The sequence below is a fragment of the Euleptes europaea genome, chromosome 2 (genome assembly GCF_029931775.1).
Source record: "Euleptes europaea isolate rEulEur1 chromosome 2, rEulEur1.hap1, whole genome shotgun sequence".
In the NCBI taxonomy this organism is placed as follows: Eukaryota; Metazoa; Chordata; class Lepidosauria; order Squamata; family Sphaerodactylidae; genus Euleptes; species Euleptes europaea.
In genome coordinates, this window is record NC_079313.1 from 44,635,122 (window position 1) to 44,747,286 (window position 112,165).

Sequence of the window (112,165 nt, forward strand, 5' to 3'; positions counted from 1 at the left end):
GGGACTTGAGGCAAGCCAACATGTGCTTTACCCTCCTCTGTGATATATGCGGTATAGTTACTACAGAAAAGTTCACAGTGGGTAGCCGTGTTAGTCTGTCTGCAGTAGTAGAAAAGAGCAAGAGTCCAGTAGCACTTTAAAGACTAACAAAAATATTTTCTGGCAGGGTATGAGCTTTCGTGAGCCACAGCTCACTTCTTCAGCTCACTTCTCACTATCTGAAGAAGGGAGCTGTGGCTCACGAAAGCTCATACCCTGCCAGAAAATATTTTTGTTAGTCTTTAAGGTGCTACTGGACTCTTGCTCTTTTCTACCTGAAGAAGTGAGCTGTGGCTCACAAAAGCTCATACCCTGCCAGAAAATATTTTTGTTAGTCTTTAAGGTGCTACTGGACTCTTGCCCTTTTCTACTACTACAGGAAAGTTGTTCTGATAACTAGCGTCAGTCTGGAGATAATTCCAGAGCGTAGCTGTGCCAGTCTGTCGCAACAAAACAGAAATTTGGTGGCGCCTTTAAATACTTTTAAGACAATTTTAGCCCAGCATAAGCTTTTGTGACTCAGATCTCACTTCATCAGAAATGAAGTGGGATATTGTGATGTGAGTGTGGAAGGAAGTGCTATGGTGACAATGTACAAGCAGGGCTCCCAGCAAACCACGGCTTTGACCGCCTGCAGTGGTTGCATCCATCCCTTTAACCTGCACTTCTTTTGGTTTCTCACTCTAGGGTTGCCAACTTCCTGGAGATCTCCTGGAATAACAAATGATCTTCAGGCTACAGAGGTCAGTTTCCCTGGACAAAATGGCAGTTTCAGATGTTGGACTCTATGGCATTATACCCCACCGAGGTCCCTCACATCCTCAATCTCTGCCATACCCAGGCTCCACCCCCAAATCTCCAGGAATTTCCCAACCTGTAGTTGGCAACCCTACTGTTATTTGTCACTGGTAATCTTTTCCACACTGTGATCAGCTCCCCAACACACACACAATGTTAAAAATTAACCAATGTATTGTGACGTAAGTTTTTATGGGAAAGAGCCCACTTTATCAAAGGTACGAAGGGAGACCCTGATGAAAAGGCTGCAGATCTATGGGTACTTCCTAAGGGGATAAGCCCCAATGAACATAGTAGAGTTTATTCCTTTGTAAATGCACATATGAATAGTATTGGCACTGCACACTGGTTAGTCTGCCAGGTGCCACAAAGATCTGTGTTGTTTTTGCAGGCGCCAACTCACTCTAGCATTTCTCTATTGCTAAACAGGAATCTAATAATATACACCATAATTTCGGTTTAATGAATGTGCACTAACCACTATCAGTATCCTAGTTCCATCCATGCAAATACTAATTAGAATTTCCATGTCATGCATAAATTAGTGAAACCCAGGCTGCTGTTAGGGCAACTGTGAATAGGGAGACGGACACTGCAGTCTAGGCCTAGAGAGAAGTGTCCCATCCCTTTAATAGAAACTTAATGGGATGTTATTTATCTCCAAACTATGGGAAACTTTACCTGCCCATTTCCACGCAGAAAATTCTCTTTTTGTTGTTGGAGATTTGTTATTCCTACAGTCTCAAAATATGCACGATTGTTTGGAAGCAAAGTTGGCTGATTTTAGTGGGACCTTAAAACCCAAGAAAGTGTGACTAAGAATGTATCCTTCAAGTCTGATCTTATCTTTCCAGAACATCAAGGAGAATAATCTGCTTGTTGTTTATTTTGTTTAACTGGTTGTTGCCTTGTCCTCTATCTTTCTCCTTCTGCCTCTTCCTTAAATCTTTTAATTTGCTTCTCTTCTCCACATCAAAGTCTTCCCACTTATGTCCTCCTCATTGTATCCCCACTGTACTTCCCTTATTCAGGATTTTGTATCAAGTGCAAAAAGGCAAAACAAAACCCGCTTTTGGTAATATTTTTAGATATTAAAAGGGACCCATAAAGAAGGGACAAAAATATCAGCGCTTTACAATAAGGGTTCTTAACACAAGGTACAGCCTGATCCTGAGTACGTTGGCTTAGAAGTGAGATCACATAGTTCAATGGGGTTTATTCCCTATTACTAGTGAGTGCCCTTCAGTTATTCTGGTGCTCACCGAGACACTCTAAGTAAAATCATGCTGTGTTTGTGGTTCTTTTTTTTTTTAACCTATGGTTAGCTGGGGTGGAAAGTTATGTCCCAAGGATTATGTGAAATGCATGTTCTATTCTTGGCCATGCTGGGAGTGTAAGAGATTCCAATACCTTTCCTGGGGGGGAAAAAGGCTGGAGGTAGGTGGTATAATAAGTATGGCTGAGGGAGTTCGTTTGCACTAATGGCATATATAGCCTATTGGTTTTCTCCAATTAATCATTTTGCCATGCGTGGCCACCAGGAGGTGCCTTTGTAGCTAATCATGTCCCCTAGCAAACTATTTGTTTCCAGTTTAAGATGAGGGCAGGGAGTCTTTATTCGGCAAGGGGGGAAAGCCTGTTAAAGCAGAAGAAAATGAATAGTTGGAAGAGGGAAGGATGTGACAAAGGACTGCTGGAAGGGAAAGATGTAGGGAGAGTGGAACAATTGTGAAAAAGGATTGAAAAAGGTAAGAAGGGACGTAGATTTAGAAGCATTAAGAAGAGGCAGATGGTGATGCAGGAAGATGCTTGATCCTCCCAGTGTAGACACAGGGAGAGGCATGCTCTTTATGGAATTGCCTCTTGAGGGAGGCCCATAATTTCTGTTCTTTGTTGACCTTTAGGACGATAACAAAAGGCATTCTTATTTTGAAAGGCTTTTGGTTGATGTTGAGCAATAATGATGTACTGCAATGGGGTTTTTGTTGCATGTTTAATTGCTTGGGAGTTTGTAATGCTATGGTGGTAAAACAATAATTATATCATTGTTTTAGGCTATTTTGTGCAAGCAGCTGTTAACTGCCTGGAGAGTACAGGAAGATATAAAGACAGGGTACATGTTGAACAAATAGAAGGTATTTTCCCTACAGCATGGGCATAAAGCAATGTGATCTTCTAATTGAATTATGTTGGTGACAACTCAGCCAAACCAGAATTGGACTCTTCGCAAGGCAGTATTATTTTAGGCTTGCAATCATATGGTTTCAAAAGGCTGAGATGAAAGTGGGAGATGAGAGTCTCATTGTGGAAAGAACCACTTGGGAGATCAGTGTGTGCAGGGGCAATAGTACCCTAAAACTGTGACAAGCTGGAAAAAAGAATGTTTTTGTGGTTTTGTGCCTGGCAGATCACAGGCTTTTGATTTCAGTCATACTGCATGCATCATAGGCAGCTCTATCAAGGAATGTGGGAGCTCCCACTTGAACTTGTCTCAGAACAAACGAGGAATCCCAACTGAAACCAGGAGCATAATTCCGAGTACAGGAGAGGCAACACATGTAACAGAATGGAGGCCTGTGAGTGTTCCCCTTTGTCACTGTTTCAGGTGGGTCTTGGTCTGCAGTAGAAGAGCTAGATCCGAGTCCAGTAACACATTAAAGACCAACAAGATTTCTATGGTATAAGTTTTCTAGAGTCAGATACAAGTCAGATACAAGTCAGAATAGACTTTGTCAGAATAGACTTTGTATCCCTTTGTCAGATACAAGTCAGAATAGAAATCCCCTGAGCCCTTCTTCTGGGATATAAGGGTTGGGGATCTCCATTACTACTTGTATCTGAAGAAGGGAGCTGAGACTTCAAAGGCTTATACCCTGGAAATCTCGTTGGTCTTTAAGGTGCTACTGGACTTAAATCTTTGCCTTTGTCATTGACAGTCCTTGGACTGAAACATCCAGAAACAAAACTGTGTGACCGAATGAAAGCTGTGTTTAGTAGACTTCTGTGGAGCTTTGATGGGGCATAGAGTCAGAGATGGCCCCTTCCACCTTGATTTGGACTATTTGCCTTCTTTGGTTTTGTATATCTTTCCATACAGCTAAAGCAGAACAGGTTCAGGAAAAGCTTCTAGTTTCCAGCTTTGTATCTGCCAGTTTGACAAGCACTTAGAACTCAGCATGTTATGCAATTTGTGGTTGGTGGTGAATTAAAATCTATGAATCTGGAGCAGCATCAGGAAGAAGCAACATTCACTCTGAAGAACTCTTTTTAAAAAAGCAATGTCTAATGTATTCCGTTCATATTAGGTCTTTATGCATGGCTAAGGCCTTTTATGCATGGCTGTTTTCTTCATGGTCACCCCTCCACTGACTTCAGGTCTTTGTTTTGATTTTGCATGTCATTTCTGACCGTCAGAGGTCACCTCACTCTCCCCCTGAGCTGTCCCGCATTTTGCCTGCATTTTCAAATTTGAGATAAAACAGGTCCCTGAAAACGCGGGCAAAATGCAGGGAAATACAGGGGGAGAGCGAGGTGACCTCTGACGGTCAGAAACAGCATGCATAATCAAAGCAAAGACCCGAAGCTGTCGGAGGGGTGGCCATGAGAGAAACAGCCATGCATAAAAGGCCTTAGAGCATCTGAACTGGATAAAAATCTCTCTTAGAAAGTCTATTGTTTAATACCCATCTCAATGTTTTTAAGGAAAAATAAAGATGGGAAATAGAAGGAATTTCATGGGAAAGTAATTGCCTTTGGGAATCTGGCATTGGTCTAGAAGTGTTAAAATGAAATGAGACCAGATGAAATTAGTTTCCACATACCTGACTGAGGGGGGAAATATAATTTGGCTGAGTGGTATTTTCTATAAAAGAAAATACTGGATATTTAGTAGATAGGAGGATTTGTTCATGGAAAGATACTTTTGCTCATGGAAAAATACTTTTGCTACTGGTCATTGCACTTTGTTAAATATAATGGAAAACTACTTTTTACACTTTGTTTTTAAAACAAAATGGAGGAATGACTGACACAACAACCTTGCTGAAGCGTTATTTATTAATTGAAAATATTTAAACCCTTACTTGATTTCCTTAGACTAAAGGTAGCTAATGTTCTAGTCAGTGCCCAGATACGAGACTTCTTGGGAATCCCATGTTTGCCACCCCGAGTTTTGTGCATTGCAGTAGTCTGGTTTGTATGTGATTGGACATGGATGACTGTGCCTAAAGCATTTTTTCTCAAGGAAGTAACACAGCTGGCCAACCAAAGGTGCAAATATGTCACAGTGGAGAACTGAGCCTCCACCTGTAAATAAGGATCTAATAACACCCCACAAGCATGAGTTTTCAAGGGTAGTGCATCCGTGTCCAGAAATAGAATGTTGGGTTGGAATGGACCTTGCTTTGAACTTGCAAGACAAGTCCTGTGTTCTTGAGATGTAACCTTGTCTGTAGAAGGTATTTGTGAAAGTTCCTAATGTATTGTGTGTGTGTTAAGTGCCGTTAAGTCGCTTCCGACTCATGGCGACCCTATGAATGAAAGTCCTCCAATTGGCTTCCCTTTTTTTGATCTTTTGTTCCTACATTTTTGCCTTTGTGTTGCTCCCAAGGTTTATTGTTCCTTAGTTTCATCTGATAGTCAACTTCTTCCTCCTTCGTATGCCGCTGCAAGACTTCCACAAAAAAATTTCTTGCACAACCTGATCTTCATTATCTTTGTTCCTCATGATGCTAGTTATGTTGCTCCCACACAACATGTTCATTACTTCTTTACCAACTCCTGCTCCTTGCTGCCATGTTTGTCCTGCATGACAAATTAAAATTTGAATCACAAATCCATGGGGATGCCACTGAAACCAGTCTTCTTGTATTAAAAAATACTCTCTTTAATATTTAAAATGGAAGATGATCTTGTCATGTATGAGTTTCCATGCCTTCACTCTGTGTTCCCTATGACTTCTCATGAGGAGGGTCATGGGAATAGAACATGACAAGGAGAGTAAATCATGTGGTAGGTTAATAGGGTTGCCAGCTGGCACCTGCAACCAGTGGGAGACTGGGGAGGCAGAGACATTGGAGGCTCCATCAGTGCAATGGTGATACATCACTTCTGGAGGAAACCTGGAAGTGACATCAGGCCTCTCTATGAATTGCTGGAAATTCTATGGATTTACCATAGACATAATGCCACCAGGCCAACAGTAATTTTTTAGCTTATATTTCTCCTGCTGGCTTACACAGTGGTGGTGGACAGCAAGGGTTGCTGGTGGGAAGTCTCCCACCATAGTGGCAACTCTCAGTGGGTATTTGTAAACAATATGGGCCAGACAAGGATTGCATGCCATAATGGCTGATCTGGCCCTATTTTCTTGGAATGCCGGTGGGCATGAGGAGGGCCCTGAGAGCTTTAAACCTATATTGCAGAGGAAACCAGCTTGAAATCAATGTGGATAAGAGGAAAGTTATGATCTGTGACAGGAGACCAAAGAAACATAGGTGGGAAATTAATCAAAAGGAAATTGAGCAGCTCCTACATTATAAATATCTAGGGGTGGTCTTTCAGGCCACGCAATCAAGGACCTTGCATATTAACTGTTGCCTTAAATGCCCAGAAATATTCTGGATCAATTCAAAAATTCTTTTGGCGAAAAAGGAGGGAGACATATTCCGGCTGCAATTAAGATCTTTAGAGCCAAGCCACTTGCCCAAATAACTTATGGAGCCCCTCTGAGCATTACTAGTAATGCAACCAGCTTGCAGAGAGTGCAATCTAAATTCCTTAGAAAAATCTTTCAGGCTCCGAACAACATCACAAATGCAGCATTGAGGATTGAGTCTGGGATGACCACGGTTCAGGCCAGTCTCTGGATTATCACCTTCATGTTTTGGCTAAAGTTGTTAAACCAAAAAAAGGGGGGGCTGATAACCCTGATATTAACAGACTCTTGTAGCACCCTGGCAATTAGCTCTTAATAAAAAATTGGGCCACTATGTGTTCTCTTGTCAGCTCCTCCTATCAATGACGCTTGAATCGGCTAAAGAATTTATTAAGACCAGAGTCTTCGAGGTAGAGAGGCAGCATAATCTGAATAAGATTCAGAATCCCCTCTTCAGAAAGGACCTACTTATTAGGAACATCATTATGCCTTATTTGTCAGATATTACAAACCATGACTATCGTAGGGCTTTTATGCTCCTTCAAAATAATGCTCTTCCCTCTAAGTTTCTCAAAGGGATATATAATAAATGGCCAATGGATGCATGAAAATATATTTGCAACCAGGACGCATTAGAAACTATTGAACACGTTCTTTATGAGTGCATGTTATACAATCATATACCCACAGGCCCTTTGATTCCTCTGTTAGTGGACTGTCCCAGACCCCTCAGAAAACATTGTCTAGTGCTCCTTTCATCAGATACAATTTCAAATTTATCTGTTAGTATGGTCAGATTTGCCTGGCTGGCAACTAAAATAAGACAAAACATGCTTAAGGCTCTGGAATAATCAATCTGTAATTAGAATCTGTACTGTTTTATGTGTATTTTGGAGGATTTTATCTTTTTACCCCATTTTTAATTTCTGCTACATTTTATTATTTATATTATATTATCATTTCCTAATTATGTATGTATGTATTTAACTTTTATTTGTTTGGAGACTTGATGTCCTATGACTGCGAATAGAGTCTATCATCATCTTGCCATAAGAAAGCTGGTGACAGCACCATCCCAAACTTCCTATTTTGATGTTCTGGGAATTGAACCCAGGGTTGCCAACACCTGCTGGTGGTGGGGGGTTCCCCCTGCTCCAATTTCCTGCTGCCCCTCACAGGGTAGCGGGATAATTTTTTTTTAATGGCCATTAGGACAATTGTATGATGTGATCTTCTTTAGAAATTGTTGGAAACTCTATGGTAAAACCATAGAGTTTCCAGGAATTCCTAGAGAGGCATGATGTCACTTCCATGTTTTTCTGAAAGTCACATCACGCCATCGTCCTAACGGCCATTAAATAAAATTATTCCGCTGCCACTATGATGTTGTGCAATGCCAGGTCCATAAATAATAAGACTGCTAAGCTGCAAAATTATTTTACAGTTCATGAAGTGGAACTGGTATGTGTGGCCAAGACCTGGATGAGGGAGGACGAGATGGTGGCCCTAAAAGAACTGACCTCCCTGGCTTCTGCGGTCCTCCATCAGTCCCAGACAAAGGGCTGGGGGGGGTGACTATTTTCATTTGGGAGTCTTTCTCCTGTAGGGCAGTCCTCACCCTGGAGATCTCCGGCATTGGTTGTGTGGGTCTTGTGTGGGATGCTGAGAGTGTGGCTATCTTGCTAGTATACTGACTGCCTAATGCACCAGCAGATACCCTGCCAAGCCTGTTAGAGGCGGTGTTGAATTGGGCCTTGAGGTACCCCAGATTGATAGTCTTGGGGGACTTCAACATCCACCCTGATGCAGCTTCTTTATTGGCTTCAGACCTGCTGACTTCCATGGCAGTACTGGGACACTCTCAGGATGTATCCAGTCCCACACATCAAACAGGTCACATGCTAGATTTTATTTTTGTTATAGGTATGGATATAGGTCCAGTCTCTTTGGATAGAGTGTTGTGGTCAGATCACTTTGCCCTGAAGTCTGTCTGGGTTTTCCAGCTCCCTCCTGCATAGGCAGTGAACAGATTTATGCTCGTCTGTGAAGACTTATGGATCTAATTGTTTTCCAGAATGCTCTGTGGGATCCAGTGCCCCTCAGTGATGCATTATATGCGCTGACTGATGACAGGCATTGCCGGTTCGCTGAAGCCACTGGCAAAATCACTCCCCAATGCCTTATTTGCCCCTGTTCCAAATTGGCCCCATGGTACACCATGGAGCAAAGGGAGAAAAAACGGGTGGTTAGATAGTCAAAAGCTCTGCTCACGACCTGAGTTCGATCCCAACGGAAGTTGGTTTCAGGTAGCCGGCTCAAGGTTGACTCAGCCTTCCATCCTTCTGAGGTCAGTGAAATGAGTACCCAGCTTGCTGGGGGTAAAGGGAAGATGACTGGGGAAGGCACTGGTAAACCACCCCGCAAACAAAGTCTGCCTTGGAAACGTCGGGATGTGACGTCACCCCATGGGTCAGGAATGACCCGGTGCTTGCACAGGGGACCTTTACCTTTTTTTTTTTTAGATGGCTACAGTGAGCGTGCGGCACACTTGCGATGAAGCTACAAGAACATCCTATAGAGTGACTATGAGATCTATGAGATGGCAGTGAAGGCCATGAAGAAAGCTTATTACTTGGCATCTATTGCATCTGCTAGCTCTTGCTTGGCTCAATTTTTTAGGGTGATTAGGTCTCCTACATCCCTTTCAGGGGACTTTCAAAATACTAGTCATCTTACCATTAGCTGTGATGCTTTCGCGAGCTACTTTGCAGATAAGTCTTGTCACTCTGCTGCGAACTCCCTACCAACTTTGATACAGTAAGTGAACTGGAGGCCCCTTGGCTGTCTTCTGGTCCTATATTAGACAAATGCAGTTGGCTCTCCCAGACTGATGTCAACAGGATGCTGTCGGCTGAAAGCCAACCACTTGCCTCCTTGATCCATGCCCGTCCTGGCTGGTGAAAGCCAGCATGGGGGAGGGGTATGAGCTCCCCTGGAAGACATCATCAATCTGTCTTTGAGTTCGGGGGTCTTCCCGGGGAAGCTGAAGGAGGCAGTGGTGAAGCCACTCTTAACGAAAACATCTTTGGATCCTATTAATCCAGCCAACTACCATCCAGTATCCAATCTTCCATTTCTGAGTAAGGTAGTTGAGAGAGTGGTGGCAGAACAGCTCCAGGTGTTTCTGGAAGACACATCAGCTCTGGATCCATTTCAGTCCAGCTTCCAGCCTGGCCATGGAACGGAGACTGTGCTGGTTGCTCTCACAGACAGTCTCTGTAGACAACTGGATCGGGGTGGGTCAGCGCTAATGTTATTACTTGACTTCTCAGCAGCGTTTGACATGCTCGATCATGATCTCTTGCCCCACCGCCTCGCCAGTATTGGGTTCTGTGGGACAGTCCTCTAATGGCTGATCTCATTTCTCCTAGATCTGGGACAGAGGCTGTCGCTGGAGGAAAGGGTCTCGTCACAATACCCTTTGCTATAAGGGGTCCCTCAGGTGGCAAGTCTCTCCCCAAGGTTTTTTAACATCTATATGTGTCCCCTCACCCACCTAGTCCGGAGTTTCAGGCTGGGTTGTCATCAGTATGCTGATGGTATCATTTATAAGTAAATCTATACTGATATGTATTACAATTCTATGCATACTTAGTTGGAAACAAGTTCAATTGAATATAGTAGGAGCCACTTATGTGTGACCACAGATTTGGGTGAAAAGCAAGTATTTGCAGAAATTGTCAATGTATAAAAGTACATTCAGAATGTACATCAGTGGAATCCAAATATTCTTTTGAATATAAAAGAAATTAAACACCAGCAAAACATATCAGAAAAATGTTGCCCAAATTTGCATATGTAAGCTCAAGTTCATAATATAGATAATCAACATTTAGCAAGACTGCTCAATTCATAAACAGGTTAATATGAAATTATATTCACAATGCCTCCACATATATCCTGTCCAAAACTTTGTTGTTAAAGTTGAGGCAGCTACCTAGTCAAGATTTTTAAAACATCTAAGCTACTTCTACTTTATACTCTTTATAGGGTTGCCAACTGCCAGGTAGTAGCAGGAGATCTCCTGCTAATTCAACTGATCTCCAGCCGATAGAGATCAGATCACCTGGAGGAAAATGGTGGCTTTGGCAATTGAACTCTATGGCTTTGAGGTCCCTCCCCAAACCCCGTACTCCTCAGGCTCCACCCTAAAAATCTCCCACCAGTGGCGAAGAAGGACGTGGCAACCCTAACTCTTTACCATTAATTCTCTTTAAAATTAGTCTAGCGTGTAAAATACAATGATTTACCATCTCTATCAGTTACCAGTAAAAATATCAGAATAAAACAATATCTAGTGTTCTGAATGGGTGGCTATTCTGAATTTGTGTCTAGAGGTGGTAATGGGCTAGATAAGGACTAGTAAGCCCAGTTCAGACAAAACTGATTCAGCAGTCATTGTTCTGGGTGGGTTGCACCTCTCCGAAGAAGCAGGTCTATATTGTATGACCTTACATGTAAGACCATCTCCCTTTAAAACGTTTATACACAAAGGTGTTTTTTTACCCTATGTAACTGTAACTTGTATGTAAATTTAAAATGGCCCCCTTTTTCTTGTGGACAAAAACCAAACAACCAAGTGTTCCTTTCAGGTAAATTAGGGTAATTTTGGGCATGCTGTTAGAGCTGTACCAGTAGATGGAGGCTGAGGTCTCTTCTGTGGTGCGTAGCAGCTTTAACCAGTTTTAGTTGGGATAAATATGCCACTATGAAGGGCCCCGTGGCGTAGGGTGGTAAGCTGCAGTACTGCAGTCCAAGCTCTGCTCACGACCTGAGTTCGATCCCAACGGAAGCTGGTTTCAGGTAGCCGGCTCAAGGTTAACTCAGCCTTCCATCCTTCCGAGGTCGGTCAAATGAGGACCCTGCTTGCTGGGGGTAAAGGGAAGATGACTGGGGAAGGCAGTGGCAAACCATCCCGTAAACAAAGTCTGCCTAGTAAACGGCGGGATGTGATGTCACCCCATGGGTCAGGAATGACCCGGGGCTTGCACAGGGGACCTTTACCTTTTACTTAAATATGCCACCGTAGCCTTCTCTTGAAAAGTGAGATCCAGCAGCAGTTATCCCTGCCCTGGTCACAGGTTTAGGTAGGGTTGCTAGGTGCCTGGTGGTGGCGGGCAAACCCCGGCAATTCGCCCCTCTGTCCACCGACCACCTGAGGGTTGGCAGGCAAACGTACATGCGCATACACACCGAGCGCACGTCACTTCCGGTTTAGAACCGGAAGTGCCGCCTCATGAGGGGCCTTATATCACTCAAACTCTTAGTTTGAGTGGTAAAGGGCCGCTTTACCACTCAAACTAAGAGGTATAAAGCCCCTTGCGAGGCGGCACTTCCGGTTGTAAACCGGAAGTGACGGGCATGCGCGCAATCCCGACCTCAGCACCATAGCCTTCCGCCAGAGGAGAGGCAGCCCTAGGTTTAGGCTATTGTAATGCACTCTACATGGAGTTGCCTTGAAAGACTGTTTAGAAACATCAAGTGGTACAGAATGCAGCAACATGGCTGCTGACTGGTATCACGCACTGCCATTGCAGGGGTGGGGGGGAAACCCTGATAATTGCTAGTTATTTTCTCTAGGCTCAATTTAAACTACCAGCAGTAAAGCCCACAATAGCTTGGGGCTATAGTGCTTGAATAGGCCCCTGGGACCGAATCCTGTACAAGTTAAGATTAGCGTCAGAGGACACGTGAACACAAAAAGCTGGCTTCTACTGAGTTGGACTACCAAGGGGAGTACTGTCTTGCTCTGACAAGCAGCAATTCGGGGGACCTCAGAAGATGACGTCCTGAGCAGACACTCCGGCGTGACGCTCCTGCCTGTAATGTGGTTTTAAGATAAATATTTACTTCTGCCGGACAAGTTTGGAAGTGGAAGTGCTGCTTATGACAAGCAGCAATTCATCAGAATCTCATGCATAGTTGTTTCATGTCATGTACTGATTCTTTTAATTGGAAATACCAGGGATTGAACCTGGAACCTTTTGCTCTACCACTGAGCTGCAGCTTCTCCTCTGGACCTGCTCTCTGTGCCCCCAGCTTCTGGAAGGGGCAACCAGAGGAGGATGTTTTTGAGGGTGGCTTTGCAACTATGATTGCACTCTCTGTAGCAATTAATCTGGTGCTTAGTCTGTTAAAATTTATACACCAGGTCAATCCCTTTTCATTTGCCCAGACATTTGATCAATTTTAGTGCCTTTGGTTTCTACCTGTTTTTAAAAGCCCCCTCTAAACTGTTTTTATTACATCTTTATTGCTGTGTTTCCCCCACCCCACCCCGAGATTTGAATATGGTACAAGCAGAGGTAACTGTACTAAGGTAAATAACCAACATCCTTAAGCGGTCAAGGTCCTATCAAGCACATGGCAGTAATATACTTCAACACTATAATTTATTTATATTTTATTTATTTATTAGACTTATAACCCGCCCTCCCCAGCAAGCTGGCTCAGGGCAGGTAACATCATTTTAAAATACAACAACCAATATAAATATCCATGATAAAACCAACAATAAAATTCTAAAACCTAACATGATGGCGCGCCAGGTTTAAAACTGTAAGGACCGTACAGGTGGCAACCCTTCGCTTGTGTTGTGCCCCCTCAAGGGGGGGAGAGGCCAGTAAGAGAGTATAGATAATATAAACTGATATAGGCTGCGGTCCTCTGCCACTGCTGGTACAGATATTCTACCCTGCCTCCACACACAGCATCACTGAAGGAGGAGCAGGGAAGAGATCAAAAGAGGCAGAGCAAAAGTGTGAAGCAGGGACTTATAGCTCTCTATCTGTACAAGTTTCAGACAAATATCCAAACTCTCAGTTCTGGACATCTAGGTAGCCAGTAATCCAAAAAGTAAATCTAGAAGGGAGAGCCCAACAAAGGTGGGGATGACACATGTTGCCTAGGTATTTGATTTGGTATTTAGAGGTGTATAGGGGCTTGGAGGCACTTCATGTCTGCCTGGAAAGAGAACCTTCTATAGGAACACATGGAGATTGTACCAGCAGAAACACACACTTTGGGATAGATCCTAGCTTTAGTTACAGAGCTTGAGACTTGAAGAAGGAGAGGGGAATCCTGAGAGCAAACTTTCTGATTGGCAGAAGGTGAGACAGATGAGTTGCCAGATACTGGGAACATTTACAAATAAGGAAAGGAAGAGAACCTTGGGGCAGAGAGAAGGTGTGTTGGAAGCAGTTGTAGTTATCTCACTGAGCTGGGGTTCAGATGAGAAGTTCAAACCTATCCAAATCAGCCAATGTACCAGAAGACTGGAGAGTAGTAAATGTCACGCCAATTTTTAAAAAGGGATCCAGAGGGGAGCTAGGAAATTACAGGCCAGTTAGCCTAGAGAGAGAGAGAGAATTCGTTTATTTGTTTAGCCATAGGCCGTTACAAAATATCCTTACATATGTACAAAAAAGCTTAAAAAGGGATAAAATTGCATCAATATACATTGCCTGGATAAAAACTATTTCATACAGAATCTCTATTAAAACAAATATCGCACTAATTTGCTTTCCTATACAAAATTTTTCTTAATATCTTCAAGAGCTCTAATCTGCCTGGCCGCAATGGCAAATTGAGACATTCTGGTGACATGTGAATCAGAGTCAGAGAGTAAAAAAAACCAATTTATCAATTTCAGAACAAAAATTTACTCCCTTCAAAATTCCATCCAAGAATTTGGCTCCAGGCTCACTATACAACGGACATGACAGCACATAATGAAAAATGCCCTCCGGTGATAAAGATCCACAGATATATGTGCGATGTTCCTTTGGGATTTTATTATACCACCCTGCCAGAAAGGCTGAAGGCATGGTCTGAAATCTTAGGGAGGTGAAAGCCACCCTAAGGATCTGAGATGTGAGGTTAACCAAATAGGAAGATCTAAGATGGTCTTTCTTATAGTTATGGAACCAGGGGGGAAATTTAGACTCTTGGATTATTACTTTGTCAAGGCATCCATCCTAAACACCCAGTAAAGATTTATCTGAAGCAGTATCTAAAAGATCATCAGGTATAGAGTAGCGATGGTAAATGTTATTAAAGTGACTCTGGCGGACTTGGTCTTTTACCAGTAAGTAATCAAAAGCTTTGCCACCAAACCCGTCTGGCCTGATAGTCCTATGTTTTTTACAATATTTTATTATAGCGAGATGCGCACGGGCCCTGAGAGATGGGAGACCTGTTTCGGCTCTCATCAGGGCTGCTGGGGTTCCTTTGGGGAGGGCTAGGATGCGCCTAAGAAAGTAGTTTTGGATTCCCTCTATACTAAGGAGGGTAGCATCCATCCACCCCCAGGATCCAGAGGGGAGCTATGAAATTACAGGCCAGTTAGCCTAATATATGACCCAGGCAAATTAGTAGAAACTGTAATCAAAGTCAGTATTAGGCACATAGAGGGACAAAGCTTTCTGAGGGAAAATCAGCATGGATTCTGCAAAGGGAAGCCGCCTTCACCAACCTTTGAGAATGTGAACAAACGTCGAAAACGGTGACCAAGTAGACATGAAAGACCAAGTACTTTCAAAAGGCCTTTGACAAGCTACATCACCTAAGACTCCTGGGTCAGTTAAACAGTCGTGGGATAAGAGGACAGGTTCTCTTATGGATTAAGAATTGGTTAAAGGACAGGAAGCAGAGAATAGAAATAAGTGGAAAGTTCATGCAATGGAGTAAGCAGTGGGGGTCCCACAAGGATCAGTATTGGGGTTGGTGCGATTTAATTTGTTCATAAATGATCTAGAACTGGGTGGGGGGGTGAGCTGTGTAGTGGCCAAGTTTGCAGATGACACAGGATAGCGAAAACCAAGGCTGACTGTGAAAGCTCCTGGAGGATCTCCACAAATTTGGGTGAGTAGGCAACTATGTGGCAAATGAAGTTCGATGTAGGTAACTGTAAGATGATGCACATTGGAACACCCCCCCCAACTTCATGTATATGCTAATAGGGTCTGAACTTGCTGAGACTGAGAAGGAAAGTGACTGTGGGGTCATGGTGGATAGCTCAATGAAAGTGTCAGCCCAGTATGCTGCAGAGGTGAAAAAGGCAAAGCCTGTGTTGAGGATTATTAGAAAAGGGACTGAAAATAAATTGGCAATATTATAATGCCCCTGTATGCCCCTATGGTGCAGCCTCATTTGGAATACTGTGTGCAGTTCTGGCCACCACAACCCAAAAATGACATTACAGAGCTGGAAAAAAGAACAGAAGAAAGCAACCAAAATGATTAAACAGTTGGAGCACCTGTCCTGGGGGGAAAAACTGAAGTGTTTGGGATTTTTCAGTTTAGAAAAGAGATGACTAAAGATAGACATTATAGAAATGTGTAAAATTGTGCACGGAGTAAAGAGAATGGACAGAGAGAACTTTTTCTTCCTTTCCCAAAATAATAGCTCTTTTGGGGCATCTGATGAAGTTAATTTGCAGTAGATTCAAGACAGACATAAAGGACTCCTTTACACTACAAGTGATTAAAATGTTGAATTTGCTGCCAGAAGATGTAGTGATGGCCATAGGCATAGATTTAAAGGCGATTAGTGGCTACTAGCCATGGTGACTAAAGGGAACTTCTACATTCAGATGCAATAAACAGAGCCAAGAGGCAACATCAGGGGAAGGACTCAGCCTCTACAGCCTGCTGTTGGCCCTCCAGAGAAACTGACTGGCCACTGTGTCAGACAGGATGCTGGACTAGATGGACCACTGGTCTGATCCAGCAGGGCTCTTATGTTATTGACTTGCTCTCAAGGGGTGCTATTGAGTGCACAATTTCACATTTGCATGCATGAACATATGAAGCTGCCTTATGATCAAGTCAAACCATTAGTCCCTCAAGGTCAGTACTGTAGACAATAAGCCGTGGCTAGTTCCCCCAAATACCTTGTTTCGTATTTTACTTTCCAGGGCTTCTGATATGTTTCCTGTGCATGTTTGTTTACAAATATATAAACAAACTATTAGAAGCAAAAAGACTCCTTAAAACATGTAGCAGAACTTGCTAATCAAGTATTAGATTACCAAAGAGCAATTGCATCCTCAGGTGTTTTGCCTTCTGGCAATTTACAACTCTCATTCACTATGATGAAATTCAGATTGCCAATATTCCTTCCAGATGTCTCTGTACCTCTCTCATAAAATGTAGGCTGTTACCGCACTAGGTATTCCCAGCAATGTATTAAGAGTTTGAAACTGTTTTAAAAAATACTGTTCGCACTTTGTCTGGCCCCTTTAGCTGTGAAGACATCTTCCAACCATTTTTTAGCCGTGGCATCCAAAAACCCTTTTAAAGCGATGTTTTTTATAACATTTTCAAACTCTTAATACATCGCTGGGAATACCTAGTGCGGTAACAGCCTAAATTGATATTTCATTGCTAAAGCCATCAAAATCGATTCAGCCATTTTATTTGTTTACGGTAACTTATTTATTCAAAACATTTTATGCTGCCTTTCCACCCTATCAGGTTTGACAAGGCAGCAAACATTAAAACATTCAAGCAATTAAAAATAACAGGTAAAAACATTAAAAACACATAAACAAACAACAGTAGGAGGGGCAGTAACTGCTATTGGGGGTATGCTGGACAAAACAAAGAAGTCTTCACTTGCTGGTGAAGGACACTGATAGATGGGAACAGATGAATCTCCCTGAAGACGGAGTTTCAAAATTTTAGTGCCATGTCCTAGAAGGCACTTTTTCGGTTTGCAACCTATCTAGTTTCAGATGGCAGATGCAACTGAAGCAGGGCCTCCAAAGATTATTGGAGTGTTCAGGTAGGTTCATAGGGGAGGAGGCGGAGTTTAAGGTCTCTTGGTCCCAGGTCATAGAGGGCTTTAAATGCCCATACCAACCCCTTGAAGCAAATTGGAAGCCTAGAAGCAAATTGGAAGCCAATGTAGGTGGAACAAGGCTGGAGTGATATGGTCCCTACAAGCCACTCCAGTCAACACTCTGGACATAACATTCTGTACCAGCTCTAGCTTTCTGTCAGTCTTTCAAGGGCAGCTGCACATAAAGCGCATTGCAATAATCTAATCAAGATGATCCTAGGGAATGCACCACACTGGCAAGATCTTTTCTGCCCAAGAAGGGCCACAGCTGTCTCATCAACCAAAGCTGTGAAAGGCACCCCAGCAACCTGTTTCTCCAACAGGAGGCCCAGGAGTAGGAGCACCCCCAAGCCTTTGTGAAGTCTCTGACCACCCATCTAGTTTGTCAGGCAAAATCACATTGGGGGTCTCCATAATAATGATGCAGTAATACTTTCGGGTAGCTGGCTTGAGGTTGACTCAGCCTTCCATCTTTCCGAGGTCAGTAAAATGAGTACCCAGCTTGCTAGGGGTAAAGTGTAAATGACTGGGGAAGGCAATGGCAAACCACCCCATAAACATAGTCTGCCTAGTAAACGTTGGGATGTGACGTCACCCGATGGGTCAGTAATGCCTTTACCTTTTTAATACTTAGTAATACTTTGCAGTATGCTAAGATAAATCCAGTTGGTTCAGGAGCCTACTTAAACATCTGAGTTGTTTACCCTAGAAGCAGCATACATCACTAGCCCCATTGTTGTGTATCTACTGCCTGTGGTTTGTACTACTTTTGTTTGTTTCATTCATTTTATTGTTTGATTGATTTCCTACCAAAAAGAGCAGGGCAGAGAAGTGTTTCCAAATGGAAAAGACCATTTCCCTCTAGCAGACACTGATGGGAGAACTCACCTAGATATATTTCATCAAACAACTTAGCATTTTTAATTCACAGAATTCCAAGGGGTCATGTCTTGAAAAGTTTTAATAAGCTATTCTTGTAAAGCCTTGTTTCAGTTAGCAATTCAACTGCATCTTTCAAGATGCTATGTATTTGTTTGGGCATGTGACGCAAAAACAATTCAATTTGACTAGCCTACATTATAGCTTAATAGGCTATATTTAGTATCTGGGTGGATGATGATGACATGAACCCATATAAAATATTTCTACCCGCTGTGCTTTATTTCAAAATACCGTATATACTCGGGTATAAGCCGACCCGAGTATAAGCCGACCCCCCAAATTTGAGGCCAGAAAAGGGAATTTCTTATTGACCCGCGTATAAGCCGAGGGTCAATAAGAAATTCCCTTTACCGGCAATGCTGCGCTCTAAAATGGCGGCCGCAGTGCCATCCAAGACCCCAGTGCCATCCAAGGGGGGGAGGGGGAAGAGCCCCTGAACCCCCTACTTACCTGAAGAGGCGGCGAATCGGCGGCAGCGGCGACGGTGCGGCCTTCCTGGGCTGGCAGGAGGCCCTGCCAGCCGGAGGAAGGCGCCTAGGCGCGTGGTCGGCGGCGGCGCGGCCGGCGGGGGCCTCCTGCCTGCGCAGGCAGGCCCGTCCCGGCCAGAGGGAGGCGGCCAGGCGCGCGGCTGGCAGCGCCGCGGCCGGCGGGGGCCTTCGCAAGGCCCCTCCCGGCCAGAGGGAGGCGGCCAGGCGTGCGGCCGGCGGCGCCGCGGCCGGCGGGGGCCTTCGCAAGGCCCCTCCCGGCCAGAGGGAGGCGGACAGGCATGCGGCCGGCGGCGACGTGGCCGGCGGGGGCCTCCTGCCTGCGCAGGCAGGCCCCTCCCGGCCAGAGGAAGGCGCCTGGGCCCGGCGGCGGCGGTGATGGAGGTAAGTTCCCCCCTCCCTCCTCCCTCCTCCCTCCTCCCCCCTCCCCCCTCTACCGTATTGACCCGCGTATAAGCCGAGTTCGGCTTTTTCAGCCCTTTTTTTTGGCTGAAAAACTCGGCTTATACGCGAGTATATACGGTAACCGCAATTTGAGACAGTTTTCTGTTAGCTGGCAAAAAAATTTCTGCATAACATGCATACATTTTTATAACAGTTTGCGTGTTGTAGAAGTATTTTGCCTGTGAATGGTAAAGTTTGTTTCAGATAACATTATTTTCTGCTCAAGTAAAAAGCCTTTGCTTTTTGCCATTCTGATGTCACTAGGTTCTATAGTATCTGTCATCTGATTCTGTACTCTTTATGTTGCTATGTGCCACAGCTATCATAGACGTCACAGGAGAGTGTCTCCACTCATGTATGTTTGTATCTGGAGTTCTATATTTGAGGTGTGAACTAAGTTAAACTAAATTGAAGTCGCAGGGAAAGCTGTATATATCGGGGTGGCTGTATGTATTTCTGCACCTGTACATAGAAGTACTTGCATGGAAGCAATGCAGTGTTTAAGGTATAAATGGAGAACTGTTTGCACTGGTGCTTAAAAAAGGGAGTGGACAGACTGAGAACATTGTAGAAGTAATGCTCATGAAAAGCAGAGAGGATTCCTTGTGGTTTATCTATTGTGGTAAGGGGGGTTACAAATTCAGGCAGGAGTAGGAAAAAAGGGGGTAAATATGTTGCTTCAGTAAGGTTAAGACTATTTGAAGAGACACTGACAATATGTTGGGTTGGAGTTATCAAGGAGAAAAAGAAGAAACAATTTTCTTCCAAAAGAATACAGGTACCAAATGGGTGAATGAACAAACATTATGAAAGAGAAAGCAAAATATTTTGGGATGGGAAAGAGAAAAAGAGTCAAATGGATTTTAGGGTAAGACTCAATGCTGTATTTGTCTGCTTTGCTATAGAAAAAATGGGTTGTGTAATGTGATGTTTGTTGTTGGCGTATGTATTATCAAAATGTGGCACAACATATAAAATATGATGTTTTACAGGCTGATGTTCTGAACCTTTGAATCTCTCTGCTTGATTTGGGTCTTAGAAATTCTACCAAACAAGGGGAAAATACAAGAAAGAGAACATTTGATGCAAAATACATAGAAAAATCTCAAGGGAGGGAGGAAAGAAGAACAAAGCAATGGAACAATAACAGAAAAGACTGATAAAGCTCATCCAGATACATCAAGCTAACACTTCTGATCAAATGCTGATTGGGACAACTTATGAAGAAGTACTTTATTTCAAGGTAAGAAAATATTAATACAATAATTGTATAAAGGGTACATGATATGGGACAACAAGGCTATGTCCTTCCAAAATGTGCCATAGTACCTTGAGTATAATGTGTTATAAAGACTCGTGAACTAAAGCCCTCTTGTACTTAAAAAAAAAGAAGGTAAATGTCCCCTGTGCAAGCATTGTATCATTACTGACCCTTGGGGTGATGTCACATCATGATGTTTACTAGGCAGACTATGTTTATGGGGTGGTTTGCCATTGCCTTCCCCAGTCGTCTATATTTTATCCCCAGCAAGCTGGGTAGGTACTTATTTTACTGACCTCGGAAGGATGGAAGGCTGAATCAACCCTGAGCTGGCTACCTGAAACTGACTTCCGTCAGGATTGGGCTCAGGTTGTGAGCAGAGCTTTGACTGCAGTGCTGCAGCTTACCACTCTGCACCATGGGGCTCCTGATTCAAAACAACAAAAACAACTACAGTAGATACAAAAAAGTTACCTCCTACTGGCTGATCTGAAAAATATGCTTTGTAGTAGTAACCTATATACTATAGACAAAAATTAAAATGGACTGAAATGGCTATAAATTCTTATTTGCAAACCATCATAAGAACAATAAGAACTGCATCATGGCATGTCTCTTTCCTTATGTTACTCTAGGTAGTGCCATGCACATTGATGATGTTGTATAAGTAACAGGTTTTCAGGATTTTGAAGTCTTATTGTCATCACATGAACAAGAAGACTTGTATATAATACACATAAAGCAGGTTTTAGTGTGTTTGCTGAAGCAATATTGCTGAAGCAATATTTTTGAAGGGTGTGTGCTTTATTGTATGTAAATGGAACTAATACTCCTTTGCCAGGTCTCCCTTGGTCACTGGTGGGGGAAGGCGGGTATGGTTGCCAGATCCAAGTTGGGAAACTCCTGGAGATTGGGGGGGTGGAGCCTGGGGAGGACAGGGACCTCGGTGGGGTAAAATGCCATAGAGTCCACCCTCCAAAGCATCCATTTTCTCCAGGGGAACTGATGTCTGTAGTCTGGAGATGAGCTGTGACAGTCAATTGTGATGAGTTGTCAGATGCCAGCTCACACCTGGAGGCTGACATCCCTGCTATGCTAAAGCTTATTAAGAGTAGACTCTACCTGTTCGGAACATGAACTTTGAGCGAGCATCAAAATTGACCATGAATAAATGGCCTCAGTCTTTTTCTTTCTCTCAGTACCTTTCTTTTTCTTCCTTCCTTTCTTTCTCCCCCTTTCTCTTTCTCTCTACTTCTCTCTTTCTTCCTCTCTCAGTCCCTTTCTTCCTTACTTTCCCCCTCCCTCTTTCTCTCTCTTTCTGTCCCCTTCTCTCTGTTTCTCTGTGTTTCTCCCTCTGTCTCCTTCTCTTCCTCTCTTTCTCAGTCTCTTTGTCTGTCTCCTTCCTTCCTTCCTTCCTTCCTTCCTTCCTTCCTTCCTTCCTTCCTTCCTTCCTTCCTTCCTCCCTCTCTTTCTTTCTTTCTTTCTTTCTTTCTTTCTTTCTTTCTTTCTTTCTTTCTTTCTTTCTTTCTTTCTTTCTTTCTTTCTTTCTTTCTTTCTTTCTTTCTTTCTTTCTTTCTTTCTTTCTCCCCCTTTTTCTCCCTTTCTTTCTTTTCCCCCCTCCCTCTTTCTCTCTCTTTCTGTTCCTCTCTCTCTCTGTCCCCCCCTCTATTTCTCTCTGTCTTTCTCCCTCTTTCCTTTCTCTTGTTGCAAGAAGTTGCTGTCTGTTCCTGCAAACAGTATTGACCCCCTCCCCAAGTCCAGATCTGGGCTGGTGAGTCCGCTGCCACTCCCCCCAGTTTAAATTTTTTTTTAAATATTAATGCCAGGGATCAGAGGTACAAATTTTATAAAAGACACAGGCAAAGCCTGTGAACAAGAACACTCTTACAGTATTTCCTTTTATTGAACAGTGTTATTGTTTTAAGTATGTTTGTATTTTAAGAAAGAAAAAATCATCAATTGGCTTTGTCTATAAAGTTTGTGTCTCCAGTACCTGGCATTAAATTTTATGGTGTACATGGTCCTGCCCTACCAAGTGACATTTATGTCATATCCGGCCCTCACAACAAATGAGTTCGACACCCCTGCTCTAATGGTTAATCCTTAAAAAGCCAAAAACACATTACCAGTACCTAAATCTCCATGGTTCATTTCAAACAATGAGGGAAGTATTAGAGGCTTGTTCTTAGGTATAGCTGAATTTGAGTTCTCTTATTACATGTTAGAATCCTCTCCTCTATTAATATGACTTCCACTCTCCTGGCTTTCCTCAAACTATGCAAAACTGAATGATTCAAGAGGGCTTTTCTATGTAGGCAAATAGGGTAGCACTGTTACAAAAGGCTTCACAAAGTTTCTTGGATAAATGATTAGGGACTGTGGTCTGTACTACTGTGTATAGTTTGCTGTGGGTTGGCTTACCGTTGTGTAATTTTGCATCATTTTATGTGGTTTTCTTCAGTTCTGTTTTCAGACTTCTGGTTGGATCTACAGCCCAAATCCTATATCATTGTTTGTTGGATGACCCATCTTGTTGATTGTATTGACTCACTCTGTGTAATCCTCCTTGAGTTCCAATAAGAAAGGCGGATGATAAATACCGTAAATAAATAAATAAATGTGTCCAGCTGTTCTTGACCTTTCCGTTTAGCTCCCAACAGATCATTCTCAATGTGCGTTTTAGTCTGGTCTTTTGTTGCAATGTTTTTCAAGTGTTGGGAAAGGGGCTGAAACTCTCTAATATTGGTTCTCTTCATTCAGACTATCTCTTTGGGTGGTTCATTGTGCACCAACAGATCATCAAGTCCTAGGCATTACTCTTGGTTCATTTATGAGACAAGATCTCAGACTGTAGGAAGAACTTCTCTACTCAGAGCTGATGAACTGCAAGGATACCAACTCCCTTCTTCCTAGTCCCATTCAGCCATTCCTGATTCTTTTTTAGAGCCGTTCGATTAAATTTCGGCGCATGTGCATTAACACAAAATGTTCGCTGTCCATTTCTGCTTTTGTGTCATGAAGAAATTCATTTATATGTTTTTATTGAATTACTGTATATATACTGTATGTTAAATGTTTTTAATGTAGAAATGTTTTAATGTTTTGACATTTACCACCTTGGGGACCCTATTTGGGTGGTTAAGGTGGCATAGAAATAAATAAATAAATGTAGATTGTACATAGTGAACCTAAATGATGCTCGAATCATGCACTTAAAATTTATGTGCATGTGAACCAATTCCCACATTCTATTTCTTGGAGCACAAGTGAAAAAGGAAAGAATGCTGGGATCGTATAGCTGCACCATAATTTGAAGTTGGGGTTGACTTTGAGAAATTATAAAGTTATTCAGAAGAAAGCAGGATGATCAGGCCCAGTTTACTGCTGTAAGAGTTCTCCTCTCCCTTTCTTCAGGCGGTGGTTCTCATTCTCAATATAATTAAGCAGCTGTGAAATAGACTGCAAGGCTTCCTTGTGTGCTCTCAATCCCCTGCAATGTTGTTCTAGTCCCCAGAACTTTCCTTTCAGCCGATGCCACAATAATCCCAGAACACTGAACGTGTTTCCCTCTGACTTCCAGAAACTATTAAGGATGCGTACAAGCCACAATCAGGATGTCTTAATGTTCTTCCTTTATCCACTTCAGCTACATGAGCTTACAGAACAGCAACAGTAAGAATGACATAATGCTAACCAAGTGTTGTTTCCACATGTCTTAGGGACCACAGGTCTTCTGCCGCAGGCAGCACTGCTCCTGGTGCTGCTTGGTTGAACTGCAAGAACAAAATGGGAGAGGGATTTTGCATTGTTCCATTGTCAAACCGTCACTTCCAGCACAAACCCAGAAGTGAAATCCCCACATCAGCATGATGCTCTAGAGTTCTCCCAAAACTGTATCATTTCCCCATAGAATTCCTGGTGAAGCTAGAGCATTATGCCAACGTGGCAATGTCACTTATGGATTCATTCTGGAAGTGATGTCACTGCATTGGTACAACATCATTAAATGCAACTGTGCCCCCCCCACCCCCCGGTTTCCTGGAGGTTATCAATGCTGGGCTGGGAACCCTAACATGTCTACATCTATTGACCACTGTGTTTGGCATGACAAGCTAGAGTTGCCAAACCTGAGTTGGGAAATTCCTGGAGATTTTGGGGCGGGGCCTGGGAAGGGCAGTGCTTGAGGAGGGGAGGGAATTAGGCAGGGATGTAATGCCATAAAGTTCACCCTCTGAAGTTGCCATTTTCTCCAAAGGAACTGATCTCTGTTGTTTAGAGATCAGTTGTAATTCTGGGAGAACTCAAGTACCAACCTGGAGGTTGGCAACCCTATGACAAGCTCATGGTCTAGTGCAGGGGTGTCAAACTCATTTGTGAGGAGGGCCGGATGAGCCTGCTTGGGCCTTGCTGTGCCCAGAAAGGACGGGGGAGGTGGGCGCGCAAGCCTGCTTGGTCCTTGCTGTGCCCAGAATGGGATGGGGGAGGTGGGTGGCCGCGCAAGCCTGTTCGGGCCCGCCTGGAAAGGACAGAGGGGAGGGGAGTGAGTTGGTGAACGAGGCCGGAGCGGCCCTGCTCAGTCCAGGACAGGGGAGGGTCGCTGGCTGGGCGAGTGGGGCCACTACACCCCAGGAAACCTATAAATGGAGGGGGGAGGGGGGGGTGGCTGCCTCGGCTCGTGGGCTGGAGAAAAGCCCTCTGGGGGCCAGATCCGGCCCACGGGCTACATGTTTGACACCCCTGGTCTAGTGTTTGCAAAATAAGCAAATAACCAATATTTGTTATCTCAGTTAGCCCTACTCTTTGTAATTCCAGTGAGGTAGCCATGCTAGTCTGTTGTAGGCAAAATAAACAGGGGTCTAGTGGCACTTTAAAAGTTTTATTATTTTATTTATTATTATGTTATTTATAGTCTGCCTTTCTTACTCTAACTCAAGGCAGATTACACAGAGAGAGTCAATACAATTGATGGATGGGACATTCAATAAACAATGCAATAGGATTAGGGTTGTAGAACCAACCAGAAATCTAAAAAACAGAACTGAAGCAAAGCATAAGTATTAACATGAACATTAAATGATGCAAAATTCCATAGTCGGATCCTAGTTTCAGCAAGCTAAACATAGTAGTATAGACCAGAATTATTTAGTACAGTGCAGCTCTATTGCCTGTGTAGAAAAGCCCTCTTGAATAATTCAGTTTTACATAGTTTGCCTGACCTCCTCAGGCAGGCCATTCCATCAGGTGGGGGCCACAACAAAAAAGGCACTTGTATGGGCAATTGTTGATATTGTCCATTTGCATCTTGGCACCTACAGAAGACCCTGTCCCCGTTCTGAGTGACAAGGGCATCTTGCAGCTGGGGTTATTCACGCCCACTGCTCGGGGAGGCAGGACTAAATTTTCAACTTCCTGTCTCCTAGGGCGGGAATAGCCCCAGCTTCCAGTTTCCCTCCTGCCTTGCTGGGGAGCAGTTGTGTACAGCAGAGCTGCTGTAAACTCATAGCTAGGATAGGGAAACTTCCTATGTATGTTACCTTTATATGTTACCTTTATTCATCTAACCTTTAAAGTTCTCTATTTATCCGATGAGCATAGCTGTGGTGGCAGAGCATAGGGGTAGAAGTGGTCTCGCAGATATGAGAGTCCGAGGCCACAAAGGACTTTGTATGTGATAGCGAATACCTTACATTGAGCCTGGTAACTGATGGGCAGTTAGTGAATTGCCTGTAGGATAGGAGTAATATGCATGCTCCATCTAGCTCTAAGCCACTGTATTCTGTACCAACTGGAGTTTTGGAATTGATTGAGGGGAGACCAACATACAGTGCACTGCAGTAGTCTAGTCTTGATGTTATTGTGGCATGGATTCGGGTGGCCAGATCAGCTGTATCACGGTAAGGGGTTATCTTTCAGGCTAGGTTGAGTTGGTAGAAAGCCTCTTTTGCAATTGCTTTCACTTGCTTTTCCAGTAATAGAGTTGGGTCCAGTAGAACCTCAGGACTTTTAACCGAGTCAGCAAGGTTCAGCTGAACTCCATCAGAAATGGGGAGCATATTTTGTCCTTCAAGATCTCCACCTTCCCAACCAGCATTACCCCTGCCTTTTCAGGGTTTAGTTTCAATTTGTTTATTCTTAGCCAATTTACTGCAGCAGCCAGGCAATTATTCCGGACCTCTGCCTTATCACCAGGGGATTTGGTTAAAGATACATAGAGCTAGAATCATCTGCTTATTGATGACATCCAACCCCAAAGTTAGGGTTGCCAGGTCCCTCTGCAACCAGTGGGAGGTTTTTGGGGCAGAGCCTGAGGAGGGTGGGGTTTGGGGAGGAGAGGGACTTCAATCTCATAGAGTCCAATTGCCAAAGTGGCCATTTTCTCCAGGGGAACTGATCTCTATCAGCTGGAGATCAGGTGTAATAGCAGAAGATCTCCAGCTAGTGCCTGGAGGTTGGCAACCCTACCCAAAGTTAACAGGATTTTATTTCAGTATGCACTTTTTTTGACTAAAGGCTACTATATTGCATCTGGGGAAGGGCGCTGTAGTTCAGGAAAGTTTAAATTGGAGTAATATCTTATTTAAATTGGAGTAATATCTTATTTAAATTGGAGTAATATCTTATTAGTCTTGTATTACTGGATTCCTGTTTATTTGTAGTGTCTGCAACTGAAGTGTGTCCAAAGGTGTTTTTTTTTTAACATTCCTGCATCACTCTGTTGCTTGATGAGGAATGTTGTATCTTTTGCACCAGTTTGTTCTGTTGTGTGCTTATCATCTGTAGGTTCATTAAATCAATCCTCCTTACTGTATGTAATTGATTTAGGCTGTGACTGGGTCTTCCAAGGCCTAATCAGACACTGTAACCACTATGCCATACTAGTTCAGAAGTCTACTGCTGTACACTATAGGAACAATCCTAAGCAGGTCTACCCAAAATTAAGTTCTGTTTTATTCAGTGGCACTGAGTCCCAGGAAAGTGTTCTTAGGATTACAGTCTATGTCCAGAACAATTCTGAGCATCCCTTTTTGAGTCTTTGCTTCAGTTTCTTAGACCTTTGGGTCTTGTGATTCCCTGGATCTCCTTCCCATAAGCTTTGGACATCAAACACAAACACACTGTCAGTAACTCAAGATATAATCTCATCTTCACGGATGACAAATCTTTAGAAGACAGGCTGGGCCAGAATGTCAGATCTCAAAGTTAAGTGCACCCTCTTTAGAAGTCCTTGGGGAAGATGCTACATGAGCATTTGATGTGATTGAACAGTAAAGTGGGAAAAGATACATGTCCATACTTGGCTAGCATAAGCAATATTTTAATTTAGTATATCAGTTATGCAAGGCTGAAGCTTTTGTTTGAGGGCAGATCAGCTGCTGAAGAATGATGGAGGTATTTTTACTTTGGCTTCTTCAGCAAGTCACAATACCTCTTCCACAATACCGCTTCTTTAATTTCATTTATCTGTTTGCACCAAGTCATGCTTGGGTTATAATTAGGGTTGCAAGGTCCCCCCTCCCAATCGGCAGGAGCTTTTAGGGGGCGGGGCCGAAGTGGTCGCGCACGTGATGACAGCACTTCTGGTTTTACTTCCAGGAGTGCCGTAACACCGTGGGCGATTAAACACTCAAACCCCCAAATTTTGGGGAGGAATTACTTTAAGCTGAGGGGCTATCTGTAAGTAAGGATCAGCGTAACCCTCCAAGTATGGACTGGAAAGTCAAAACAGCCCTGGAGCAAGCCAGGCTCAGGGCTTGTGCAGAGCTGCTATGGCTCTATTTGCTCCTGATTGACAGCAGCCTGTCAGGGCAGTGGCCCACTGGGAACTTTCCCTGTAAGTTAAATGGCCAGTCTGCCACTGTAACTCCCCTCCCTGCAAGTCTGTGAGAGGGCACATTCATCTAGGGGAGGCTGTAGATCTCAGAATGCTGGAGAAGTTTTAGCTGTGAGCTGTAGGTGACAAGGCTGGCTCTTTCCATGCTTGGTCTGTCCTATATAAGATGACTCCTGGGTATCTGTCTAGCCCTATCAATTTCTCTTCACTTCTTTAGGTGAGCACTGTAGTCTCACTAACAGTTTCTATTCACGAAATAAACACACACAAACCAGACAAAAAATAGAAACTCTCAGAAACTTGTGAGGGAGCATTTCTACCCTGGACATTCAAGAATAAACTTTAGTTGTACTACTTCATAAGTAAAGCTTTAAAGAGAAACTTTGGTGGGGGGGACACTGCTGAATGATATACAGAACTAATATTTTTAATATTTTGACTCAACAGCAATTGTTAGCTCACTAGAAAAAGTAATTGTTCCTCAGTACAAGTTTATGTACTCTCTTCAGATTTATCCTACTCTATCAAAGCATCAACAACTGGGAGTAGTCCATGACCAGTCATTAACTTTTTTGAGAGGCTCTTGGCTTCATTATCTGTGCTCAGCAATGTAATGTTACCATAAATAATTTGCCTTGGGGAAACAAGGTCTTTTGACATCTTTAAATACCTCCCCCCCCCCTTCGTATAAAAGAGCCCTGTGGTGCCGAGTGCTAAGCTGCGGTACTCCAGTCAAAGCTCTGCACATGACCTGAGTTCGATCCCCACATAAGTCAGTTTCAAGTAGCTTGCTCAAGGTCGACTCAGCCTTCCATCCTTGCAAGGTCGGTAAAATAAGTCCCTACCCAGCTTGTTGGGGGTAAAGTGTAGATGACTGGGGAAAACAATGGCAGACCTCCTCATAAACATAGTCTGCCTAGTAAACGTCAGGATGTAATGTCACCCCATGGGTCAGTAATGCCCCAGTGCTTGCACACCTTCATCTTTTACCCCTTTGTATAAATCTTTGCTAATTATAACATTTCATGCTTCTGTGGAAGTGAATTCTGACTAAAAAAAAAGGCTATTGCTGTAATAAATGTATTAGTCTTCAATGCCAGGATTCTTTTTTGTTATTAGAAACAGTATGGCAATATGGGCCTTCTCCTGGTTTTCTAGCTATTATGTTGGGGCCTGACCTTTAGGGTTGCCAGGTCCCTCTTTGCCACCAGTGGGAGGTTTTTGGGGCGGAGCCTGAGGAGGGCAGGGTTTGGGGTGGGAGGGACTTCAATGCCATGGAGTCCAATTGCCAAAGCGGCCATTTTCTCCGGGTGAACTGATCTCTGTCGGCTGGAGATCAGTTGTAATAGCAGATCTCCAGCTAGTACCTGGAGGTTGGCAACCCTATCTCAGCACAGTATCAAGTTGGAAATTAGCAATTAAAAAAACCCCAGCACAATCAAAGGTGAATCTATCCAAACCAAAACTTTTGCATTAGACTTTGGAAGCTACTACCAATCAGAAGAAACTGCTGAGCTAATCAGACCAATGGTCTAGATCAGTGTAACGTGGTTTGAGTTCTTAGGGTGATTCAGCAGTATCTTTTGAAGTACCTGGAGGTTGGCAACCCTACTGACCATTGTTCTTATGTTTCCTTGTGCCCCTGTTTCCTGTGTAATTTATGTGCTCCTAAGGGGGTTACCGCACTTGTATTCCCAGCGATGTATTAAGAGTTTGAAAAAGTTATAAAAAATACTGTTTTCTCACTTTGTTTGGCCCCTTTAGCTGTGAAGATGTCTTCCAACCATTTATAAGCCGTGGTACCCTTTTAAAGCGATGTTTTTTATAACATTTTCAAACTCTTAATACATCGCTGGGAATACAAAGTGCGGTAACACCCTAATTCTTCCAAAAGTACACCAACTTCCCAGCTTGCAAGCTATTGATCTGTTCCTCTTTGTGGATAGTTTGATAGCATTAGTTTATTTGGTAAATATGTTCACATGAGCAACACGAGGCCCACAGGGTGTGGTTAAAGTGTCTCGCTTACTCTTTGCTCAGGTATCAACTAGAGGAGGCATTTAGAAATTAATTTTGCCACATCTCTCAAAACGAGGTCCCAGCCAGTCTGTCATAACCTCCCAGTCTCAGCAAGTGAGACGAGGAAAGAGGGTGAACAAGCGTAGGAGGTTTTTTTTTTAAAAAAAGGGTTTAAAAAGTGTAGATAGCTGGTGGGGAAGGGAGGGCGGTCTGTCTTGAAAACCGAGCGGTGCGTGGGCACGATAGTTCTGCAGCACCAGCCTGCACCCCCAATACTTTCTCATAAGAACATAAGAAAAGCCCATGCTGGATCAGGCCAAGGCCCATCAAGTCCAGCAAGTCCTGTTCACACAGTGGCCAACCAGGTGCCTCTAGGAAGCCCAGCTCTCCTAGCCTCATCCTTCTTCTCATCCTTCATTGTCACTACTGCAGCAAGATTGATATATGCAGCCAAATGGAAACTGACTGAAATACCGGAAAAAAAGACTGGATATTAAAAATGATGGACCTGATGGAAATGGCGAAACTTACAGCTTTAATAAATCAAAAAGACAATACGCAATTTTTGGAGGAATGGGGGGCATGGAAAGTTTATTGTGAAACTGAATTTCAAATGGGGTTGTTTAGAGGGTATTCATTGAACTAATCATTTTATATATATAAGTAACTATAGTTTTTTTATCATAAGTTGAATTTAAAATAAGGACAAAATCTTAACTTTTTATTATTTTTTATAAAGTAATCACAAATTAATGAATGGAACGAAATTGTAAGACTAGTAATCATTTACAAAAGAGAAATAATTTTATTTTTGGATGGAAGGAGGTGGAGGGAGGCCAGATGAAATTTAAATGTAAGGTTATAGTAGATCAACAAAGTTTTTTTTTCTTTTTTGTTAATGTAATGAGATGACAATGAACGTTTAAATTGGTTGAACATTTGACTTTAAGATTTTTGAGAAAACAATAAAAACTATTTTTAAAAAATAAAATTAAAAAAAGCCCAGCAAGTCCTGTTCACGCAGTGGCCAACCAGGCGCCTCTGGGAAGCCCAGCTCTCCCAGCCTCATCCTTCTCCTCATCCTTCATTGCCAAGACACCTGAGCGGAAGGCAATTCGGCTTCCTGCCTCGTGCATGCCTAGAGGGCGCTTTTCCCGCCCTTTTTCTGAACCCCGCACAGCGCCTTTCCCTGTGTCCCGCGCAGCAGCTGCTCGATGAGGCGGCTCTGTAGCGCGTGTGTGTGTTCCCCCCCCCCCGCGTCCCTGGCGGTGATTGACAGGAGGCGGTCAGCCTGCTTGCTTGGCGCGCTCGCTCGGTTCGTCCTGTGGCCGCTGGGAGCCTGCAGCCGGAGGCCAAGGCGGCGGCTCGGCCCCTTTAAGGCCGGGGCTGGCGTCAGGCGATCCCGCAGCGAGTGTCAGCCTGTCGCCGCAGTCGCAGAAGCCTCTGCCGGAGGAGCGCCGTGTGTGTGTGTGTGTGTGTGTTGGGGGGGGGGTGCGCGAAGGGCTCTCCCCGCCGCAGGGACCCGCGAGAAACGATGGGAGGGACGGGCTGTCGGTCACGGTAAGCCTTCAGGTGAGCGTCAGCTTACGAGGGAGGGGCGGACGGGCAGGCGCCGACTCTTTTTGGGGCGGATTCCCTCGGGACAGGCGAGGAGATCCGGGCGCCGGCGAGGGTCCAAGGAGGGAGGCTGGATAGGCCCCTGGGCGGCGCGCGAGGAGATGCTCCCTTTCCCTCCTCCGCTGCCATTGTGTGTGCGCGCGGTGAGTGACAGCTCAGGTTGGGCAGTCTGATGGGGAAGAGCCGCCGCCGCCGCCCCCCCACCAACGGTGGGAGCATTAACAGGGAGCAGATTGGTGGCTGGGACGACTCTCGTCTCCGGAGAGGTGAGAATTAGGGTCGTGAGCCTAGTAAGGGAAGGGAGATCCCGATCCTCCGGCCCAGTACTTTTGTCTGCGAGGGAGAGCCAAATGAATGGAAGGCTGACCGCTGCAAACGAGCTCGCCCCCCACCCCTCCTCCCCAACAGCCGCGGGTGCTAACTGGGCCAAAGAGAAGCAGATACTTCATCTTCCAGCTGCTAATGGCCGTTTATGCATGGGAGGTGTTGCCTCGGATGGGCCGCTCTCTCGAGATGCACCTTTTCCCCATCCAAATTCTCAGAAGCCCCCATGCAGAGTTTTGAGAATTTGGATGGAGGAAATGTGCATCTCGAGAGCGGCCCGTCCAAGGCAACACCTCCCGTGCATAAACGGCCAATGAGTGTTGACGAATGGATGCTGGAGTGGGCAATCAGGTTTTCCTGATGTGAGGTCATCCGTCCCTGAAGGGTGGGAGTTTCACTGCATGCTGCTCTTTGTCTTCTTCCTCTCCCCCACCCTGTCCCTAGGTTTTGTGTCTCTTTTTTCCTTTTCTTTCCTCCCTACCCCCAATCCAGGCTGGTATAGTATAACTTGTCTCTTGTTCATTGAAAAATTGGAGGATTGGTGCTTGCTTTCTGAGGACTGGCACTGCACCTTCTGTGCTGGGATTGGAAAACCTGGAAAAGGGAACCTGATTGTATTATATCCAGAGGTTTGAGTGAGCACAAGTAACACCAGGAGGGGCATGGGTTCCAGCAATAAAGTATGCTGGAAAGAGAGACCCTGACTGCTCCTTCTGTCCATTTGGATCTTCCTTTGGCTTGCATCCTGTGGTCTTTGTGATGCTGTCAAAGTGGCCAGATTACACTGCAGATTGAACCTGGCTTTTAATGAGATGCTTTGGGGTTGTTAGTGTTAAATATTCCATAGAACTTTTAACATCACGGAGGAAGCAAAACAAAAAACTTTCTGGGTTCTGTTATCTAGAGGGTAGTGTAGTAGAACTTTGGGATGATGAATAGTATCTGAACAATTAAACCATATTATTTAATGGTGTTTGTAGCGTTTTTAGCTTTCTTTATGATGCATGTTGTTCTGGGGCTGTTGTGTTCACGTTCCAATAGTCAGAGTCAGAATGCCTTTGTTATACTGAATTGCTGGTATGGTTGATTGTTCCTTGTACTTCTTCATACTAATCACCATTGTTCTTTGAAGCTTACACCTTGCCTGTTTTAGATTTTGTTAAAGAAAAATTCTGTTTCTGAACAAAGTGTTCATAGTTCTCTCTTTTGTACTTAATATGTTGAAGTGTAGTATAGCTTTTTCTCCCATAAGGTACAAGTGAAATTGTTGAAGTACATTGTAGATGAACATTGTGAATAAATTTTCCCATGATCAAGATGTCTTTGAAATGTTAGACATGAAAACAAAGTAAACTCAGGAGCATATCACAGCAAGGCATACAAATGTCTTTAGAATATGGAGAAATTTGGATTAGAGTTGTACAAATCAAAGTTTTACAGAATGATCATTTATATATTTGGCGAGGTGTTTTAGTTCAAGTACTTTGGTTAGGTTTATATTTTTCTTTGAAATTTCTTTATGTCTTTGGTGAGGTATTTACATTTGACAAGTTAGGACATTAGTATTGTAAGTTGTATTTGCACTGCCGTATAAAGTTTCTTCGTCATCCTCTGACCTTTCACTCTTGTAATCTCATCCTTAGCATATATCATTTCTGCTGGCTCTGTTTTTCTTGATGCCATTGGCTGAGCTGCTTTGATATCTTTGCCTCAGTGGTTGTTACTATTAGAAATATATAGATAATTATGAAATTATTGTGAGGTGAACAATCTTCAGTTTCATTTGGGCCACCAGGCCATGCATTTCTTTGTTGCAGTGTTTGTATTTTGCACACATGCCTGCCTTACCCATCGGTAGAGGAACTTCATTCAAATATTCCCAAACTGGGTCTCTTTTATGGCCTTCTGCCATTATAGATTTTCTGTTCTGTGTACACAGATTTGCAAAGGAACAATGGGATTAAGGTATTTTTCTCAACTCTGTATGTTTATGTTATGACATTTTTGCCATGAAGAGGCATGTTATCTCTGTAGACACAAATTCAGTTTTGGGAACTGCAAAACCAAGCATCTGTGACAATATATTCTAGGTAGAAAAATTGCCCAAAATAATCTTAACAGAAACCTCTGGAAGAGCATGACATTGTGAATAGATTAATGTGAATGGACATTGTGAATGGATTAATACTAAATGTTTTTAACATTGCATGAATATACAGCCTCATGCTACATACAGGGTCATAGGCACACAGAACTCAGAAACAGGTATAGCTGCTGTTAGCACAGGATGGTTGCACACGTTGTTCCCACACTGGCCTGAATGCAAGTGCCTGCTTAAATAGGCCTCTGGTGAACCAGCTGTTGCTTGTTCCTCTGACTCATCATTCTCTACTGGATGCAGTTCATTAGCCTTATTATTGTCAGCAGGGAGTGCTGTTCACTGGGCCTGCAATCTAGCACTCCTTCTACACTCGTGTAGGAGTGCTCTGAACCTTTGGCACCTCTGCTGCAGTGGCTTTGGGGTGACCCGGCCTGCGGCTGGCCCTCTCACACAAGTGAGTCCCTTGCTCTTGGCGGTTGTAGACACGGGGGTGGGGGAGGAAACACATCTGTCTGTGACTGCTCAGCCTGCTGCTGCTCCTCCTTTCCACTGCCTGCTGCTTCAAGGTCCTCCTCATCTGAGGAAGCTTCAGCAGGATGCCCCGTGACAGTGGTTAAGAGCGGCGGACTCTAATCTGGAGAACTGGGTCGGATTCCCTGCTTCTTCATATGAGCGGCAGACTCTAATCTGGTGAACCAGGTTTGTTTCCCCACTCCTCCACATGAAGCCTGCTTGGGTGACCATGGGCTATTCCCAGTTTTCTCAGAACTCTCTCAGCCCCACCTACTCACAAGGTGTCTGTTGTGGGGAGGGGAAGGTGATTGTAAGCCGCTTTGAGACTTCTTTTGGTAGAGAAAAGTGGTGTATAAAAATACACTTCTTCTTCCTCTTCTACGGTGTGGCTGAATTTTGAGAGGGAGCTATGAGCAAAATCTCAGAATGGTTTGTACAGGAGGCTGAGCCAAACACAATATCTACCTTATCACTTTGCAAGAGAATCACAGAAAGGGAATAAAAGGAAATGAAAGAAAGACTGTGGGTGGCAGTAGAAAGTGATTGCGGAATAAAAAGAAATGAAGGAATTCCCAAGCAGGGGTGGGAAGAAGGGAAAAAAGAGGGAATAAAAAGAAGGAAAACCTGAAGTAGGAATGGAACCACAAGGCTGAGTGCTTACCAGTCTCTGGATCCTCCAGTGGCTGTGGCTACTATTGCAGCTGTGGAAAACCCTTTCATTTGAACAGGGACAGCCAATAATGAGCCTTGTCTTCCAAAGGCTTTGCCCACTTGCTGAAAAGCTCAGTGGGTGCCATGGTGCTCATGGGTACCACACTGGGGAAACCCTGCCTCACTTTGTTAGTAATGAATACAGAGTATAATAAAACCTGCGGCATCTCTGTAGTGAGCTATTCAAATTGTGTAGTTGTATGCTGTATGTCTGGGGGTAAGAATAATTCTTTCTTGCAATACCTGTTTCTTAAGCCGTACTGGAGGAGCTTTCTCCAACCTAAGGAGCCTTCCTATAACTCAAGTGGCTCTTCTGATGGAGGAAGCAGAGCCACATTGGCTGGAGGAAAGCTTCAAACTTTGTTATCTGGAGTGGTAGGATAAATGTTTTCCTTTGCAATACCTGTTTCTTAAGCCGTACTGGAGGAGCTTCCTCCAACCTAAGGAGCCTTCTTATAACTCAAGTGGCTCTTCTGTTGGAGGAAGCAGAGCCACAGTGGCTGGAGGAAAGCTTCAAACTTTGTTATCTGGAGTGGTAGGATAAATGTTTTCCTTATCATTGAATCTTAACCATTTGGTATGTGTGAAAGTAGTTCAAGATATTGTGATGATATAGAATTGGGGCATTTGACGCTATATTAACATTACCTTTAAGTTGCTTGATTTCGTTTTACTTTTACGGTCTAAAAGCTCATGTTTACTTAGGAATAAGGCCTAGTGAAGTCAATGGACTTTTTTGAAAACAAGTATGTTTAAGACCACATTTGTACAGTTTTAGTCCTAGGCATCTGAGGTTCACAAATCTTCAGCTGACCTCGATAGCCAGCCAAAATCTGTGTTCATCAAAGATCTCGGCCATCTCCCACTAAACTTTGGATGTGTTTAGAATGCCAACACACACCCCCACACACACAAAGTTCTGTCAGTCACAGTCACCTTTATTGACATAAAATGATACACGGAGTGACTACATAATGACATAAATTTTTTGCAATTAAGCATAATTAAGAAGGTTGAAACAGCAATAAATAAAGAAATGCTAAAGTTAATAAAACCATCTAGTTAACTTGATGTTGAACTTTCATAGCAACTCTCAGGAACTGTGCCACATTCTCCAGTATATCAGGCAAGTGATTGTTCAATAGGAAAAGAACGTTAAGAGCATCAGAAGAATTTAACTTATTTGTCAAGAATACAAACTTCTGATTGCATGAAAGAGTATGCTTGAGAACAGTGGAAGATTTTAGCCCAGGTAGTTAAAAACAAAAATCCATTGTAGTTAGTTTGCTCTTGAACTGCTGCCACTGCTGAAATCCTGGTAATTGGTACTGCCATCTGACCACTTCCACTGCTGAGTTCACAGGAACCCCATTCCAACAGTTGGCTCTGTTCTCAGACCAGCTTCCCTTACCCCCAGACTTAACCACACCAATCTGTTCTCTTTAGGACAGGCAGTGTATTACTTTTTCTCCTTCCCTTTTTCACTTCCCTGTAGGCACCCCCAGTTAGACACTGACTCAAACCTTTTTGCTCAGCACTTTGCAGATACAATCTCTTGCATCATTCTGACTTGGACTCTATGTTAGCAGTACCAGGGTCAGATGTTGCCAAGGTACCGACTTGTCCAATTGTTTGGGATACTTTTCAGTTTATTCAGTCTGAGGGTGTGAATAGGATCCTTGGAAGTTTGAGGCCTACTACTTTTTTTCAAGATCTCAGCCTTCTAAACCAGCATTACCTCCGTCTTGTCAGGATTCAGTTTCAACTTGTTCACTCTTAGCCATTTAACCACAGCAATCAGGTAGTGACTCTGGACCTCTACAGCATCATTGGGCAATTTAGATAAAGACAAAGACTGTTGTCAGCATATTGAAGGCAACCTACTCCAAAACCACAAAATGATTTCTTGTAAGGGCTTTATTTGTTGTTCAATAGAAAATATGGTTTCTTGGGCAGGATAAAGGAGGCACTATGGCAGAGAAAAAAGGATAAAACAATTAAGGATGAAGAGAAGGGCTGTAGGGGGGATGAAACCGCATGGAAGAGAGTGATTTTTGGGAGCAGGAGAATTAGCAGACCGTCTTAATCACTGAGCTAGAAATAGCTTTTGGAGTTTTCTAGTGATAATGTCTGAGTATAATGCCTGAGACCCTGGAGAGCCGCTGCCAGTCTGAGTAGACAATACTAACTTTGATGGACCCAGGGTCTGATTCAGTATAAGGCAGCTTCATATGTTCATATATGTACTGTTGGAGGACAGTTGCACCAGCCTTCACCATATGGAAAGGAAGGCTCGCAGCCCTTCAAGGCCAAGGTGATTCAACCACCAACTGCAGTAAGAGCTGGGGAAATGTTGTGGTTGGTGGCAATAGAGAGGCAGAAATCCTTGACTTCTCATCATCATGTTAATTCATGTTGTAGTCACAGACCTTAATCCAGCTACACCCTAAAATATGAAAAACACCATAACATCTACTACTACATATCGAAATAAAACAACAAGAAGTTCCCTACCATTAAAATCATTTACCGACATGTTACAAACCATGTCATGCCATAATTAACCTGTATCAGGCTTATTGAAAACTTTTCCTTAATTTAAGAGCTGTGATGAAAAAAGAGTCCACTCTCTGTGTGATAAATGAATTTACATCCGCCAACAAGAATCTTACTCGCGCTTCTTCTGAAAGTAGCACCTGTGGTATACACCGAGTCAATCTAGGACGTATCGTATAGGGCACAATAAAAAAGAACAAGTGGCAGGTCTTCTATCAGGTCAGCAGAGCAGAGGCAAGATCGTTGACCATATGGGATACTAACAAATCTACCCTGAATAACTTCTGATGGAAATATTTGTAACCGAGCCACTGTAAAGGCTCTCCTCTTTTCAGGATCTACTAACTCCGTGAGGTAGTTGGAAGGGGCTTTGTTCAATTTGAATAAGGGATGCCATTTGAAAACTGTGCTTTTTGTATCTGCAATATGTCTTGGTCAGCTTCCCTGTCAGCTACCCATTTCCTGATTTCTTTTGAATCCCAGGATTTTAAGATTGGGGAAAGAGCTTTAGACCAGAGATTCTCTTTTAAATAGAACATGTGCCCGTAAGAAACCAAGTGTGCTTTTGGGGCCCTGGTTAATTTTAAATAGTAGTTTAGGAGTCTTAAATGGGTTTTCATATCCACTGAGGGTAAACCAACTTTCAGTCTAAGGCTGCTGGGACACACTGAGGTAACCCAAGAAGTTTCCTTATGAAGTTGTTTTGGATTCTAGTTCCTTAAATGATTTCCAGTTATGCCCCCAAATCTCTACCCCATATAGGAGCTGTTGTAGAACCTTTCCCACAAATGCTTTAATTGCAGGAAGGGCTGAGCATCCACCTTTAGAATATTTTTTTTAATGGCACCCATAGCCCACTGAGCTGCCATAATGGTAGATCTGACATGCAGCTTCCACAACTGGGAGGCTTGAAATGTTATTCCTAGATATTTAAAAAACCAGTCCTCGTTGATTTTATGCTCTCCAATTGACCACCTGCATGACTTCTTGCTATTCCCAAATACCACTATCTTGGTTTTGTTATAGTTGATTTTTAAGGATTCTTCTTTGCAAAATTCTGCCAAGGTTTTCAATCTTTCTTTTAACCCAGATCTCGTAAGTGCCAAGATGGCCATATCATCAGCATAGAGCAGGGTTGTGATTTTCTGCCCTGCTAGGGAAGGAGCAAAATGCGTTACCTCATTTAACCTTTGGACTACATCATTTATATAAAAGTTAAAAAGAAAGGGTGCCAGCAAACAGCCCTGTTTCACCCCTTTCCTTACGGGAATCAGTTCCGTAAGGTCACCTGAGGCCTCTAATCTAACTCTAGCAGTAAGGTTTGAGTACAGCTCTCTTACTAACCTCAATAGCCTGCGATCTATAGAGGTATTTGCCAATTTCTGCCAGAGCCGCATACAGTCGATGGAATCAAAAGCAGAGGATAAATCTACAAATGCAACAAAGAGCTGACAGTTTGATTTACTAGAGTATTTCTCCACAAGTGCTTTGAGGATAAGGCAGTGGTCAATAGTGTTATGACCTCTACGAAAACTGGCTTCTGAGTTCAGAATATTTTCTTTAGTTGCTCACTTTTCTATCTTGGTATACAGATATCTTGAGTATAATTTGGAAACTATGTCCAGAAGGCTAATGGGGCGATAGTTGGCCAGATCCAGGCTGTCCCCTTTCTTAAAAATAGGGACAATGATACTCTGTTTCCATCGGTCTGGAATTATACAGGTATTATTATAATAATGGTAAACAGCATGGCTAAAACCAGGGCTCACCAATGAATGTTAGATTTATATTGTTCTGGTGGCATATAATCTTCCCCTGGCAATTTACCCCGTCGCAATCCATTAAAAAAATCTATGGTGATACCACACTTGGAATACTGTGTACAGTTCTGGTCACCACACCTAAAAAAGGATATTGCAGAGCTTGAGCTCCTTCTTTCTAAGCTAAACAGCCCTAAGCGTTTTAACCACTCCTCATAGGGCAGTAGCTCTAGTCCCCTGATCATTTTGGTTGCTCTTTTCTGCACCTTCTCAAGCTCTGTAATATCCTTTTTAGGTGTGGTGACCAGAACTGTACACAGTATTCCAAGTGTGGTCTCACCCTAGATTTGTACAAGGGCAGTATGATAGCAGCCGTTTTATTGTCTATTCCTTGTCTGATTATGGCCAGTATGGAATCTTCTGAGGAACGAGGAGATACTGGGGCAAAAGCAGGCGGATATGCACAAAGCTTGTTGACATTTGCTACATACTTCATGCTAAAGTTACTGCTGCTTTTGTTTGGTCATTTGGATACATTATACACAGTTCTTCAAAACAGTAATCTACAGTTCCATCAAGCAGAGCTTCTTCTTGCTTCTGCACTAATCATACCAACACATGCCAACTATTGGGGTGGTGTCAGACTTCAGTACCTCGTTGCATTCCAGCAATATAAACTTCACTCCAAACGTTGCAGAGAGTTTAAAGTTTTATTAAGAAAGTTCAGTGGTCTATACAAACTTAAGGTTAGAATGAAGGTTGGGGAAATACTGGTCATCTTTATAGGGAACGTACAAGACATTAGGTTACATGTAATCTTTGAAATGCAAAACATCAGGGTTCTTTCAAGCGTCTAGAGGTGCCAGTCTTCTGTCAGAATTGACACCTTTAAAACAGATAGTTGATTTACAATAGGAAGGCTTTGAAGTGGAAGTGTTACTGCCTCCGGCCTTCGTCCCTTCTTCCCAAACTGAAAAGAACTTTCCCACGAGACCGGGAGTGGGGGGGGGGGGGAGAACACAGAGCTTGCTATCCGGGACCCGACTGGGTGCCTTTGCTGACAGGTGGGGAGGTGAAGGGAAATTGGGAAGGATAGGTGGGATATGACAGGAGAGGATGCTTGTGGGAACAGCTGAAGGGGTAATAGAGAATTAGGAGAATATTCGATTTTACTGTAATTTTAAAGATATAAACAAACAGTTTCCATTGTTAATTAAATGTTAAAGTTGTATTTCAGCTGTCTGAAGATCTTTTGTTGAAGCCCCCCTAAATTTCTGGGGAGCCCCTCCATAAATTCCCCATAGCCCTGCCTCCATAGATAGTGGCAACAGAGGCTCCTCCCAGTGATGTCACTGGCTCTTCCCTATGATGTCATAGCAATGCCTCTGGCCCAGCTCCAGCCCCCCCTGGGAAATTGGAAAGTTTATGCCCCTGGTCATTTATACCCCTGGTCATTTATACCCTTTTCTAGGGAGAGCTAGGGGACAAATATCTTGCCTGTCGGTGGCTGGATCCCGCCTTCTCTTTACGTCAAATTTTTTGCTTTTTATCTGTAGGTGGCGGGAAGGGACGCAATTGGCCCGAAGCTGACAATAGGGGCTGCCTTCCAATTCTCTGGAAAACCCTTATCGGCTGAATGTTGAATGCAACAGATAACCCCTCATCCTTAAGAGCATGAGAGGGATAACTGGCTGACTAAAAAACAATACCAGCCTCCTACCATCCCTCATGTCAGGGAGTCTCTTGAAATGTTCCAAATCAGTGCTGCTAAAATCCAGTCTCAAGATTTAGGTTAAAGAGTGGATGATTTCAGATCTGTTTGACCATCATCCAAAATTGGCTGGAACACTGTCCACCCTCAATGCCACTTGATTATTATTTAACAACAAATCCACCTTTTGCCCAGGGCCTGTCAATCCAATAAGCCCCTGGTTAGAGTCCCTGGGATCCATGGGTTGTCCCTCTCTCCTTAAAGTGGAGATGGGGGGAACTATCTTATCAGGCATGCCCCCAAAGTTCCTCCTTTTCTGGTCCTCCAACATCTCTTTCGTGGTATCAAGTTTAATTAAAATCTCATGCAGCTGTTGAAAAATTTCCCCCACTTGCTCTGCTGTTAAAGAGCACTGCTCTCCCAACAATTTCAGAAGTTCTTCCCTTGTGAGAGTTCCACATACATCATTATCCGGAAGTGTTAAAATTGAGGTTGACATTCCAGGAGAAGAAGGGTGAGAAGACGTTAAAGGAGCCAGGTCAGTTAGAGAGGAGAAGAAGTCTTCCCCATCCCATCTTTGCTCTGCTGGAATTTTGCTCAGCCCCAGTGAGCTCTGCTGATTTCCCATCTCCTTTCGACTTGGAGCATCCAAACTATTTGGGGGCATAGGAGCCAGTAGTAAATTAGACACACTTACCAAATCACAGCACAGCAATTCATCAACTTGTTGTTGTCTTTTGTTTTTAAGTTTTTTAAGAGTTGGATAGCTTGGAGGATTTAGGAGCTTTGGTGGGGAGTGGCTTCGGAGAGTTTGAATTAGAAATTCTCCTCCTTTTCTACCTCTCTTCACAGCCCTCATAGCCGACCATCAACAAGCTCCAAAAATTCAAGGACTGCCTGCCAAGATTTACTGCCGCCAGCAACCTAAAATAAATCTTGTAAGGCCGACTTCTGTTTGCCTCAGTTTTCTCCCTGAAGGGGTACAGTGTGTAACCTAACTACATTAAATTAATTTAAGTTTTCTGGGCTGGATTAATTGTATCATAGGATGATAGTTCTCAAACATTTTGAAGTAGAACTGGCTTCTAAACTTACTCTGTCCTTTGGCCCCTACCAATACAGTGCCACAGGTTGCCTGCCAGTGGTGCAGGTCTGGAACTCAGTGGGAGCGATAAAGGGTGATGGAAGGAGTATAGCAGATCCACCCTTTCTTCTCCTGTTGGAAGAAGGGAGGCTCAGAACTGTCTCCTTCTAGCTCAAGTTGGCACCTTGTTTCCCACATGTGAGAGAGTTGATTTCAGCAAAGTGTTTGACAGTCCCTGTAATACTTTGTTGAGCATGTTTGTTAAGCAAAGGTGAAGTGATAGTACTGCCATGGGTTTCACAGCTAGTTGGAGAGCCATTCCCACATAAGGCTTATCAGTGACATTTCATCATCCTGGACCAAGTTCTTGAATGAGGTAATGCAGTACTCTGTTCTGGGTCTGATTTTCTGCAAGATTTTTATCGGTTACTTGGATGAAGGGGTGGAGAGAATCATCACATCTGCAGATGGCATAAAACTGTGGGGGATAGTCTACACTTTATGTGACAGAAATAAAACTAGAAATGACTTTGGTAGGATGGTCAGCTGGGTTGAAACTAACAAAATGAAATGTAACAGATACAAATGCAAAGGTATGCAATTAGGCAAAAATAATCATATGCACAGGCATAGGGTGGTGGGAGAAATACTTGGCTTGGCAATAGGACATGTGAGAAGGATCTCAGAATTGTGGCTGATCACAAGCTAAATGCAAGTCAGTAGCAGTGCAATGCATCTGCAAAAAATAAAAGAAAAAAGGCCAACATGGTTTTATGTTGCAGTGATATGCTGCTGCCATCAGAAGCTTTTAGAGAAATACCTTGGTCTTTTGGAACTAAACTCACTTTTTTTTGTCTCAAGACTCTTTTTACACTTAAGAACCCTAGTCTTTTCCTGGCCATGTACTCCAAATCCCCTTGGATGTGGGTAGGAGTTTTTCTGCCTTTTGTTTATACCTTTGGTAAGCATGGGCCAAATGAGGCATTTACGTGAGTGCAGACAGGCTATCATAACACCAAGTTAATTTAGAAAAAAATCAACTTTATTTATATTCAAATTAATTGGTTATAAACATAAAAAGCACAGACTTGATCGAAAACTCTAGCATCTACTGAAAAGAGTGTCAGTGTAGTGTAGTGGTTAGAATGTTGCTATGAAAATTACTTTAGTGAAATTGTGCCAGCCACACACACTCCGCCTAACCTCACAGGGTTGTTAGGATAAAATGGAGGAGGGGGAAAGCATGAATGTTGCCCTGCGCTCCATAGCAGAATGGCGGGATAAAGAAGTGACCCATGCACCCAGAAGTGACATCAGCCAGTCGCTGAGGACTCATCCAGTACTCTTTGTGTGCAATACACTGTTCCTATATATCTAGTAACAGTACATTTTAAATACAATTTCTTAATTGTGTGTGACAGATCAAATTCTGGATGATTGTATGCTCTGTATACCCATTCTTTTTTTGGTGGTGGTGGTGGGGTGTTGGTGAATAATCAGGAGTTCTGTTTGAGGCATGATATCCTGCCCTCCTTCCCTTCCCCCCAGTGATCGCTCTTACTTGCTCATGTTTGTTGCTTTGTCCTTTCATCTCCAGCTGCAGCAGTGGACTTCAGATTTCTGGTGGATGTTATTAGAAGCCCCTGAGACAGAGTATGGTGAGGGGTTCTGAAAGCCCCTTTCCGTTTTGCTGCCCTTGAGTGGTAGAAGATCCTTGTTTGTGCAAAGTGGGCTCAGTGCTCACTTTCTTGGAGGAGAATTCTTAGATGAAGAAGGGGTGCCTGAAGATTTTTTTTGTGCTGAAGTGGGGAGTTCATTTGTTGGTGGAAGTAAATCATTATTAGTAGTGAACAAAGAGACAAAATTATGTGTGATTGTGCAGACACTGCTGAAAGGGAAGTACCTGTCCCAAGACGGTCCATCAAGCAGGCCCTCCAACACAATCCAAAAGTGTTAATTTTTTCAGGTGTTGTATTAGTAATAAAAATGTTGTACAAAGAAATTGTACAGTTTTTTCTTCTTGGAGTTGGGAGTAAAATATCAGTTATCTGAACTGGGGGTTAGAATTCTGCATTATAGACATGAACTCTGAAACAAAGTCTAAATTCTGCACTCCAAATGACTTTGGGGAACTAGCATATTCAAAACTTGTTATTAATGATAAAAAAGATTGTAAATTTTGTTAGCAGGGCTTAGTAGAGGTAAAGACGAAGAAAGAAAAAGCAGGGCTGCATTTGTTTGCATGGGGCAGACTTTAAGGCTGGGTTCCCTAACATGGTGCCTGTTGGATGCGTAAATGACACCTGTGGTGATTTGCAAAATCCCTGGCCCAGATTCAAGCCATAATGTAACTTTATGAGATATTGTGCAGTAGCATGACTGATAAAGATGGCTTTCGCCATAGTTCTTTTAAGAAGAAAAACTGCCTTCAAAGGGTCATAAGTTCAGTGTTAAGAGGTGTTTCCATTAAGTTTAGATTTCATTTTAAAACACATTATTGTAAAAGAAAAAAAAACTTAGCTGAAACATAATGTTTGAAAATCTGATTTAATGATTTAAAAATTGTTTTTAAAAATCACTGATTTTTATCTACCTGATCATGCATAGGAAATTTGGTTGTAATGGTAACCCTGTATAGTGGACATGAAGTGAGAACAGAATTGTACTGTAACCGTTTAGAGTCAATTTCAGCACTGGTTGAAAATGAAATGGTTATGGCTGCAATTCCAGACAGTTATAGTGGGGCATGGTGTTACGGGAATCTGCATTTTACAGGAAATATGTAGCATTTGCTCATTCAAAATCCATACAAACAGCCTGTAACAAGGATTTTAGCAGCCTGTCTCTCATGACAGCCTGCCTCTCAGCTGTTTTCACTCTTGGAAAGATACTTCAAAGATACAGAGTGACTCTAATGAGATACGAGATACAGAATGACTTCCAAAGACAGAAACTGAATGTAACTGACTTTCCTTTGTATAACAGTATGAACTGATAAGACTGTACTCTGATACTGATAATAGTAAACAATGATGTAATATAAGACTTCCTGTAATATAATGTTATGTTTATGTCTTTCGTACAGTTAAGAAAGTCTTATAAAGGCAAGAAATGTATTGAATTAACCGTATTCTTAATACAATATAAATACTGAAAATGTTATATTTTAAGAATCATCATACAGCCATAAACTGACTATTTAGTTTCAGTGTTTCATAGCCTGCTGAAGGCAGGAACCAAGATGCATTCAGAGTAAGGTTGCCAACTCTGGGTTTGGAAATTCCTGGAGATTTGGGGGTGAAGCCTGGGGAGGACAGGGTTTGAGGAAGGGAGGGACCTCAGCAGGGATGTAATACCATAGGCTCCACCCTCCAAAGCAGCCATTTTCTCCAGGGGAACTAATTGTTGTTTTCTGGAAATCAGTTCTCCAAGCCCTGCTTGGAGGCTGGCAAACCCTAAAGCAGACTGTGGGTTCTTTAAAGTTTTGTGGTAGCCAATTAGCTGGGTATATCTTTCTTCTGCACACATGCTCCTGCCCTGGGGATTTCTGAAGTGCAGACTATGTGTTCAGCATCATTTATTATTGATTTAAGAATTGGGAGGGTTGTTGCTTTGTACGCACATCACCGTTGAGCCATTGCTCACTTGAGGAACTCTGTTTGCTTTTTAATAGGCTGAAGAATGATGGCTGTCTTCAATAAACTCATTTTGGGAGTTGGTGTTAGTAGTTTTGCTATATTTCAACTTTTCTTCCATGTGTTAAGTTCTTGGGTTTCTGCACGTGTAACTTCTGGTTTTAATACTCTTGACCAAAAGAAGAAGATTGAATGGAATTCAAGGTAAAGTTTATAAACAATAGCATAATTTATGGAATAAAAATGAATTATTACAAGTGTATAATTTTTTATTTAGGAGATTTAGAAAGTATTTTGTTCTGTCTTTTATGAGGTATAGTATATTTTGGGACAGGGTAAAAGTTGGAACAGCCCGGAACAGGCATTAAACAAATAATAGTTCCACAAAAAACAGTGGCATGCCTTAAAGACACTCCAGAACAATATTTTAGAAATCAAAATGTGGAGAGAGTGCACATTTGTTAACCCTTTCCGGGTCAAAATGTCTCCGGAACACCCCAGAACGGCCCAGAATTGCCACCTGGAATATACCATCTTAATTCAGGCAGTGGGTGAAAATGAAAGTGAGTGCAATAATAAAGGGAAGGGGGGAAGGATGTGGCTTGTGCACAGTGGATGGAAGTGAATAAAAACAGTAATGCAACTGTTGGCTTTGAGTTGGTTAGAAAGCTGCATGAAGCTTTGGTATTTGAAGAGGGATTTGACAAAAGGGACAGCAGGTGCCCAGAGAGAGGATCCAAGTATGCATGAAGATAAGAAGAGTTGATTTTTTATACCCACCTTTTCTCTACCTGAAGGAGTCTCAAAACAGCTTATAATCACAGCCCACCCCCCACCCCCACAACAGGTACCTTGTGAGTTAGGTAGGGCTGAAAGAGTTCTGAGAGAACTGTGACTAGCCCAAGGTCGCCCAGCAAGCTTCATGTGGACAAGTGAGGAGTTAAATCTGGTTCTCCAGATTAGAGTCTGCCACTTTTAACCACTACACCATACTAGGATCATGCTGGATCATAACTACGTCACTCTTAACCACTACACCACGCTCTTAACCACAACACCATACTAGGAGAACAGCAGAGCTGATTTGAAGAGCAGGATGCTGGAACAGCCCGTTAGCCCCAGCTGGGGGAACCTCCATGAGATGAATTGGTGGGGGTTGGAAGAGGGGTGGGGCCAGTAGAGGGGGAGGGGCCTTTGCTGTGGCTGTTTTGGCCACCCTATCCACCCCCATTTCTAAGTCATCAAGAGCTTTTAAGGTCCCAGGAATTTATGATGTGGGAACCAACTCTCTTATAGGAAAAAGGTGGCAAACATGGGAACCTCAGGAAGAGAGGTATCCTATGGTCTAAGAGAGAAATGAATGATGTTGGCAGTGGAGCTTTCAGGTATGGGAACCACAGTATTGCATGATGGACATTTGTGAGTTCAGCCACTTCAGTGATGCAGGAGGTTACGAGCCTAAGAACCCATTCCTGGGAGTAAGCCTCACTGAATAAAATGGGACTTCTGAGTAGATCTGCTTAGCATTTCTCCCAGACATGTCCTCACACAATATTTGGCCCACTCTTGGTGCTGTTGAGAAGTGTTTTTTCCTGCTTCCCCACTGCATTATTGTGCATTTGTGCACCTCCTGGAGTTTCCCCTGCTTGTCTAGAGATTTTTCCTAAATCTGCTTTGCTGCAAATTTGTGGGAAAGATCTCAGAAAACCCTGGATGGCTGCCATGTGAGTAGGAAAGTTCAGATTTTGCCAGGCCAACCCACACATCAGCCATCTTACCTTCCCCTGTCCCCGGCAGCAGTAGTTCACGCCCTCTGACACCATGACTCTTTTTATCAACAAATGAACATAATTATATCATTCTTATGTTATAACAATGTATCTTGCAGATTCTCTGAATTTCCAGCTTTCATTTTTAACAAGCAAGTCTCTAGCCATTTTCATTGCAGAGATAGAAGGGGGAAACATATTTGCAGCAAAGGTAGCTAGATACTTATTTTTTTAATAAGAAAGCTGGGAATTTGGAGAACCAGAGAGACACACTGTTATGTTGCTATTTTAAAAGTGAAAATGCATGTACTAGGGGCATATTGGCCTGAAAAGGGTTAATAAATGAACACAATTTCTGCATATTAGTTTTCAAATATTATTCTGGAGTCTGTAAGGCATGCTACTGGTTTTTGTGTAACTGCTATTTGTTTAATGCCTGTTCCGAGCTGTTCTGGAGGCATTTTGGCCTGGAAAGGGTTAATAAATGTGTGCACTCCGCGTTTTGATTTCTAAAATATTGTTCTGGGGTGTCTTTAAGGCATGCTACTGTTTTTTGCGGAATTATTATTTGTTTAATGCTTGTTCCGGGCCATTCTGGCTTTTACCGTGTCCCATATATTTTTATTCTTACTACCCTGAGTAAGTGCATGCCACCTGATCTGTGGTTTGTACCATATCTAGCTTATAACCTTTCTTTTTCTTGCTATCTTCCTTTGCATTTTATTGCCTACATGTTGCACTGTATGGTTTTAGTGGGAGAAACCCCCTAATCTACTATGAAAAGGAACTGCTTATTATAATTGAAACCATTACTGCTTTGAATACATGTTGTATTTTGACATGGTAGGTCACCGAAAAACAGAGAATATAGTGAGAGGTACACATGTTTCTCTCTGCTGCAGTAGTTCCAAAGTAAATGGGTACTAGATCCTTTCTCACTGCCATTAATGAGTTTTAAAAAAAGAGCAGCATTGCAGAACGTTAACTTTCTGATACTTTAACATTCCTTAGTTGAAGTCAGAAAGCTGTTTGAAGGTAAAGCACTGAACAAATAATGCTCCTGAAATACTGAACAGCAAATTACTATATTTTTTGTTCCTTTGAAATAGCCAATTACAGGTTCTAAAGTATTAAAGACTCTGACTCCATTCCAAAGACTCTATGAGCTCTAGATGCACGCACGGGGCTCCTGTATATACAAGAGGCTCCCTGTTTGCTTCAGTTGTACAAGGAATTTTTAGAGCATAGAGCTGCTGCTGCCACCATTAAACCTAATGAAGAAGCACACAGAGTTATTACATGTTGAGGGCAGCCACAGATATTACAGTTGCTGGCCTCCCTCTCCCACCTTTCCTATGTGATATGTTGGATTGACATGAAGGGGTGCCTGGCTGTTTGTCTTGGCCAATATGATTGGAAGTTGAGTGCCATCTTGGGATTTTGTTCGATTTTAATTGGGATTTTAATGTTTTAAATAGTGTGGCCCTTCCTGAGCCTGGCTGTAGCTGGGGAGGGCAGGCTAGAAATAGCTCAATAAATAAAATGTGCACAGACCTGCTGAACTGAGGCAAATCTTTCTTTGATGCTTTAGTAATATAGTTCTTCAAGGAGCCCAGTAGCACTTTAGACACTAACAGTTTTATTCCAGGATAAGTTTTCATGAGTCAGAACTCAATCAGATACGTGAAGTATAAATATCCAATAAGCAGTGAACCCACAAAGACTTGCAGGGGGCATCTCATTTCCCCCTCCCTCACTATTTCCTCTTTCTCTTTCCTGAATTCTCCTATAGCCTGTCCACTTATCCTATTTCCATCTCTCCTTCCCACTCAACAGCCAGGCTCTTTTATCTCCCCCGTCTTCAGTTTTTCCTTCTTCCCTCCCCCGACAGCCTTTGCTAGGAAAACTATGGCCCAGTTGCGCAGTGCCAGTTGCTGGGCTGGGCCCAGTTACGTGGTGCTGGCTGAGTTGAGGCCAAATTCTGCATTATACCCAGTTGCACCATGGGGAACCTGCAAGGATTTTCGTGGTGCACCTGGCTTTCCCCTGTATTCCCCTTCCCACACTATTTCCTCTTTCCCTCCTCCTGGCAGCCCCCATATTCTTAACTTTCCCAGCTTCCTTCTTCCTTCCCACCAATCATCCTACTTTTTATCTGCCCCCAATCTTCATCTATATATACTATTTATTTACTTAATTTGTACTCACCCTTCCTCCACAATGAGGACCTAATCAGCTTACATCATTCCCATCTCCTCCATTTTTGTCTTTATAAACGGTCTGTGAGGTAAGCTAGCAGATAGTGTGTGTCTGGCCCAAAGTCACCCATTGAGCTTCCGCAGCAGGGTGTGGATTTCAACTTGGTTCTCCCAGGCCCTAATTTAAAACTCTAACCACTGCACCACATTGGCTTTTGTGGCTGATGTTGAACTGTAGCAAGGAGACAGGATTGGGTGAGTCATACAAGTTGGCTGGTGGTTGCTGCCAGGCCTGGCTCCAATGAATCCTCCCTGAAAAGCCCAAACAGGCCTGGAAAGGGACCTGCCCCCCTCTGCCCTCCCTTTTACAGACAGAAATCAAGGCTTTGAAGGCAGGCTGGTGTTTGCCCACTAAGGACATTCATTTATTAAAGCTACTGGCATTGCTTCTATAATTTTTGTAGTTTTTAACTCACCATTGTTTGTTTTTTGATTTCAGATTTTTTTTCCTGCAAGCCTGGGGCTTATCTCAGGTTTGTAGAAAGATCTGCCCATGGCTCCAGTCTCCAAATTTAAGTATCCACAGTCATGGCCATGTTGAGAATTAGCTACCGTATTTTTCGCTCCATAGGACGCACCGCTCCATAAGACGCACCTAGTTTTTAGAAGAGGAAAACAAGAAAAAATCTTGTTTTCCTCCTCTAAAAATGCGGGCAGGGAGCGGGCGCGTGTGCGCCAAGCGCTCAGAGCGGGCGGGGAGGAGGCGGGCGGGCGCTCCAAGAGCTCAGAGCGAGCTGGGAGGAGCCGGGCGGGAGAGGCGCGCCAAGCGCTCAGAGCGGGCGGGGAGGAGGCGGGCGGGCGCTCCAAGAGCTCAGAGCGAGCTGGGAGGAGCCGGGCGGGAGAGGCGCGCCAAGCGCTCAGAGCGGGCGGGGAGGAGGCGGGCGGGCGCGCCAAGCCGCCCCCCCTCCGCTTCCCAGCTGGGAGGCGAGCAAGCGCACAGAGCGGGCTGGGCGGGCGCACAGAGCCGGCTGGGCGCGCTGGAACGGCGCGAGACAGCTTTCCCCGGCTGCCTCCCAGCGCGCCCAGCCGGCTCTGTGCGCACATTCGCTCTATAAGACGCACCCACATTTCCCCTCTTTTTTGAGAAGGAAAAAAGTGCGTCTTATGGAGCGAAAAATACGGTATATTGACAAGTGGGGGACCTGCAAAGACTTGCGGAGGGCATCTCATTTTCCCCTTTCCCAATATTTCTTCTTCTCTTCCTTGAAAGCCCCTGTAGCCTCTCGCCTTTTCCTGCCTCCTTCTCACCCATTATCCAACCTACCTTTCTCTCTGCATTTTATCTCCACCCCATCTTCAGCTGTATTTATTTGCTACATGTGTATCCCCCTTTTCTCCACAATGTGGACTCAAAAGAACTTACATCATTCTCTTCTATTTGATCTTCACAACCCTGTGAGGTTGATGAGGTTGAGAGCATGTGACTGGCTCAATGTCATTCAGTGAGCTTCCATGGCAGTGTGGGGGTTTGATTCTGCATCGCATAGAGCCTAGTTTGACACGCCAACTACTACACCAAAGGCTTATAAGGATGGGCAGGTTGTTACGACAACAGGCCAGTTTATAAACAAGATCCAATTAAAAGAGTAATCTACTCAAGAGTGGATGAGGATCCCTCTCAGCTGTTGATAAACTGGCAAAGTAAGATTATCTATCAACAGCTGGGAGCGGTCCTCACCCACTCTGAGCAGATAGATTACTCTTTTTATTGGATTTTGTTTTTAACTGGCCTTTCTTTTTAACATCTCTTCCCACCTTTCTTTGCAGCCTTTAATATAAATTCATCAGCCTTTCGGATATATGCTTCATATGTCTGTTGAAATGAGCTCTGACTCATGGAAGCTTATGCTGGAATAAAGTTTGTTTCTCTAAAGTGCATTGGACTCCTGTTTTAGTGTGTCACTATAGACTAACACAGCTAACCATCTGGAATTGTGTTCTTTGTTAAGTATCTGAACACAACTAAGTCTCTTAAATTTTCTGATCCTTCTCTGATCCTTGCAGTAATCAGTTGATGCAATATCTGCAGAACATTTTTCACTGAAACACTATGATGATGGGAACATAAATCTCATTGACTCATCTAAGAAAATAGCAAATGATCACTGAATACTCCCTTTTGTTGTCGTCTTCCCTTGTTTGCAGAGGGACCATGTAGTTAAGCCTACTCCTTTTTGTCCACCAAAAGAAACTGTGTGCCCTTTGGAATACTATCTATCCAGCATTCGGTGGTCATCACAAGCTAATAATAATTTGAGTAGCATGTGTAGAATGAGCACTTTGAAATAACATATTAAAGCACAATGTACGTTTTTTCGTTGACATCACTTTGCATGCTGATCAAAAATAGGTTTTGTTGCCTGATGGATCAAATACTATTTTCTTTTATTTCTTTTTCTGCAAATACTACTTTCATTATTGTAACTAAAAATGTATAAGAATATCTAGTTTAAATAGCACTTTTCTATTTTTAGACTAGTACAGCCAGAACGTTCCTAATGGGATTGCTTTTGCCTCTTTTTAGGACAGTATCGACATTCCATGCCTTGGTTGTTGGAGCATTTTGTTTGTATATTTTATTATACGATGAAGCTGTTAATGCTGACCATGTTTGGTAAGGCAGATCCTTGCTTATAAATCCCTTTTCCCTACTTTCTTTTCCTTACTCTACTTATAAATACTGTTGTGTTAAATGGAGAATGATGTAAGCCACGTTGGGTCCCCATTGGGGAGAAAGGCGGGGTATACATGAATTAAATAAATAAGTGGTCAAATGGTTTTTAAGCTTCATTTAAAATGCAAGGAAAGTAAAACTACTTGATTCTACAGAACATGGTTTCTAGAATGTTCTCATTTGCATGATTATAAAGCAGAGATGGGGGCTGAAGTCTCATCATAATTCTCATAATACTAAAATAGTTCAAAAGAAATGTGACTAGAAACTATCTGAAGCAGCCCAAGTGACTTATACCTTGTGTTCAATTTATCTGCGGTTAGTTCCTCCTGGGAACTGATATAATTATAAATGTTAAGACTTTAATACCAGCTTGAAAAAGGGCTAGTTGGCCTGTTTTTAATTTTGAGGAAGAAACTGGGGAATGGAATGAACATAAATCAGCTTTCCACTGGAGTGATAAATGCCTGAGGTTATGTGTGTTTAAATACCATCAAGTTGCCTCCAACTTAGGGCAACCCTATGAATCAATGTCCTCCAAAATGTCCTATCGCTAACAGCCTCGCTCAGGTCTTGCAAAATGACGGCTGTGGATTCCTTTATAGAGTCAATCCATCTCATGCTCTTCCTCTTTTCCTGCTGCCTTCAGCTTTTCCTAGCATTATTGTCTTTTCCAGTGACTCTTGTTTCTCATAATGTGACCAAAGTACGACAGCCTCACTTTAGTCATTTTAGCTTCTAGGGAGAGTTCAGGCTTGATTTGATCTAGAACCCACTGATTTGTCTTTTTGGCAGTCCACAGTAAACACCCAATTTCAAAGGAATCTACTTTCTTCCTGTCAGCTTTCTTCAGTGTCCAACTTTCACACCCATACATAGTAATAGGGAATACTATAGCATGAACTAACTTGATCTTTGTCGTCAGCAACACATCTTTAAATTTAAGAATTTTTTCTATCTCCTTCATGGCTGCCCTTCCCAGTCTTCTTCTGATTTCTTGGTTGCAGTCTCCCTTTTGATGATGGAGCCAAGGAATAGAAAACTTTGGTCAATTTCAGTTTCTTCATTGTCAGTCTTACAGTACGATCCTGAAGAGGGGGGAAGGGATTTGGATGCTGTGTGACCCCTGCTCTGGCTTAAGTGCCATTTACATCAGCTAAATGGGCATTTATGCCAGCACAGGTCAACTTATGCTGGTGCTGGGGAGCTGTGCGGCACCTCAGTGGCAGCATATATTCAACACTAGGGCTCATGCCGGTGCCAAAGGGGGCATTCCTGACTGAAGTCAGCCCCTTTCGCCCCGGGAACACCCCCTTTTGCCGGCATCGAGTTATACCAGAAAAAATGGTGGCGTAGCCCCATGAAACTGTTCTATGGGGTTCTTGTAGGTTATCCGGGCTGTGTAACCGTGGTCTTGGTATTTTCTTTCCTGACGTTTCGCCAGCAGCTGTGGCAGGCATCTTCAGAGGAGTAATACTGAAGGACAGTGTCTCTCAGTGTCAAGTGTGTAGGAAGAGTAATATATAGTCAGAAGGGGGTTGGGTTTGAGCTGAGTCATTGTCCTGCAAAGTATTAAAGGTAATGTGCAAATCATTGTCCTGTAAGAATCAAGATAATGTGCTAATGAGGGTGTGGTATGTTAATGTGGAACCATTGTATCCTGAAGTGATCTGTTAACATGTGGAATCCAAGGCTAACCCACATGGCTATTGTGGACTGTAGTCTTTGTTAGTCTGGAGGTTTTCAGGTCATGAAGCCAAGCCTTATTCATTCTGAGGATAAAGAATTTTATGAACAGATTGATGGAGTAGCTATGGGAAGTCCTTTCAGTCCAGTAATAGCAAACCTTTACATGGAATATTTTGAAAAGACAGCATTAGAATCGGCACCTTACAAACCTACAGTCTGGTTCAGGTTCGTGGATGATACATTTACTATTTGGAGCATGGTGAAGAAAAATTAATGGACTTTCTAAACCATCTCAATAATATCCATCCAAACATTCAGTTTACCATGGAAAAAGAAATTGAGGGTAAACTCCCATTTCTTGATACCCTTGTCATCCGTAAAACAAACTTTCAGTTAGGTCACAAGGTCTACTGGAAACCAACTCACACAGATCGCTACTTACACAAAAACTCCAACCACCACCCCCGACAGAAAAGAGGAATAATCAAAACATTAATGGACCGCGCAAGACGGATCTGTGAACCACAGTTTCTCAAGGAAGAAATTGATCATCTAAATCACGCACTTCTGACTATATATTACTCTTCCTACACACTTCACACTGAGAGACACTGTCTCTCAGATGCCTGCCACAGCTGCTGGCGAAACGTCAGGAAAGAAAATACCAAGACCACGTTTAACCTACAAGAACTAATGAACTCTGACCGAGAAAGCCTTTGACAATATTTTGTTCTATGGGGATTTGGGGGATTTTCCCAATCGGTTTCCTCACCGATGTAATTCCCCAGAAGTCATTACTTTTATCTTCTTGACGTTCCGTTGTAATCCTCGTTTGGCACTTTCTGCTTTAACCTTCAGCCATAGTTGTTTCAAGTCTTCACTATTTTCTGCCAGCAATGTGGTATCATTGCGCATAACCTGAGGATATAGAAAACTTAAATCTTCCTTTGAAAATTTTTATAACTTAAAAATAGATAACTGCAGCTTAAAGCTATGATTCAGCTAACATCTGATAGAACAAAAAAAAAGGTTTAGAGGTCATATTGATTCCTTTTAACTTGATGTCCTTTTCTAATGCAGGAAAAGTGTAGTTGATTCCTGAATCACCACCTCCAAATTACTATCAATATTAGCAAGTAAAATCCAACTTCAATATCTGATGATTCTTTATAGGACTTAAACATTCACTGTGAAATTTCAGGCTTCTGTCAGCAGCTCTAAAGCAGTGGATTTTTAAAAAAGTATGTGGTGGTTTATATACATAGCTGTTTCCATGCAGTGATCATGCGCTAAAATTTCTAGCATAGCCTGTTTTCAGAGTAGGCAGTATAAGACTTTTAAGCGGCATCTATCCTGCTTAGGCTGTTCCTCAGCCCATGCAGTTTTGTCATGTGGAACTGCCCACAGGCCAGTTGTTTTGGAGATCATGGATGGTAATTCTAATGGGCGTGACTCACATGTCTTATGTTATATACATATTATGTGCTCTTCATCTGCTGAATTTCAATAATGTTTAAAAAGAGAAGCAGCAGCACTTATAAGAGTTAATCATACTTTCAAATGCTGTAAGACTTTAAGTAGTCCTTAAGTAAAAAAGTTACTTTATTTCTTCAATAACTCCTGTATTAGCTTAATCTATGAATTCTATATTAACTTACTGTCTACAGGCGTATGGTCTGTCATAGACAGGAAATACCTTTGCTATCAACTTTGCACCAGGAATTTGCTGAGTACCCTACTTTCCATTCATAGGTTTCCTGGGCATCCTGTTTCCCATTCATAGGTTTGATTCTTAGTTGGAGTCCACAGTGTCTTGATTGACTTGACCAAGATGTAAAAGGAAATTTTAATCATTTTGGTGTAAAAGACATTTCTTCCTTGGGAAGGCAGACCTAAGCTATGTCTTGGCTATATTACTGTTAGAGCACCAGTGGCCTCTTTAGAGACATCGTATAGTCAAGTTTAGGAAATTGCGACTAAGATATTAATCACGACAAACAAAAGGTGAAGGTAAGGAAAAGAAAAATGGCTAAAGGACCACTAAGCAAGCATTCCTGGAGTCTATATATCCTCATGCCACATACATTTATTTAGGAAGTTTATATGCTGGCCTCTCCAGAGTCCTGCTCAAGGAATAGAAATACATTTCAGGTACCAGGTTATGCGGCATCATATAAAATCTTTTACATGCTTGATTTTAATCAAAAACCACAAGGTGGGGATTAAGAAATGTGAAATTAACACTTCTGTTGGAGCTTTTATTCCTTTGTGCCCCCTTTCCCCCATTCTAGGGACCCCAATAAGGGGTTTGGAGGGAGGTCTGGAATAGGGATATGCCCAGTCAGGGGCTGTCAGGGTGGTGGCCTCCCGCAAAATGGCAGGGAACCACACAGCAGGCTTCCATTCAAGTGGGTCCCATATACTGCCATCTCAGGCTACTTCCAGCAGGGGGGCTGGTAGTAGGATGCATCGGCAGGCAGGTCGGGCTGATGCTGTGAGGTTTTCTCGTTGTCCCGACAATACTCCAATAAATTCCAAGCACTTGGTGTTTGTTCTGAAGTAACCAAAGATTTATTGTATTTTCACAGGACATTCAGCAAAACTCTTAGCTCTGGCAATAGCATAAAGACTCTAACGACCATACATTCCAGTGGTGTCCGGTTATAGCCTGCCAAGTCCTTCTCCCCCAATCCAGGTGGCTCATCTCCTCCCAAGGTTACTCTTCACACATTCCCCCTACACACACATACCGCTCCTCCTTTCCAACTTCCGCCTGGAGAGGTCAGATTACCACACCACTACATTCTATATACATTCTTATATACATTATGGCAGGCATTGAGAACCAGCAATCCTGACATTCTGCCCCCCTAAAACCCATCTCCCCATCTGGGTTTGTCTGGATAGGTTGTGTGGAATTGAGCAACTAACTTTTTTCCTAACACCTTGTCAGCATTTACCCACTCATTCTGTGACGGTGGAAAGTCCAGGAAATCAGATATTGCAGCCGATTCTTATGGATCCTGGAATCCAAAATCTTGGACACTTCAAAATGCATATCATTGTTGATCATGATAGGAATGAGTACTGCCTCCGGTGGGTGCCATTTGTTTGAAAAGGTAGCTAACTTTAAAAGACTACAGTGAAACACCGGATGAATGGCTCTAAGGGATTTTGGAAGTATAAATTCGGCTGTGACCCTATTCATCATCCGCTTCACTGGAAAAGGACCCATATACTTATTGCACAGCTTCTTACACAGCTGTTAGTTTTTAAACATTTTGGTGGAGACATAAACTCTCTCCCACCTGCAGATTCCATTCTGGTGCACGATGTTTATCTGCTTGAAGTTTATAGGCAGCTTTAGCCTCCTCTAGGTTTTGTACCAGCCAGGGCCATGATTCCTTAATGGCCCCTGACCATTGAAGGAGATCAGGAGAGGCTGTAGTAACTCCCTCCGAGAGGGCTAATGAGGGAAAATCCATACCGTAGACCACCTTAAATGGAGTGTACCCTGTGCTACGATGTACTGAATTGTTGTACGCAAACTCAGCAAATGGCAGGAGTTGTACCCAATCATCTTGTTGATAGTTTACATAGCATCTTAAATAGCATTCTAATACTGAATTCAATCTCTCTGACCGTCTGTGTGTGGGTGATAAGCACTAGATAGCCCTTGTGACACCCCCAATAGTTTTAGAAATTCCCTCCAAAACCTAGAAACGAATTGTGCGCCTCGGTCTGAAATTATCTTTTGTGGGATATAATGGAGTCTGAGTATATGTTGGATAAACATGGATGCAAGTTTGTGGGCCGTTGGCAACCCGTTACGAGGCACAAAATGGGCTTGTTTCGAGAATAAGTCTGTAATCACCCAAATAACTGTCTTTCTGCAGCTCATGGGTAAATCAGTTAGGAAATCCATTGAAATCACAGACCAGGGAGTGGCAGGCGTTTCTAAGGGTTTTAATAACCCATGGGACTTTCCCCCTGCTCTTTTTGCTACGGCACAAGTCGGACACCACTTGATATATTCCTCGACATCCCTATGGAGAAAGGGCCACCAAAACTGCCTCCGTACCAAGTGCAGGGTTTTCACAAATCCAAAATGACCTGCCATCTTACTATTGTGATACATCTTTAGTACCTCTAGGCAAGCCTTGGGGAGAACATATAATTTATCACCTTTGAACCACAATCCATTCCTTTCTTGTAGCTCCTATTTTAATTGATTTAATTGACCCTCTTCATCCCATCCCGTCAACTCTGTAAAGTCTTGGGAATTAAAATGTTCTTTCCCCTGGTTTTGATCTGAGATCTGGTGGACACTGCCATTCCCAACTGTTTCGGAGTGAAGACCACATCAATCACTTCTTCCTTTACACTCTCATGCTGTGGTAGACAGGATAGAGCGTCTGCCAAGAAATTGAGTTTCCCAGGCATATGTTTTAATTCAAATTGGAATTTTTGCAAAGAATTCCGCCCAATGTAATTGTTTTGCATTTAACTTGCAGGGATGTTTTAACGCCTCCAAATTTTTGTGATCTGTCCAGACCTCAAAAGGAATCTCCGAACCCTCCAAAAAATGACGCTATACTGATAATGCGTGTTTTATGGCCGCAGCCTCCTTTTCCCAAACGGCCCAGTTTTTTTCCTCTTCAGTGAACTTTTTGTATAAGTAGGCACAGGGCTGTAACTTTCCATCTTCCCCTGCTTGCAGTAAGACTCTGCCTATTGTAACATCTGAAGCATCCACTTGAAGCACAAATTTATTTTCAGGATCCGGATCCAGCCCCTATGCAACGCCAATGCCTGATGCTGTAACCAATAAAAGTTGTGGCCATTTCCATTCCAGCTACAGTCTCCCTGTGTTTAATTGTATGCTAAGGTCATCATAATATAAGGATCCAGGGGTGGTAACTGCATGCCAAGGGCGGCCAGGGTTAGGGGGCTGGAGTAAGTAGCCAGCTCTAAGACACTCCCCAATTCGGCACTAGGCCAGCAATGGAGGCCATGTTATGGTAGAAAACCACTAAAGGCTGGAGTAAGGAAAATATGCTTTTCTAGAGCTAGAACATATTTTTTCATTCACTTCTCTAGTAGTGAGTTTTTCTGTTATCTTCTGTAGGACATAAATGAAACTTTAAAAAAATTATATTCATGTTCAATAACTGCTGTTTCCTATGCCAACCTCTACAGCTCTGAGATGTGGGAGGGGGGAATTGACATTGGGGGAGGAGGCGGGAAGGAGGATTTGCTGTTAGTATAACTGTACCAATAAGTTATCTGCAATACATTTATGTGTAATATAAATTTTGTGTCTTTATTTATAGGGGTGATCCTTCTATAGTGAAACTAAATCTTGCCATTACTACAGGCTACCTCATTTCAGGTAATTGCTGTGTAATTAGTCATGTGTCTAAGAGGTGGTATACAAAGTTCAAAGTAACAAACAGTATATTTAGAAAATGTATAATAGCTCGCATGCCTATATAAAATAATTTTGGTTTTTAATTATTGGATTTTAAGAGTCAGGCTCTAAGATGAGCAACTGTTATAGTAATTTTACTGTATGTCTTGCTTCTTTGTTTATGAGTAAATAGCCACGTAGGAAAAAATGTGATTATTTGATTGCTGATATCAGTTAAATTAAGCAAAAAACAATTGTGCTATTCTAGATTACTTCATAACTGCTCTATAACTTTTACTTACTCTGCCGCTTTCTAGCATTCTCAGGCTGTGTAAAAATAGTAATTTTTAATGGAGCAACAGGAATTACTTGGCTTTTACTTCTCCTGTAGAGTTAGCCTTGGTTTATCATCAGTCATTTGATTACAATGAAAGAAAAAGGAAGTAAACAGTCTTGCCATTAAAGGAATTTTTTTTCCTAATTGCAACTGTGCTCTTTAATTCCCTAGAGACATGAAATTGCATAGACCTGAAGATGCTTGTCATCTGATTTAATTAATTTTACTTCCAAACAAAAGTTGACCCTCCCTGCCTCTGTCCCCTTTTATAGTGGGCTGTGTAGGATACATGTGAATATGTGCCATTTTTTCATGCCCTAAATAAAATTAGTTTTAAAATAGTTCTAAAAGTGCTTCAGGCATTTGGGGGAGGGGATTTTGGTATTAATTGTGGGCACCAAATAAATACCCTTGAGTACCCTTTTCATTTGTAGCAGTTTTGTTGTACCTCCGGGGACTTCTTTCAGTTTTTCCTGTTTATGAAATGAACATTTGCAAACACGGTTTGACCAAAGACTATGGTGGGATGCAAAAAAAGGAGTGTATCTACCATAGGAAACAACAGATCTACAATACTGCCTCAGCCTCTGTGAAGAGTTATTGTCTGCACACTGATAAGCTTCGTTTTTGAATGAGTTGTTTGCTGCAGAAACTGTTGACAGATTGAATATTTCCAAATGTTTCTAGAGGGCTAAGACCAAAAATAATAATACAAAAATACCTTGAATTTGGGCATACTTGCATCAATAGAAGATTGTGATTTCTTGCATTCAACACACAGGATTCTTTTTATTACCTATATAAAAAAAAGCTTATTGCGAACACTGGAATTCACCAGTGGCAAAATAGGAGAAGATCATCCAATTAAACAAATGAATCATTAACAGTCCATTCCTCAAACAATGGCGTGCGGAATCAGCGGGGAAGAGGTTCACCTAATTAGCTTAGGCCAATTCGCGCATGCCTTAAAACAAAAAAAAGCTGTTTCGCGTCTTGTCTTTTTTTTTTTTGCTTTACCGGGGCTAAAAGCCCCATTGAAAACAGTGAGGCTGCTCAAAAGCAGGCGCAGCACCACTGTTCCTGGTGGCGGCGTATCTGGCCGAACTGGGATAGGAAGCGGCTCTTCCTCCCGGCCCGGCCCTGGCCCGCCCCCCTGCGCTGGCACGGCCTCTCTACGCCATGGCCGGCGCCATGGGGAGGCTGCGCTGGCAGAGGGGTGAGGCGCGGTCCCTCTGCGCTCGGCCACCAGCGGGACTAGCCTCGCCACCTCCTGAAGACTTTCGCCCAATGTTTTCAGGAATGGGCTGTATGTAACTTCATAAATGGCTTGACATAAATTTGAGGTTACATAACAAAAGAAAAGCAAAAAAAAAAGTGTTAAGGAATTATTAAAAAGCGTTATTTTTTTACTTTGAAATTTTTGGCATCTCTAAATGTTGCAGTTAGGTTCCAGGTTCTTGTATTATAGAAACTTTTAGGAGGGAAATAATGGTAACTGTAGTAATTTAGTGTGTCTTTTCTCTCTGTCTTTTCCCCCTCTAGATTTGTTGCTTATTATTTTCTACTGGAAGGCAATTGGGGATATATTTTTTGTAATTCACCATTTAGTAGCACTCTATGCTTACTACTTTGTACTGGTGAGTGTCTTGATAATTTCTTAATTTCATAATAGCCTAGATCAGTGGGTTTAGCGAGTAGGTGTAGTAACATCTTAGTTGTATGTCTCCAAGAACCCATAGCTTTTATATTGTATCATGATTAAGGAGAGCATTGGCAACCTTCTGTTATGCTTAGTTTCTAATTTATAATCAAGATGAGATTTTGTATTTCCCTACTCCTAAATATTTATAGGCAGTTGATCTAATTTAAGAGAATTAGTAAATGCCTGCTTCTTAGTAAATACGTTTGGAATTCAAGAAAAAAAAATTTAAATTCTATAATACACTAAAAAAGAAGTAATGCACTGTATCTGAATAGTAATTTAGATTAAGTGAAAAATTATGATACTACCAATAGCTGAGAGTATAATTCAGAATGTATCCTTGTATATTGAACAGAAATGGCAAGTAGTGGTTTTGGTCCATTTTTAGAAAACACCATGTGTTGTAATTCATATAAGGTTTCTTGTGTATGTCATCTTTATGCTTCCCCTTCAGCCATTCATGCACACTGTTCATGTGCATGCACAACAGTTTAATAATTGAGCAGCTCTTTAGTAGTTCTACCTGTTTCCTTTTTGCTGAATTCCTGATCACTAGCTGTGCAATTCCTGATCACTAGCTGTTTCAGGCTACTTGCCTTGACAGTTTTTTAAACTTCGGAGTATTCCAACTTCTTAAACATTTAGCAGCTGAGCTAATGGGTAAAGAGGGTGCATTTCAACCAACTGAAATTGACTGTTAGTAACATACACCACCGGCTAATCTGGGTACCTCCAAGGGCTTTGATTTCTTGGGCTTTTTGTTTGATAGCTCTGCTTTGTATTGTAGGTGTAAAAACAATTCTGGAATGAGCTCATTTCACATAATTATGTTTTGGATTTTATTTTGTTTTAGACAGGTTTCAATCTAAGCGTCCCTCACTGGGAATCAAATATTTTTTGCTTATAAGATGCATTTCAGACATATCCATTTCCATATGGCTAATAATGATCAAAATTATGAGTTATTTCATGAAAAATTGAAACTATTTTATCAATATGTTAAGGTTTAAAAACAGGATTATGTAATAGAAAAGTAGATGGTAGTTGATTATATTGACCATTAGGTTATGAAAAAAATAATTAATTATATCTACAAGCCAGGAAGGTTACTTTGATTTTATAACTGTGCAAATTTATATGACAATGTAATCAGTCTTTTTCTATATACTTTTTAATATATTTGTATCTGTTGCCAAAAAATTTTCTCCCATTCCCTTCCTTTATCCTTGTACTCTTTTTTTGTTCTTTTCCCAATAAATAATATTTAAAAAAAAAAACAATAAATGATAATGTTAACAGCTGCCAACAAATGTCACCACTTTTATTTAATGGACTGTTACATTTATTCTAAGCTTGCTTAAATTTTCTCATTTCTCAATTCTTGTGGCGCTACAATTAACATGTGTAGATTTTTTGAAAAAAACTCATTTGTTTGTAACAACAGAAATCAGTGGTAACCATAGCTGGTAAAGATGTTTATTAAGTTGATGCTGAATCATACAAATCAGTTTTTCAAGTTACGCAGGTTGTTTCATGGTTCATAAAATGTGTAACAACTGTCATCAGATCATAAAGTATAGAATATCAGTTTTACATGCAGGGCAGCCCTGCAACAGTTTTAGATATTTAATGACTCCAATTCCAAATTCCTAAATTTTGCTTTCCTAGAATGCTATCAAGTAGCTGGTTGATGTGGTCCTAATGTTAGCTATAGATTATGTCACACTAAGGTCATGTTGGCAACAGGCCAGTTTCATATTTTTTATGTGAGGCTGATTTAACATAGATAGATACACTGCAGCCCTTGCAGTAGCATCTCAGTACTGGAACTCACAAGGCAAGGGAAAAACTCTTATCCAGGCCATCACTAGCATGTATCCTACCATTCTGCTCCAGTTTTTTCTCCAGGAGAAGAACTACTGAAGGATTTGCGGGGTTCATAGTTTTAATTTATTTTTTAAGTTTTACATTCCTGATTGCTGTTAATGCTTATTTTATTATCTAGGATAGAGGATTATTAGCATATTTTGCTAACTTTCGTCTGCTTGCAGAATTCTCTACTCCTTTTGTGAATCAGCGGTAGGTGATATTTTTCTTACCATAATAAACTGTCTTTAATTATTCTCCTGCCTTTTAATAGTACAGTGATTGCAGATCCTATTTCTGACATGACTTGCAGTGCATTCCTGAAGGGGGGGGTGAACCGCGGCGGCCAGGATGGCGCAGCTGAGAAGCCTCCTCAGAGGCTTCCCGGCAACTGCAGAGGGGGAAAAAAGCCTTTTTTCCAAAATAACACCAGGGAAAAAAGGCTTTCCCCCCACATAGGGGAAAGCAGGCCTGTGCTACTTAAAAAGGTGGCGCAGGACCACTGCCATCCCAGGAGGCATTCCTGGGGCTGAAAGGCGTTTGGAAGCTGCCTTACAGCAGCCCCCTTCCCCGAAATGCCCCAGGAACACCTCCCAGGACACCGACATGGGGACTTGTGCCAGGAGAATGCTGGCGGGAGGCCCCGCCAGTGCTTGAGCCCCACACTGCCACCGCAGTCTAGGGGAGCCGGCATAAGTGGCAGTATGCCAGCATCTGTGCCAGTTTGCTACTAAGCTGGCTCCTAAGACCATTCACACACACACCTTGAGGAATGCACTGTTTGTGTTTTAATCTTAAATGAGTTGCAGTTCCTATCTGCAAATCTAATTGTAGGGTTGCTTAGATGGCAAATATGAAGAAAGATGTAAAATAGAAAACACTTTACTAATTGGAAATATGTAGTGTATTGAATTATCCAAAATGGCTACTGCTAAACTTTCTAAATGGGTAATACAGATGGATAACTATCTTCATAAATATTCTCAAACTGCTGTTCATTGTCATCGACACACATATAGCTACTTATCCACTTCCAAGCAAGACTTCTAAACAACATGACTGTACATGGAAAAGACTTTTCTGACAGAAGGGTTTACCATTAGGGTTGGATCCAGAGTTTCCATTCCTCTAACATTCAGTATAGCATGAATTTTCATGATCTACTCAAGCCTGTTCCATGAGATGCATGAAGTGTATCCTTGATGTATAATAAATATTCATGGAGATATAGCTGCGAGGAAAAAATGTGAACAGTATGGTGCCAATTAGCTATGAAATAAGAAGGGCAAGGACTTTGACATTTCTATGTAAAATTAAAATGCATTCAGCATAAGATCAGTAACAATTTATAACAGCAGATAGACTAGTTTTGTTAAACTGATTAACACCTGTAGTGGATAATAAATACCTAGTGTTTATTAAAGTTTTTGCAAATACAGTTAAACTTCCTGAAAATTCTAATCTTGCAATTTCACACTAGAGATTCCCTTAGAAGTTCTGCTTAGTAATGTTGACTTTTCTATTGAACAATATTTCTTGGGAGATTTTAATATTCTTCCTGGAGTATCTGGATATTGCCTCTTTATGTCAGATTTGTGTCCATTTATTCTTTTGTATAAACTGGCATATTTCTTATGTAGACAGCAGAAAGGCATTAGGCCAATATATGCATGGCAAATTTATAGCAGCTCTTGTTTCCAAACACTCTACTTAAGATACACTGTTGACACCAACGTAATCTAGTCCTACAGGAAAAAAGCCCTTGAACACAAGAAATTGCCTTATACTGAGTCAGACCATTGGTCTATCAAGGTCCTTATTATCTTCTACGACTGGCAGGATCTCAGACAGAGGTCTTTCGCATCACATCCTATCCTTTTAACTGGAGTTATCAAGGATTGAACCAAGGACCTTCTGCATGCACGGAAGATGTTCTGCCACAGAGCAATGTCCCCTCTTTATACAACTGATAAGCAGCATACACTTCTACATCTGATAAATTAGGCTCTAGCTCAGGAAAGTTTAATCTGTTAGTTCTATGTGTGCCACAGTTTTGCTGCAACTTACTAACATGGCCACTTCTCTGGATTATGAAACTACATTTGGTTTGCCAAAAGGATGCATATTCAATAGTTGTATTTACTTTGAAGAGCTGAATATACATTGGCATGATGCATCCCCCCTCCACTCTGTTAGGTGGTATTTTTGTATACAAACTGTATCTCATAATAACTGCATCAGGATAAATGCAAGTCAAAAGAATGAGTACGGTCTCAGAATTAAGATGGATACTCTTCTGTAAAATGTTATATTTGTAAAAAAAAAAAAACACTACAATTCCAAGAAATGAATTCCATAGCCAAGTACTTTTTTATATCTTGTTTTAAGATACGTTCATGACTATGTATATCAATAAAAGTGTTTACTTACAATGAAATGTTCAAGTAATACTGGGCACATTGTGTTTGTAACTAAACATAATGCATTTTTCATATCAAACAGCTAGATATATATACATATTTTTGAAACGTCAAACGTGGCTATTTCTGCTTAGAATTTGAGGGTGCTAACTCATCATTTTTCCTTTTAAACTATCTTGAATAATTCATACCTTCATTGTCCTTTCCATTCCGATATTTTTAGATATACCAGCTCTTGTGTTTCTTTCTAAGTTTGGAGAATCCAGCTCCTTTAGTCACTGTAGTTTAGACAGGGAACAGTGCAGGAGCTTTTGCCCTTTTGATGACAGGTCAAAATGAGTTTGACCTTTCTTAAGCTACACTAGAGCTGTAATACTTCCTTTTTGCTTACCTTTTCTGGCATGCAAATAAGAAATAATATCCCCAAAAGTATTTATTTCTGCTAGAAGATACAATGGCCCATTGAAAATAATGCCCTTAACAATTATGGTGTGGCTACTTCTCACAACACAAAAAATAATGCCTGAACAACACACCTTTCCCAAGTAAGCCTCACTCTTTCTGGAAACTCGGGTAACATTGATCATGAGAAGGAAACATGGGGCTGGATCTTCTAGCGTGATAGTTTTAGTGGGGTTCTGAAATTCCCTTTATGGTGGAGAAAGAAGCCACACAGCAGCAACTCCCACATACTGGGCATCAGGGATAGCTATTTTCTCCTCTTGTACCTAGATATATGTTTAGGGCAGTTGCTTCTCTGAAAGGAAAAGTGGAAGGGATATATTTATCATTATAATGAACCATCAAGATGTGCATTTTTTTCTAAATAGTGCAATATACAAGAATGGTTAGTGCACACAGTCGTAAAATGTTCTTGAAAAGTTTGTCATCTTTCTGTGGTGACTCTGTTGAGCCATTTTAGAGTGTGGTGTAGTGAAGCCTTATCAATAAAAAAGGGCAAAGTGTCCCCCAAATAACTAACTTTCTACTTATCCAATAAGTGCAGAATGTGGTCTGAGGGGTGTTATACTGAAGCATTTACTTTTCCATCAGTTTGCATATATCAATTAATTAAGTTTGAGAAGAACCAGATGGTAAATACTATAAATTGTTTATAATGCTATTTACATTCACGCACATCTGTTTATTGCATTAACGAAAACAGCAAAGCTGTGCTGTTCAGTTTTATTTTTAACTTATGAACTTTGTAACCTTTATAAACAACCAAAGCACCATTCTTAAATTGTCAGCAGGCAGCACATTTCAGACTACTGTGTTTAACCACATTCCTTTTTAAAATTCAAAATATTTGATGTGCTCTTCTGAGACTATTTCTCTGCTAAACCAAATCTCAGTTACTATCCTGAATCTTGGAATTTTTGTCTGGAGTATCACTTCACTGGAGCCTCTATTGTTTTCAGGTTTAAACAGATGCCATGCTTGCATTCAAAAGAAGTCATAGTGACATATGATAAAGTTTATTGTCTGCGGCCGAAGGCCATCACAATCCACCATACAAAACATTAAAATAACATAAAATAACATTAAGATAACTTTAAAACAATCTGACCCACAAGAAACTAGTATTTAAATATGTTCATCTTCCGTCTTCGGTGCAGCCCCACATGTGGGACTGCGCCTGTGCGCAGGCCTGCTGCCATAACTTTTTTACTAGCCTTAAACCTCAAAGTGGGGGATGAATGGGAACAGCTATTCCGGGGAAATCTCAAATTTACTCTCAGCCAAGGAATTCAAGAAAACTGGCTCAAAATGCTACATAGATGGTACATTACACCGAGTGATATTCAAAATATGAACAGTTCAGCATCCGGTTTGTGCTGGAAATGCGGGAAAGCAAAAGGCACTTTCTATCACTGTTGGTGGACGTGCACATTAATTCAAAAATATTGGAAAAAAATTCCTAAGGATATAGAAATTATAATTGGTCAACCTATTGTATATGATCCTAAATTTTTTCTTTTAAGCAATGTACCAGACAAATACAGCAAAGATCATCAGATTATATTAAAATATCTAACAACGGCGGCAAGAATAGTTCTAGCATCAATGTGGAAAACAGAAAAAATACTGAAAATCAAACTTTGGATCGACAAAGCATATGAATTTATAACAATGGCACATCTAACAGAGCTACTACAGTCAGACACTCAAAAATCAAACAAAGACAAATGGCAAATTTTCTATGAATATATTAAAACTAAAAAATAATTAAAAAATCCTTTATTATGAAAATAAAGCTTATGATTATATATAACCTATCAAAAAAACGAGAATATCTAACAGAAGTACTTCAACCACATATCCAAAACTTGAATAAAGATAAACAATCAATCTTTTTTCTTTCTTTTTTTAAGGAATTTATTAAGATTAGAAAACAGTAATAGATTCTTTTAAATGTTATGAAAATGATTTTGGTGATTAAATACAATATGTTAAAAAATGATGACTAAGCAAACTATGTTAGGGGTTAACAAACGTATTTTCTTTACACCTCCCTTACCCTTTTTCCTTTCCTGTATCCCCAGATAATTCTAAAAGTCAATAAAAATATCTAAAAAAAAAACTCAAAGTGGGGATGCCCTTCCCCATGACAGGCGGGACAGGCCTTTGCGCCGAAACCCCCGCATGCTCCTGGGGAGGGCATCCTCTCCCTCCTCAGTTCCTTCTTTGCCGCCGCCAAGAACTGAGTGTTTTCTTCGCTTTCTCCTCAAATTTTCTTCAAGATTTTTTCGACTGTGAGTCTTTTCTTATCCGAAACTGTTGCTTAGGTCCGCCTAGCCAGCCCGCTTCAGATCTACACATTCGAGAGGATAAGGCCAGAGAGAAGAAGTCCTCTGTGCCTCGGTCCCCTCAGCCGCGTGCTGAGGGCCGTGATGGCCCCGAAAATCCCTTTCAAGTTGTGCCCTAAGTGCGCCACAAAAATTCCGCACTCGGACCAGCACGAGCTGTGTCTAATTTGCCTGGGCGAGGGGCATAAAGTGTCAAAATGCGCAATCTGCCAAGGCTTCTCCACACGGGCTCGAAACGCCCGCGCTAATCGCCTGAATGCAGAACTATGGAGAAAGGCCCTGACAGCTCCTTCCCCGTCAGCCGGTTCCAGGACACCCGGAGATACGCGGTACGTCCGCTCCGAACCAACTCCCGGATCCAGCTCGGATCCGAAATCCTCGGATCTGACCTCCCAGTCGGATCTGACCCATGTGGCTAAGAAGCGCAAACACAAAACCAAACATAAGGAAAAGCACTTCGGATCCAGTCCCTCCACCAAGTCAACCACCCCGGCTCGGAAGACCCCGGATCCAAGACCTTCCCATCCGTTACTTCCACAGGTACCGAGGACACCCTCCTTTCACTCGGACTCCCCTCTACAATGCTTCTCGGATATCGAGATAGACCCGCTGGACGACCCGTTATTGCTGTCGGATCCGACCCTTTCGGATCCGACTCCTATGGATCCGAACTCTCCGGATCCGATCCTTTCGGATCCCACCCCACCAAATCCAAGAAAGAATCCTCAACCGTCCACTTCCTCTACTCAACCAACTATTTTGCCTGAGTTGGTAAGGGCCTGGATAGAGTTCTGTAGATTTAGTCAGCTCAATATTCAAGGGAAACCTGTGGTCCTACAGACACCACAGCTTCCATCACCCTTCACTCCTTTAACCCAGAGGAGCCCTAGGATAGACTCTGACCCTGAAGATTCTGAGACCAGAGAGTCGGTTGAAAGTTCAGAAGGGATTTCTGAGCCATCCCCGGAAGAACTAGTAGGTGATACAGAAGCAGTGTCCCCCTCTGAGGATCTGAAGTTGAGAACTGGACAGATGATAAGGATGGCAGAGGCTTTAGACATCAATATTTCCACCTCGGACAATAAACCAAAGGATAAGATCCTCAGCTGCCTTTACCCAGACTCCCCAAGTATCGCCGCTTTTCCAATTCTAGAGGGGCTAGCTGAGGTCACAAGGTCTGTCTGGAAGAAACCAGCTTCCATCCCACCTTCTTCCAAAAAGATTAAGAACCTTTATAGGGTCAAACCGGAATCGGCAGAATTCCTGATGGTGCATCCGCCCCCATCCTCTATTGTCACGGGGGAGATGCAAGCCAGACAAAGACAGGGTCAGCACTCCACCCCTGCAGACAAAGAGAGTAGACGTCTGGATCAATTGGGCAGGAGGATCTACACCTCAGCTGCTCTAAATTTTAGAATCGCCAACTACCAGACGAGTATGGGGGGCTATCAATTGTTCCTGTGGGAGAAAGCCGCCCCCCATATTGAGCTGCTCCCTGATGAGTCAAGGTCTGCCCTAAAACTCATTCAATCAGAAGCTACTCGCTTGTCCAAACAGGAAATCAATGTGGGAAAGCATGCAGCTGAAATTGCAGCCAGGACCGTGGCATCTGCCATCACTCTGAGACGCCACTCCTGGCTACGCACCACGGCACTGCCCATGGATACCAGATCCCAGGTCAAAGAGCTTCCGTTTGAGGGTGACACGTTGTTTGCAGCCAACACTACGGAGTTCCTAACAAACATCAAGAAAGACCGTCAGACAGCAAAATCACTAGGAGTCACTCCATCATTCCAGCCTCACCGTGACAGATTCCAGCATCATCATCAGAGCTTTGCAAACATGCAAAGGGCGGGGCAGGTGTGAAGAATTTTGCAAAACAATACAACTGCAAAGCAACACAAGCACGCAATGCAATAGTGCAAAGCAACACAATACAACTGCAAAGCAACACAAGCACGCAATGCAACAGTGCAAAGCAACACAAGCACCTTTGCAACAGTGCAAAGCAACACTTGACACCTGGGAGTTTGCAAACCATGGAAAGGGACAGAGGCAGCTAGCTATGCATAATGAGCAGGAGGGGGTGGAATTTTTCCTTTTGCATTGGACTTGGGACCAGGCAGATGCATTCTTTAAGTCACCATTTGAAAACCAGTTTTGAGCAAGCATCAGAATAACCTAACTGATCTTATGAATGAGGGAAAACCTGAAGACATAAAAATGAAGCCCCCCCTCAAACCAGGGAGAGAGAGACTGGAGGGGGAACACACACCCCAGGCAGAACCGGCAAAAGCCCCCTTTGGCTTCCCCCCCCACCCACAGAAACTGCTCCCTTCCCACACACACACAGACTCTGCTTTCCCCCTCCCACACACACAGAGAGAAAAGAAAAATTACAGATTAAAGCCCCCAAAGGGGTCTTACTGTGGCTGTCTTCTGTTCCATCAGGAGCGGCTGGGAGGCTGGGTAATCCAATATGATTCCATTTGTATCCAATATGAGATCCATATGTATGCATCTCTCGAGGGTGATCCATTCATCCCAATAGGGAAAAGGGGAAAGCCCATATCTCGGGGGGCCCTGACCCAATGTTTACAAAACTTGGGTGGTCTCTTATGAAGCCTTGTCTGAAGCTCCGCTGAAAGTTTGGGATCGGCACACCCAAAAATGCGCCCCCTGCCGCCACGGAAAGAGAAAAGGGGGAGCCGATATTTCTGCCCCCACTGAACCCATCTTTACAAAACTTGGGTGGTCTCTTAAGAAGGATTGTCTGAAGCTATGATAAAAGTTTGGGGGCTGCACCCCCAAAAAAGCACCCCCTGCAGCCACGGAAATGGAAAAGGGGGGAGAGGAAAAAGGGGTGGAGCCCATATCTCGGGACCCCCTGACCCAATGTTTACAAAACCTGGGGGGTCTCTTAAGAAGCCTTGTCTGATGCTCCGCTGAAAGTTTGGGGTCGGCACACCCAAAAATGCACCCCCTGCAGCCATGGAAAGAAAAAGGGGGGAGCCCATATCTCGGGACCCCTTGACCCAATGTTTACAAAACTTGGGTGGTCTCTTAAGAAGGCTTGTCTGAATATCCCCTGAAAGTTTGGGGTTTGTACCCCCAAAAATGCGCCCCCTGCAGCCACGGAAAGGAGCGAATGTGCACAAGCACCCCCGCACACACACACGAAGATTTCCCTCTCTCTCTCTCTCACCGGCCGGGCCGCACATCAGCTGATTCCTCCAGTACTCAATCCTGACTGATTGGCTAGAAGAAGACCCAGCTTGGCCACCGATTGGCCGGGGGAGGAGAATGCTGCTTACTGAAGGTTATGCTGCTTACTGACAGCTGAATTTGCCGGATTTATTCGTGAACTCTCGAACTCGCTGAATTCGGCCCCCCCCCGGCTGCCCGCCATTTTTTAGTTCGGTTCGTCCCGAACTAAAAACCACCGAATCAAGGGAAATTCGGCTGATTTTCAGTTCGGGCCGAACCGAATCAACAGCCCTATGTAGACACCAACCGGTGGTCTCTATCCAGAGGCTATTACCCCACAGCTGTTACCCCTTTTGCCAGGTTACAGATGAGAAAGCTCCAGAACTGGTTTGTTAGAACACATGACATTAAGCGTCACTGCCGAATGCACAGACTGTCCATCCCGAGAGGGGTTCTCAGATCCCTTCAATGGTGGCTTTCGGACATCAACTTACTGAAAGGCATGCCTTTCGGGTGCTGGTCTCCTGATTTTACCCTCACCACCAACGCCTCCATGGAGGGCTGGGGAGGTCATTGTGGTAATCAATCAGTCCAAGGGAGATGGAGTACCTATGAAACATCCCTGCACATTAACATGCTGGAATTAAGGGCAGTACGTTATGCACTTACTTCCTTTGCAGATATCCTGCAGGGCTCCAGGACTCTCCTTCAATCAGACAATACCTGTATGGTGTTCTACATAAACAAACAGGGGGGCACGGGATCCATCCCTCTATGCAAAGAGTCTCAGAGAGTTTTGCAGGTGGCCATCTCGAACAACATTTACTTGCAGGGTATTCACATAGCAGGAATACATAATACCTGGGCAGATTCCCTCAGCAGGGAATTCCTCACGAATCACGAGTGGGAGATACAAGACCACTTCCTGCAACCTATATTCAGGGAGTGGGGGGGTCCCTCAGGTAGATCTGTTCGCCACCAGACTCAACAAGAAAGCGGACAGTTTTTGCTCTCTAGCAGGGAACGATCAGATGTCCCTGGGAGATGTGTTTCAAATCAAATGGTCGGACGGTCTGTTCTATGCTTCCCCCCCCCCCGTTTCCCCTCTTAGCAAGAGTGTTGGGGAAGATCAGAACAGACAACACTTCATGTATCCTGATCGCCCCCAGGTGGCCACGCCAGATCTGGTTCACGGAACTGGTATCTCTGGCACAGGGGGGTCACATTTCGTTCCCCAACCACCCGGGGCTGTTACGCTGGGGGGACCTAATTCACCATGATGTGGGCAGGCTGCATCTTGCAGCATGGAGGATTCTACCCAACCAACAGTAGGTTTGTCCTCCCCAGTGAGAGAGGTGATACTTCAGGCCAGGAGACCCTCTACCCGCTATTAGTATGATAGGAAATGGGACAGGTTTGATAGATGGGCCAGATCCAAGGGTATGTCCCCCTTTATATGCCCACTCCCCAGAGTTCTAGACTACCTCCTGGACCTGACCAAGACAGGACTCATGGTATCTTCTGTGCGGGTGCATCTAGCTGCCCTTTCCGCCTTTCATGATAAGATTGAGGGTTACACGCTTTTCTCACACCCTCTTTCTAAACGTTTCCTAAAAGGACTCAGTAACTTGTTTCCCCCCCGTTCCCAAACTGACACCTCAGTGGTCCCTTTCCACGGTATTGGCAAAACTCATGCTTTACCCTTTTGAGCCGTTAGCTCATGCACAGATGTCATTCCTCTCGGCCAAGGTGGCATTCCTCATCGCAGTTACGTCTACTAGACGTGTAGGGGAACTAGCGGCTCTAAGAATTGACAGCCCTTTTCTCAGAATATATAATGAGAAAGTGGTGCTACACCCCAGTATTAGCTTCAGATCTAAAGTAACCTCTAGTTTTCATATGGCCCAGGACCTGGTCCTACCAGTTTTCTTCCCACACCCAACTTCTCGGGCAGAGAAGACCCTCCACACCTTAGACCTCAAGAGGGCCATACTTTACTACATTGATAGGACCAAACTCTTTAGAAAATCAAATTCACTCTTTATTTGTTACCAAGGTCCCAAGAAGGGCAAAGCCGCATCATCCCAGTCCATAGCTCGATGGGTAGTTTCTGCAATTAGAATCGTTTATAAGCAGGCAGGAGTAACATGTCCACTGGAGATTAGAGCCCATTCCGCTAGGGCGCAGGGCTCTTCCGCTGCTTTCCACAGAAGGGTCCCGATCATTGACATCTGTAAGGCGGTGACCTGGGCATGTGAAGACACGTTTGTCAGGCACTATGCACTGGACCTGCAAGCCAGAAGAGATGCGGATGTGGGCAGAGCAGTGCGTCAGACGTTGTTCTCCTAGATCGACGCCCACCTCCTGATGGGTAAGCTTCCTAATTTCCCACATGTGGGGCTGCACCGAAGACAGAAGATGAAAACAGAGTTGCACTTACCTGTAACTGCTGTTCATTGACGTCTTCGGTGCAGACACACATCCCTCCCTCTGACCCCGCTGTCAACCTAAAAAAAAAAAAAAAAGGAAAATTAATAAAGGGGACAGTTTATTCAGACAAGAGGAGTTTTTTATTGGCTCCACGTTTACAGCTTTCCCTGATCTGTTGGGTCTGTAGTTTCGCTTGTACGGGGCATGACTACCGGTTGCTCTATCATATGTATTGGTTGGCGGCGGGTGAGGAACTGAGGAGGAAGGGGATGCCGCGCCCAGGAGCATGCGGGGGTTTCGGCGTGAAGGCCAGTTCCGCCTTACAAGGGGAGGGGCATCCCCACTTTGAGGTTTAAGGCTAGTAAAAAAGTTCCGGCGGCAGGCCTGCGCACAGGCGCAGTCCCATATGTGGGGCTGCACCGAAGATGTCAATGAACAGCAGTTACAGGTAAGTGCAACTCTGTTTTACGCTCCCTGATTAGAAACAGCTTTAGCTCGGATTTTCTTAGCTGCTAAAGCAAAGAGTGACACTTTGTAGGTAACATCAGGATTGGCATCTGATAGGAGAAAGAGCAGCTTCTCTGAATCTGGTGAAAGATTTAGGCCCTTTAAAATCACTCCGAGGAATTTAAGTATGGGCTGTTTGTAAAGAGGACAGAATAAGGTGTAATGAGTTAGGTCCTCTGGTGCGGCTCCACAAATACATAGGCGAGAGGCCCATGGTGTTCGGGAGTAAAGTCCAGCTATCCAAGCTGTTGGCATGGTTTGAAATCGGAGGGAGGTAAAAGCTATTCTGAGATTATGAAAGGGGATACTGACCAAGTATGATGCTCTGACATGATCCCTTTTAAACTGTTTATAACATGGTGAGAATTTGGACTGGGAGATTGTTTGCCTGTCTGATGCAGCATCACGTGTGAACACCCAATCGCGAACGTTGGTTCCTGCTATGGGGACAGCCTGGGTGTCATCTGATATGGAATAGCAATGCAGGATGTTGTTATAGCAGGCTAGCTTGTCAGCATTACTTTGCATCATCAATTTAAAACACTGCCTGCAATGTAAATTGGTGGTGTAACTGCTTCGCTTTCTCAAAGATCTTAAGGAAGTCATAGTGTACTCTACCATAGAGTCCCACTTGCATTTACCAGTAGCATATACCCTCCGAGCTGAGCCTGAGGACAGATCCTACCAGAAACTTTAGTATCATCATGCTTCCCTTCTGTGTTAAATTGGTCAATTACAAAAAAGCACAGTTGCTGTTTTCCCATAGATCAATCCCATGTTGCTCTAGCTGTAAAAATGCAGAGGGCAGGTGAGAGAGAGAGTATCATATAGGAAAATCAGGCCAGTGCCAGTATTGGGATTGAATGCATGTATGGCGGGAGTGGGGGAGGAGAGAGAAAAGCATATTCCTACTTCACCAATGTGGTGTCGAGTTGAACCACAAGAGTGCAGTAACAATGCCAGCCCCATCATGTAAGTCTATTTGCTTTGTGCCATTTAGGAAAATGACTGATGGGAGGAAAGCTACAGGATTGATAGCATTTACATGGAATGGGATCATTTTGCTTTCCAGCACTTTTTTGCAAGCTGAAATGGAGCAATATTGATCTCTTTGTAATTTCATTTGGGTCAGAGACTTTCACAACATCTTGTTTAAATTCAAAATGTATTGCTAAGATTCTATTCATTTCAGTCTGCCAGCCAAAATCAAGAACATCCAGTTATAAGAATAAAAATTGCATTATTTGACCATGTTATTTAAGGTTGTATTTAGACAAAACAATAAACCATGGTTTGTTTAAACTGTGGTATGTGCAACAAACTGTGGTTTGTCTACCAGATGTAAGTAATATATTTCTGGTTTGTGAGTAAGCTTGGTTTGTCTGCTTCATGTTTCCTCTATGTATCATAGCAGGGGAGACATTTTCCCTGTTCTCTCATCTCTGTGGCCTGGCAGCCATTAGGAGTAATATTACTGAACAAAATGTGGTTTGTGAATTCAGATGACACAGCAAATCACAGTTGGTATAAACTGTGGTTAATAAACTGGCTAAACTCTTAGGCTGGTGCAAACTAACAAAACCTGCCTTGTTGGACTGTCTATATTTAGATGTTTTAATTTACTGGGGTTTGATCAAATGGTTCCTGAGCCATAGTTTAGTATGATGCCTGAATGCTTGGTGGGCAATCAGCTAGCAGAGAGGGGGTGTAGCTAGAGAGACAGAATGTCCTTTAAAGGCACCATGCAGCTGGAATTGCAGGGCTTTCAGTTGGCCTATGCTTTCTTCTCTTTGAGCAGGAGGCTAACAGTGCAATTCTATGCAGAGTTACGCCCCACACTATCCCATTAGTATGCAATAGCCAGGACAGAGAAGAAACACTGGTGTAAGAATTTACTCTCCATACTGTTTACCATACTAACATGTATTGACTTCAGTAGATTTAGAAGGATGTAATTCTGTTTAAGATTGCACAGTAAAAGGATTAGTGCAATTTAATAATCCAGTATTTCTGCATTCAAACATAACAAACTGAAATTAGTGCAAGACAAGCCACAGTTAACAAACCAAGTATAAACCATGGTTTAAAATTCCAGTTCAGTTTCTGGAACAACCTGTTTGTTAAGTCATCACTCTAAGCCAATATTTAATTAAACTGTGGCTTATCAAGAATGCAGAGTAGTTACAAAATGCCCGAATGCAGTAAGCAACATTACCACATTTGCTATGTATGTCACACAATACAGTCAAAATGAAAACGATATACCATTAGAAAAAAAACTTCATATGTTTAGAGAAGAATTATTTGAAACTTTTGGTTGTTTTTTAGAAAGTGTTTAGAAATAAAATATTTATAAAAGGCAGAAATTCATAAACAGGATGTTAGTATAGCGGATGTATTCCCAGATCCCAATTTGTGTTTACTACTTGCAAAGAACAAATATGACAAGCATGCTACCTACTTGATTTGATTTGTGTGAATATCTTTTTCTCTCATAGGTGGTTTTTTGAAGTGTTGGGGTATTCCAAGTCTTCAAAAGGCAACATTATCAATGGAGTACTCATGACAGTCGTGTTCTTCCTGGCAAGGATCGTAGTAATGCCAGTTTACTATAGCCATGTTGCTTTTGAGTATGGAACAGAAGCTTTCCACAGATTAGGATTTGCAGCTCAAAGCGCCTGGTTTATCTCCAGCATTGTGTTGGATGTCATGAACTTAATGTGGATGGTCAAAATTACAAAGGGATGTTACAAAGTTGTTTGTCTTATTGGACAAGGAGAAGTCAAAGCTCATAAGAATGGAAAATCTGACTAAAAGACTTAAAAAACACCTCTTAACAGCATTTTTGTTTCATCGAAAGAACAATGCACACTTTTGCCATAAAAAGTTCTTCTTATGGAAAGAAGGTATTACCTCTGTTTAAATTTAGCCTTTCCCTTGCCCAGCTGTCTGGGCACCCAGGGCCACGTCATTTAAAGACTTAACATTTGGTGGAATGGGAAACAAAGACATGTTGAATATACCTTGGCAGCATATTCTAATCACAAATGAACCTGTAAAGGAAGAAGCTCTTCTAGCACTACGTTCCTAAGAATTTTCACTCAGGTTTCTTTGACTAATGTGTTTTTAATGTCTGTGAATGTCAGGATCTCTAGTTTACGTTCTGTTAATATGACAACTTTCCTGGCATGTGTCTCTGCTTTCTCAGTATTTGGTGTTCATAATTGAGGTTTCCTGTTTTGACAACTTTTTTTACATTTTTGCAAGTATTTTGCTTTGAATCTGTCATCTTTTACTGCATTTTCTGCTGCCTTACATACATGGATACAACTTTTTGGGATTTAAGGAAGAATTTTACATAAACTGATCTAAATTAGAATTTGGGGTTTCTTTTTCTTTTTCAACTCATTATATTCAGCTGTGGATAAACTGCTCTTTCCATCCTTTTAAAAAAATCTGAATTCCATCACATGTTAGCACGGTATGCTGTATGGAGATAAAAGCAAATTCTTACTCCAGGGTCACTTCTAAGTCATGGCTGTTGGGACCTGCATATGTTTTTAGTGTAACCAAGACATTTTTATGGTGTGTCGCTTAATGAGAAAACTTTAATAATTTTGGAATGTAAATTGGTATCAGAATAGCAGCTGAGCTTGTCAAACAAAATTTAATGTTTTACTAATCACAATCAGTTTTCATTTTAAAACATGCTAGAAAACATAGTTCATTGATACAAATACTATTTTTTTAAAAACACACATTTCTTTCATTCTTTTTAACTTCTACAAAGCTCATACATTAATTGCTATTATAAGAAACAACTATTCTTCAAAGTCGCTCAACTTTTAACAGAAATGTGCTGATGAAGACTGACTAAAAGGAAACATTTGTAATGAAAAAAATTATTGAAAAACATGGTTGCATTAATTGTACACAAATTCTCTTCTATGGCTTCCAGATTATCTTTCTGAATTCTTGAATTGTTTCTCAAACAATCAAATATTCACCTGTGTTAGTGTTTAAGGTTTTTTAATATCGTATGTCATAATTTGCTGCTAATGTAGTGTTCATTTTTATGTTTGTGATGCAAATATGCAGAAACAGGCTATAGAGAACAGGCTATTTTGACCTTATTTTTGACTGTAGAGAACAGGCTATTTTGACTTCTTATTTTTGAACAGGCTTCATGTTCCTATTGTATATTGGCCTATTGCTGCTTTCTTAGCAAACCTTATACAAGAGATTATTCATAAAACAGATAATAGCCTGTGGCTACTAGATAATATAGGCGTAAAGAAAGTGTTACTAAAACATGTAGAGTCTCCACTTTTTCAGAGCTCTCCAAATTATCTCTATCTTGGTAAATAGCTCATGGGTTTTGAAGATTATAGTGACTGCTGTCGTTTTAAGTATCCTTTTTGTCATGCCAGTTAAACCAATTCAAACCATCATCAGTTCAAATCATGTTTATCTCTTAAAGGTCTGGCAGAATAAGTAGTGACTTGCATGTGTGAAAGATCTGCCATATTTCAAAAGCCACCGAAGAGTTTTCCTATTCCCTTGAACACAGTACTTTCAGTGGAGGCCGCTCACACTTTCAGCTCCAAGTCATCAATTCCTGCACATCAATGTGCGAACGAGCCTGTAGCTATTTGTTTACCAAACAGCAATTCTCTATCCCAGAGGTGGGGATTGGGGGATGGAAAAGCCTTGTGGAAATTCAAAAATAAATCTCTGTGTTTTTTTTCTTGGTAGAATTGCAATGATTGCTAATGACCCATCATTTTTATAGTCCAGGCTTGTTGCATGATATAAGATAGCTGTTCTCTGCAAACAAGTACTGGGTGCTAGGCTTCTTGTCTTGATTTGCCATTTCTGATTTAGTGAAGTGCCTTGTTACAGGTTCTAACACATTTGCTATTTGCAGATTGGCTTCCTTGAGTTCATAGTTGAACTAGAACTGAATGTTTTTGTTAACATCCTACATTAAAAACTGTTTTTTGAAAGTAGTGACCTGATCTAATGTGTTAAGAGTAATATTCAAGGAAAGGGGTTGTACCATTACAGAAAAATTGAAGCTCCTCTCGCTTCAGTTTAGAACTAAAAGGTTGATTCTCTGTGTAAGTCTATCAGTTCAGACATGTTTTGCTCATTGAACACTTTAAAGATCAACACAACTTTTTGGGGTTTATCGTTTAAAGCTTAGCACTGGAACACGGGTGGCCTGCTCTCAAACCAGATTGGCACAGTTCCCGTTCTCTCCACAACAGCCATAGCAGAGTGGTAAATCCCCACCACTACAATCACCTGGATGCAATAAGGATGCTCATTCTTCTCTGAGAGACCCACTCCTTTCCTTGCTTCTGGTACAAAGACTGTTACAAATTGAATCCAGCTGTGGGTACCAAAAGAAGTAGCAGGATCCCATCGAACAGGAAAGTCCAAATGTGTATGCTGGTAACTAGCAGCACCAACAGGATTGGCATTTAAGTATCTGTATCCATACTGGTTTAGTGTGTGGGTGAGACCTAATCAGGTGGCTGTGTCCTTTTGATTTTTCGGGGAGTTGGTGTTAAGACAGAAGGTGCTTTTCAGTTTGTCCACACAGTATCATGTAGCATCCCATGTTTATAGCAGAACACCATTAGTATATTTTGCAAGTCACTTTACTGTTGAATTGGACTAGAGCCTGACAGTACTTTGCAGTATCTGAAAATCCTCTTCCAAACATTTCAGTTGTACTGTTTTAAATAGCCCTGCATACATACAGTATGGCTGGCTGGTATCCAAAAAGGCTATTAGGCAGCTACAGCCTTCCTCCATTTTTTTCCACTTACATCGTGAGGGTTGTGGTCTGAAGATAATTTTCTGAAAAATCACAGTATCTGTAAGAACTCTCCACATGGCTCTCTGTAACTTGGGAAGTTCAAAACGTTTATATGATGTTGAAGAACATTTAAAGAAATCTGAACAGCCAATCAAATCTCCAATAGTCAATCAGAAGCCTTGCTGGGCAAAAGCCCTACCTGGATTCACCCTCTTCCTAAAACAGTGGATACCTGAAAGTGCTATTTATCTAGCATTCAAATTAATTTGGATTACATGGATTTGGTTCATAAGAGGTTTTATATCAGCAGCTTTTATTACTGGGGAATGATATAAATAAACCAATGTCTTTCTTCCTATTTCTTTTACTTACATGGAGCAAAAGAACATGCTCTTTAAGGTTTTGCATTTGAGCTTATATGAATTTATAATATATATATATGAATTTAATGCAATTTTCTTATTTGCAGAAGGAATTGACACGTGCCATGTTAGGCTGCTGTCAGAAAATACGTACAAGATGCATGATCAGGAAGCTCACTTTTGTTTATTTAAAACTGTTAAACTGCTTTACTATCACAACCAAAGCAGTGTGTACTTTCATTCATTTCAACATAAGATTTAAAAAAATATATATGATATACCATGGAGGAGTTGGTGTCCTATGGTAGTGAATGCTTTCTGGCAGTATCCATTGTAAACTTTTGGTATCCTATCCTAAGTTTGAAGTGTGTATCTTCGATCTAATGTGTTTTACAATGCTCTCATATTACAATTCTCTAAACATTCACTATCAAAATAGCATTATACTGCAGGTTGAGGATGGCCAATGTGTGTCCATTGGATTGCATTCAGCCTCCCACATGATTTTTCTGACCTTCACAAACATGCCTGTGCAGAAATTTTGTATGTGCACTTGAGGGTGTGTGTGGAAATCATGCTCTGAGTAGAAGAGAGATGGCATGAAGACAAAAAAAGAGGAAGCTGAAGCCTTCCTGGCAAGTGCCTCTTCAAGCCTCACATTATATATTTCCCTATTTTTCTTGCTTAGTGGCTAGAATGTTCATGGGTCTTTCCCATCCACTCTGAACCTGGTGGTCAAACTATAAATGTATAGTTCCTGACATTCTTTCATGTTGAAAAGCAGCCATGGGGACCTCTGATTTTGTCCAGGGGCATGGCATTGGGTGGTTATCTATGTCTGAACTGAAACCGTGTTGGCAAGATGAAGTTTTGATATGCTGGTGGAAGAAATCACTATTAAGCAGTACCGAATGATGGGTACAATTTCCATTGTTCTCTGAATGGGTTGTACAGCTCAACTCTAAGCATGTTTACTAACAAAAGCATTGCACAGAATCCGGTGGCTCTTGCCTAGCAAGTGTGGTTAGAATTGAAGCATTGGGAGTGAAGTTTCTTGGGCATCTTGTATCCATTTTGGTAGTGCATATCACATGAAATGTTCTTCTTTGATTTCTAGCCATAACTTCGATTTCATCTTTAGGAAAAGGTTGCTTCAGCATGTGCCTAAATTTGAGGAAACAGTCTTATTTGTCAGTTTTAGCAGAAAGAATTTTGTGGCTGAGGAAAAACAAAACTGCATGAGAATTTCTGTCCTGGTTGGGTTTGGCTCCTCTCCAGTGAAGGAGTTATCATGATCAGAAAGATCCCTAATGTAATGCTGAATAACAAAGAACTTCAATTTAGCTTTACTATGCACTTGAGCCCCTAAACTGTCTGCAGAAATAACAGACTAAATTAGTGTTATGAAAATTGTTTTCAACATCCAGGCATGGTTTAATGGCCCAGATATGGAACATCTTTTGCTGCAGAGCAGAAAATCTTAACAGTGGCTTAGATGCAAAGAAATGTGCAATTAATTGTATGATTCCATGTTGGTTTGGGATCGCCATGCTGCACGGTAAGTTGTTTTTTGAAACTATGGCTAGTTTGAAAGCAGTTCAATAATGGGTCCTTGCCATTGCGATTTGTGGGGGTGGGGGGAGTTAAAATTCTTAGTACAGGCAGACGAGACGTTAGGTATACCTGAAGTATGAACTCTTTTGATCTCAGACAATGGTAGATTAACAATCCTTTGAAACCTGTCAGTCTTTGTTAAAATTTAGCCCACCAATGTCTTAGAGCAGTGATTCCCAACGTTGGTCATGCGTACCTCCAGGGGTATGCCCCAGGATGTTTAGGAGTATGTGAAAAAAATTGAGTACTGGCTGAAAAAGGCACATATGCCATAGAAGAACGGGCCGGAGGAGGTGACTGCAGCAGATCTCGGTGCACTCTGGGATGGTATGCAGCTGTGGCAAAGGCGGAGTGGCAAAGGGAGAGCCCAGGCGCACCTTGTGGTTGGCTTCTTTCACCTGGTACCCAGTGAGGGGTGGAGTGGGGGAGCCGGCTGCTTGGACTCTGCGGAGGAGATTTTCAGGCGCCCTGGTTGGCTGGCTGCGAGCGAAGGTGCAAGGGCGCCTGCTCGAGCCCACCAAAGGCCAGCTGGGGTGCCTCATGACTGCAGCAAGCCAGGCGCCTCAGTCATGAACTGCACGTGTGGGATCTAAAGCCTGCCGTTGCTGCTGCTGGCTGAGAAGCGTGCTCTGTTCGCAGCATGGCTTTCTTCAGGTAAAGCGCCCGCATGCCGGCTGCTCTGCTGCATCACGCTCTCGCATGGCCCTGCCAGGAATACCCTCCCCTCCCCAATCATTGTCGCTGCCCTTTCCAGATGAAAGCCAAAAGGCCACAGGGGGCTGCTCTGCTTCATCACTTCCTGAGAGCTACAACAGACTCTTGGCCGAAGTGGCTGGGGCTGGTCCCTGCTTCTCTGGAGCACCCCCCCTTTCTGGGCTTGGGGACGTAGTCTGGATGTTTCTAAATGTTTCCCTATTTTTTTAAATAAAAAGCAGCCCAGTGCAGGTTATATATTGGGGGAGGGGATAGTCGAGAGGCTGTGCTCTTTTTGCTAACTGGAGGAAAAGGATTGGGTTGCGGGTTCCAAAGAACAGAAATGGGCCTTCAGTGAGTTTCTGTTTATGGGGGGGGGGGGGTAGCAAAGGGGCCATGGTCTGTCAAGTCATAAAATAAACGGAATGTGAATTTCCCCCCTCCCATTCCCCCTCTACTTCATGGGGACTGTTGTTTGTTTATTTGTAGGAGGGAAGAAATGAGTGTAGAGTGGCATCAAAGATATAGTTTCCTACTCCTCCCCTGGCATTGGTGACAAATGGGAAGCAGGGGTGGGCTTGTTTTGATAACACCACGGTGTTTTTTTCAGAGCATCTTTGGACACTTGGCACCCCCACCCCCATTCTGGTGGAGGGTGCGTTTTCTTCATATTCAGCATCTGGGTTGGATTTGGTGTTTGTAGCTCTTGGGCTTCCAGTGTGAGCACAAAATAAAGGCATTATTATTGGGCTATTTATTTACAGTTACAACATATAAATTTGAAATAACAGCAACTATATTAATTACAAACATTTTGGTAACATGAGGGGGTACAATTTATGGAAATGGGCTGCCAAGGGGTACGCAAGTAAAAATAGGTTGGGAACCATTGTCTTAGATGAATAATTTAGAATACGTATGCGGCAACAAAATATATCCTAACTACTTGGGTTTGGCATGTTTTTATTACTGATTTTTTTTGTAAACAAAAATCTGCACTAGTTTCACCCACTTCATTGATAATGACCATAAACTATTTTTGGTGTGTTTTTTTTAAGCTTAAAGCTTACAAGGCAAATCTGGTGGAAAAACTAAGAATTTGAGCATATTTGCACTAGTAGTCTAGTATTACCTGAAAAACCAAGCTGAAAGTCCAACTGCTATTATATGATGTGTACCTTTTATCCAGAAGTGAGATGTTAGAAAACAAATTGAGAATTCTTTATTGTATTGTAGTACATACCTATGCTATACTTATCCAGCATTAAAGTACTTGGTTACATAGCTCTCTTTGAGGAAACAAACTGTTAGAACTGCATAAAACAAGTTCTATAGGGATTGTGTCTTACAGAACAAAGTATTACAGATGAACCAGATGCTGCTGGCTGTTGAAATGTATAATTGAACATGATCAGGAATCTGATTCCAGTGTACCACCTCATGAATTTGGGTGTTAACTCCATTCTTAAGTTTCTCACAAAAGCTTTTTAAAATAAGTGATCTATGTATCAGGCAGTACTACTTGTGTTTAAAGATACATGTTTTCTTTTAATTCACAAAACTAAAATCCATGCAACAGACCAGAAGCACTGCTAATTTGTAAATTAATGCTGGGAAAAGGAGTGCAATTTAGAGTCTATGATATGAGGCCTTAGTAAATCATAGCACAAGTTCGATAAAGGTGGTACTGAAATTCCATGCAGGGATGGAATGAAGGTGGCATCTGTGAATCTATCGATAGTAAACTAAAACCCTGCAGTAGCACTGGTCATGTTGCCCCAAATTATAATGGCACAAGAAATGGGGAAAGATGTATTGACTCCATAGACTTAAGGTGGCTGTACAATTTGTGAATTTTAATAAGATCCGACCATCTGCTTGATTAGTCTTACATATTGCTTGTGAGAGAGGCGTAATACATGAGTTTGCACTTTGATGGTATTTGAAAGCCTTGTTGTTTTGTATAAATTTGTGTAGGCTGATCTTGTTTGAGGTATATGCAATAATGTCTATAAGCAATAAGTTGCATGTGTATTCAAGGCACTGGTACATAAGAATAAAAGGAAAAGAATGCAGTATTTCTCTTTGGAATTCTTTCATTAAAATGGCAAGTGTGCTATGCATCTGAACCCTACCATAATGGACATAATTTGGTATTCATTTGAAACTTCTGAATCTTATGCTTCAAAGCTGTGAGAAGAGCGTAGCTACACTTTTCTTTTGAAGACCGAGTTCAAAACTTCTGTGTATACAGAGCTGGCATCTCCACGAGGCAGAATGAAGTGGCAGAATTTGGACCCCATTAAAAGGTAGCAAATTGTCAGTGATGTTTTTTAAAAGTATAAAAGTGATCTTGTGTACTATGTTCTGTGACTGTAAGGAGTCCTGGCAATCAAACCCTTACTATGCAGCATTTGGATTATTCTCCATTGTAAGTGAGGGCCTCATTACACAATCCATGAGTTTCCTGAGACATCTGAAGAAGTGAGCTGTGAGCTCATACCCTGCCAGAAATGTTGTTAGTCTTTAAGGTGCTACTGGACTCTTGCTTTTTTCTACTGCTATTGACAGACTAACACGGCTACCCATCATGACCTATCTCCATGAATTGCCTGTCAATCCCCCCCCCCTTTTTTTGGCTGTGTAACATAGGAGGCCCTGACCTGGATGGCCCAGGCTAGCCCAGTCTCATCAGATCTGGCCCTGGTTAGTATTTGGATGAGAGACAAGGAATTCCAGGGTCGCTACGCAGAGGAAGAAAATGGCAAACCACTTCTGCTAGTCTCTTGCCTTGAAAGCCCTACGGGGTCTCCATAAGTTGGCTGCAACTTGATGGCACTTTACACACACAAGATAGAGAGAAGAGTCACATTATACTTGCGTAAAGAGTCTGAGGCAAGCTGGAAGGCTACTTCTTATGACAAGAAAATTGATAAGGAAATTACCTGCCAAGCCAGAGCTAAAAGTAATACATCAGGTTTTTAGCAGCAAATGTAGATATGTAGAAATCATATACGAATATCAATTTTTTTTAAATACCATTCCATTTATAGAAGATGATGTTCTGAGTCCAAAATGTAAGACCTCCGGCAGGCAAACAGGATTGGGACAATTAAACGCCATAGCAACAAGTCCCCTCAATGTCTGTACTTGCTATATAAACCATCATTGGAAGGCAGTTAAAATGATGGCACCATCAACAGGAAAATATTCAGTTGCAGACAAACATGAGGTGGTTACATTTGATAACTCAGGTTCTTAAAAGCATGAGGCCAGATGCAGTGCCAGGAGCAGTCACACATAGGATAAGGCAGACATTAGGGTTGTGTAACCACCCTGTAAACAAAGTCTGCCTAGTAAACGTTGGGATGGCACGTCACCCCATGGGTCAGGAATGACCCAGTGCTTGAACAGGGGACTTTTACCTTTAATGTATAAGGAGGACCTTAGAGTGCATTCAAGCCCAAGCAAGCTACTTAAGTTAGGCAAAGGCATCATATACATTGCCTTTTCTTGTAGGTTATCCGGGCTGTGTGACCGTGGTCTTGGTATTTTCTTTCCTGACGTTTCGCCAGCAGCTGCGGCAGGCATCTTCAGAGGAGTAGCACTGAAGGGACAGTGTCTCTCAGTGTCAAGCGTGTAGGAAGAGTAATATATAGTCAGAAAGGGGTTGGGTTTGAGCTGAGTCATTGTCCTGCAAAAAGTATCACACCCTCATTAGCACATTATCTCGATACTTACAGGACAATGATTAGCACATTATGTTTGATACTTTTTGCAGGACAATGACTCCGCTCAATCCAACCCCTTTCTGACTATATATTACTCTTTTTACACGCTTGACACTGAGAGACCCTGTCCTTCAGTGTGACTCCTCTGAAGATGCCGGCCACAGCTGCTGGCGAAACGTCAGGAAAGAAAATACCACGGCCACACAGCCCGGATCACCCACCAGAAGCAATGAACTCTGACCGTGAAAGCCTTCGACAATATTTTGGTTAAGTCTTTAAGGTGCTCCTGGACTCTTGCCCTTTTCTACAAGGCTCCAAAGCTGAGCCACGAACACAGCCAGCTCTCCAACGGAGCGACATCCTGACCCTTCTGGCTTGCTCAGAAGAGCAGCCAGCGCGTGTGGGAGGAAGAGAAGCCGTCTCCGCCGTTACCATGGCAACAAGAAGCACCGTTCCTCTTCCCCCTCCTCCCGCAGACCTCTGGAGCCCGAGCTCCGCCCATCTCGCGCGCGCGCGCAAATCCGGTCTCCGGGATCCGATTCTGGCGGCCGGCTCTCAGAACTCTCGCGAGAGGTCGCGCGTGGCGTGTCCTAGTGACCGGGCCTAACGAGGCCGGAACTGAGGTAACCCGTGTTCGTTTCTGCGCTGATCAATCGTGACCCGGTCGCGGTGGCCGGTGTCTTGGGGGGGGGGGTGTTTCCAGCTGATCGTAGAGACGCTGTGGCGGGACTCTGTTCGCGTGTATTTATCTCTGTGAGAACTGGGGGAGTCGGTCTTGAACGCGTGTCGCAGTTGAGGGTGAACTCTCCCCCCCCCCGGAATGAGATGCCGAAATTGTAGGTGTGACTAGTGTGTTAACGTGGGCAGCGCACCCGAGACCCCGCTTAAGATTCCTGCGAACACAGGCCTGAAGCTCCCCAGGGGGTCTCGATCCCACAACACTCTCAGACTAACCTCTCTCGCTGGGTTATTAAATGGATGAAATGCATCTTAATCTGAAACTACCTGGAGGCGGGCAGAATAAAAAAAAATTGAATAGTTTTTTTTTGTAAAAGGAGTTTCCCCTGCTAAATACATGTTAAAGATACTGCTCCTCAAGGTGACCCTGAGACTCCTGAAGACTTCCAAATATTCCTCCAGGACGAATGTTTTTCATTTCATATATTTCATTTTTATTATTATTATTCTTACAGCCCGCTCTCCCAGCAGTATTTCCTAGCATAAAAGACACTACTTGTCAAGGTGACCCTAGGTCTGTCCAAGACACTCAAATGGTACCTATCTGTGCCCAATAGTAAAATATAATCCTGAACTAAACTGGCCCCCAAAGTTTTGTTTCCCCCCTCCCTAGGGTGTTCAGATTTTGTCTATTTATGGTAAAGAATTATGCTCTTTTCTCCTTCTGGGACTTAATCTGCGGACAGACTCTTAAAAGATTTGTCATTCTGCAGTTTTCTGGCCTTCAGGTACCACAACTCTCAATAACTGATCCTCTGTTGTTTCTGTATTCCAGGGAGGATTCCAACCATTCTGTAATAATCAATAATTATTGCTGCCAGCCAAAAGCACCCAGACATAGGGCTGCTTTACATGAGCCCAATTTCCTACATGGAAGTGAAAAACCCGTGAATGCAATGAATACATGTGATATTCCATAGACAACCTTGTGCATAAATTAATATATTGTGCCGGACAGTGTTTTTAATGGCATTCACCTGCCTGCTTATATCCATCCCTGCCCCCAACTGTGTTCATATGCTCTGTTTTGCGTTTCAGGTGTCCTGTCCCCAAATCTGAGTTGAAAGAAAAATTGGCCATGGGTTTGTCTGCATCCTCTCCATCAATAGCACTCCAAGCAGATGTCTCTGAACAGCCTCAGACTGTCGCTTCACAATGTCCCATGCACCAGAAAAAAATGGAAGGTAACTTCTTTACTGAGCTAAAACAAAGTGTTTGAAAAGTTGTTCTGAAATGGTTTGCATATAGAGAGTTTGCGTAATATAACCATGTGTTAATAGGATAAGGATTTGGGGCCCTAAATGTGTAACTTGGAGGCAATTGATGTTCAAATGAACAAGTAAGATTTTTTTTCAACCAGGTGTACCACCTATTCAGGTAAAAAATTAGACACCTATTAACCTGAAATCAGGATGCTGACTTCAGCAGTAGCTGAGCAGAGAAATCTGATCTCTTTGAGTTGCTGTTATTCTGCAGCTCTGTAGGACAAATGCTGAATGCTGATTTTCATTAGAGCCCTGACTGTAAGAAGGTACACAGCTTCCCAGGGTGGTGGTGTTGTATCTAGTGCTTTGAAACAGGGCTTTGAGAAGGGGAGTAAGAGAGGTCGAGAGAGAGCAGGAGAGAGCCCCACTGGTCCGAATTTCTGAAAAAGGACATGCAAGTTCCACATCAATTAGGAGGGCAATGTATTGCATTATCCTTCCTGCTGTGGAAATCTGCACAGATTCAATTGAGCATCCTGTTTCAAACCTAAAACTCCTTTAAACAACCAGACCAGTTATGAAGGTAGAAAGCCAGCAGGGGAGTGGGGGCGATGCAGTGTTTTGCAAGGAGTTCCACATGTTTGATTATCTGCCCGCTGTGTAGAAATTGTGAATGTGTTCTCGATGGACAACAATATAGTATATAAAGTTTAGTGTAGGTAAATGTAAGGTGATGCAAATGGGAACAAAAATTCCAACTTCAAGTATATGCTAATAGGGACTGAATTTGCTGAGAATGAGAGGGAAAGACTTTGGGGGTCATACTGGATAGCTCTATGAACGTGTCAGCCCAGTGTGTTACAATAGAGAAAAAGGCAAACTATGCTGGGGATGATTAGAAAATGGATTGAAAATAAAATGGCCAGTATTGTAATGTCTATGTATAGATTTACGTTGTGGTCTCATTTGGATACTGTGTGCAGTTCTGGTCACTGTATCTCAATAAGGGCATCACAGAGCTGAAAAAAGTACAGAAGAGGGCAACCAAGATGATTAGGATGTGAAGTACTTTTCCTAATAGGAAAGGCTGAAGAGTCTTGGACTTTTTAGTTTAGAAAAGAGACAACTAAAGGGGGACATGATAGAGGTTTATAAAATTATGCATGGGATAGAGAGAGTGGACTGAGAGAACTTTTCTCCTTCTCCCAAAATACTAGAACTTGAGGGTATCCAGTGAAGTTGATGGGCAGTAGATTCAGGACATGTAAAAGAAAATACTGTTTTACTCAGTGAGTGATTAATCCAGAGGCTGTAGTGATGGCCACAGGAACAGACAGCTTTAAAGGGGATTAGCCACATTTATGGAGGATAGGTCTATCAGTGACTTCTAACAATGGTGACTAAAGGGAGTCTCCACATTCAGAGTCAGTAAACCTCTGACTACCAGTACCAGGAGATAGCATCAAGCAAACGCCTCTATGCCCTGTTGTTGGCCTTCCAGAGTAACTGGTTGGCCACTGTGTGAAACAGGAAGCTGAACTAAATGGACCACTGGTCTATTCCAGCAAGGCTCTTCTTTCATTTTTAATTTTGAAAAGATGAACCAAATTTCCAGAGAACTCATTCAATCTTAGTAGTTTTGAGTTTTACACCAGGTTATTCTTTGGCTCAAATTAAATCTTATCCCTCAAGGACTGCTACTCCTGCTTCTACAGGATAAGTTCCAGTCAACATGGCTAAAGATGGTCCTTAATAAAATGGCCTGCCTGGGCCTTTCTCCACCTACCCTATTAGCCATGGGCGTAGATCAAGCAAAAGGTTTCTTGAAGCAAAGGGTGGAAGACATTGAACTCAAGACAGATCTTGGAAAATTACCATTTTCCCTAGTACCTGATAAATGTAGATACTTGGTTTCACCTGCAGCTTATTTTTTATCATCTTGAGTCTATTAATTATAGGAAGGCCTTTACCCTTGCCAGATGCCAGGCCCTACCATCGGCTGTTTTAGAAGGGAAATATAAGAAGATCCCTAGATCAGAGAGGTTATGTCCGTGTGGAACGGGACGTTGAAACCATCGAACATGCACTGATATGTTGCCCATTCTACCAGGAAGTTAGATCAAAGCTTATTTCCCCCCTACTTGGTAAATTCCCTGATGAGTCAGTTGAGCTTTTGGCAAAGATGCTCCTATTAGGAGAAGACCCTCAGCTTACGCTCCAAACTGCCAAGTTCTGCGCTGTTGCTATTAAAATACGCAGAGCTTTATTAGAGAATGATCGCTAGAATATTTTACAATTTTATCAATTTTAATGTGATAATTTTAACCAGGGGTTGCTTTTATTGACCTTACACCTTTATATGTACGGGGAGTCTGTGATTCTGTGGTGCAAAACTATTGTGTGTGGAAATTTTGATGTGTTCGCACGTGATTGGTCAGTCGACCATATTAATAAACTTGACTTGACACCAGGTTAGTAATTTGCCATTCTTGTGTAGTGAACAGTAATTGTTCTCTGTAAAAGCATCTGAATGGAAAGTTACACTGCTGTAACCCTGGCCTGCATGCTTGGTTTAAGAACTAATACCACTGCCAACTAGGTCATACATGTGGCTCTCTTCCTTTCCTTTCTGTTTTTAGGCAAAAAGAGATAAGAGGCTTATGCTCTGCTTCCTAATGTGGCCTCGATCCAAGGGGAAATAACTGCGGAGAATAATTCTTTGTGCTTGCTTTGACTCTGTAGTGAGAGTGCAGTTACAGGGACAATAGGTGCTGCACTGTTAGTGTCCCACCTGTTCCCTCCATTTTTTTGTTGTGGCTGATTCTGTGTGCAGGTTCGGGACCATACAGTGGAGATGGGATAATCTTCCTTTCCCCCATTCCTTTCCTGCCAGTACTGAGAAAGGGAAAAGACCATGGAATTCCTCCAGAAATTGCTCTTCCAAGTATCTCCCAACCATGTGCCATAAAGGTGTTTTTTTTTTGTTAAATCTGTTTTCAGCCATACTACTTGGTACTGTATATATAGAAGCAGGAGTAAAGTTTCAGTTAAGGGCTTAATGGAAACTAAAACTCTTAGTTCAGTTGCCTTTAAATTCAAGTCCAGTTGCATAATTACATGCTTGTTTTGTTTTAGGTTGCCCAATGCACATGAAATCAGCTGACAATGTTGATGAGAGCCAGAATGTTTCTGGTCCTGTGCATCAAGAAAGTGCATATGAATATGTTGAATGTCCTGTGAAGTCTCAAATGCATGAGAAGCTCGATCCCAGCAACATGGTAACTTTCTATTTATTTCTGGTACATTTTCTGTGAAATGTAAAAGTTTCAACATCTTACAAGAGCAACAGCTGTCTTGATGCATGTTCCACAGTTCTTAAGACAGATTTGTAAAGGCTTAATATTTTGTTGTGTATGTATGATGATAATATAGCAAAACTAAGAGCAATATGAATTGTTCATCCTGTGGTTCAGCCTTTGGGCTGAAACAAGCAGCCACATTGGCATTGATCTGAGAAACTGTATTTGTCCATTTGAAACTGCTTTCAAGAATAATTAGTATATTTAAATATGTGACTTTCTTTACATCTGCCATTTGTGAAACTGGCCTACTGGTATTATTTTTGGAGCAGTTATAGTCTTCTATTTTTCTGTAGCATTTTTGCAAATAAGTTATAATGTTTGTGATAGATGTATGTTAATGATGGTTATATACTGATGCCTGTGGGTTAATGCAATTCTGATTAAAAACATAGCCATCTTGACTAATCCTTGTGGATAGTATATGGTTTTTTGATCCTGCTGCACTTCATTCTTTTTGGAATATGAGTTCAAATTAGGACTGCTTCTCCCCCCTCCTTTCTTTGGACTCTTGTTTCTTACCATAGCTGTTTCTGTCAGTATTCTTGGAGTAGTGTTTTTATTAAGTTTATCATCTGGTCACCTTCCGTATTTAAACTGCATATTAAATAAGTCAGTTGTTAAGCAGAAAATTCTAACAGATACTTGAACTATCCCTTACTTCATGTGGTTTGGTAATTGTTCATCAGGTTGCCTAAGATACCTTGATTTCCTTATAAAAATAAAATCCAAAATTATCTAGTTATCAGTTTTTGAGAAACAACTTCCTAGGTAAGTATCACATTGAGAAAATTCATGCCACAGTATTGCGCTTAAAAATAGTACACATTTATTTTAAAGGCATTCAGAGTATGAGGCATTTAAACATTAAAGGAAGTGGTGAAAGTTGAATTCAAGATTCTGCAGGCCACTACCATTGTATGTTCTGATGAAGAATTAGGATGCTGAACAGCAGGATTTCAAAATTTTACATCATTCCAGCAGTTCATTTTCAAGCCATTTCAAAAAAAAATTCATTACAGACTAGCCACATATTACTTGGGCTCTGGTACTTCTAGGGAAACATGATTTTCACCTTGTCATCAAGAGAATTCATTGGGTAAAATAGAGAATTGAAGTTTTCAGAAGACTTGAGTATTTCCACTGAAAGTCTCCACTGTTGGCAAAGGCATCCTTTGTTCTAGTGTGAGGTAAATTAATAGCTAACAAATCCTCAAACAGGATGTAAAAGGAAGGGCTTTTGGAATGCTTACCAAGAAACAATAAAGCCTGAATGAAGTAATGCCTACAGAGGAAACTAGATTAGCATTTTCTTTAGGGTGTGGGCTAGATTCTAACCCGCCAACCGTTAAAATCCACATATTGCTCTCTGTTCTACCAAATATTCACTACTCTCACTTTCCTGTTCTAATTATTGTTGTTTTTTAGATGCCACCCCCTAATCAACAGCCATCCCCTGGTCAACCATTTGCACTCTCTACCACAAGAGAAGAGTCTACTATTCCTAGAACGTTTTCTGAACAAAACTGGGTTTATCCTTCAGAACAAATGTTTTGGAATGCAATGCTTAGGAAAGGGTAAGTGAAATAAGAATAGAGTCATGTGCTAGTTTGCAGAGCTCCTTGGTGGTACTTTTGCTCTTAGTGAAGTTAAGGAATGCCTTGGAACACATGCAGAGTACTTTTTCATTCACGTGAGGTAACTGCAGCCGGCCCCAGCACATCTTTCCCAATATTGGGGCTAGTCGCAGTTATACCATGATGATGATAAGGCACTGATGGACAAGTTGCCTAATCATGTGCTGAAGCACATATCACTTCATTTGCTCACCATCATCCATTGTTGTATTTGCCTCTTTGTCGCTGTCACCTGTTCTCCCCATATCCGTCCTGTCAAAATGTAGATTGTAAGTTCTTTGGGGGAAGAAGTCAGTCATTTTTTATTTATTTAAAATCAATAGTTTAACATAGAACAATAGATAAGGACTAGATATTCTCCCTCCCCCCCCCAAAAAAAAGATTGATTAGTGAGATTATAAGAAGGTATTGAGGTGATGTGAAAGTTCTTTCTGTGGTGCTGGATCTATGGTAGCTCATTTACACAAGCACGTCATCCCTTGATGCTCTTTTTGTCAAGTGATTGAAATGTGTGTGAGAGCATGTTGTAGCCAAGGTTGCTAGGTCTGCAGGCATGACTTCCAGGCAGATTTGAGCCCAGGGACTACTATTTCATTTGTTTAAAAAATACTATGTATGAGTACTGGAATCTAGGCAGGTCTATAGCGTGGAAGTCTATAGCAAAGACCTCTTCAGTCTTCGCAGCAGGTAGATAGCCAGTGTGATCTAGCATGTGAAGCTCCCCCACCACCGAGACAGTCTCCCTGCTGTCTGCCATCCCACCACCAAAGAGGGCCAACTGGGCCACCAGCCTCAAAACTGAGAAGGAAAGGGGGTTTCAGCCCCCAGTGCTTCTTCCTTCCCCAGACTGGCTCTCCATGCTCACTCTTTCCCTGGTCTGAGCTTAGTCTGTTGCTTCCTCCCTGGCCAGGTGTGCTGCCTTCCCCTTTGTAGGATTCCCTGGCTCCACCTGACCACCTGGCTCCTTCCACCTACTTGACCCAGGGGAGGCCTTTCCTTTTTCTTCCCCCGCTGCCTGTCTCCCTGCCCTGCTCCTTCCCATTGCTGCTTAGGGCTGCCGCATAGTCTCTCCCATTCTGACCTTCCCCAAGTCCAAGCTCGGGCTTGCCTTCTGGCCACACCCTTCCCCACTGCTGCCTAGCTCCCTGCCTTTTTCTTGGCTATGCTGGAGCGGTCTGCCTGAGTCCCAGTCTCCTCCCTCTCCAGGCCTTCCTCTCATGGGTAGGTCTGGACCCTGGCTGTCCTCAGCGCGGGCAGCTGGGGCGGGGTCAAGTTGGGACCAAGCCTCTGTTTCCGACACCGCAGTTGGAGTGTCAGGGTGGATTGTGGGAGACCTGATCCCAAATCTCTACTTTGCCATTAAGCTGGTGGGGTGATTGTGGGCCAAGCACTTGCATTTAGTATTAACCATCCTCACAGGGATTGTTGTGGAAATAAAATTAGGAAGCTCTTTGGAGGAAAGGTGAGATGAAAATGTCCTAGATAGATCAGAAGCTAGATGGGTGGTAGCCTGAGAAAGAGTGTTCGTCATCATGGCACCAAAACTTTGGAAGTCTCCCCCCCCCCCGCAAGATTCATCTGCCGCCCTCTATTGATGTCTTTCACCCGCAGGTGAAGACTTTTTAGTTTCGTCTGGCATTCTCCCAATATGGCTCATCATCGTATCTTCAGCGCAGTCCTGCATGGGAATGCACAGGCGCAAGATTTTCAAGCCTCTAGAAGCTTCAGAGCACCTGGAGCACTCCCCCTCGCCTTCATCTTGCACTGAGAGCAGGCATTTTCCTGCCCAGACTGTCACGTGATGGAGGCAGGGAGAGCACTCCTTCCCTCAGTTCTCCTTTCGCTGCTGTGGAGGAATGATGTGCTTCTCAGTGTGTCGAAATTATATTTTTTGACCGCTGTCAGGCTTTATTGTTCTCAAATGGCTTTATTCAAAACATGTTCTAAATGCGGGACGAAGATGGCTTTGAATGATGAACATTCAGAGTGCTTGTTTTGTTTAGGTGAGTCCCTCATTGTGGAAACTTGCCCTTTGTGTCGCCTATTAACACCTAAGGCCTAGCAAGAAAGGGCTTTCTGCCTAAAGTCCTCGTTGTGGGAGAAATCTCTCACCGCCACCAAGAAAGCTTCAGATTCCTCCCAAAAAAGAAGCTGTACTCCTTCAGTAGTGCTGTTCCAGTGATCCCTTCAACTTCTACCGAGGTTTCAGATGTTCCAAAGTCTGTTTCTGAGCTGCCAGTGAAAGAGCTCAAGTCTAAAGGGGGAAAGGTTTCCAAGGAATCTGAGGAGAGGTATGAGTCCCCATCTTGCCAAAGAAAGCTGGATGCTATTCAGCCCTCTGGTGTCGAAGCTTGACGCCATTTGCCAACTCCGACCAAAGGAACTTCTCTGCCCCAATCATCTTGGCGCCGAAGCTCTCGCTCTCCTTCCCATCTCTCAACTTTAGGAGAACGGGGCAGAAGCCCCAATCAAGCTCCATGTGGGGCTGGCTGGGGCAGGGAGGAAGTGAAGATTGCACTCCCTCCCGGCGAGCAGACAGCATGATCTTCAGTTTCTGGGAAGCCCAGAGAGGGATGAGGAAGGCATCTGGCTGGGCTCACGGGGGCTGCTCCAGAACGGGACGGTGGAAGGCGGCTTGATGGGCCGGAGTGGCTCCAGGAAGCCCAAAAAGGGGGAGGGAAGGAGGGGCTGCCTGCCTGTGGGCCTCCGCGGGCTGACACCCCTGTCTTACTGTTTCAGTAATCAATTCCTAAAATGGAGCATATTCACATAGTTGCATTTGGTGTCTGCTTGGAACAAATAATTCTTAATAATAGTGTGCGTATTATTTCTTTGTTCATTGGGAGAGTGGACAGTTCTTTGAACACATTTCTTTTTAATTAGGAGGAGAAAAAATATACAGAGCACTGAGTACTTTCTGATTTCTTCAATATTGCTTTCTTTAGATGGAGATGGAAAGATGATGACATAAAACCTGAAGATATGACTAATATCATTAAGATTCATAATCAGAATAATGAGCAGGCTTGGAAGGAAATTTTAAAATGGGAAGCACTTCATGCTGGGTGAGTATTTTTGTGGTCTTAAGTAACAAATAACTTTGGTAAGCTAAACATTTATCTTACACACATGAATACACATGAAGCTGCCATATACTGAATCAGAACCTTGGTCCATCAAAGTCAGTATTGTCTACTCAGACCGGCAGCGGCTCTCTCAAGGGTCTCAGGCAGGGGTCTTTCACATCACCTACTTGACTAGTCCCTTTAACTGGAGGTGCCGGGGATTGAACCTGGGACCTTCTGTATGCCAAGCAGATGCTCTACCACTGATCCACGGCCCCTCCCTCTTCAGAGTGTGTGTTGGAATCTGGTCATCATGGAAAGATATGAAGTTGGGTTTTATGTTCCTTTACCATCCTGGTTTTGCCTAGTTTGCTGAGCCATGTGTTTCTGAAATTGCTTTTCAGGGAGTGCCCCTGTGGACCGACACTTGTTCGTTTTGGAGGTAAAGCTAAGGAGTATTCACCAAGAGCCAGAGTACGCTCCTGGATGGGGTATGTTTTGAAGAAAAACTAACGTTGTATATAATAGAAAGTCTTTAAAGTCTGAGGTAGATGGGCATCTGTGTACTTATTAATGCTTAATACCTAATACTTGTATAATTTTGGTGATGATCTTAATACAATATCAATTAAAAAACTGTCTTTCTTTCCAGGTATGAATTGCCTTTTGATAGGCATGATTGGATTATTGAACGCTGTGGAAAAGAAGTCAGATATGTTATTGATTATTATGATGGAGGAGAAGTAGATAAGAACTATCAGTTTACCATTTTGGATGTTCGCCCTGCTTTTGATTCCCTGACTGCTGTGTGGGACAGGATGAAGGTGGCTTGGTGGCGCTGGACTTCATAACTAAACTTTCACAATATGGAAAACAACATCAGAACTGTATTATTTGAAGTGGTATTGAGACTTTGGACTTGAATAAAAGTTCATGGTGACTTCAGTTCTATATAATAGCATTGTGCTAGCCACTGTGGGACAAACTACAGAACTTTAATCAAGCCTTTATTTAAATAATATGGTGTGTACGAGTGTGTGTGTCGTGTCCCCCCCCCCACACACACACATTGACCTTTTGGTGACATTTGATCACAAAAGGAAGACATTATGGAACCCTTATGCATCAAGGAGTAGATACAGCACTAAAACAGAAGAAGAGTTGTTTTTTATACCCTGCTTTTCTCTACTGTAAGGAAAAAAAAGCAGCTTACAATCGCCTTTCCTCCCCCCCCCCCCCGCACAACAGGCACCCTGTGAGGTAGGTGGGGCTGAGAGGGTACTGAGAGAACTGTGACTGGCCCAAGGTCACCCAGCAGGCTTCATGTGGAGGAGTAGAAAATCAAACTCAGTTCTCCAGGTTAGAGTCCTCCACTCTTAACCACTATACCATGCTGGCTCTTAAATAGATTTAAGCATCACTGATGTGGAATGGGAAAAGCTGTAATCAGGCAGTAAAGCAGTTGTGCCTTTCAATGTAGACTTTTTGGTTGAAACAACTTATTTGAAAGAGAAGAGCATGGAACTACATATTTTGAAATGACACTTTATTTTGTTAAAAATGGAAAATTCTTTGTCATTGAAAATGTACATTATTAAATGCTTTGTGAGTAGCATATAAAGTTCCCATAGATTATGTCACATGCTGAATGTACACATTCAGAAAGTAACTATGGTGCATTATTTTAAAAATAATCAGAAATCAACTATTTGACAGTTTTCACATCCTACCTTTTTAGAAGTTGAGGCAGTTTGGCATAACCCCCCCCCCTTTTGCTAATGTCTGTTTTGAAATACTTCACTCCTTAAATTATAAATTTAAATGTACAGTACTACAAAGAACATTAAGTATGGTAAATGAATCAGAGTATGAAGTTTTTCACTTTGTATATACTTCATCAAGTGGCATATGGTTTAGAACTTGTGGACTGATACTGAGCATGGAAGGGTGGCTGTCAGAAATTGGTTCCTTTTGGAAACACACAAAGGTGTCATACCTGAACTGTTTTCAGTGCATGTTCTAAGTGTTGACTATGCACTTAGGTTAATGTATAGTATTCACTTACACGAAGAGAGATGTCTAATAGATGCCAATACCAAAAGGTACTTGTGCAATACAAAAATTGTTTTGGGTTGGATTTTCCCAGGAGTTGCCTTTGAAGCATTTTGTGGCTCTAAAATCACTTTTGTGTGAGTTTTGAGGGTGTTTGTATGAAATAGCTTTCATTTTCCAGTGAAGATGAGCTTTGCCATGGATAAATCCAAATTTATGTGCAAACCAGCCTGGGATCGATAAAAAGGGCTTCCAGACAAATGCTCTGCTGCCTTGGAACTATGCCTAGGTCCCATCTCGACCCTTTGCAGCTGGATGTTCTTGATCAGCAACCTTGGATTCTGCTATGCTCCTTTTTGCATCCTGTACAATGTTATGATGGCTGTACCCTTCTTTCGTCCTCACCATTACTACTACCCTCCTGTTTGGTTCGAAAAGGAAGTAGCAAACATGCAAAAGCAGGAGGCAAGGTGAGTGTTAGGGGGTAGTGGATGAGTACTGCTCCCAGTGGGGTAGACGGGATAGTCTATGGCAGCAAAACAAAGGAAGGGCCTTGCAGCACCTTTTAAAGAAACAAATGTACTGTAGTCAGAGGCATGAAGTTACTTCTCAGCAAAATATTTATGCACAAAGTGGATAACCAAAGAAAGAACAGTGGGTTAAAAGGCTTACTGGTAATTAGGCTATCAAAAAGATGTTAGTGTGTGATAACTGACTACATATCACCACAAAAATGTAAAGCCTTGATTTTTTAACTAGACACTATTTTTTTTTTTAGAAATGGAAAACTAATTCTGCTTTTCATGATGGCCACTGCATCTGATGGATAATGTCAGATCAGTATTCACACCTCTGCAAGATACGTTTGCTGTAAAAGGTTCCAGTAATCTAGTACGTATTTTCATTGTATATAGATGGATTCATCCATATATTATGTGGTGCTTCCTGGTTTGGCTTTTTAAAAATGAAAATAAATTTTATTTTTTACCTTATCACATGTCTGATTGTAGTCTCTTGGTATCAACACTGGTGACTTTACTATTAACAGCCTTTTGAAATAGATAAAGCATTCTATAAAACAAGTTTCAGATTTCCAAGCTGGTAGATTCTTTGTCTGCAAAGTAATTAGTTTACTAGGAATAGTTTGGATATATTCATGTGAAAAGTGGATTGAGATGGACTGAAAAATTTTGACGCAACCTGTGGTCTCAGAGATCTAGGTATGTGAAGTAGCTCCTATACCATACTACTGTATCCCCCCTTTACTGTATTTCCCCTACTCCTTTAAGTGCTGGGACTCTGGGCTATCTGGTTGCAACAAAGTCCTTTCTGTGTGGTTATCAGAACCCCCAGGGCTTCAGTGCTGAGGCTACTTCTACAGGAGTGGAGCTGGGCTGTAATAGTAAAGCATGGGAGTGCCTCATCTACAAGTGAATAGCTCTGCTGAGTCGAAGCATGATTGGAAGAGTAGTTGTGTGCAGAGGCAGCTTGTTCAGAAAAGCTACGATAGGGTTCTTTAGGCTGTGGTCTGAACTCTGCTCTCTGGGTGTTGGATTCACCTATAAATCACCTTTGCTGTGTGACCGATCCCTCCAGGCCAATGCTTGAACACGCTCTAGTTAGGTGCTTGAATTAGTTCTATGAAAAAGCCCACATGAAAATTGCGCACAGAAAACCCCCCACTATCATTAATTCACACAAGAAAAAAGCCCACATGGAAAAATGCCCACATGGAAAAATACTCATGCCAATAAAGGTGACTGAAACTGAAACTGAACTACCCTGGCAGAAATGACAAGGGAAGGTGTGGTGCTTGGATGCGACGAGGTCAGGGCGGTGACCCGTAGGGGGGCATTCTGACTATACAGCGCCCTATATACAGCTCCCCATATTTCCGCCGCTGTTGTTCTTGGAGGTACAACTTCTGAACCTGCCCCAAACTTCTCCTGGCCTTAAGTATTTAAATGTGAGTATTTTTTCCGTGTGGGCCTTTTCCCGTGTGGGCTGTTTTCCATGTGGGCTTTTTTCTTGTGAGCATTTATGACAGTGGGATTTTTTCTGTGAGCAATTTCCATGTGGGCATTTTTCATTTGCGTTTTTTTCTGGTTACTGCTTGAATTGCCATTAGACTTCATGTAATAGTATGCATCAATAACATTTTCTAGGTTGTGCTGTTCTAAAAATAGGTATTTAGGATTTGGCAGCAGTTCTATTCTTGAAACTCTTCTGGACTACTAAGACTCTTACAGCCCATTTCTGGGGCTCCTGGAGCTGCTCTGGGGCAGGGAGAAGCGCTGCAATGGCGCAGCCGGGAGGGCTCCCAAGGGGGTTGTGGCGGTGTTAACGGCCAAGGAAAATAGCAGGAAGATCGCGAATAATGGGGTCATGAGTGACAGCGGCACAGCACTGTCGCCGCACAGGCTGGCCCAAGCCAGAGGTGTCAGATCATCAAAGCCCACATCCTGGGAGGGGCGTTGTGGTGGTGGGGAGGAGCAGGGAATGGGGAGGGGAGGGACGGCAAGGGGTGGGCGGGCCCAACCACTCAGTGGAGAGAGCTGCGGGAAGGGTGGGGGTGGGGCCCAGGAGGAAGTGGGCGGGGCCAGACTGGGAGAGGATAGCCAGGAGAGCTCCCACGGTGGGCGGGAGTCTCACCAGGCACAGGCTTCCTATAGTTAATGAGTTCCAAGTGGGAGAGATAAGCCGCAGGTGTAACTAGGTATCTTGATTTTTCTGGTGATAAAAAGAAAAGAGATTTTCCCAGGTCTACTTGACTTTCGATATCTTCTACCCTTTGGTTCAGGAAGCTTACTGCTTGGTCTATACCCATGGCTAATAGGAAAGGTGGAGAGATTGAAGACCTCCTTTAGCCATGATGATTGGAATTTGGCCTACACTAGCAGGGGTAGCAAGCCCTGGGGGCTGAGATTTAACTTAAGCCATAAAGTAATAGAAGCCAAGCAGACCCTAGCCTCTACCCTCACCAACCCTGCCTCCAGTCTAGCTGTGGCATTTGAGACACAGCCAGGTAGGTGTAAAGCCGCTTTCAGAAATTTAGATTGGACCCTTTCCAATGGAACAAAGGTGGATGAAGGTGGCCCAAGTGTGGTCCCGTACATCAATTGGGCCAGGGTTTTAACTTGATATAATTTAAGTGTGGCTGGGAAGAAATGCCCTTCCCTAGTTCTTAAAATTTCTACTATATTTAAAGCAGATTTTTGCCCTATCTTTGCTGCTTATTCACTATGGGCTTTTCGAGATCCAGAAGCTTGTATTACCACACCCAGATATTTAAATTTGGTTACCTGCTCTATTCTGTAATTATTAATGCTTCATGAATGCATTTTTGGCCGATCGCCAAAGGCCATGACTTTTGTCTTAGAGTAGTTAATATCTAGTTTTTCTGTGAAGCTGGGAGGCGCAGATCTGTTTAAAGGGCCCCGGGAGTCCCTGTTTAAAGGGAGTCCCGGGAAGACAGTCGCGGGGTCTTTAAACCCCTCTGCTTTGCCTGTCCAGGCAGAGCAGAGGAGCTTGCCAACCCCCCCGCTCGCCTTCCTGGGAGTCCCGGGAAGACAGGCGAGGGGTCTTTAAACCCCTCTGCTTTGCCTGTCCAGGCAGAGCAGAGGAGCTTGCCAACCCCCCGCTCGCCTTCCTGGGAGTCCCGGGAAGACAGGCGAGGGATCTGCAGTGGATCGCCTGCCCTTCCCCCCCTCCAATCCCCCCCTCCAATCTCCCGGGTGATCCTGTCAGCTGGGGCCAGGAGGATCACCTGCCCTTCCCCCCTCCAACCCCCCCCTCCAATCTCCCAAGTGATCCTGTCAGCTGGGGGCAGGAGGATCGCCTGCCCTTCCCCCTTCCAATCCCCCCTCCAATCTCCCGGGTGATCCTGTCAGCTGGGGGCAGGAGGATCGCCTGCCCTACCCCCCCTCCAATCCCCCCCTCCAATCTCCCGGGTGATCCTGTCAGCTGGGGCCAGGAGGATCGCCTGCCCTTCCCCCTTCCAATCCCCCCTCCAATCTCCCGAGCGATCTTGCTGCCTGCGGGGGCCACAGAAGCCACGGCCCTCCGTTTGCAAGATCTGAGCAGGGCTGTCAAAGATGGGACATTTTGGAGGACTTTCATTCATGGAAGGTTTTGCATCAGAGCTGCCACTCTTTAGATGCACTTTTCCCCCCATCCATATTCTCCAAACTCAACAATAAGCCGCCGTGCAGAGTTTTGAGAATTCAGATGGGGAAAATGTGCATCTAGAGAGTGACAACTCCAATGCAAAACTTTCCATGAATAAATGGCCATAGGGTCGCCATGAGTCGGAAGCAACTTGACGGCACTTAACACACACATGCAAACAATGAGCAGGCGAGTGCGGTGGGGTGGGAATTTCTCCTTTTGCATCAGGACAGTGAATAGTCATTTTAAAGGTTTTAAAAGTTGTTTTTTTTTTTTTTTAAAGAGTGGTTTAAGCGAGCTTCAAAATCGATCCTACATTGACTGCAATGGATCTGGAAGGATCTCCTTCAGTTCTTGCACAGTGTATATTCATGCCTCTAGGAAGCATGACTAGAATCCATTTTGACTAGTAGACATGAATATTCCTCTCCTCCATGAACATGTTCACTCCACTCTTAAAGCCTTCCAAGTTGGCAGCCATCACCACATCTTGTGGCAGGGAGTTCCATAATTTAACTGTGCACTGTGTGAAGAAATACTTCCTTTTATCAGTTTTGAATCTCAGCCTCCAGCTTCAGCGGATGACCCCATGTCCTAGTTTTTATGAGAGAGGGAGAAAAACTTTTCCCTGTCCACTCTCCCTGCACCATGCACAATTTTATAGACCTCTATCCAGCTGGTGCTGGCTGCTGTGAGTGCTCCTCTTGGGATCCTGAGGTGAACCTGCCTGCTGGAATTGGATCTATCTAACTGGATTATAATTCCCTGACTGTGCCTGCCTGCTTCGTGGTGGTCCCTGGAGGTGGAAGAGAAGAGAAGAAGACATCCACAGTTTGACCCTATCATTTTACTTAATTTGGGGCTTTTCTTTATAACTTGGAGTAGGGGAGCAGATTCTGCTGTATTTATTTGGGGCAAGCCCCAGGCTTCTGCCTGGGTCTCTTTATTTTAAATTTGGTGTTTGGTTTGTTGCTCTGTGTGTGCGGGCTGTGATTTCTGGCCTGTGCTACTGTTCCCAAGTTTGGCTTTCTAATTCCTGCTGTGGCCTGGAGTTGGCATAGGCTTTTACTGAGTCTCTGTTAAGCTTGGCCTGGTTTGGGGCTCTTTATGTTAAATTTGATGTTTGGGTTGTTGCTCTGTGTGTGTACGCTGAGATTTCTGGTTGGGGGGGGATTACCTGTTCTGGTTGGGGTGGGCTTGCCTTTGTGGGAGTGTTATTCCTGCTGTTTTTTGTGGTTGCCAACTTTGGCTGGAGTTAAGTGGGTCAGTGTGAGTCTCTGCCCGCGGGGGGGGGGGATCCAGTGTACTTTGGTTGAAGTTAGCTTGGGTTCCTAGAGTGTTGCGCCGCCTCACCTGTGTGATTCATCTGCTTCAAGGTAGCTGCCTTGTTTGTGAATTGTGATGTTGGTGGTTAACTTTGTTTAAGGGTGCACTAGTTATTAGGTAGGGTAGAACCCAGGCTTGGGTGAGGGAGGTAAACCTCTTGGTCATTTAAGCAGGGGAGGTTTTGCCTTGGATTTGCCACTCTCCAGATGCACATTTTCCCAGCCAGATTCTCCAAACTCTGCATGGGGGCTTATTGTTGAGTTTTGAGAATTTGGCTGGGGGGAATGTGCATCTAGAGAGTGGCAAATCCAAGGCAAAACCTCTCTGACCCTGGAGATTATAGATATGCATCATGACTAGTATTCACATTGACTAGTAGCCATGGATAGCCCTAAGCCCTAAGCCAAAAGTTTTGCATTGGTTTTTATGGAGAAGGGGGCAATCCCCCTTCCAGCCCCCCCAACCCAATCCTCACCAAACACGGGGGTTCTTGCAAGGAGTGTCCCACCAAGCTAACCTGAAAGTTTGGGACCCCCACCTCAAAAAATGCCCCCCCCCGAGCCGTGGGAAAAACCTCCCTATGCCTGCCTATGCTGGGAGATTTCTCATTAACCTACTTCCCATGAGGGGTTAACACTTTGGGCGTCTGTGGTTAACCGCATAGGAAACAAGCTTCATGAGAAATCTCTCAGCACCAGCAGGCATAGGGAGGTTTTTCCCACGGCTCTGGAGGGGGCATTTTTTGAGGTGGGGGTCCCAAACTTTCAGGGTAGCTTGGGGGGGGGCTCTTCTTGCAAGAACCCCCACGTTTGGTGAGAATTGAGTCAGGGGGGCCGGAGTTATGGGGCCCGGAAGGGGTCCCTCCCGCCCATTGCATGAATAGCAGCCGGCTTCTGTTCTTTCCTATGGGTGGATGGGGGGGACCCCTTCCGGGCCCCATAACTCCTGACCCCCTGGTCCAATCTTAACCAAACTTGGGGGTTCTTGCAAGGAGGGTCCCTCCAAGCTACCCTGAAATTTTGGGACCTCCACCTTAAAAAATGCCCCCCCCAGAGCCGCGGAAAGGCGCGATTGTTTTTAATGGCTTTATTCGGCCGAATTTTTTTCCGAACTTTGAATTCCCGCCGAATTGAACGGATCCGAAGTGGAGGAGTTCGGACTTCGGCACGTACCGAACCCACAAGGGCCAAATTCGGCCGAATCCAAACTGTACTGAATTTTTTTTTTTTGACAGCCCTATTGGGGGATGAAAAGCAGAGTCTCTTAGGTTGTTGACTATATTATTGATATAATAGTTAAACAGCTTGGGTGCCAAAATGCAACCCTGCTTTACTCCTTTGTAGGTGTTAACTACTCCTAAAAGGTGCCCTTGTTTGCTGCATCTCACCTGAAGGGTTGTATTTTCGTGCAAAGTACGAATCAAGAACAGGAGCCTATGGTCTATGGAGGAGCATTCCAACTTCTTCCAAAGTCTGGTTCTTGATATAGAGTCAAATGCAGCTTTGAGATCTATGAAGGCTGCATATAACGAGGTTGGACCCTTGGAGGAATATTTTTTGATTAGGTGCTGCAATATTTTACAGTGATTTAAAGTGGATCTACCCTCTCTAAAGCCAGCTTGTTCTTCCGCAATGGGTTTTGGCATGTTGTTCCTCCAATTTCTTTAGATCTTTTGTCAGTTTCTTTTGAAAGAGGCAATACTGATTAGAATTTGAAGTTGCTTTCATGGTTTTTACAAACTGTAAAGTTACTCTCAAGGGGAAAATTGTGGTCAATGTAAGAATCATGCCTCTTGGGCTGACAGGCTGATAGCCTAATAACACAGACATTAGCAAATTATGATTAGAATTATAGAGTTGGAAGGGACCACCAGGGTCATCAAGTCCAACCCCCTGCACAATGCAGGAAATTCACAACTACCTCCCCCCCACACCTAGTGACCAGAAGATGGCCAAGATGCCCTCCCTCTCATCATCTGCCTGTCACGGAATCAGCATTGCTGACAGATGGCCATCTAACCTCTTCTTAAAAACCTCCAGGGAAGGAGAGCTTACCATCTCCCGAGGAAGCCTGTTCCACCGAGGAACCGCTCTGTTAGAAAATTCTTCCTAATGTCTAGACGGAAACTCTTTTGATTTAATTTCAACCCGTTGGTTCTGGTCTGACCTTCTGGGGCAACAGAAAACAACTCGGCACCCTCCTCTATATAACAGCCCCTAAAGTACTTGAACATGGTTATAATACTATTATTGTACTAGTGTTTATTTGGAAATAGGTCATATGGTGTTCAGAGGGGCTGACTTCAAAAGAAGTACAATGTGAGCAGGCTTCTATTTGACAAGATCATTGACACAGGGCCATCTCTTGTCATACAAACTGTGGCCCTGATGAGGATGGACATCTCCATCTTCAAACAAAAGATGCATCAGACTGGTTTTTTGATGCATGGACAAGCGCCTTGGTACAAACATCTGCTTACGCCAGTGGTGCATGCAGAGATTTTTTTCCATATGTTGTTGTTCCTTTCTGGGCTGGGAGATGTGCCAGTTCAGAAGATGTGTAGTCCATATTCTTTTTAATTGTTTTAATTTTTGTACAAATATTATTTTTGAGAGTGTTAAAACCCGTATGCTAAATTTCTTGGACAGTTATTTTGCAATGCCTGATGAGGTTTCATTCTAGCAGAGAAAATCTCTGACGATTGGTAGACTACACAAAATGAAGGGATGATTCTTACATCATGCTTTGTACATGGAGGTTCATCTTGACAAACTGACCTCTCTTCCTTATTCCCAGTGTGTATTTTCATACCACAATGCAGGGCTTTTTTATGGTGGTACTCACCGGTACTGAGTACTGGTCCCAAATCCTGAGGGGGGAATTGGAAATTGGTGCAACCTTATACATGAGTACCGGTTCCTTAAAAAAGAGAGAGAGAGAGCACTGCCAATATGAATATATCCATGGATTGTATTGGGAGAAATGCATAAGGGCACCCGCATTACATTACATGTATCTTTATCTTAATGTGTATAGATGTATTGCGAAGGTTCTTTGATGGAAATGTTTCTCTGTAGAGTATATTTTACTCAGATTTACCCATTTGGCAAAAAATACATATGAAATAAAATACTGCGCTTTATTACTTTTTGATTCATGTCCCTTACATACTTCAGAATTATTACTTATCATTTATTTAGGAAATTCATAAGCTGTTCCTTCAGTGAACTGCTTGAGGCAAATCATAGTTAAAACAATACAACAAAACAACATGCCATTAAAAATCCAGGTTATAAAAACAGCATAAAACAACTATGAAGCAGCCTAAAATGATGATAACATGATATTAATCAAACAGTTCTCAGACTGGATGTTTTGACCTGGCATGTAAAGGAAAACAAGGTGAGCGCTAGCAGAGGGCATTCTAAAACTGTGGTGCCACCACTGAAAAAGCCCCTTGTCTGGTTGCCACCTGCCTCATCTCTGCAGGCGTGGGCCTAAAGAGCAGGGTACGAGAATAGGATCTTAACTGGTAGACTACACAATATGGCAGGGGTGGGGAACGTCAGGCCCGCGGGCTATGTAAGGCCCACGAAATCATTTGGTCTGGCCCTTTGTGGGTCCTGGCAGATCTCTAGCTCAGAAGGATCTAAGACTGGTGATCCACCCCCTCCTGCAGACAGGAATAGCCTCTATTCAAGGCAGATGTGAGTTTGTTTTGCTGAGAAAAGGAACCCTTTTCCCCCTTGCATGGAGCTGCTAGAACCGCCCAAGAAACTGTGTTAACCCCTTCCCACCCGGGCCATGGAGAAACGTATTCCCTCTGTACTACAAGAGGGCTGGGGGCAGAAGTGGTGACAATGGAGGGGTTAAAGGGGGCAGGGTCAGAATTTGTGGGGGAGGGCCAGTTCCAAGCCAGTGTGTCCTCATTTCATCCCTGCAGGTGGAGGTAGCAGGAGCCAGCTGTAGAATCCGGCCCCGACCATGCAGAGCAGGAACAACTCCAGCGTGAGGCTGGACAGCTACGCCCGGCTGGTGCGACAGACCATCCTGTGCCGCCAGGTGGATGGGTGCACCACCGGTTGGATGCCTGCCTGCTTGCCCACATGGGGGGATCATCTGGGGCAGCTGCCTGCTTGGGGCTTGGTCAGGTAATTTTTAAGTTGATAATTTTGTATGGCCCACGAATGATGTTATAAAAATCAAAATGGCCCTTGGTGTAAAAAAGGTTCCCCACCCCTGCAATATGGGAAGACTTTCAAATAGGCTGGCCCCAAGCTGTTGGTGTTCTCTGGTATTATTTCCTGAAGAATGCAGACTTTAGCAAAGGTGTTTGCCATTATTCTTTAAAAAAAAAAAAAAGGTTGCTGAAATATTTTCTTATGAAAATGCATCTTCTGCTTCAAAGAGACAGAAATAGTTGGATCATACCCTGCTTGTGTTGAGACTCGTGGCACATAGTTCTTGTTTGGAAGTCTCATCAGCTTTTATATTTCTTTTAGGAGTATGTTAGCACCAGAGTGCCATTTGCTTGGATCCAAATGACTTAAATCACCTTGCGCAATTCAGAAACTAATTTTTCTGTAAAGATGACAGCTGTGAAATAAAATGTGCAGGTGAGACTCATGAAGATGCAGATGGGTTTGACTTAAATCTGACCTTTCTCAAATTGTAGATATGAATTAATTCCAGGGGCTTAGCTATTGTGATTGCATTAACACCAGAAATGTCATGGTAGAACATCAGGTACTCCTGAAGTTCAGAAGTCATAAGAAAAAGATTAAAACTGTATTTACAACCTTTAATCTGCTCTGACCTTCACAGAGTATGGTTTGTTTTTGCAAAGAAAGATATGCATGCTCCTTGTATAAAAACTTTTGCTAAGAGGAAGGGTACAAACATCTTAAAATATAATAGCAATGTTTCAAATGCAACTCCCATCAACTATTTATCCAGTATGACATTACACAATCTGTAACATGGTTTTCACCCTCTTGTTTCATCAAATAAAGTGGAACCACCTCTTCAGAGCACCTGCCTATCTGTGTTACACTACAGTTCTAGCAGTGCTATCCTAAGGATTGGGGCGAATGAGCTTAGAAGGAGACATGACCCTGACGTTGGCTTAAATGCTACTTGCACCATCAAAATGGGCACTTGCGCCAACTCTGGGCCACTTATGCCAGCGCTGGGGAGCAGCTCAACAGCACCACGCATGGACACTGGCACAGCCATAGCACACCTCTGGGGCAGGGGCTTGCACCAGCACCAAATGGGGCATTCCGGGGAGTGACAGTCAGCTCCCTGAGCCTTTTGCCCCAGGAACGCCCCCTTTTGCTAATGTGAACTTATGCCAGCAGAAATGGTGGCACAGCCTGTGGAACTGCATACAGCAGTTTCAAAAGTGTTCAGGGAATTTTCCTGTTTGGCTTGCTGGCTGCAGCACAGCAAACCGCTCAGGAGGTGGCGTGGCTGTGCCGTCCCCGGCTGTGGCATATCTACCTCCCCTTAGGATTGCACTGCCCAAAGACTCATTGGAAGAAGTCATATAGGATAAAATAGGACTTACTGCCAGGTAGACCTGTTTAAGATTGCTGACTCAGTTACATATGATCTCAGACATTTTCAGTTTCGATAGTCCTAATCCATTTGTATATGTTTTAATTTTGAAAAAACCCTCTTGCATGTTGAAGTATGTTTAATGTTCCTATGCAAGTGTTTGAAACGCTGAAATTGTATCTTGTAAAAGCTTCTGTGTGGAAAGTGTAAGTGATACATTCCCTAGGTGGGATGGATTTCAGATAATGTTACCAGAAGTGTATATGTTTGCCATGTATTCTCTGACATTACCCTCTGTAACGAGTGACCCTGGGTCTTAATTAATTTTTTTATATTAGAGTGGTAGGATGTGAATGTGTTAAAGTAGTCCTTAGTTCCAATTAGAGTCCACAGTACTCTTGGAAAACTGTTCTATAGACACTTCTCAGAATTTTAGTGGCAAATCTGCCCCGTAATCTGCAGATGAGTTTATGGTATTAGGTTTGTCCCATTCTATGCAATGTTTCCACAGTCTGCAATGACACCAATTCTGTGCAATTCTTTTGGAAGTATACAGGGTTGGATGAGGGGTTTTAAGGGCCTCTGCTCCAATGTGTCCTTGGGCTCTTCTCTCCGTTTTTCCAGTTGTAGATATGCAGGCAGGAGCAAGAAAATAACTTTTTGTAGCTTCATTGGTGTGGGCAGGTCTAACAGAAGTTCAAAAGATTCAGGGTCCCTTTCCAGCCCTTCAGGCTGGAAACAGGATGTTGGCCTGAGGGTCCTCTGCTGTTGCAGGGAGTTTTAGAGTGACTTCTCATTTCTGAGGAACAAAGATGCTATTTCCTTTACTGTTGTCAACTCCAGGTTGAAAAATCCTGGAGATTTGGGTGTAGAGCCTGAGGAGAGTGGGGTTTGGGGAAGGGAGGGATCTCAGCATGATATAATGTCATAGAATCTAGTCTCCAAAGCAGCTATTTTCTCTAGGAGAGGTATATGGTAACCTCATCTGTGCCTCAGTCAGATACCTCTGGTGTCATGGTGAGGGAAATAGTATGACAGACAAAATAGCAGGGGGCTAGGGATGCCAGCCTCCAGGTGGGAGCTGGGGAAACCCCGGAATTACAGCTCATCTCCAGACTATAGAGATCAATTCCCCTGGATTAAATGGATGCTTTGGAAGGTGGACTCTATGGCATTGTACCCCACTGAGGTCCCTGTTTTCCCCAGGGTCTATCCCCAGATCTTCAGGAGTTTCCCAATCTAGATTTGGCAACCCTGCCCCCCATCCTCTGCTGGTGGTTGTGCGGGGGGGCGGGGGACGACCACTGGTGACACTACAGGAAGCTGATGGAAGGAAAATAGAACAAATGTGCACCTTCTTGT

General features: G+C 42.9%; 2 protein-coding genes across 3 annotated transcripts; both read left to right on the forward strand.

Moving 5' to 3' along the window:
• The first annotated feature begins 35,936 nt into the window (after positions 1–35,936).
• TLCD4 (TLC domain containing 4) lies at positions 35,937–78,289 on the forward strand. 2 transcript variants are annotated; one of them, XM_056844522.1, is made up of 7 exons: positions 35,937–36,018; positions 46,428–46,593; positions 52,941–53,030; positions 60,113–60,171; positions 62,069–62,163; positions 64,234–64,307; positions 77,967–78,289. In XM_056844522.1, exons 2-7 carry the CDS (start codon positions 46,436–46,438, stop codon positions 78,280–78,282), a joined length of 792 nt encoding a protein of 263 aa, XP_056700500.1. In that variant the 5' UTR covers positions 35,937–36,018; positions 46,428–46,435; the 3' UTR covers positions 78,283–78,289. The 2 variants fall into 2 exon arrangements, with proteins under 2 accessions (XP_056700500.1, XP_056700501.1); XM_056844523.1 differs by lacking the exon at positions 35,937–36,018 and adding an exon at positions 36,057–36,178.
• Positions 78,290–89,475: 11,186 nt separating this feature from the next.
• On the forward strand, positions 89,476–98,617 carry LOC130473078 (holocytochrome c-type synthase). The gene is made up of 6 exons (XM_056844604.1): positions 89,476–89,617; positions 92,774–92,916; positions 94,426–94,574; positions 97,580–97,699; positions 98,104–98,190; positions 98,352–98,617. Exons 1-6 carry the CDS (start codon positions 89,512–89,514, stop codon positions 98,548–98,550), a joined length of 804 nt encoding a protein of 267 aa, XP_056700582.1. The 5' UTR covers positions 89,476–89,511; the 3' UTR covers positions 98,551–98,617.
• Positions 98,618–112,165: the final 13,548 nt, after the last annotated feature.

Excerpts from the sequence above, each read along its gene's own strand:
- TLCD4 (XM_056844522.1), top strand. The coding sequence starts at position 46,436 with ATGATGGCTGTCTTCAATAAACTCATTTTGGGAGTTGGTGTTAGTAGT. Across the intron at positions 60,172-62,068 it reads TACAGGCTACCTCATTTCAG|ATTTGTTGCTTATTATTTTC; the intron begins GTAATTGCTGTG and ends TTCCCCCTCTAG. Across the intron at positions 62,164-64,233 it reads ATGCTTACTACTTTGTACTG|GATAGAGGATTATTAGCATA; the intron begins GTGAGTGTCTTG and ends TTTATTATCTAG.
- LOC130473078 (XM_056844604.1), top strand. The coding sequence starts at position 89,512 with ATGGGTTTGTCTGCATCCTCTCCATCAATAGCACTCCAAGCAGATGTC. Across the intron at positions 92,917-94,425 it reads AGCTCGATCCCAGCAACATG|ATGCCACCCCCTAATCAACA; the intron begins GTAACTTTCTAT and ends GTTGTTTTTTAG. Across the intron at positions 94,575-97,579 it reads AATGCAATGCTTAGGAAAGG|ATGGAGATGGAAAGATGATG; the intron begins GTAAGTGAAATA and ends TGCTTTCTTTAG.